The following is a 143392-nucleotide window of genomic DNA, read 5'->3' as shown; positions in this document are numbered from 1 at the left end:
GCAAAAGCGCCAGTTGCAACTGCATCTGCACAAGGAGGGTTTGCCAATACGGCACCAGCGCTATAGCTACCCTGGCTTTATTAGTGTAGAGAATAGACCTGAGTCACTGTCAAGAAAAAGGTCAATCCCCCCGTCTCTCCCCCCAGAAAGGGACCAGAACTGTAGCTTTAATAACAGACTTTTTGGTTCACCGACAATTCTGAAAAATCTGGAAGAAAATTCAGCAAATCAAAGTCAAAACATTTCTTGATTCAGGTCAAACAAAACATTTTGTTTTGATTTAGGTCATTTTAATATCTTTGCACTTTAAAAAAGTAAAGGCAAGTTTGGGAGAAAAAGTAATTTCAAACCAAAAAATCAAAATGTTTTGGTTTCAGGTTTTTTTTTTTTTTTACATGAGCAACTGGGAGAAACCAACACGGATTTGCAAAACATTTTGGTGTCAACAAAATCTGCATCTTTTGGCAAAAAATGTTTTGGCTGAAAAATTTTGCCCAACTCTGATCAGAATCCGTCCCCAAACACGCCCTTGGAGAGGCAGGTCTGCCGGCAAGTGCTCTGGCGTGGACAAGCCCTCCCTGAAAATACTACCCCCTCCAGATTAAACCGGGGACTGTTAGACCCTAAGTTCAGCTCATCTGCTGGCAAAAATAAATGTGAGACCAGTAACAATGGGGACCAGTAACAATGGGAATGTTTACCTTAGAGAGGAAAGGAATAAGAGGGGAGCTGCTACAGGCATTCAAAATAAAGAATGGGACAAAGAAGGAAGATTGGGCAATAGAAGACCACAGTCACAGAACAAGGCACTCAATGAAACCGACAGGTGGCACAGTCAAAACTGAGCAAAGCATTTACTTTCTAACACAATGAGCCTGTGGAACTCACAGCCACAACGTATCACTTGGGGCAAGAGCTTAGCTGGATTCAGAAAAAGGTCTGACATGTGTAACTCCTGTAGAGCTTTCTTTGGTTCCTGGGCGTCTCTGAGCTAGTAACTCTGGGAGAGGCATTGTCCCCAAGGTGTGGGGGGACATGGGCAGATTCAGGGTCTGCAAGGCAACCAAGAGGAAGAGAGGAAAGATGCTAGTTCGACCAATAGAGGCTCATGTCGCTCTGCGGAAGACAGCAGATCGGGGGAGGTCCTGGACAATTGGAAAAAGATAAATATAGTGTCTATCTTTCAAAAAGAGAAGGAGAATCCGGGGAAATACAGACCGGTCAGTCTCACCTCAGTCCCTGGAAGAACCATGGAGCAGGTCCTCAAGGAATCCTTTTTGAACCTCTTGGAGGAGAGAAAGGTGACCAGGAACAGCCAACATGGATTCACCAAGGGCAAGTCATGCCTGACCAACCTGATTGCCTTCTATGATGAGATAACTGGCTCTGTGGATGAGGTGAAAGCAGTGGACATGATATATCTTGACTTTAGCAAAGCTTTTGATACGGTCTCCCACAGTATTCTTGCCAGCAAGTTAAAAAGGGTATGGATTGGATGAATGGACTATAAGGTGGATAGAAAGCTGGCTAGATCATTGGGCTCAACAGGTAGTGATCAAAGTCTCGATGTCTTGTTAGCAGCCAGTATCAAGAGGAGTGCCCCAGGGGTTGGTCCTGGGGCCAGTTTTGTTAAACATCTTCATTAATGATCTGGATGCTGGGATGGATTGCACCCTCAGCAAATTCGTGGATGACACTAAGCTGGGGGGAGAGGTAGATATGCTGGAGGGTAGGGATAGGGTCTAGAGTAACCTAGACAAATTGTAGGATTGGACCAAAAGAAATCTGATGAGTTTCAACACGGACAAGTGCAGAGTCCTGCACTTAGGATGGAAGAATCCCATGCACCGCTACAGGCTGGGGACCAACTGGCTAAGTGGCAGTTCTGCAAAAAAGGACCTAGGGGTTACAGTGGATGAGAAGCTGGATATGAGTCAGCAATGTGCCCTTGTTGCCAAGAAGGCTAATGGCATATTGGGCTGCATTAGTAGGAGCATTGCCAGCGGATCAAAGGAAGTGATTATTCCCCTTTATTCGGCACTGGTGAGGCCTCATCTGGAGTACTGTGTCCAGTTTTGGGCCCCACACTACAGAAAGGATGTGGAAAAATTGGAAAGTGTCCAGCAGAGGGCAACAAAAATGATTAGGGGGCTGGGGCACATGACTTACAAGGAGAGTCTGAGGGAACTGGGCTTATTTAGTCTGCAGAAGAGAAGAGTGAGGGGGGATTTGATAGCAGCCTTCAACTACCTGACGGAGCTCGGCTGTTCTCAGTGGTGGCAGATGACAGAACAAGGAGCAGTGGTCTCAAGTTGCAATGGGGTAGTGTGACGTTGCACTCCATATGTTTTATGCAAATATGCTAATGAGTGTGACTATAATGTGACTGGGATATGCTTTACGCAAAAGGTCTCTTGTAAGGTATTATTACAAAGCTTATAATTTAGTGAGGGTGTTCATACTATTTTTATGTACGTATCATTCTTGTATCTAAAACTAGAAATATGAAGTACAACTCTGAAGTTCTATTGTAATTATGCAAAGCGTGGGCCATTAATGGTGGCTTGGAAAAGGAGTACTTGTAGCACCTTACAGACTAACAAATTTATTTGAGCATAAGCTTTTGTGAGCTACAGCTCACTTCATCGGATGCATGCAGTGGAAAATACAGTGGGGAGATTTATATACACAGAGAACATGAAACAATGGGTGTTACCATACACACTGTAACAAGAGTGATCAGGTAAGGTGAGCTGTTACCAGCAGGAGAGTGGGGAGGGGGAACCTTTTGTAGTGATAATCAAGGTGGGCCATTTCCAGGAAGTTGACAAGAATGTGTGAGGAACTGTAAGCGGGGGGGGTGGGGGGGGAGAAATAAACATGGGGAAATAGTTTTACTTTGTGTAATGACCCATCCACTCCCAGTCTTTATTCAAGCTTAAGTTAATTGTATCCAGTTTGCAAACTAATTCCAATTAACTGGATACAATTAACTTAGGCTTGAATAAAGACTGGGAGTGGATGTGTCATTACACAAAGTAAAACTATTTCCCCATGTTTATTCCCCCCGGCCCCCGCCAACTGTTCCTCACATGTTCTTGTCAACTGCTGGAAATGGCCCACCTTGATTATCACTACAAAAGGTTCCCCCCCCCCGCCCTTCTGCTGGTAATAGCTCACCTTATGTGATCACTCTGGTTACAGTGTGTATGGCAACACCCATTGTTTCATGTTCTCTGTGTATATAAATCTCCCCACTGTATTTTCCACTGCATGCATCCGATGAAGTGAGCTGTAGCTCACGAAAGCTTATGATGAAATAAATTTGTTAGTCTCTAAGGTGCCACAAGTCCTCCTTTTCTTTTAGTCTGTGAAAGAAGTTTATTGGAACATATGTAAGGGTGAGATTTACCTGTGTTCAGTTTCTTAATGTATTAGGCTTAGACTTGCATGTTTTTGTTTTATTTTGCTTAGTAACTTACTTTGTTCTGTCTGTTATTACTTGAAACCACTTAAATCCTACTCTTTATACATAATAAAATCACTTTTGTTTATTAATTAACCCAGAGTAAGTGATTAATTCCTGGGGAAACAAACAACTCTGAATATCTCTCTATCAGTGTTATAGAGGACAGACAATTTATGAGTTTACCCTAATAAGCTTTGTACAGAGCAAAACGGATTTATTTAGGGTTTGGATCCCATTGGGAACTGGGTGTCTGGGCGCTGGAGACTGGAGTACTTGCTGAGCTGTTTTCAGTAAAGTCTGCAGCTTTGGGGGTGTGGTTCATACCCTGAATCTGTGTTGCAGCAGGCTAGCATGTCTGGCTCAACAAGACAAGGTTCTGGAGTCCCAAGCTGGCAAAGAAAATGGTCTCAGAGGCAGTTTCAGCACATCAGGTGAGAGTCCCAAGGGAGTCTCTGTGACCAAACCCATCACAGGGAGGTCTAGAATGGATATTAGGAAACACTATTTCACTCGGTGGGTGGTGAAGCACTGGAATGGGTTACCTCAGGAGGTGGTGGAATCTCCATCCTTAGAGGTTTTTAAGGCCCAGCTTGACAAAGCCGTGGATGGGATGATTTAGTTGGGGTTGGTCCTACTTTGAGCAGGGGGTTGGACTAGATGACCTCCTGATGTCTCTTCCAATGCTAATCTTCTAGGATAGCAGATGCCTGGATGGCCACCAGGCCAGCATGCCTGCTCAGAGGAGGAGCGATGTCTGAGAGAAGGGGGGGGGTTCCAAAATGGTTGACAATTAAAAGTCTGGAAAAGCAGAGTTAGTCTGATGGAGAAGGAAGGTCCTCATGAAATGCCCACCCCCTAGAGCATTCTGAGAGGGGAGAAGCCAGGCCTGTTTTGGGAGAGGCAGGAGCCAGCCATGGCAAGGCTAGGACATGCTGTGTGGTGAGCGTACGAGTCCCAGGTCTGCATGCAGGGTTCCCCCGAGAACTGGCCTCTGGTTGCTGGAAGCAAGATCCCTCTGCTTGGTCCTTCCCTGTTCATTTTATAGGATTGCACTGGGAAAACTCCCTAGCCAGCCAGGCTGAGCTAGTCTGTCAGCTCCCTAGCCAAACCAGTCACCACCTGGCAAGTACTATCCCAGCCGCTAACTTGGAGCTGCCCATCTCCTGTGATTATATTGGAGCTCTAGATCTGGAGTTAGGGTTTTAGGAGAGTTATTGTAATTTGAATCTTATCCTGGCATCCCTTTATGGGGAGGGGTCATCTTGGGCACAGAAGCAGCCTGATGCCTGTAAGCTCAGATGCGGGCTGGCCGCGACTGTCAGACCCGCTGCAGTGGCTAAGGAGCCCAGATACAGCCCTGAACCTGAGGATCACTCGCGGAGTTGTGCGTACGCCCTCTGGTAGTCAGGAAATAGTTTGGGAAACGCCCTAGTCCCTGAACTGTGTCCTCAAGCTGGGGAATCTCATTACCTACCGCCTGTTAAATCTCCTGGATGGATTTACCCCCTCGCCCCACCTGTGAGGTTTTGGGGCTGTACTGAGCCCAGCCAGCCAAATTGCTTATTGCTGCTACAGATGATGTCATTGTCACAGGCCATTGAGGGCCCCTACAAAGTATGCATGCCACAGGACACTACATTGTACTCCTGCTATCAGGTCACATGACTGGGACTTTTGGGGAAATTCATGGGTATATCAGTGTGGGGAGGGCTCTGGTGACCCTGACAGTTTTGGTTTACTCTGTTATCTCATATTTACTTCCTGTTTCGTACAATTACTCCGCTGAGTATAGTGGGTGTGGTTGTGTTATTCCTTGGGAGTCTCCAATTAGCTGGCAAGTAACTCAGGACTACCCTGTGGTTAGAATGTTCCTTCCAAGCTGCCATGCTGACCCTGCCAGGAGGGTGGAGGCACCACCAAGTAAATGTATCTGGGAAGAGAGTAAGGACATTACACCCTGCTGAGTTGGAGGCAGGATCCAGATGAATCTAGGCCTGTCCATCAAAATCCATAAGGAGATTGGCTTTAAAGGAGGTAAGAGGGTGGATGGGGTGCTATACGTCAATATTGAGCATATCCAGATTTATAACAGTAAATGCTAAAAACATTAAAAAATTAAAAGCTGACAAGCATTTTGGAAGGGATATTCACGATCATGCTTCAGGGCTTATGCTGTTGTCAGTCTATGGGGTCAGGAGGGAACTTCCCAGGGAGCAGATTATCCCATAGCTGTCCATTGCAGGGTTTCTTGCACCTTCCTTTAAGGGATCTGGGTACTGGTTACTCTCAGAGACAGATCACTGAACTTAGGTATTCCACTCATATGATCCACTATTAAAGTTCCTACACGTTTCTAAGAACTAACGCAGACCAATTCAAACTCAGTCTTTCCCTGCAGCTTTGAGACAGTGCAGGGAATACTAATAATTAATGAATGAAAAATCAATTCAGATTTAAAATGAAATCAAACCACCATTTCATCCTCATTTGTGCTGCTCTACTTTTACAAAGAATTCCGTTTCATTGCACAGTTCCTTCCACCCTTCCTGGCTCTGGCCAGACTGAAAATACCACCTGGAAATGCTGTTCCTGGGATACTTCTGGCCGCGTTCTGAAGCGAGAAGTAGCAGCAATCTTCTTTGTTTGAGATACCTGCAGTTGCAAGCAGCTCCTACTGTGCTTGTGTGGTCTATATAAACTTTGTAACTATCATGCCTTAATTTTCGGCATACTGTGCCTTTATGGTCCCTGCTCTCTGCCTCTAAAACTGGTCAAGAATTTTCTGACAGAACTTTTTCTGAACAACCACTTTCAGTCCTTTTGTGGTTTTATCCACTATACAGAAGCAAAAAAGGGTGCAACCCCATATATAGAACGTCCTTTGGCAGATCAACTTTAAGGTTCCAGAGGCAACATACATTTAATACAACTGAGCTCAAGCTGAAACTGTGCAAGTGGGCTGCATTGAGAGAGAGAGAATTTCAGTGCTTTCGAGTTCTCCAGAAACTCCACTCTGAAAGTTTCCTTACATTACAATCTTGGTATCCTCAGACTGGCAAACTCATTCACTGATCAGCCCCTGGAGCCGGGGCACTGCCAACAGCTGTTTCTGGAAGCTAGGGCTCTGCAGAAACAAACACTTAGCATGGGGGCTACCTATTTACACCACCCACCTCCATTGGTGTGATTCTGATGAGCCAAATTGCTGATCCAAGATGGGCACAAACCAGAATCCCTATCCAAATTCCCTTGAACTTTGCATCTGCAGCTGGATCCAAACTTGGCCATTCGGGCTCATCTATGTGAAATGGATTCTCACCAGGACATCACATCCACCCCTCTTTGGATCCAAGCTTCAGGACTCAAGCCCATGGCTCGTGCTTACCTGGCCCAGACCTCCAGCCCACACAAAGTTCCCAGGGTTGATTATTGGCAGGCCTTGGCAGACAGTGGCAGCCCTTTCTTAGCTACCACTGGATACTATGCAGCCAGGGGGTGTGGAAAGAAGACCAATGTCAAGCTGCAGTCTGGTGGCTTCTGGACCCTGTGATCAGAGGTCATCGAAGAGGCCAACCGGCACCAGCAGGGCAATTCACAGGTCTCTGCACATGCCCATCCCTCTGTTTCCTTTGTCAAGGACAAAGTAAATGTATTAATCATAGAATATCAGGGTCGGAAGGGACCTCAGGAGGTCATCTAGTCCAACCCCCTGCTCAAAGCAGGACCAATCCCCAATTACATCATCCCAGCCAGGGCTTTGTCAAGCCTGACCTTAAAAACTTCTAAGGAAGGAGATTCTACCTCCTCCCTAGGTAACGCATTCCAGTGTTTCACCACTCTCCTAGTGAAAAAGTTTTTCCTAATATCCAACCTAAACCTCCCCCACTGCAACTTGAGACCATTACTCCTTGTCCTGTCCTCTTCTACCACTGAGAATAGTCTAGAACCATCCTCTCTGGAACCACCTCTCAGGTAGTTAGTATGCATTGTATCTCACCCTGGCTGTGAGCACGTGCCTGTGTTTTCCCTTTCTGTCTCATTCTTTTTTTACCTGCTTGAGTTTCCTTGGAGGTTCCTTCCTTCCACCAGCTGAGGCTGCTCCCCAGCTCAGAAATGCAGGAGGGACCCAGTGTTAATTCACTTTGTATGGGCCTTATTATTATTTACACATTTCGATTACAGGAGCACCTGGAGATTCTGACCACGAGTGGGGCCCTTTGTGCCAGGTGCTGTGCAAACCCAGTCTTAGCTTCAGAGTGTAAGGGCAGAAGGGACCATTAGATCATCTATATCACAGGCCATTAACTTTCACCCAAATACCCCTACATTGAGCTCAAGGACTTTAGTAAGACTCAAATATTTCAGCCTTCAGAAGACTTTTGTGTGCTACAGGCAGAGAACAGGAGACACCAAAGTGTCACCAATGCCCAAGGCCCCTGCACAATGGCAGAGAATTCATTAAGTGAGATATACCCAGATGATCATAGCAGGCAATCCACGCCCCATGCTGCAGAGGAAGGTGAAAAAACCATGATCCGTGCCAGTCTGACTTGAGGGAAGATTCCTTCCCAACTCCAGGTCTGGTGATCAGTTTGGTGCTGAACATGACACATCAGCCAGACATCTAAGAGAACAGATTCTCTGCAGCATCTCAGAGCACTGGTCTACCTCATCCAGTGTCTCATCTCCAGCTGTGACCAATCTCTGATGCTTCAGAGGAAGGTGAAAAAATCCCCCACAATATAGCCAGTCAGTTGGACATCAGGTGAGAAAAATCCTTCCTGACCCCTGCACACAAGTATCTGAAGCCCTAAAGCATGAGATTTGATTATAGACATTGTCTTATGAGGCTGTTGAAGGCAATGCAGGCAATCCCATTCTCCCCATGGCCCACAAAGGAAGGGGATGAACACATCTTGAATTGACCTTCATTAGGGTCAGTTCAAGGTGTGTTCATTGGGGATGCATAGAAAACACATATGAAAACCACAGCCACAGCCTCTATTATTATAGCAGAAGTGGAGTAAGGAGTGGCATACCCCTGATAAAACTATATGCCCTTTGGTGTGTGTGTAAGACCTGACATATGGACCATCATCATCATGGAAAATCCCAAAGAGACATGGTCTCCTTGCAAATCAAGTGAACCTGGATTGATCTCTGGCACAGTGCTTAAGGCAGTCTGGTTGTATATTCAGTTGATGTCCACCACTGGCAATCTTGTCATGCCACTAAAGATTTTGACACCCACAGGATCGCCACCACGTAGCAGCATTCCTGGCTTCCAAATTCATTAGTCTTCCATTCTTAAAATATGTTCCTACCAAGAAAGTCACCGAAACGGAATCAGTGTTGATGGAGGCAGTTGTTGGGTTTGGCTTCAAATAGCCTCTTTTCCGAAATTGTCCTGCCACTTGCTATGCAGCAGCTGATGGAGACAAGGAGAATTTTGCCAAAGCAAAGGCTGGCTGGGTTCGACATGGGAACATCACCAAGTCATCGTGTAGGAAAGAGAAGGAATCCTGGTGGCTGACTCAGGCAGCCAGCTTAGAACAGACTGCCCACCAGGTACAATGTCCACACCCTCTAGTCAACCACAGTGTTTCCAGGGGAAGGTGGGACCAGCTTTCCAGGAAGGAACCCAGGTGGCTGTATCAGCCAGAGTCAGCAGGGTGACCTGCATTTATGAGCAGGCCAGTTCAAGGCACTCCTCAGTTGTCCAGCAATTGCAGTCTCTCTTCAATTAAAGAGGGGCAGGAAATTCTGAGAATGAGAGATCCAGACCACAGTCCATAAGTTGAAGTCTGGGAAGACACCAGGGGTTAATGTTGCCCTTAAATTGTTGAAGACAGTGAGAGTATTGTTGTACATTGGCTGCATAGGCTCTTCCAGACCAGGGGGCATGCTAATATTGTCCCATCCCCGGACATGTGTATGGACAAGCATTAATAGCAAAGACAAGAACTGTCTCCTCCAAATTTCCATCTAAACCTTGAACCAAACCCAGACTGAACCTTTGCTAAGGCTTCAAAACAACCAGGCCCAGAAGCAGGGAGGGGAAAACTCACCAGACCAAATGTAGAAACCCCCACAAATTCTAGATGCATAAGGAAGCTGAGAACATTTGAGGTGTGAGCTGTTGGACTCTGGCAGGGTCTGCTGTGATGGGATTCGCTTTATTTGTAATTGAATTCCCAGGTCATGCTGTGAGCCAGGGGAGAATGACTTGCAAACAGGAATCACAGCCCAGATTCTCATTTAGCTAGAAACACATTGTTTTGCAAATTAAATTTCCCTTGAATAACAATGGTTTATAGAGGACCCTGTCTGGTTAAAAATAATATATGTTTTAAAAGTCTGCACCTCTCTTGGTAATAACACCTTGGATTACTACAGCTGAAGGGATTTTAAGAATCTAATTCCCTTCTCATTATTTGTTTTCTTCTTTCTTTTCTTCTCAGTTTGAACAATGAAAATAGACTAAGCAGCTGATTCTAGTTAGTATTTAGATACCATGGTAATGTGGTCTTGTAAAAAAAAATAAGAGAAATATATAGAACGGTATGTATAGCGATTAGATAAAATGGATAAGATAAGTGTGTTGCCAACTCTTGGAAGTCTCACTATATTTGGGGTTTTTCTTACCTCTTGGAGTTATGTGAGATTAAAAAAAAAAACAAACCTGAAACTCTCAAAGTAAGTTTTCAGCCCTCATGGCTGTGGAGAAAATCTTGAAAACGTGTCCCAAGGGTATCCTAAAGCAGCAGCTTTCAACCTTTCCAGACCACTGTATCCCTTTCAGGAGTCTTGATTTGTCTTGTGTACCCCAAGTTTCACCTGATTTAAAAACTACTTGCTTACAAAATCAGAAATAAAAAATACAAAAAAAGTATCACAGCACACTGTTACTGAAAAATTACTTTGATTCTATTTTTACATGGTAAAAAAACAGAATCAATCAATTGGAATATAAATATTGTACTTACATTTCACTATATTATATAGAGCAGTATTAAAAAGTCATTGTCTATATGAAATTTTAGTTTGTACTGACTTTGCTAGTGCTTTTTATGTAGCCTGTTGTAAAACTAGGCAAATATCTAGATGAGTTGACGTACCCCCTGGAAGATCTCTGCATACCCCTCGGGGTTGAGAACCCTGTCCTAAATGTTCAAACATGAGAAGGCAAATAAAACAACCAAAAATGTATATTTTAATCTTGTGATTTTTAAATCAATCTCGGGATTTCAGGGGGCAGATTAATTATATTTGGATGTGTGGGATTGGCAGCAGATAGACTGACAGACAGATCGATCTGCCTGGAGGTTGGTGATAGATTTGAGTGGTCAAGTTCTTTTTGTCAATTTCACCCTCCGTTTCTCCTGCGTTAACACAGTTTTAACATAAGAACAGCCAGACTGGGTCAGACCAATGGTCCATCTAGCCCAGTATATTGTCTTCCAACAGTGGCCAATGCCAGGTGCCCCAGAGGGAATGAACAGAGCAGGGAATCATCAAGTGATCCATCCCCTGTCCCATTCCCAGCTTCTGGCAGAGGCTAGGGACACCATCCCTGCCCATCCTGGCTAATAGCCATTGATGGACCTATCCCCCATGGACTTATCTAGTTCTTTTTTGAACCCTTTTGGCTTGTTTTTGTTATCTCTGTTCCCCTAAAAAACCAACCCAGGGTCACACATGTATTAGTTTTATTACAATGCCGCTGTTAGGTCAGACAAAAAAGGGAAGGAGCTTATTTATACACCGCTTTCATATTCACATTCACCACATTCATACCCCCATGTTCCCACACACTTACACAGGCGGAGAGCTACCGGAGACAGCATGGGAAGCCAAGAAGCCAAAGTGGTGGTAGATCTGGTGTGTCTGTCTGCGGTCACAGATCTGGGCTGGTGAGCAGGTCAAGGAGCAGCAGCTTGTGTGCGTGGCTGCTTCCTGTTATTTTGGAACTAGATGCTCCTGTCATGTACACCGAGTTTTTCTTCTGTGTCCATCATGGAGAAGCATCCCCAGTCCCTGTTCCTTTCAGGCATCTTTTCTTTACACTACGGCACTCCATGATTGCCTTCTCAGGGCAGATTATATCAGACACACCTGGCTCCGGGCTCTTTTCTCCTTGCAGTTCCTCTCCGCCCAGTCCCCCATACTCTCCCTCGTTCACACCCCCTTATCTTCCACACACACTCCCTTGTTCACACTCTCTCTGATTGCATGATGGGATATTACAAAGCTTGGCAGTTCATACAAGTGGTAACTTGAAATGGTTACAGAGCTTGCAAAGGTTACAAAACTTAAAAGGCTATGCTAACAGTAACTGAAGTATCCAATGAAGTGAGCTGTAGCTCACAAAAGCTTATGCTCAAATAAATTGGTTAGTCTCTAAGGTGCCACAAGTCCTCCTGTTCTTTTTGTGAAGTTAAAGTCTGCAACAAGGTTGCAGAACTTAATGATGCAAGTTACAGATCTTACAATTGCATTTGAGCGGGGGCTTTACTCAACAGGTTTATGTTTGTATTTTTTTTTCAAAAACATTTCACAGAAATCTTCCTTTTAGTTTGAAGATTCATAATTTTAAAAAACAAACATCTGCAGGTTGGAGCCAACCTGGCCTGAGTTTTGGATTAAGGAGGAAAATATATATCATAAAATTCAAATCACACACAAAAATACCAGCACAAAATCCAAATTGCCACCAGGTTCTCCTCTATCAGAAGGAAGCCTTAGCCATATCCCTCCCAGGACATGGGGAGCACACATTAGAGCTGCCAGCCAGCCTAGAATTTCTGGAGTATTCGTTGACCACAGGATGACTATGAGCCGCCAATGTGATATGGCCGTGAAAAAAGCAAATGCGGTCTTGGGATGCATTAGGCGAGGTGTTTCCAGTAGAGATAAGGAGGTGTTAGTACCGTTATACAAGGCACTGGTGAGACCTCACCTGGAATACTGTGTGCAGTTCTGGTCTCCGATGTTTAAGAAGGATGAATTCAAACTGGAACAGGTACAGAGAAGGGCTACTAGGATGATCCGAGGAATGGAAAACCTGTCTTCTGAAAGGAGACTCAAGGAGCTTGGCTTGTTTAGCCTAATCAAAAGAAGGCTGAGGGGAGATATGATTGCTCTCTATAAATATATCAGAGGGATAAATACCAGAGAGGGAGAGGAATTATTTAAGCTCAGTATCAATGTGGACACAAGAACAAATGGATATAAACTGGCCATCAGGAAGTTTAGATTTGAAATTAGACAAAGGTTTCTAACCATCAGAGGAGTGAAGTTCTGGAACAGCCTTCCAAGGGAAGCAGTGGGGGCAAAAGACCTATCTGGCTTCAAGATTAAACTCGATAAATTTGTGGAGGAGATGGTATGATGGGATAAAGGTCAACTAATTGCCAAAATCATGTTAACTATTCATGGTAAATAGGCCCAATGGCCTGTGATGGGATGTTAGATGGGGTGGGATCTGAGTTACTACAGAGAATTCTTTCCTGGGTATCTGGCTGGTGAATCTTGCCCATATGCTCAGGGTTCAGCTGATCGCCATATTTGGGGTTGGGAAGGACTGTTCCTCCAGGACAGATTGGAAGAGGCCCTGGGAGTTTTTTGCCTTCCTCTGCAGTGTGGGGCATGGTTCACTTGCTGGAGGATTCTCTGCACCTTGAAGTCTTTAAACCATGATTTGAGGACTTCAATAACTCAGACATAGGTGAAATGTTTATTGCAGGAGTGGGTGGGTGAGATTCTGTGGCCTGCATTGTGCAGGAGGTCAGACTAGATGATCATAATGGTCCCTTCTGAACTTAATATCTATGAGTCTATGATCCTGATTTAATCTGGTTCTGATTCTGGTTCTGGCACATTTACGAAACTCAAAATTATTTTGGGGACCAATGGGTTGGGATTTTCTTAGATTCACAGATTCCAAGGCCAGACAGGACCACTGTGATGATCTAATCTGAGCTCCTGCATCACACAGGCTAGAGACCTGCCCTGAAATCATTCCTGTTTGAACTGAAGCAGATCTGTTAGAAAAAGACATCCAGTTTTGATTTTTAAATGGACAGTGATGCAGAATCCCCCACAACTCATGGTAAATTGCTCTAATGGTGGCTTAACCTCACTTTGCCACATTTTCCCCTTATTTCCAGTCTGAATTTGTCTAGCTTCAATTTCCAGCCATTGGCCTGTGTTAGACCTTTGTCTGGGAGACTGAAAAGCCCAATATTAAATATTTGTTCCCCATGTAGGTACTTACAGATCAGGATCAAGTCACCCCTTTGCCTGCTCTGTGTTAAGCTAAATAGCTTGAGCTCCTGGAGCCTATCCCTATAAGGCAAGTTTTCTGAGCCTTTAATCATTTGCATGGTTCAGAAGTGCTTAAGAGATTTGGGTGCCTGAATCCCACTGAATTCCAGTGGATTAGGCACCTCTGCAAATCTCAGGCTTGGAGCATCACTATATTGTACCACACTGTCTGCAGCAGGATTCACCCCATGATCTGCATGGCAAATATAGCAGGATTTCCCCAGAGGAAGCCTGTTCCTTGCCTCACCTATGCTGGAAGCTTCCTAATCCTCGCATCAGGGAAACCAGGTTGCCAGCTGCTAGATCTCCCCACTTAGGGGTCAAGAGCTGGCCCAATGCCTACTCTGCGATCACCAGGATAAGCCACCTGGCATGGGGTACATCTGACAGACTCACAGCAGTGCCTGTCAGACTGGTTCATGGCGAGGGAAAGGGATGGTGTGTGTGGGGATGGGGGGAAGGTTTGATTCCTAACCAGAGCACTCACGCAGCTCCAGCCACCTCCCTCTGGACAATGCAGACCAGCTTGGGGCAGCCTTCTGTCTGGAACTCCTCAGCAATGTCCCTTGGCTGCTGATGACTGTCAGGCGCTGTCATGGCAAAGGGGATGTCCCCATGCTGACACCCCTCGAGCAGAGCTAGAGCCTTCAGAATAGCAGAGGGAGAAAGGCCAGCCCAGAATGGCTCTGCTTTGGGGAGAGTTGCTCTGTTCATACTATTTGGTGGCCAACAAGGAGATTCTGCTCCCAGGAACAAGAGCTCCAGTGCCTGAGAGCCCCGTACCGGACATGGGGATCTGGCCATGAGACGTCCCAAGCCATCATGGTGACCATGTGCAGAGCTGCCGCACCACCAGCCAACTTAATATGTGGGGGGAGGGGTGTTGGGGGGAAAGTGAACTCTGTTCCCCTTGGGTAGGGCACAGGCATTATAGCCCCATGGTTACGTCTGCCTGACTACCCTTATCTTCAGGGCAGTAGTGCCTAATGGCCAAAGTCTATACAGCCACCCAAACTCGTGGGGCCAGGTGGCCTGGTGGCCAGCATCACTATGTCTGCCCTCTCCCTCCGGGCAGAGTGGTCCAATGGCCAGAGTCAGTATGGCTGCCCTTCTCCACAAGGCTGTGCGGCCTACTTGCTGGAGTCAACAAAGCTGCCCTTCTCTACAGGGCGGTGTTGCCTAGTGGCCAGTCAGAGAAGTGGGCCACCACCTGGGGGGCGTGGCGGCTGGGCTAGGGGGACCTGGGCCCTCTCTATTGCACTGCATCCCAGCCCAGAGCCCTGGCAATAGTGAGTGAGCTCCAGTCAGAGGGGCTGAAACACGCTGATGCCACCCTGCACAATGACTAGTCTCCCTGGGATACTTCCTACCCTGTCTCTGATGCAGTGGTCCGGGCATCTCCAGGGTCTCTGGGCTCCTCGGTGTGTGCAGCTCCCAGCAGCTACAATCTTACCTGGACATCCATGGCTGCTTGCACATCTGCCTGGGTCACAGCACCTCTGGCTTCCAGGTCAGGGGCTTCTGCAGCTCCCAGACTGGAGCCTACCAGGTGCATCCTCCCTCCTCAGCAGTCCACCCAGACTGAACTGAGTCACTCCCTTTTATACCAGTGCTCCGGTTGGAGAGTGCCCAACCGAGGCGAGGGGGTGGGGCTTCCTCTCCACAGAGTGTGGGGTTAACCCCTTTTTGGCCAGTGGGGGACGAGTGCACCCCATCACAGTAGTTCAGAGGGGCAAGTGTATGCCAGTGCCACTCTAGGGGCTCACCCCACTTACACCAGGCCTCAGTCTGGCCCAGAGGAGACAAGAGTCCTAGCTCTGTCCTCATATTTCAGACCACAGGAGCATCCCAAAGTGATCTGGAAATGAGTAAGTTTTAACCTCCTAGTTGCTAGGAGCCACTCATGCAGGCTGTTATGATTAAAAGAACTCAGGAATGAAGGGGCTAGCAAGGTAGGGTAGTGACTGTGCAAAGATAAAAGCCGCTGATGGTGTGAGCTCAAAGAAATGCACAACCCCAGACATCGAAGGAGAAATCAGGAGAATCAGATCCAGGGACTCTTGTACTGAGGGAGGTCATGCCATCCAGAACATCAGACTCACCCCCAGATCTTTGCAGTGTCTAACAGGCTCTTGGGAGGACTGGGGCTAGAGCACTGGACTGGGAAAAAAAGAGAAATTCTACTTCTGGCTCTGTCGCTGACCTGCTGTGTGACGCTGGGCAAGCCACGGCCCCACTCTGTGCCTCAGTTTCCCCAACTGTGACATGGAGGAAGTTCTTTTGTAAAGCTCTTTGAGAGCAGCATCTTCAAGTCCTGTGAAACAGAGGTCCCTGCTGCTCAGTTCTGCTGAGCTGGAAGATTAAATAGGAGTCATTGTGGAGTATTTTAAGTCTCCTACAAAGGATGACATCTTTAAGGGGGGCCAATGCTAGGAGATGCTGAGTGACCCTCAACTTCAAAGGGAGTGGAGGAGGATTAGCACAGGTCGGAGGGGCTCAGCACCTGGCAGCACCCAGTTCACACTGCAGAGTCAACACTAGAGATGAGCTCAGGTCACAGACCAGCTAATTCATGTTTGCAAGGCACTTTCCAGACAAGAAGCACTCACTTATTCTTGTAAGGGCAGAACTTGAACACACCATCTCTTGGCCTGGCAGCTGGCATTCTCCTGACTGCACAGTGAGGAACAGGGGAGCAGGAGATTTAAGGGGAGACAAGGACCTTGGGCTGAAGACAGTGCAAGCTCTGGCTGGATGCATCTTCAGCTGGGGGTGTGGGCTGGGGCTGTTGGCTTCAGCTAGGGGTGGGGCCAAGGGGTTTGGAATGTGGGAGGGGGCTCAGGGCTAGGATAGGGGGTTGTGGTTGGGGGAGGGGTGCGGGTTCTGGGAGGGAATTTGGATGTGGGAGGGGGTTCTGACCTGGGGCAGCAGGTTCAGGGTACGGGTGGGGGTTCAGGATCTGGAAGGGAGTTAGGGTGTGGGAGGGGGTTCCGACCTGGGGCAGGGGGTTTAGGGTATGGGCTCTGGGAGAAAATTAGGGTGTGGGAGGGGTTCTGACATGGGGCAGGAGGTTTGGGGAGTTTGGGCTCTGGCTGGGTGGTACTTACCTCAGGCAACTCCTGGTTGGTGGCGCAGCGGGGCTAAAGCAGGTTCCCTGCCTGCCGTGGCTCTACACAGCTCCCAGAAGCAGCCGACATGTCTGAGGATCTATAAATGGAGATTCCCTATGTCCTAATAAGGAGGAGAGGATGGAAAATGATAAAATACAGGGAGGATCTGATGAGAAACAGTCAAATGAAAAAAAGTCCCATTCAATTACGTCACGCAATAGGGCACAGCCAAAAAATGACAAGTTTTTAAAATGTTTATATACCAGTGCTAGAAGTCTAAATAATAAGATGGGTGAACTAGAGTGCCTCGTATTAAATGAGGATATTGATATAACAGGCATCACAGAAACCTGGTGGAATGAGGATAATCAATGGGAGATAAAAAGAAAAGGAGTACTTGTGGCACCTTAGAGACTAACCAATTTATTTGAGCATAAGCTTTCGTGAGCTACAGCTCACTTCATCGGATGCATAAAGTGGAAAATGCAGTGAGGATGTTTTATACACACAGACCATAAAAAAAATGGGTGTTTATCACTTCAAAAGGTTTTCTCTCCCCCCACCCCACTCTCCTGCTGGTAATAGCTTATCTAAAGTGATCACTTTCCTTACAATGTGTATGATAATCAAGGTGGGCCATTTCCAGCACAAATCCAGGGTTTAACAAGAACGTCTGAGGAACAGTGGTGGTGGTGGTGGGGTTAGGAAAAAACAAGGGGAAATAGGTTACCTTGCATAATGACTTAACCACTCCCAGTCTCTATTCAAGCCTAAGTTAATTGTATCAAATTTGCAAATGAATTCCAATTCAGCAGTCTCTCCCTGGAGTCTGGTTTTGAAGTTTCTTTGTAATATCGCAACTTTCATGTCTGTAATCGCGTGACCAGAGAGATTGAAGTGTTCTCCGACTGGTTTATGAATGTTATAATTCTTGACATCTGATTTGTGTCCATTTATTCTTTTACATAGAGACTGTCCAGTTTGACCAATGTACATGGCAGGGGGCATAGTAATACCAAGGTACAAAATATATTGGGAGGACAGAACAGGTCATGCTGGTGGGGGAGTGGCACTATATGTGAAAGAAAGTATAGAATCAAATGAAGTAAAAATCTTAAATGAACCAAACTGTCCCACAGAATCTCCACGGATAGTAATTCCATGCTTGAAAAATAAGAATAAAGCAGTAGGGCTATATTACTGACCACCTGACCAGGATGGTGATAGTGACTGAAATGCTCAGGGAGGTTAGAGAGGCTATTAAAATAAAAAACTCAATACTAATAATGGGGGATTTCATCTATCCCCATATTGACTGGGTAGAATCATAGAATCATAGAATATCAGGGTTGGAAGGGACCCCAGAAGGTCCTCTAGTCCAACCCCCTGCTCGAAGCAGGACCAATTCCCAGTTAATTCCCAGAGTACATATCACCTCAGGAAGGGATGCTGAGATAAAGTTTCTTGACACCTTAAATGACTGCTTCTTGGAGCAGCTAGTCCTGGAACCCACCAGAGGAGAGGCAATTCTTGATTTAGTCCTAAGTGGAGCACAGGATCAGGTCCAAGAGGTGAATATAGCTGGACCGCTTGGTAATAGCGACCATAATCTAATTAAATTTAATATCCCTGTGGTGGGGAAAACACCACAGTGACACAACACTGTAGCATTTAATTTCAGAAAGGGGAACTACCCAAAAATGAGGAGGTTAGTGAAACAGAAATTAAAAGGTACAGCGCCAAAAGTGAAATCCCTGCAAGCTGAGTGGAAACTTTTTAAAGACACCATAATAGAAGCTCAACTTAAATGTATACCACAATTTAAAAAACATAGTAAGAGAACCAAAAAAGAGTCACAGTGGTTAAACAAAGTAAAAGAAGCAGTGAGAGGCAAAAAGGCATCCTTTAAAAAGTGGAAAATAAATCCTAATGAGGAAAATAGAAGAGAGCATAAACTCTGGCAAATGAAGTGTAAAAGTATAATTAGAAAGACCAAAAAAGAATTTGAAGAACAGCTAGCCAAAGACTCCAAAAGTAATAGCAAATTTTTTTAAAAATACATCAGAAGCAGAAAGCCGCTAAACAACCAATGGGGCCACTGGACGATCGAGATGCTAAAGGAGCAGTCAAAGACGATAAGGCCATTGCGGAGAAACTAAATGAATTCTTTGCATCGGTCTTCACTGTTGAGGATGTGAGGGAGATTCCCACACCTGAACCATTCTTTCTGGGTGACAGATCTGAGGAACTGTCCCAAATTGAGGTGTCAGAGGAGGTTTTGGAACAAATTGGTAAACTAAACAATAATAAGTCTCCAGGATCAGATGGTATCACCCAAGAGTTCTGAAGGAACTCAGATGTGAAATTGCAGAACTACTAAGTGTCATCTGTAACCTATCATTTAAAACAGCTTCTGTACCAAATGACTGGAGGGTAGCTAATTGACACCAATTTTTAAAAAGGGCTCCAGAGGTGACCCTGGCAACTACAGGCCAGTAAGCCTCACTTCAGTACCGGGCAAATTGGTTGAAACTATCATAAAGAACAAAATTGTCAGACACGTAGATGGACATAATTTGTTCATAATTTACAATAACATGTTTTTTGTAAAGGGAAATCATGCCTCACCAATCTACTAGAATTCTTTGAGGGGGTCAACAAGCATGTGGACAAAGGAGATCCAGTGAATATAGTGTATTTAGATTTTCAGAAAGCCTTTGACAAGGTCCCTCACCAAAGGCTCTTAAGCAAAATAAGCAGTCATGGGACAAGAGGAAAGGTTCTCTCATGGATTGGTAACTGGTTAAAAGATAGGAAACAAAGGGTAGGAATAAATGGTCAGTTTTCAGAATGAAGAGAGGTAAATAGTGGTGTCCCACAGGGATCTGTTCTGGGCCCAGTCCTATTCAACATATTCATAAACAATCTGGAAAAAGGGGTAAATAGTGAGGTGGCAAAATTTGCAGATGATACAAAACTACTCAAGATAGTTAAGTCCCAGGCAGACTGCGAAGAGCTACAAAAGGATCTCACAAAACTGGGTGAATGGGCAACAAAATGGCAGATGAAATTTAATGTTGATAAATGCAAAGTAATGCACATTGGAAAACACAATCCTCACTATACATATAAAATGATGGGGTCTAAATTAGCTGTTACCACTCAAGAAAGAGATCTTGGAGTCATTGTGGATAGTTCTCTGAATTCATTCACTCAGTGTGCAGTGGCAGTCAAAAAAGCGAACAAAATGTTGGGAATCATCAAGAAAGGGATAGATAATAAGACAGAAAATATCATATTGCCTCTATATTGCCTCTCCCCATCTCAAAAAAGATTTTTTGGAATTGGAAAAGGTTCAGAAAAGGGCAACAAAAATGATTAGGGGTATCGAACGGCTTCCATATGAGGAGAGATTAATAAGGCTGGGACTTTTCAGCTTGGAAAAGAGGCTCCTGAGCGGGGATATGATAGAGGTCTATAAAATCCTGAGTGGTATAGGGAAAGTAAACAAGGAAGTGTTATTTACTCCTTCTCATAATACAAGAACAAGGGGCCACCAAATGAAATTAATAGGTAGGAGGTTTAAAACAAACACAAGAAAGTATTTTTTCAAGCAACACACTGTCAACCTCTGGAACTCCTTGCCAGAGGGTGTTGTGAAGGCAAAGACTATAACGGGGTTCAAAAGGGAGCTAGATAAATTCATGGAGGATAGGTCCATCAAAGGCTATTAGCCAGGATGGGCAGGAATGGTGTCCCTAGCGTCTGTTTGCCAGAAGCTGGGATTGGGTGACAGGGCATGGATCACTTTATGATAACCTGTCTGTTCATTCCTTTTGGGGAACCTGCCATTGGCCACTGTCAGAGGACAGGATACTGGGCTTGATGAACCTTTGGTCTGACCCAGTATGGCCTTTCTTATGACCCCTAGGTGGAGGTGCAGCCAGGTGCCTCTGCACGGTGCGCGCACCCACAGGCGCTACCCCCGCAGCCAATGGGAGTTGCGGAGCCGGCACTCGGGGCAGGAGCAGCACGCGGCGCTTCCCTGGCCACCCCTGCACCTAGGGGCCGCAAAGACATGCCAGCCGCTTCTGGGCGCTGTGCAGACCCACGGCAGGCAGGGAGCCTGCCTTAGCCCCAGCCCCTGCTGCACCGCCAACAGGACTTTTAATGGCCCAGTCGGTGGTGCTGACTGGAGCGCCAGAGTCCCTTTTCGACCAGGCATTCCAGTTGAAAACCGGACACCTGGCAACTTTATACAGACCCAAGGTTTCCCTCAGGTCTCCTGTCCAAACTGTGACTAGGCCAACTGTGGTTCGTGCATAAAAGCTATTGAGGTTGCTTCCCAAAGCTGTAGGCCACAGACCACACACACATGCACAGCCACGTATAATGCCCTCTTCTGACCCTGCTCCCCAGCTCCCGCTGCCCCAGAGCAGCCATGTCTGCTGCTCCTGCCAGTGACTTGCCACCGGGAGCTGGTAGTGAGCTTCCTGACAGCAGTGCCGTGTCAGTGCCAGCTGGAGTTCTGTTGTTAGGAGCTTCCTCGTGGCTGTGCCGTGGGGTGCCCAGTGCTGAGTCTCCAAAGGAGATAAGCAAATCAGTTAATACAAATTAAAAAGAGGGCCAAATCTCAAACAGAACCCAGCTGGTGTCATGGGTTCCAATCAGCTCTGCAAACACCTCACCTGACTAAGAGCTCAGGATTTCTTGCCCCACACCAGCCTCTCCATACAACCCCCAGAGATCTCCCTTCCCCTGGAGGTTTCAGCAGGTCTGGCAGCTCTTCTCTGGGTCCTGCTTGGCCTTTGGAGCCTCCCTAGGGTCAGTCCCGTCTGAGGCACCTCTGACCTGGGAAGGCCCACAGCTGCCAAGATCCTGCATGGATTCAGAGCATCAGCCAAGGTGGTCAAGGGAGTGGGATAGGACAGACTTTAGATGAGGAGGTGGAGAGAGGAGAAGGCAAAGAGACGCACTGTGTAGGGATGAGGCCAAGCCTGGAGAAATGCGATGCTTATACTGGGGAGAGGGGGGACAGGAGGCCAGGGAACTGTAGGCTGAGAAAGCCTGAATGGGTTATGGGGAAAGGTGGAGAGGGAAAGAGAATCATTGACATCCCCTGGATCAGCATCACCATGTGTTCAAACCTGACAACTTCCCAGGTCTCTGGAGATTCCCTAAGCATACGTCTCCAGCAACACGAGCTTCTACCCCGCAGTGCTCTGCCTATGTGGGGCCCAGAGCTCCCAGCAACAGGGGTGACACTGAGCCTCCAGCCACATGAGCTCCTACCCCACAGTGCACTGCCCATGCCAGCTGTAATGCCAACAGCAGGCGCTTCTTCACGGCAGTGCCCTGCCTTCAGCATTGCCGCCATCAGCATGGCCAAGGGTTCGATGTTACAGGGGGAGCAGGAGTGAAAGTAACTTCAAAGACTTACCAGTATGCAGGGCCGGGGTCCTGAGCAGGGGGCGGGGCCCCAATGGGAAGGGGCGGGGCCTTTAAATCCCCAGGCCCTTTAAATAGCGATTTAAAAGGCCCAGTGCTCCGGCTGCGGTAGCGGCAGCCAGGATCCCCAGGCCCTTTAAATCGCTGCCAGAGTCCCAGGGCTCCTGGCTGCCGCAGCTACCCCAGGGCTCCAGAAGTGGGGTTCTGGCAGTGATTTAAAGGGCCCGGGGCTATGGCTGCTACTCGGAGGACACTTAGGACGGAAGACTTCCATGCACTGCTACAGACTAGGGACTGGGTGGCTAGGCAGCAGTTCTGCAGAAAAGGACCTAGGGGTTACAGTGGATGAGAAGCCGGATATAAGTCAACAGTGTGCCCTTGTTGCCAAGGCGGCCAATGGCATTTTGGGCTGTATAAGTCGGAGCCTTGCCAGCAGATCAAGGGATGTGATCATTCCCCTCTATTTGGCATTGGAGAGGCCTCATCTGGAGTACTGTGTCCAGTTTTGGGCCCCACACTACAAGAAGGATGTGAAAAAATTGGAAAGCGTCCAGCGGAGGGCAACAAAAATGGTTAGGGGACTGGAACACATGACTTATGAGGAGAGGCTAAGGCAAATGGGATTGTTTAGTCTGCAGAAGAGAAGAAGGAGGGGGGAATTTGATAGCTGCTTTCACTACCTGAAAGGGGGTTCCAAAGAGGATGGCTCTAGACTGTTCTCAGTGGTAGCAGATGACAGAACAAGGAGTAATGGTCTCAAGTTGCAGTGGGGGAGGTTTAGGTTGGATATTAGGAAAAACTTTTTCACTAGGAAGGTGATGAAACACTGGAATGCGTTACCAAGGGCGGTGGTGCAATCTCCTTCCTTAGAGGTTTTTAAGGTCAGGCTTGACAGAGCCCTGGCTGGGATAATTTAGTTGGGGATTGGTCCTGCTTTGAGCAGGGGGTTGGACTAGATGACCTCCTGAGATCCCTTCCAACCCTGATATTCTGTGATTAAGTAGGGGGGGAACTGGGAATGTTAGTACATCACCTATATTATTACTTAACTAGCATCGTAGAGACTTGGTTGGATAAATCTCATGACTGGAATATTGGCATAGAGGCTACAGTTTGTTCAGAGGACAGGCAGAGAAAAAAGGGGGAGGAGTTGCATTATACATCAAAAATGTAAACACTTCTTTTGAGGGCAAGAGACAAACCAGTTGAAAGTCTCTGGGTAAAGATAAAAAGGGCAAAAAATAGGGGTGAGAGCATAGTAGAGGTCTACTGTAGACCACCAAATCAGCAAGAGGAGGTAGATGAAGTATTTCTAGACTAAATAACAGAAATATCTAAAAGACAAGATCTGGTAGAGATGTGGGACTTTAACTACTGTGGCAGAGCTCTGACCTCGTCCCCGAGGGTCCCACACTTCCAGGCGGTTTATGCCAGCTTCAGAGGCTCACTGCAACCCTCCACATAGTCCTTCTCTCTCTAGGGCCAGGGATACAGTCTACTGAGCCTTTTTCATCATAAGCCAGCAATGGAGGTTGGTGAGAGAATTCTCAGTCTCTGTTGCTCCTATGGCCTCATGCCAAAACAGTTTAGCCTCCTGTCCTGACAGGGGCCTGTTTTCCCCTCCCAGGAGGTGTTTCTGTAGTGGTGGGTTGGGGGGAACCCGGGCCCGCCCTCTACTCCGGGTTCCGGCCCAGAGACCCTAATGGTAGCAGCTGTTGGCAGCCAACCTTTCACTGCCAGAGTTGCTACATTTCCCTGGGCCACTTCCCTACAGCTCTCCTGCTTCTCCCTTACCGATAACTTGAGGGTGTCTTCATTAAACAGCCCTTCAGCCTCACTTACTCCTCTCTGCCTGACTGGAGTGAGCCCTTTTATATTATCAGAGGGGCCTTAATTAGAATCAGGAGGTCACATTAGCTTAATGGCCTCACCTGACTCTTTGCTGGTTAATTGGAGTCAGATGTTCTCATTAGCCTGGAGCAGCCCCTGCCCTGGTCAGTCAGGGAACAGAACCCTGTTCAGCCAGTGGCCAGTAGACCCGTCTTCGGCTCCTCTGCTGTACCCGGCTGGCCTGGAGGGAGGAGGGAGACTGCTGCTCCTGTTGCTGGACCGTGGGCCCTTGCTGCTGCCGCCACTGCCCCGCTCCAGCTGCTCCCCTGGCCGGGCCGGACGCCATCCACCCACCCCCCTTCTCCCCTACCTGGTTGCTGGCTAGTTGCTGGACTCCCCCACCCACCCACCCACCCTTGGGTGCTGCTGCTACTGTTCCACATGCAGCCCCTTGGTGTGTGTGTAGGTGGGGGCTGCTGGCCTGCTCCCCAGAGGGGGGGAAGTGAGGGACCCCTACCCCAGCCGTTGCTGCTATCGCTGCTGTGGACACCACCACCATCAACACCACCTGTGAGGGGTCCTCTCTGCCTGCCTGGCCACCGGGCTGCGGCCTGGAGCTGCTACTGCTGCCTTTGCTGCTGCCTGGGAGCTGCCGGACCCCGAAGGAGGAGGGGACAAGGCCATCGGCTGCTGGGGGAGCGCACAGGGACTCTGTAGACCACTGTGGAGGGGGCTTGAAAGCCGAGTAACTTTCGGACAGTGCTCTTGTGGTGGGGGTCCTGACTGTGTTTGTGGGGACACAGGGGGTGTGGTGTGGAGCCTGCCCCCTAGTCCATCAGTGTGCCCCCCCAACCCCCCACCACCACCACCACTGTCGGCGCTGCCCCCTACACCACCCCCGGTGGACACTCACCATCTGCCTCAAGCTCCTGCCTCTGGGACTCCGCTGCTCGCTGGGCCTGCCGCCCCCTTTCACCACCTTTTGGGCCTGCAGCAGCCAGCCCGCACTGACTCTTTCGCAAGCGCACGTGGGCGCACGTGCCCCCCGCCCCATCCTGGACTGACCCCTTCAGTAAGCCCCCAGCTTTGTCCCTGGCTCCCTGCCCCATTTTTCCCCTTGCAGCCTTTTTGCCCTTCCCTTAACCCCAGCACCTCGCTGGCTTCACTTTATTTGCCTGCCCCGCCCTTCTCCCTCTGCAGCCCTTGCTTGTTTGTCCCGCCCTTGCCTCCGAAGTCAGCCCCTAGGTTCCCTGTCCTGCCTCCAGCCTGGTTCCACCCCACCATGTGATACCCCTGCCCTGATTGACCCCTTATTCAGTGCGCCCATACCCCCTCCCATGCGCTTGTGCCCTTCCCCTGTTTGAGTTTGCCCCGATCTCACTGCACTCCCCGAATGTTGTTATGACCCCCCTCCCCTAGTGCAGCTAGAGGAGCCGGTTTCCTACCCTGAATCGGTGACTGTCCCCCACAAGCCCTTGAAACCCCCCCTGTCCAGCCCATCCCCTTCGGCGCCCTCCTCCCCTTCCTGCAGCCTAGCGGGGAGGAGCAGTTGACCTGCCTTCCCTTTCCCCTCCTTTTCCCGGTATCCTTCCCTCCCTCCCTGCTCATTATGGCGGGGGATACGACAGGTGGGGCCCCTCCAGCAGCCCTAGTTACCCCTCCCCCGCCTGCCCTCCGTCACCCCCCCGAGCCTCTACCTCAGCCGCCGCTGCCAAACCATCTGGCACTGCCCCCGCCGGGGCGCCGGAAGCAGCGGGCACCGGGGTGACCTCCGTTGCTGCCACGTCCCTCCCCCCTTAGATTCTGGGGGACACCCCCAGCCGGCGGGAAGGGCCAGGGTAGGAAGAAGGGGAAGGGCCCTGCCAAAAAGTCCAGGCCCTCCATGGCAGGGACTGCCCTCACTGCTGCGGCCCTGCCACCGGCCGCGGCATCCCGCCCCGCTGCTCCCCCCACCAGCTCTGCGGGTGTCCCTCCCCTGGCCCCCAGGGCGTACGCCCAGGTGGTGGCAGCCCCCCCGCCTACCGCTACGTCATCTCCCCTGCCCACCGCCTCCGCTACCAGCTATAGCGGCCGGGGCCCCTTTCCCACCATGACCAGGAAGCACGGCATCTGTTGCCTCCTGGTGCCCGCCTCGCTCCACGTGGAGACACGGTGGGGCCCACGGCCATTGTGGCGGCCTCCAAAATGTACGGGAAGGTGGTCTTCTTCCTGGCATCGGAGGCCGCTGCCCAGGAGGCGGTGGAGAAGGGCCTGGCGGTGGGGGGCGTGTTCGTCCCCCTGGAGCCGCTGGACGACCTGGGCGTCCGCCTGGTCCTGACTTCCATCCCTCCCTTCCTTCCCAGTGCCGCCCTGTTACCTGCCCTCTCTACCCTGGGGAAGCCCATCTCTGTCATGAGCCCTCTCCTGTTGGGCTGCAAGGACCCCACCCTCCGTCACGTCCTCTCCTTCCACCGGCAAGTGCAGCTGCAACTGCCGCCAGCGGCACGTGACGGAGAGGTGCTCGAGGGGTCCTTTTTGATCCCCTACCAGGGGGCCCATTACAGGGTGCATTATTCCACGGGGGAGGCCCGGTGCTACCTCTGCCGGGCGATGGGGCACATCCGGAGGGACTGCCCGTTGGCCCGGCAAGGAGAGGCATCCGGGACCCCCGAGCCCCGGCAGGGTGCTGGCCCCGTCATCGCCGGCGCCCCTGGATGCCCGGTGCCCGAAGCCGCCCCTCCTCCCACTCAGTCCATCACTGCTCCCACTCGGGCCCCAGTGGCGCTCCCCCCAGCACGCCCAGATGAGCGGGAGAGCCCCGCCTCTGCTGTCTGCAATTCGGCGGGGCCCCCAGAGGAGGGTGCGGCAGGGATACCGCCAAGCGTGGGAGAGGGCCCGCCCCAGGGGGACTCTTCCCTCCCTTATTCCGCCCCACCGCTGCCTCCCATGGTCCCTGAGCCATCGTTCTTGCCCCCTGACCTGACCCCTGTTAGCCAGCCCCCCGATGATGCCATGGAGGGCTGGGCCCTAGTCCAGGGGAAGCGGGGCAAATGGAAGGCTCGAGCTCCGCCCCTTTCTACTGATGCGGAAGCCCCCCGGAAGACCAGAAGGGGGGGCGCCGATGCCAAGCCCTCTGCCTTGCCCGCGGGTGCACACCATCCCCTGGTGCCGGCTGGGGAAAACATGGCAGCATGGGAGGGCAATGCCATCCCTCCCTTAGAGTCCCTTCCCTCGAAGGACCCCGATGGAGCCCCACCTGCCCCGTTACCATCCGCAACCACCGTGAGCCTCTGGGCGAGTGTCGCTTCGGGCACTGGCGGGAAGACCTCCGGGGTGACGGAAGGAGAGCTCCCCTCCATATACGAGGAGATGGAGGCCCTGGGTCTGACCCCAGTCACCCAGGGGGAGGACGACCCTCTGCTAGCGGGCCTCGATCTGAGCGACCTCACCCCGGCCCCACCTTCCCCATGTCCCCTTCCCCTAACAGCTACCTTTGCTCCCGCCTCCGGGGGTTCCCAGGGCTCCTCCATCTGCCCAGCCGTGGGTGGCACCCTCCTGTTAGCTGCCGAGCCTACCGAGGCGACCGCTGGTGCACTGCGGCTGGGACTCGAGCTCCACGGGTTGCCCCTCGAGGGCGTGGGGCGACTGACCTCCTTCCCGGGCAGGGACCCCACTGACGGTGCTGTGGCTACTATGCCGGCCGTGGTGCCAGAGCCCAGCATCATGGAGGGCCCCCTGCCCCACCCCCACCTCCCAGAGCCTGATCGAGAGGGGCCATTTTCCAACGGCTTGGCTCCTGGGGCCCAGGATCCTACCTTTGCCCCTCTCCCTGGCTCTGCACCCAACCCCTGCCTTGCCCTTACTCTGGATCCCTGCCCTGCCCCTGATGACAACCCCGCCCCTGTCCCCCCCCACCTTCCGTGCTGTCACTGCCACCCCTGGGGCCATCATCTCCTCGCTCCTAGAGGATAGCCCCCAGGGAGTGGCTTCTGTATTCCCCAGTCCCGACTCACTAGGGGCTGCTACCTTCCCTCCGCCACCCCCAATCGAGCCAGGGTTTGAGGGGGGCTGCCCATCGGGCGCCACGTCGGGGGTCTGCCCCTTACCTGCTCGTTTCGGTGGGCCACGGGGCTGTGTCAGTAGTCCCTCCGGAGGACAGCCGGGGGCTAGTGGCCCAGGCCCCCCATACACTGCAGGAGGAGCTGTGGGAGTTCCTTGAGGACATCCGGGGCTCCCGTAATATGGTGAAGCTCGCCCTGCAGCGATGGGGGGATTTCCATCTCATCCTCCGGGCCGCGAGGGCCCTTATGGGGGAGGGTAAAAGGACCAGGAAGCAGGCCGCCACGACTTACCAGCGGGTCCGCCTCTTCCGTGACTTCCTAATTACCTACGGGGTAGGTCACGGATTGTTGCGCGTCCCGTTGGGAACCGCGAGCGTCCCTGCCGGCGAGAATCCCCCCCAGCCCTCCTCATGGCACCTCTTACCATCATCACGTTAAACACCCGGGGCTGTAGGATGGGTCTCCGCAGGTGCCAGGTGCTCTCCTTCCTTCGGGAGGGGGGGTACTCTGTGATTTTCCTGCAGGAGACCCATACGGATCCAGCCGCCGAAGCTAGCTGGCGGCTGGAATGGGGGGACAGGGTCTACTTTAGCCATCTCACAGTTCGTACGGCTGGAGTGGTGACCCTGTTCTCCCCCGACCTACAGCCCGAGGTGCTGGGGGTTGCCGAGGCTGTGCTGGGCCACCTGCTGCACCTCCGGGTCCGTTTGGAAGGGCTCGTGGTCAATCTTGTCAACGTCTATGCCCCGAAATGGGGCCTGGAGTGGCTACGTTTCTTTCAGCAGGCATCCGCCTTCCTCGGCACTTTGGATCCTCACGAGTGCCTGGTCCTGGGCGGGGACTTTAATAAGACCCTCAAGGAGCGGGACCGCTTGGGGACCGAGCAGTGCCCGGCCGCCGCGGGCGTTCTCCAGGAGACAGTCGACCATCACTCCTTGGTGGACGTCTGGCGCGACCACCACCCGGAAGACGTCTCGACGTTCACCTTTGTCCGGGTGGAGGCCCGTCGGTCGTGCTACTCCCGGTTGGACCGCATCTATTTATCATGTTTCCATCTTTCACAGACCCACTCCTCCAGCATCCGGCTGGCCCCATTCTCCGATCATCATCTGGCCACCGTGACGGTCTCTCTCTGTGCAGAGAGGCCGGGGCCGGCCTATTGGCATTTTAATAACAGCTTGTTGGAGGACGTGGGCTTCGTGGCGTCCTTCCGGGAGTTCTGGTTGGCCTGGCAAGGGCAGCGGCGTGCCTTTCCCTCGGCGCGGCGGTGGTGGGACCTAGGGAAGGTGTGCGCCCGGCTCTTCTGCCGCGACTACACCCGGGGCGCCAGCCAATGGAGGGATGCGGCGATAGGGCAGTTGGAACGGGAGGTCTTAGAGCTGGAGAGGCATCTGGCCGCCAGCCCCGAGGATCCATCCCTCTGCAGGGAGTGCCGGGAGAAGCGGGAGGATGCTTTTGTTCGATCCCGCATCCGCCTCCTTTGGGAGATGGATCGCGGCTCCCGCTTCTTCTATGCCCTGGAGAAAAAGAGGGGGGCCAAGAAGCATGTCACCTGCCTCCTCGCAGAGGACGGCACCCCCCTCACGGATCCGGCGGAGATGTGTGGGAGGGCCAGGGCCTTCTACGCAGGCCTTTTCTCCCCGGATCCAACCGATCCTAACGCTTGCAGAGTGCTTTGGGACAAACTCCCGACGGTCAGCGCGGGTGACCGAGATCGGCTAGAGCTACCTCTCACTCTGGCCGAGTTCTCGGAAGCCCTCTGCCGCATGCCCACCAATAAATCTCCAGGCATGGACGGGCTGACCGTGGAGTTCTACCGCGCGTTCTGGGACGTCCTCGGCCCAGACTTAGTTACGGTCTGGGCCGAGTCTTTGCAGAGCGGGGTCCTCCCTCTTTCGTGCAGGCGAGCCGTGCTCGCCTTATTGCCAAAGAAGGGGGACCTCCGCGATTTACGAAATTGGCGTCCCGTCTCGCTCCTCAGCACGGACTACAAGGTCGTAGCGAAAGCCATCTCGCTGCGGCTAGGGTCCGTGCTGGCGGACGTGATCCACCCAGACCAGACCTACACCGTCCTGGGCCACACCATCTTCGACAACCTATATCTGGTCCGGGACCTTTTGGAACTCGGGTGTAGGGACGGTCTGTCGTTCGCCCTCCTGTCCCTGGATCAGGAGAAGGCGTTCGACAGGGTGGATCATGGGTATCTCCTGGGCACTCTGCTAGCGTATGGCTTGGGACCCCAGTTTGTGGGTTTTCTCCAGGTGCTGTACACCTCCGCAGAGTGTCTGGTCAGGCTCAACTGGACCCTGATTGAACCGGTCAGCTTCGGGCGAGGAGTATGGCAGGGGTGCCCCCTCTCGGGCCAGCTGTACGCTCTGGCGATCGAGCCCTTCCTCTGTCTCCTCCGCAGGAGGTTGACGGGGTTGGCACTATGGGAGCCGGAACTGTGGCTGGTCCTGTCGGCGTACGCCGACGATGTACTCCTCGTGGTCCAGGACCCGGGTGACTTGGCGTGGGTGGAGGCTTGCCAGGCTGTGTACTCAGCAGCCTGCTCCGCCCAGGTCAACTGGGTCAAGAGCTCTGGCTTGGTGGTAGGGGACTGGCGGCAGGCGAGCTCCCTCCCACCCGCGCTTCAAGCCATCCGGTGGAGCGCGGGTCTGCTGCTCTATCTCGGCGTTTACCTTTCTGCCACGCATCCGTCTCCACCGGAGAACTGGCACGGTTTAGAGGGCAGGGTGGTAGAGTGGCTCCAGAGATGGACAGGACTACTCCGGTGTCTGTCCTTTCGAGGGAGGGCACTGGTGCTCAATCAACTAGTCCTGTCCATGCTCTGGTACCGGCTCAACACCCTGGTTCTGGCCAACCTCCGGAAATGGATTCTGGAGTTCTTCTGGTCAGGACTGCACTGGGTCTCTGCAGGGGTTCTCCATCTACCCCTGGAAGAGGGAGGGCAGGGCCTGAAGTGTCTCCGCACTCAGGTCCATGTCTTCCGCCTCCAGGCCCTGCAGAGGCTCCTTTATGGTGCAGGTAGTCCGGCGTGGAGCATATTGGCGCACGCCTTCCTGCGCTGCCTCCGAGGGCTCCGATATGACCGGCAGCTCCTTTATCTCCATCCGAGGGGTCTTCCGCAAGACCTCTCCGGGCTGCCGGTCTTCTACCAGGACCTCCTCCGGACTTGGAAACTGTTCACAGCGACCAGGTCCGTGGCGGCCTCTATGGGGGAAGATCTCCTCGCGGAGCCCCTGCTACACAACTCCCAGCTCCGTGTGCAGGCGGCGGAGTCCCGCTCGGTGCGCCAGAGGTTGGTCCTGGCAGAAGTCACCAAAGTCGGAGACCTCCTGGACTACGACCGGGGAGACTGGCTGGATCCCCTGACGCTCGCTCAGCGCATGGGGCTCTCCAGACCTCGTACTGCCCTGCGCGTACTTCAGGAGGTGAGGGCCGCTTTGCCGCCCGCTGCTCAGGTTTACCTCGACCGGGTCCTGCGAGAGGGCGCTCCCCGCCCACCCTCCACCCCAGGCCCTCTGGACCTTTTCATCGGGCCCCTGCCCCGTGGACCCGACCGACCCCCCTGCCCCTTCACCATGAGCCGGCTGCTCGAGCTGCAGCCGGTCCGGTTCCAGACCGCGCCAAAACAACATCTCTGCACGCTCGTGCTCCACACCCTTCATGTCTTCACCCTCGCGTCCCACCCTGACACAAAGTGGCGGGATCTCCTGCCACCTCTAGAGGGTGAGGAGCCCTGGTGGGCCAGCCTCTATTCCACCTTAGTCCCGAGGCCCACCGGGGATATCAGTTGGCGGCTCCTTCACGGGGCCGTGAGCACGGGCGTGTACTTGGCGCGGTTCACCCCAATCCCGGACGCCTGCCCCTTTTGCAGCGTGAGGGAAACCCTGGCGCACGTCTATCTGGAGTGCGCCAGGTTGCAGCCCCTATTCTGGCTCCTCACAAATATTTTGTTAAGGTTTTGGTTGCACTTTTCTCCTCACCTCCTTATCTATGCACTGCCTGTCCGCGGCCCCACTAAGTCGCGGGACCTCCTGGTCAACCTCCTCCTGGCCCTGGCTAAAGTGGCCATCTATAAAACCAGGGTGAGGAGGTTGGCCGATGGAGCCTCCTGCGACTGTGGGGCCTATTTCCTCTCCTCTGTCCATTCACGCCTCCGGGCAGAGTTCCTCTGGGTGGCGTCCACTGACTCCCTTGATGCCTTTGAGGAGCAGTGGGCGCTGTCCGGGGTTCTCTGCTCAGTGTCCCCATCAGGATCCCTTCGCTTAACCCTTTGACCGCACTCCCGTCCTTGTTGTTCATTATTTGTCCCCAGTAATTAATTGGTTTTCCAGGTCCTGTGAACCCCCCGCTTAGGCTGGCGGGGGATCCTTTAGCAGTGGGCAGGCTTTGCCCGCCCACTTCCTGGATCCCAATAAGGCTCCTCTGCTGTACCCAGCTGGCCTGGGTCTAGCACACTACCCAGGCTTCTGTTGGAAAAGAAATATGGCAAAACACAAAATTTCCATTAAGTTCTTGGAATGTATTCGGGACAGCTGTTTGTTTCCGAGAGTGGGGGCAGTGGCCTGGAGACAGCCATTTTAGACTTGGTGCTGACTAAGAGGGAGGAATTGGTTGTAAATCTGAAGGTTGAAGGCAACCTGAGTGAAAGTGATCGTGAAATGATCGATTTCATGGATCCTAAGGAAAAGAAGGAGTGACAGCACCAGAATAAGGACAATGGACTAGAAAAAAGCAGACTTTAACAGACTCAGAACTGGTAGGTTAGGTTTCATGGGAAGAAAATCTAAGGCATAAAGGAGTTCATGAGAGCTGGCAGTTTCTCCAGGAGACAATATTAGGCCTTGTCTACACTGCAGAGTTTTGGCGGCAAAAGGCAGCTTTTGGCAGAAAAACAGTGGAGGTGTACACACTGCAATGCCACTTTTGGCGACAAAATAAAAATCATCTCGACAACAGACATAGGGCTTTTTGCGCAAAAGTTTTGTCAACAAAGTGCCAGTGTAGACCATGCTTGATTTTATCACTTTAATTGGCCTCCAGGAGGTGTCCCACAATGTCCATCCTGACTGCTCTGGTCAGCAGTTCCAACTCTGCTGCCTGGTAGCCAGGTAAACAACCATCCACCCCTTCCCCATTAAAGGCCCAGGAATGTTTGAAATTCCACTTCCTGATTGCTCAGCGTGGAGAGCTCATATCATGTCTTCCCAGCTGACCATGGCAGCTCCACGCAGCAAAGTCTGTCCTGCTTGGTCCCAGCTGTGCTCCAGCCATAGGCATTTCGATACCTACGGGCAGATTTCATGCAGCTTGTGCAAAAAGGGCTATGAGTGGGACATGGTGCAGAGCAGAGCAAAGATCAAGGAGCTGAGGCAGAGAGCAAGGGAGGCAAACCATCACTCTGGTTGTGACAGGTCTGGCTGTGCCGAAGACCTGCAAATTCTATAAGAAGTTGAATGTTATGCTCAGTGGCGAACCCCCCCTCCACTGCCAGGAGCCCTGTGGATACCTTGGTGAGGCTGGAGCTGGCAGAATGTGGACCTACCTCAGAAGATGAAGTCATTGACAAAGAGGTGGAGATAGACAATGATGTGGAGCCCATGGCAGGGTCACCCGGTGGAGCATCCAGTCAGGAGTTGTTCTCCATTCCAGAGGTGTCTAGCCAGTCTCATAAGTTGCACTCTGGCGAGCAAGAAGCAAGAGAGAAGATCCCTGGAAAGTAGTTTTGCTTTGTGAAGTGTAGAGATGGGTTGAGGGCATAGAAATGTACAGGGCTGGCTGTGTTTCTGTGTGCTGGACATTCCCCTGTGCAGCTAAGCAGTGTGGTGGAACAGGGTGTTGATGCACACCAAGATTTCATGGGAATCCTCCACAGAGATCTCTAGGAAACTTTCCTGGAGATACTCACCAATCCTCTGCCGAAGGTTCCTTGGCAGAGTGTGGTGTTTAGATGTTGCCTGTAATTATTAGAATTGGGAGCACTGGCTGTTGGGAGTCTGAAAGGACAGGAAACAGGAAGGAGGGGGGAGGAGTTGAGAGGCTGGGAGAAAGCTACAGAGGGTGCAGCAGCAGCTTGGTAAAGAGGTTTCCACTTTGAAAATAAAGTCCTGTTGAAGCTCGTTAGTACCTTGCCTGGTTGATACAACATTTTGGCGACGAGGATGGATTTTCTGCCTCTGAACCCACCTGCATCCTTTCTGCAAAGCCCAGGTGAGCCTCCAATTGCTTTGACTACCTGGATCCATATGTTTGAGACTTATCTGCTTGCAATCAGTGCTACAGAGATTTCTGAAGTAAGAAAGCGTGCTCTGCTAATCCACTGCCTTGGAGCAGAAGGGCAGCATATATTTTACACTTTTCTCCTTGCAGATGATAAATATGAGACTGCACTCACTGCATTAAAGCATTTTTTGTGCCAAAAGTGAATATAGTAGCTAATCGCTACAGATTTCGCCAGCGTGAGCGGAAACAAGGGGAAACTACAATGCACTATATTGCTTCCCTGAGGAGTCTGATTGTAATTTGTGACTTTGGGAATATGGCAGATGATATTAGGGACCAGCTCATTGAGAAAACAACCATGCTTCATGTAAGAGAACACTTACTTCTAGAACCACAACTTACACTGGAAAAAGCAATAACCATTGCTACTCAGATTGAGTCAGCTACAGCTGAAGCCAAAATAATGAGCATGGATATAGGAGGCACAGTCCAGGCTGTGACTCCTTTGCAGAAAAGTTCACTACCACTGCAGACACACAATTGCAAGAGGAAAACTAATGAAAAACCACCGAATCAGCAAATTCAAAATACAGTAAAAGCATGTTTTCGCTGTGTATCCCCACAACACCTTGCAAGCTACACAGGATGTCCAGCAAAAGTAGCTCAGTGCAATCCTTGAAAAAAGATTGGACATTTTGCTAAAGTATGTCGCAGTAGCCCGTTCAGTCAACAGGCGCATGCAGTTACAATACCAGATGTTACTGTGCTGAGCGTGGACAAAATCACTACTGCACATATTCCAGAACAGATAAAGTGCACTGGAAACGTTTCCGCCATACCCTCAGGCAAACCACACTCTATTCAGCTAATGTTGGAACCTGGCTCAGCAGTACCTATACTACCTGATTCCATCTATTTGCATTACTTTAAAGATGTGCCTCTTACTCAACCCAAACTTCACTTGGTGTGCTATTTGAAAAACCATATTCCAGTACATGGCTGCCTGCCAGTAATAGTTACTTTTGGTGATTGCTGTGTAACCGCAGAGTTCTACATTGTCCACAAAGGCACTCCTATCCTTGGCAGAGATTTATTGGCTGCTTTAAATCTCAGGGTAGTTAATGGACAAATTGATCTTCCTCAGCAAAGCATTCTTGCGGTACACACACCAGTTTCAGCTGGGACCCAACAGCAGGTTGAGCAGAAACTCGGCTGTGCTTATGGGTTTCTGCATAAAGTTAAAATGCGGAATAATGTGATGCCTGTACGACAGAAGTTATGGAGCTTACCATTTTCAGTCAGGGAAGCTGTTTCAGAGGAACTTAGAAAACTTGTTCAAAAGGACATTATTGAAGAGGTTGACTCCTCGGAATGGGTTTCACCTATAGTAGTGATGCAGAAGAAGGGTGGAGGCATTCGCCTTCGTGTGGACTTAAGGGAGCCAAATAAAGCTATTGTGATTGACAGCCATCCTCTTCCTCACATAGAAGAAGTATTTGCAGAACTCCATGGAGCAAAGATGCTTTCTACTCTTGATTTGCAGAGTGCATACCACCAGGTTATGTTGCATGAAGACAGCAGAGACCTCACAGCATTTATTACACATGAGGGACTCTTTCGTTTTAAACGTGTTCCATACGGTCTTGCATCTGTCCCAAGTGCCTTTCAAAAAATGATGTAATTGATTCTGAAGAATCAGCATGGAGTTCAGTGCTAACTGGATGATAGTCTCGTGTTTGGAAATACTTCTGAGGAACATGACAATAACCTGCAATCTGTACTAAACTGCATCAGCACAGCAGGCCTCCAGCTCAATAGGTCCAAATGCAAATTTTGGCAAACTGAACTCTCCTTTCTGGGCCACACGATTTCACAGGCTGGATTAAAACCTGATGCAGATCATATCCTGGCAATTTCAAATGCTCCTCCTCCAACAGATTTGCAAACCTTACGTTTCTTCTTGGGTCTTACCTCCTGGTATGCAAAATTCATTCCCAATTATGCTTCTGTCATTGAACCATTATGGGAATTACTACAGAGAAGTTCAACCTTAGTGTGGATAACGGATGCACAAGCTAGTTTCGAAACGGTGAAAGACTTGATGGTACATAGTCCAGTACTTGCACTATTCAGTCCTTCATTGCCCACAATTGTAACTACTGATGCTTCTGATTATGGCCTTGGGGCTGTTCTCACACAACTGCGAGAGGACAACACAGAGAGGACGGTTGCATTTGCTTCAAGGACACTAAGTAATGCTGAGAGGAAATATTCTACAGCCGAAAAAGAAGCACTTGCTTGTGTCTGGGCTACTGAAAAATGGAGAACTTACCTGTGGGGCCGCACGTTCAAGTTGCGCACAGACCACAGCCCTTTGACGACGTTGCTCACCACGAAAGGACTGGGAAGAGCAGGATACCGTATTGCTCGATGGTCTGCAAGACTACTCTCTTTCAATTATGAACTGGAATATAAGCCTGGAAACCAAAACGTGGTTGCTGATTGCCTTTCTCGCCTGCCTTTCCCTTCACCAGATGCTCCACCGGAGGATGAGGATGTCGTGGTTGCGCTTATTACAAGCACTCTCACTGCAGTTACTGATACAAGAGAACAATTTCAAGCTGCTTGTTCAGCGTGTCCAATTCAACAAAAACTACGGGAATTTCTGATAAAGAGATGGCCCAGTCACCCTAAAAACCTTGACCCAGTTTTGCTGCCTTATTTTAGAGTTCCAGATGAACTTTCTTTGTTTGATGGCTGTGTGCTATGAGGTACACAGCGGCTCCTTGTGCCAGAAGAATTACAGTCAAAACTCATACACCTGGCACACGATACTCATCAAGGAATGGTCTGAACCAAACAACGACTACGGGATCTGTATTGATGGCCAGGGATGGACTCTCAAACTGAAGCACTCATCAAATCCTGTGTCACTTGCCAAATGCATGATAAGACAGCAGTGACATGTGCCCCTCCATTACAGCCTGTTCCTCTTCCTGAATCTGCATGGGAAAAAGTGGCGATTGACATTTGTAGGACCCTTTGATACTGCTCCAATTGACTGCCATTATGCCATCACTTTAATAGACTATTTCAGTAAATGGCCTGAGGTAGCGTTTAGCAAATCTCTTCTACTACAGTAATTAAGTTCCTCTCTTCAGTTTTTAGCAGGAAAGGTAACCCCAGAGAACTGGTTTCAGATAATGGTAGTTAATTTACCTCCCTGGAGTTTGAAACTTTTCTAGCACAGAGGATCATTTTACACAAAAGGTCATCCCTATATTACCCTCAAGCCAATGGGGAAATCGAACAATTTAACAGAAGTTTGAAAGAGAGTTTGCAAAGGGCTAAACTGAAAGGGCGATTGTGGATACCCTTCACTACTGATTTCTTGCAAGCATACCAGGCTACACGACATGCCACAACGCAAAGATCACCCGCAGAGTTACTGCATGGGAAACAGATGAATACTAAACTGAACATTGCTGGATTGTTAAAGGCATGACCTGATGCCCCAAATGAGGATGATGTGAGAAAAACAGTTGAACAGAACCAAGCAAAGTCTCAGGCTTTCACAGACAAGCGGCAAGGTGCTAAGGAACCAAAGTTTGAGTGTGGTTCCTTCATTAGAATACAACAACCTGGAATTTTATGCAAAGGGGACCATAAATTCACAACTCCTCTTAAAATCGTAGAGAAGAAGGGACCTTACACCTATCGACTTTCTGATGGGTGTGTATGGAATGCTTATCTTGCACCTACCTATGCACGAAGAGGAGATTATACCAACACCCAGTCTGCATTGGATGACTTCACTGTAGTACCAACACAACAAGACATTGGCCTGGAACCGGGGCTTGAGAGACGGCCTGTCAGACCCAGACAACCACCTGTCTGGACTAGAGACTGTGTTATGTAGTATCTACAGTGTTTTCAGTGTAATATTTCTGCCAACGGTATTGTGTCTTGTTTCATATTTGTTCCTGTGGTTAGAACAATAATGTTTATTTTAATTAGGAGAGTTTCTTAAGAGAGGTGGGAATGTGGTGTTTAGATGTTGCTTATAATTATTAGAATTGGGAGCACTGGCTGTTGGGAGCCTGAAAGGACAGGAAACAGGAAGAACTGAGGAGGAGTTGAGAGGCTGGGAGAAAGCTACGGAGGGTGTAGCAGCAGCTTGGTAAAGAGGTTTCCATTTTGAAAATAAAGTCCTGTTGAAGCTTGTTAGTACCTTGCCTGGTTGATACAACACAGAGCTGCTTTGTTCCTTCCCCCATTGAAGGACACTTTCCCATGCCATTCTGCAATCACTTGCGCAAGGACCAAGCGGCACACAGGCGAGCAGCATAGGGACCGGGTCAGAAGCTGCAAGCGTGCAGTAAATGCACCCTTGCTTCCTTGCTTACTCTCAGGAGCAACCTAGCTGCTACAATGACCCCTGCCTGTGGAAAAGGGTGGGAAATTTTAGAATATTGTCACTAGTCGAGTGCATTATGACCCTTTCATATTACTTTTCTCTCCATGTACAATGCCCCCCCACCCCGGGGTAAACTCCCCATGCTTGGGGTGTTCACCGACATGTGTGCTAGTCAAGAGTCAGTGAGAACGTGATTGGTATATTATTAGAAGTGTATTTTACTACACTGTTTCAATGCTGTGTGTGTATTTAACAATCATGCTTCTGTGTATTGCTCCTTGTGCTTCGGCAGATGGGGCCTTCAGAGGCATCCCTGACACACTGGTGGAGCACCTCTGCCAGGTAAGAAAGCACCCAGGACGGAGCAAGGAGGACATGTTCCAAGAGCTGCTGCAATACTCAGATGCAGAAAAGAGGGAACGCATGGAGTGGAGGGAAATCGAAAGGCAGGACAGAAAAGAAAATGAGGCCTTCATTAAGGATGCTACTGAGAGGATTATTAAAGTTATGGAGGAGCAAAATGAGATGCTGAAATCCCTCCTAATGCTCCAGACTGAGCAGATGTGTGCCTGCCCTCCCCTTCAGCACATTCAGAACTCTTTCCCATGCCCTCCCAAAACTCCACTCGTGCATTCCTTTCCGCTTTTTGGGACTTCTCGCTTTCCCAGTCACTCCACGCCTGTGGACACCTTTTCAAATGATAGCTGGACTTATGCACAGCTCTGAAAGTCAGCCCTTCACTGGTACCTCCTTGTGTGTGTGTGTGTGTGTTTGTTTCCTACAAATTGTGATAACAGGTGGCAGCAAGACACACACAAGCAGTTTAATCATTTGCTTACTGGAACCCTTGGTACCTCCCCTGAAGCTCCCATTGGCTGGGAACAGGGAGCCATTCATGGCCCTGCATGCAATTTCCCCACCCCGATGTTGCCCAACGTTTGCCCACCCCGATCTAGCGGCAGAAGGTGGCGAGCTGAACTGTGGGATAGCTACCTACACTGCTCTCGCTGTCGATGCTAGTGCCCCAAGCGTGGGTGCCCTCTGCCGACAGAGGGAGCATAATGTGAACATGCAATATTGATTTTCTTGTAGCGCTTTTTGATCATCAACAAAGCTTTTGCCGACAAAACTCTGTAGTGTAGACAAGGCCTTGACTGCACAACAGCAAACTATCTTGATGCAAAGGAAGAAAAAGGAAGGGGCAGGACTGTTTAAACTGTACCCTTCAGAAGAATAGTAAGAGACCAATATGGCTCCATCAGGAGCTCTTTAATGACCTGACAACCAAAAAGGAATCTACAAAAGTGGAAACGTGGATGAGTTGTGAAGAAGGAGTACAAAAGAATAGCACAAGCATGTAGGGACAAAATCAGACAGACTAAGGCACAAAAGGTGTTACATCTAGCCAGGGACATAAAAGGCAATAATAGGTTCTTTAAATACATTAGGAGCAAGAGAAAGATGAAGGCAAGTGTAAATCTTCAGCTCTTCTAAGGAGAGCTAATAAATGATGACAAGAAGGCTGAGGTGTATAATGCCTATTTTGCTTCAGTCTTCACTAAAAGGGTTAATGGTGACCAGATAATCAACACAAGTATTATTAATAACAAGGGGGAAGGAATGTAAGCCAAAATAGGGAAAGAAACAGTTAAAGAATCTTTAGATAAGATGTATTCAAGTCAGCAGGGCTTGATGAAATTCATTTATGGTACATAAGGAACTAACTGAAGCAATCTCAGAATTGTTAGCAAAAAATCTTTGAGAACTCCCCGGGGACGGGAGAAGGGCTAATATAGCATCTATCTTTAAAAGAGGGCACAATGAGGACCTGGGAAATTATAGACCAGTCAGCCTAACTTCGATACCTGGAAAAATACTGGAACAGATTATGAAACAATCAATTTTAAGCACCTAGAGGATAAAAGGGTTATAAGGAATAGCCAGCATGGATTTGTCAAGAACAATCATACCAAACCAACCTAATTCCCTTCTTTGACAGGGTTACTGGCCTGGTGGAAAGAGGGAAAGCAGTAGGCATGCTAGATCATGATTTTAGTAATGCTTCTGACACAGTCCCACATAACTTTCTCATAAGTAAAAGAGGGAAATGTGATCTAGATGAAATTACTATAAGGAGAGTGCAAAACTGGTTGAAAGATCTTAGAGTAGTTATCAATGGTTCACTGTCAAACTGGGGGGGGGTGTATCTAGTGGGGTCCCTCAGAGTTCAGTCCTGGGTCCGGTATGATTCAATATCTTCATTAATGACTTGGACAGTGGAGTGGAGAGGAAGCTTATAAAATCTGCAAATGACACCAAGATGGGAGAGGTTGCGAGCACTTTGGAGGACAGGGTTAGAATTCAAAACGGCCTTGACAAATTAGAGTATCGGTCTGAAATCAAAAAGAAAGACAAGTGAAAAGTGCTTGACTTAGGAAGGAAACATTAAATGCACAATTACAAAATAGGGAATAACTGGCTATGCAGTACTACTGCTGAGAAGGATCTGGGGGTTAGAGTGGATCACAGATTGATTGTGAGTCCCCAGCGTGATGCAGTTGTGAAAAAGGCTAATATAATTCTGGGCTGTATTAACAGGAGTGTCGTATGTAAGACATGGGAGGTAACTGTCCTGTTCTTTTCGGCACTGGTGAGGCCTCAGTTGCAGTATTGTGTCCAATTCTGGGTGCCACACTTAAGGAAAGATGTGGATAAATTGGAGAGAGTCCAGAAGAGAGCAACAGCAATGATAAACGGTTTAGAAAACTGCCCTATGAAAAAAGGTTTAAAAACTGAGGATTATTATTCTTGAGAAAAGAAGACCAAAGGGGGACCTGATAGTCCTTAAAAATTAAAGGGGTTGTTATAAAGAGGCCAGGCAGTGACCAATTATTCTCCATGTCCACTGAAGGAAGGACAAGAAGTAATGGGCTTAATCTGCAGCAAGGAAGATTTAGGTCTGATATTAGGAAAACCTCCATTAGAGTAGTTAAGTACAGGAGCAGGCTTCCAAGGGACGCTGTGGAATCCCCATCCCTGGAAGTTTTTAAGAACAAGCTAGACAAACCCCTGTCAGGGCTGGTCTAGGTTTATTTGATCCTGCCTCCACGCAGCTGTCTGAAATAGATGACCTCTCAAGGTCCCTTCCAGCCCTACACATCTATGGTTTTATACTTCCACGAAGCAGTGTGCATCCACACCAAAGTGAGACACCAGTGGCACGAGCTTCCTCACAGCAGAGTCCTGCCAAAACTCCCCCCACGTCTCCATAGCAGAGTATCTGATAGGTCGCCTCTCCTGTTAAGCAAGCAGCGCTGTGATTCATCAGTGACAAAGTGAGAAATAAGTTGCAAAATGTAATCAGTGCTTTGGAGGGAGAAAGGAATAATTGAAAAGCATTTCTGTGCTGGGATGGCTTTAATCAGTAGCTCCTTTTTGCTGCTGTGGGCTATTTTTCCGCTGAAGATTACTGATTTTTACACAGATGCAGATTGGATACGCAGGGCTCAGACGATGCACCCCAAAGTCAGGGGGATGAGAGGAGGGAGAACCATCCTGCAAATGGATGTCTTTATTCTGGGGTCTTTTTGATATTCATAATGAAGGATTGGACAGAATTCTTCTCTCCCTTCCACCATGGCTAATAGCCCCAGCAAAAGCCAGAGAATGGCACTGGTGTCACTTCACAGTGAGAGCAGAACTAGGCCTCTTGTTAGCACCCAGCCCCATGCCCAGCACAGATTATCCTGAAGGCAAAGCACCAGGCCTTCCTGGGTGCTAGTTACAGGGGTTTGGAGTGGAGATGGGATTTAGGACACAGCAGTTGAGGAATGACTTGGAGTAGTTAGCCTGGAAGGAGGAGTTAAGGACTGATCCTGCCAACTACTTAGCACCTTCAGTTCCCAGTGAAGTTAGCAGGAGATGAGGGTGCTCAGCTCCACACAGGGTCAGGCCTTTCCAAGGGACTTGACTAAATTATCCCAGACTAAGACCCTGACTAAGGGGTTGTCACTGAAGTCAATGGCAAAGCAGCCATTGAGTGCAGCTGGACTGGGTCAGGCCGTGTGAAGGGCACAGTTTAAACAGACCTGCCCCCTTCCTTTTGTGCCCTGTGCTGTGATACAAGATGGAGGGTGGGGTCACTCAATGAAATCAAAGGGCAGGACACTTAAACCAATACAAAAAGATTCTCCTTAGAACCATAGAATCATAGAATATCAGGGTTGGAAGGGACCTCAGGAGGTCATCTAGTCCAACCCCCTGCTCAAAGCAGGACCAATCCCCAATCAAATCATCCCAGCCAGGGCTTTGTCAAGCCTGACCTTAAAAACTTCCAAGGAAGGAGATTCCACCACCTCCCTAGGTAACGCATTCCAGTGTTTCACCACCCTCCTAGTGAAAAAGTTTTTCCTAATATCCAACCTAAACCTCCCCCACTGCAACTTGAGACCATTACTCCTTGTCCTGTCCTCTTCTACCACTGAGAATAGTCTAGAACCATCCTCTCTGGAACCACCTCTCAGGTAGTTGAAAGCAGGTATCAAATCCCCCCCTCATTCTTCTCTTCTGAAGACTAAACAATCCCAGTTCCCTCAGCCTCTCCTCATAAGTCATGTGTTCCAGACCCCTAATCATTTTTGTTGCCCTTCGCTGGACTCTCTCCAATTTATCCACGTCCTTCTTGTAGTGTGGGGCCCAAAACTGGACACAGTACTCCAGATGAGGCCTCACCAATGTCGAATAGAGGGGAACGATCACGTCCCTCGATCTGCTCGCTATGCCCCTACTTATACATCCCAAAATGCCATTGGCCTTCTTGGCAACAAGGGCACACTGCTGACTCATATCCAGCTTCTCGTCCACTGTAACCCCTAGGTCCTTTTCCGCAGAACTGCTGCCTAGCCATTCGGTCCCTAGTCTGTAGCTGTGCATTGGTTTCTTCCGTCCTAAGTGCAGATGGGGTGGAATCGACCTGCAGAACCCTCTGCTGCAGGAGGGCTAGATACCATGGCTGGATCTACAAAGGACCGGCAGATCCCACTGCCCCCCCGTCCAGCCAAGGGCCATTAAACCCTTTGACCAGAAATGCAATGGAAGCTTGTTTGTCTGAGACGGACCATTGCCAGAACCAGGACAACGGACATAGCTGGGCTTATGGTCTTACCTAGTAGGGCAGAAGGTGAGGTTAGCGGATGAGGTGGCTGGACGGTCTGATCCAGTACAGCTGGAGCTGGGATACCCTGTTGAATGGAGGAGTGGGCTGACCCAGCATGGAAGGAAGGCAAATCACCACTGATCAGATCTATTTCAGCAGGAGGGGAGAGACCAGAAGGACCAAGCAGACCAGTGGCTTGATCTGGTGTTGCAAATTCAGAGTACAAACCCTTCAGTCACAAACCACATATGCCTAGTGGTTGGAGCTGGAACAGTAAGGCCTCTTGGTCAGAGCCAGAGTCAGAAGCCAAGGGCGGGCTTGGAATGAAGCTGGAGCAGGCTGAGTCTTGGGGAGTCTGTTGCCACCATCAGGCCGGAGTGAGCTCCAAACCCTGGAGTGACAGACTGAGTGGCTGGTCCACCTGTGAGGCTTATATACCTGGTGTGGGAATCGCACAACCAGTTCCTGGCTTGTGGATTGGCTGACGCCTAGCACTGGAGTCACTCATCACCTTACACCTTCTGTTGCAGAACTATGGATGAACCCAAACTGTCCTGCACTAGGGAAAGCTCCAGCAGGTGATGCTGCATGGGCCCTGCACCCGTCAGGTTGCCTGGGAGAGGAGCCAGGAGTGGTCTGTTTGCTGCATTGACCCCTACAGTCCCCATACATCAGGCTATGTTTTTACTCACTGCCTGCCGAAGCTGCACACTCCCGTCAGTGACGGTGGGCGCAGGGTGGCTTGCTGGAAAACATTCCGCATTAAGAAGGCCTGGGAGGCTGCTGTTGATCGTTCAATTCTACTGCCCAGAGCCCGAGAACGCATCCCGCTACCTGCTGCCAGGGGGTAAGGCCAATTCCCTTGGATGAGTTCTGCCCCATTGGCAGTTTGATGTGTGATCCACGGCCACCAGCAGCACCAGCAGTGGCTGGTGTTACCCGTTGTGGGTGTCCTTGGCTCATTGTAGTTACGCTGTAACACAGCCCCTGACCACTAAAGCCATAGCAGCTGCTAGCAAAAGGAGGAGCTTGTGGCTAAAGCTGAAATATGGGAGTCAAGAGGCTTAGGCTCAACCCTGTGACCTTGGGCAAGCTGTGTCTGCTCCCTGTGCCTTGATTTCCTCTTACACACAGTGGGGGCACTGATACTGATCCAACCATGCAGGCAGGGAGGGGCCGTGTGAGGTTTGGGGAATGTTTGTAAAGTGCTTTGAGCACCTCAGCCAGAAAGTGCTTAGAAAAGGACAACAGGATCATAGTGAAAGCCGTGCCCATAAATACAGAGCGTAAGCCAACACATCCCCTGTGAGAAACCATTTAACAGCCAACGTGCCGGGGAAAGGTGGCCTCCAGTTTAAATTCCTCTGCAGCTCTGCGCAAGCAGTGGCCATGAGCCAGGGATTGGTTAGGAGTGTGCCATGGCACTTCACAGGCAGATATGGGGTTGGAGTCTCCACCTGGAGAAGCCCACAATCCGAACAGGCCAGACTTGAATCCCAGTCCACATGCATAGAGCCCCGCCCATGTGCTGCTCTTCTCACTGCTTGGATGAGACGGGAACACAGGTTCCATGACTTAGACTCACAGACTTTAAGGCCAGAAGGGCCATCATGACCATCTGGTCTGAGCTTCTGCACACTGCAGGCCACTGAACCCCACCCACCCACTCCTGTAACAGACCATAACCTTTGGCTGAGTTACTGAAATCCTCAAATCCTTATTTAAAGACTCCATATTACAGAGAATCACTCCTTACTAGTTGAAACCTGCAAGTGACCCATGCCCCATGCTGCAGAGAAGGGACATTATTCAATCCCTGTTCTCTCTGTAGGGACAGCCCACAAGGGAAGGGGCCATTTGTGGTGGTAGCTATTACAATATGGACCCACCTGGGGCTGGACTGAGATCCAGCAAACTCGTATCGTATCAAAGTTCCTATCAGGTGGTAACGACGTGCAGTTACTGCTTCAGTGCATCTCCTCTGCAACATCGCACCTGTCCTCTGCTCCCTACACCCGCTTCCCATTGAATATTGAACTGAGTTCAGGGTCTCAGTCCTGATCTTCAAGGTGCTCCATAGCCTGGGAACAGGGCACATAAAAGTCCTATAGCTCCAAGATGGACTGTGGAATGAACTCCCCAGGAACTAAGAGCCACCCCAAACCTACCTCACCACCTTCCACTCCAAGGGCAGGACACGTTTCGTTGACCATGTTGTCCTGCACATGCTTGTCCCCCTGGTGGAAGGACCGATGTTACTCACGTTGCTTAACACCGGACTGGGAGATGCTCTGATACTACGGTGATGAGCGCAGCATAAGCTCCTGTTAGAACAGAACAGAACTGCGCAGGCTCTGTCTCCCATTGCCGGGCCCCTGGAGCCATCCAGTCCCTGGCAAGCCCATGAGACTGATCTGACTGAAATATCTTCATGCACATTCCACAATGCCCCATTTCTCACCACTTCCTCCAAAGCAGCTGGGACCTACCTATGTTCATAGAATCATAGAATATCAGGTTTGGAAGGGATCTTAGGAGGTCATCTAGTCCAACCCCCTGCTCAAAGTAGGACCAATCCTCAATTAAATCATCCCAGCCAGGGCTTTGTCAAGCCTAACCTTAAAAACTTCAAAGGAAGGAGATTCCACCACCTCCCTAGGTAACCCATTCCAGTGCTTCACCACCCTCCTAGTGAAAAAGTTTTTCCTAATATCCAACCTAAACCTCCCCCACTGCAACTTGAGACCATTACTCCTCGTTATGTCATCAGCTACCACTGAGAACAGTCTAGATCCATTCTCCTTGGAACCCCCTTTCAGGTAGTTGAAAGCAGCTGTCAAATCCCCCCTCATTCTTCTCTTCTGCAGACTAAACAATCCCGGTCCCTCAGCCTCTCCTCATAACTCATGTGTTTCAGTCCCCTAATCATTTTTGTTGCCCTCCGCTGGACTCGTTCCAATTTTTCCACATCCTTCTTGTAGTGTGGGTCCCAAAGCTGGACACAGTACTCCAGATGAGGCCTCACCAATGTCAAATAGAGAGGAACGATCACGTCCCTCGATCTGCTGTCAATGCCCCTACATATACAGCCCAAAATGCCATTGGCCTTCTTGGCAACAAGGGAACACGGATGACTCAGATCCAGCTTCTCGTCCACTGTAACCCCCAGGTCCTTTTCTGCAGAACTGCTGCCGAGCCATTCGGTCCCTAAAAAGAAAAGGGGTACTTGTGGCACCTTAGAGACTAACCAATTTATTTGAGCATAAGCTTTCGTGAGCTACAGCTCACTTCATCGGATGCATACTGTGGAAAGTGTAGAAGATCTTTTTATATACACACAAAGCATGAAAAAATACCTCCTCCCACCCCACTCTCCTGCTGCTAATAGCTTATCTAAAGTGATCACTCTCCTTACAATGTGTATGATAATCAAGGTGGGCCATTTCCAGCATAAATCCAGGGTTTAACAAGAACGTCTGAGGAGGGGGGGGAGGGTAGGAAAAAATAAGGGGAAATAGGTTCCATTGCATAATGACTTAGCCTCTCCCAGTCTCTATTCAAGCCTAAGTTAATTGTATCAAATTTGCAAATGAATTCCAATTCAACAGTTTCTCGCTGGAGTCTGGATTTGAAGTTTTTTTGTTGTAATATCAAAACTTTCATGTCTGTAATCACGTGACCAGAGAGATTGAGGTGTTCTCCGACTGGTTTATGAATGTTATAATTCTTGACATCTGATTTGTGTCCATTTATTCTTTTGCGTAGAGACTGTCCAGTTTGACCAATGTACATGGCAGAGGGGCATTGCTGGCACATGATGGCATATATCACATTGGTGGATGTGCAGGTGAACGAGCCTCTGATAGTGTGGCTGATGTTATTAGGCCCTGTGATGGTGTCTCCTGAATAGATATGTGGACACAGTTGGCAACGGGCTTTGTTGCAAGGATAGGTTCCTGGGTTAGTGGTTCTGTTGTGTGGTATGTGGTTGCTGGTGAGTATTTGCTTCAGGTTGGCGGGCTGTCTGTAGGCAAGGACTGGCCTGTCTCCCAAGATTTGTGAGAGTGTTGGGTCATCCTTCAGGATTGGTTGTAGATCCTTAATAATGCTTTGGAGGGGTTTTAGTTGGGGGCTGAAGGTGACGGCTAGTGGCGTTCTGTTATTTTCTTTGTTAGGCCTGTCCTGTAGTAGGTGACTTCTGGGAACTCTTCTGGCTCTATCAATCTGTTTCTTCACTTCTGCAAGTGGGTATTGTAGTTGGAAGAATGCTTGATAGAGATCTTGTAGGTGTTTGTCTCTGTCTGAGGGGTTGGAGCAAATGCGGTTGTATCGCAGAGCTTGGCTGTAGACGATGGATCGTGTGGTGTGGTCAGGGTGAAAGCTGGAGGCATGTAGGTAGGAATAGCGGTCAGTAGGTTTCCGGTATAGGGTGGTGTTTATGTGACCATCGTTTATTAGCACCGTAGTGTCCAGGAAGTGGATCTCTTGTGTGGACTGGACCAGGCTGAGGTTGATGGTGGGATGGAAATTGTTGAAATCCAGGTGGAATTCCTCAAGGGCTTCTTTTCCATGGGTCCAGATGATGAAGATGTCATCAATATAGCGCAAGTAGAGTAGGGGCATTAGGGGACGAGAGCTGAAGAAGCGTTGTTCTGTCAGCCATAAAAATGTTGGCATACTGTGGGGCCATGCGGGTACCCATGGCAGTGCCGCTGATCTGAAGGTATACATTGTCCCCAAATGTGAAATAGTTATGGGTAAGGACAAAGTCACAAAGTTCAGCCACCAGGTTAGCCGTGACATTATCGGGGATAGTGTTCTTGACGGCTTGTAGTCCATCTTTGCGTGGAATGTTGGTGTAGACGGCGTCTACATCCATAGTGGCCAGGATGGTGTTATCAGGAAGATCACCGATGGACTGTAGTTTCCTCAGGAAGTCAGTGGTGTCTCGAAGGTAGCTGGGAGTGCTGGTAGCGTAGGGCCTGAGGAGGGAGTCTACATAGCCAGACAATCCAGACAATTCGGTCCCTAGTCTGTTGGAGACAGGAGACTGGGCTAGATGGCCTGATCCCGACCTAGGTTCTTAAACCTCCTCATTGTACAGCTTGTTCACATTCACAGTGCAATGGGGGTCCTAGCACCCATCTCCTGCATACTTTACATGTGTGTGACCTAGTTGGCTGGTGAGAACCTGGCGGAAACATTGCCAGTAGGATGAGACTGAGATGGGCACTCGGCCCTGCTTGGCACAGGAGCACCTGCTGGAATGTATTTGCCTTCCCCATACATCCCTGCACAATGCGCAGCGGGCCGCCCAGCTGTGCACTCCTGACCCACAGGCCTCTCCCACAAAGCTGGCAGGCGCTCTCCAGCAGTGCCCGGGGCAGAGTGCTGAGCCTCCTTTGCTGCCTCCCTGGCTCCCGGCAACTAATGGCAGGATCCAGCGGCCCTCTCACAGGCCATCTGCCGCCCTGCGGCACTGCACAAGAAACCCCCTTTCTGCTCCAGCTGCAGAGCCGGGCAAAGGGATAAAGACAGAGGCAGGCAGCCTGGTTCCCGCCCTGGGACAAGGGGCACCTAGGCCTTGTGGGAACTGCGCTGAGCACGGAGTCTAGGAAGCCAAGGCCAGGGAGCACTAGCCAGTGATGGGAGCAGGCTGGGGCAGCTCCTCTCCAGCGGTGGGGTCAGCCTGAGCCCGGTGTGAGAGAGAGGCCGATGTCCCTGGCCCTCCTCCCGCTCCCTGCAGGCGGGTTCAGGGCTCGGTTCCGCGGTGGCCGCTCAGATGTTCACTTGCCTGGCGGTGGGGGGAGCATGTGCCGCCGTGAGCCAGCCAGAGGCAGGCACCGCGCAGAGCGGAGCGGGAGGTTGCCAGAGCTAGTCTGGTGCTGAACTCCGGCTGGGGAACTTCGCGCACGGGGGTGGGGGCAGCCCCCGCTGCCCCCGCGGCACCTGGCCCGAAGCCATGCCAGGCCCCGGAGGCCTCTGGGCAGTGGCTAGGTGGGGTCCCTGCTTCTGAGACTCGCCGGGTGAAACACTAGGGAGGATGCCCAGCCGTGTCCTGCCGCCTGCCTGAGCCGCGCGGAGCAGCCGAGGCCGGGCTGCCGGGATGGGGAGCGGGGTTTGACTGGCCCGAGCCGCCGGCGGGACCCTTTTGCCCCTGCGGTTTTGCTGGGGGCCCCGAGACGTGCGTGTGGAGGGGCGCAGGGAGGCCAGCGAGGCTCTCACCGCCCCCGCCGCCAGCCCGAGCCGCCCGCCCGCCTGCCCCAGCCTTGGCCGGAGCGGGGCCGCTCTCGCTCCCCGGGGGCAGCAGGACCCGCGGGCCGGCGCGTGCGGGGGGAGCCCTCTCTCCGGCCCCGCGCGGGCGCCTCGGATGAGAGCGGGGGCTCCAGCGGGGGCTCCGGGCCGCTCCCACCATGCCGTTCCACCCGGTGACCGCGGCGCTCATGTACCGGGGCATCTACACCGTCCCCAACATCCTGGAGCAGCACCCCGTCGAGATCCCCGAGGACGAGCTGGAGGGTGAGTGACCGCCGGGCGGGGGGCTGCAGAGGGCTCGCGGGGGGGCTGCATCTCGGGGCTCCCTCCCTTTGCGGGGTCACTTCGCCCGGCAGCCCCTCGGGGGGGGGGGCACCTGTTTCCTGGGAGCGGGTCGCGGCCGGAGTTTGGCAGCGGTCAGTGGCGGGGGCAGGGACGTGCCCGCTGCGATCGCCAGAGCCAGCCCTGCGGAGCGCGGCCGGGGCTCCGGGGCATTGATGGCTACCGGGGGGCGGGATTCCACTCGGGGCCGGCGTGGATGGGCCGTGGGGGAGCCAAGCGAGCTGCCCAGCAGGCGGGGGAGGGAGGGACGTGCCCGCGGCGGAGCAGGAGCTGGGGGGGACGGACAAGCGTGCCAAGAGGGCTGGAGAGCGGTGGGGAGCGGGGCAGGCTGGGGGCCGGGGGGAACAGCTCGGGTGCGGAGGAAAGGGGAGCAACGGGCGGGGACCAAGCGCTGGAGCAGAGGGGACCTCCCACCCCGCGGGGGGGACTTTCCTGTCAGGGCAGGGCCCTGCTCAGGGCCGGGGAATCAGCCCCCGCCCCAGGGCTGCTCTGCGGCTCCGACTTGAACCTTCCCCAGCCGCCGTCCCTGTGCCGGTGCGGCAGCGGGATGAGCCGCGGCGGGCAGGGAAGCCCTGCAGCCCGGGCGCCGGCTGCCAGCCACCGCCATTGGCATTCGGCTCGCGTCGGCCCCGGGCGATCCGGCAGGGCTCACGCCTGCCAAGCAGCCCCGCAGGCTCGCAGGCGCCCGGCTGCCGGACAGGGCGGGCTGCGGGGCCAGCGCTGTCAAGGCAGGGGCGCAAACCGGGAAGGGCGGGGGAGCCGGGCACTGGTGTGGGGGTGCCGCATGCAACAAGCGATTGATCCGCGGCCACAAAGGCACCGTGACGGGGCACGGCCGACCTCGGGGTCCCAGCGTGGCGTGGGTCACACTCACGGGGCACGGCCGACCCTCGGGGTCCCAGCGCGGCGTGGGTCACACTCACGGGGCACGGCCGACCCTCGCCGTCCCAGCGCGGCATGGGTCACACTCACGGGGCACGGCCGACCCTCGGGGTCCCAGCGCGGCGCGGGTCACACTCACGGGGCACGGCCGACCCTCGCCGTCCCAGCGCGGCATGGGTCACACTCACGGGGCACGGCCGACCCTCGGGGTCCCAGCGCGGCGTGGGTCACACTCACGGGGCACGGCCGACCCTCGCCGTCCCAGCGCGGCATGGGTCACACTCACGGGGCACGGCCGACCCTCGGGGTCCCAGCGCGGCGTGGGTTACACTCACGGGGCCCGGCCGATCCTCGGGGTCCCAGCGCGGCGTGGGTCACACTCACAGGGCACGGCCGACCCTCGGGGTCCCAGCGCGGCGTGGGTCACACTCACGGGGCACGGCCGACCCTCGGGGTCCCAGCGCGGCGCGGGTCACACTCACAGGGCACGGCCGACCCTCGGGGTCCCAGCGCGGCGTGGGTCACACTCACAGGGCACGGCCGACCCTCGGGGTCCCAGCGCAGCGTGGGTCACGATCACGGGGCATGGCCGACCCTCGGGGTCCCAGCGCGGCGTGGGTCACGCTCACGGGGCACGGCTGACCCTCGGGGTCCCAGCGCCGCGTGGGTCACACTGACAGGGCCCGGCCGACCCTCGGGGTCCCAGCGCGGCGTAGGTCACACTCAGGGGGGCCGGCCGACCCTCGGGGTCCCAGCGCGGCGTGGGTCACACTCACAGGGCCTGGCCGACCCTCGCAGTCCCAGCGCCGCATGGGTCACACTCACAGGGCCCGGCCGACCCTCGCCGTCCCAGCGCCGCGTGGGTCGCACTCATGGGGCATTAGCCATTGTTGCAGGCCTAGCACAGCGTATCACAATCGCACAGCATGGGAGGTTGGCGCGGCCTTAGCGCATTATGTCACAATCTTATGACATGGGCGATCGTTACTTTTAAACAAAAGGGAACCCCACTGCGCCAGAAGCAACTTTCACTTTCCTATCCCCCGCGAGCAGGGGGCTTGTTCCGTGGAGCAGGGCCATGGGGGGGTCACGAGCAGCTAGGGCTTTTACATCCCCACGTATTTCGACCAGACTAAGACGTGAGTGTTGCTTGTGTTGCTTTTCTAGAGCAGCACAAGCCAGGGAGCTGCCTTTGTGTACCGTTGTGTCACAGGAGCATGCTGACCAGCTGTTGTGATGATCGCAAGCGGGGCGGCAGGGCTGTTCCTTCTCCGCCGTGTGGCGCGGCCAGCCCCGGGGGTCTCCGGGGGCAGGGTACGATGTGAGCGGGGTTTGCCTTTCTTTAACTGGTTGCACTAGGCCGGGGCTGTGTGGCCTGGGCGCCTCTCGCGGTCCCCTCGCAATGAGGTGTGGCTGCCACTCCCGGTCGCAGCGGGTCGGGCTCCGAAGGGAGCAACTCCTGCTGGCCTGTCCAGAGAACAGCCGAGTCGCAGAGGCCGCTTCCGTCACTCTCCCCCGTTAACCCCAGCGGGGAATCTCTTCTTCCGCTTTCCAGAGTGGACACAGGAGGGAGCCAGCCGCGAGCGTAGGGGCCCTGTACAGCTTTCTCCCTCCCTCACCCCCACCGGCATCCCCTTCACCGCCTCTGCCGGGGGTGGTCTGCAGGCAACCTGGCAGCAGGAGGCAAACCACCCTCCCCTCTGCCTCTCCTCCCTGCCGCTTGAACCCAGCCTGCCCAGAAAGGCCTGGCAGCCCGAGGTGCTTCTGCCCCGCAGTCCCTGCTGTGCCCACACAGCTGGCATTGCAAAGTCCCCTTGGGCTGTCTTCCCTGCAGTGAGTTGCGGGGAATCTCAGTCCGATGCCTGGTGAACAGGTGTGTCCCCAGCTCCTTGCAGCCAGACTGAGCAGAGAGGCCAAGGACCGACAGGATCACAGAGACGGAGGTGCCCGAGAATGGGCAGCGTAGGCTTGAGGCACAGGTGTGAGGCTGGGGGCAGAGAAGTTGGCCCTGCCGTTGTCTCTGTCCTGTGGCTGGAGAGAGGCCCCCACCCCAGCCCCAAAGCACCTCCCCAGCGCTAAATCCCAGGGCTGGTCCTTGACATAAGGTGCATCGCCACTGCGTTCCCCAGGCAGCCTGGTCTCAGGACAGGTTTGGACGGGAAGCTTTCTGCGGCCCCGAGAGAGGAAGAGAGCAGGCAGAACGGACAGCCAGTGCTTTTCAAGTGCAGAAAAGACCTTTCAACACAAATCCGCTGCGCGAAACCATTGGGCAGGTTTTGGTTTCATCCCCATGTGGAACGGGCACAAGTCTCGAAACCAGCAACGCTGGCACAGAACGGGATGGCCGTGCTCTGGCCAGGTCCGCAGGCTGCACGGAGGGTGGCCATGCTGGCTGCCGAGTGGCTGCCGCACCCCAGCTAGCTCCCTAAAAAGCAGCAGTTTAGCCAGGATGGCACAGGCCGCTGCCCTGTACAATCCCGCCTGTGAGCCTAGGTACACATTTGGGCCCCTCACCCATGCCACCACCTGAGCCACTATGGCTACCCTGCTCACTCGGGCAGGCCTGCCCGTGCTGGCCTGATTGCAGCATAGGCAGACCCGAAAGGAGAAAACATCGCAGCCGAGAGCAAGATTCCTCCGGGCTCTTTGATGTCACTCAGGGAAGCAATGGGGCAGGTGACACCAACGAAGCTCGCTCCCTGCTCTGTCCCTGCCAGGCTGCTGGCACGCTTGGCATACTAAGATTCCTGAGCATCTGGATCACCATAGGCGCGCCAGGGCCTGGAGTGCCAGGAAATTCAAAGCCCCACTCCCTTTTCCCTCATGAATATGGTCCTCCCCTCCACCTTCTAAAGTCTCCCCCTGCTCTTTTGTGGATATGGTACAACTTGCCCATTGCCTCCCTGAATCATGGGTGTTGAGGAACATAGGAACTGCATGGCACAGATCACTGGACCCTCTAGAGCAGTGTCCCTCTCTCGGCTGTACTGGACCAGACCCATGGTCCATGCAGTCCAACCAGCTGATGGCTCCATCCCTTTGGTGTGAAGTCTCCAGGGCTGTTCGATGCCCGACACGAAGCCCCAGAGCCCATCTCGCTGGACGACGTAGGGCTGCCGAGCGCTCTTCGCTGCGCTCCCGGCTGGCCCCACCTGCTGCATAGCGGTAGATGGGGAATGATGCTCGATTAGTTTGGGGCTCGTGATCTTTGCAGGAAGTCGGGGGCTTCCCTGGTTCTTGGGAGGCCTGGGTCTTTCGGTGTCACTTTAACCTGGTGATTCGGGTTTTGTAGAAACCGTGTTTCACCCTGAAGAGAGCCTGCGCTCTCGGGTAGAGGTAGCGGAGCCGAGACGGGTGGGCGCCCGGGTATGACAGCCGGGCTGCTGCTCCTGCGCTCACACTGTCTGGTTCTTGCTTCCTGCTCACCCGCTTTTCTTTCTCCCCCTCCATCTCTGCCCTTTTCATTCCCAGTCTCCCTCTTTAAAGGGAGCAGGAGCCCAACAACCCAGGAATACAACCCAGGAATACCCAAATGCCTCCCTGCTAGAAGCCTGCTGAAGCCAGTGGGCTTCCCTGAGGAAGAGTTTGGTGCAGGGTCTCGGAATTAGACTGCGAGGAAGGATGATCCATAGTTAAGGCTCCCGGCTGGGACTCAGGAGATCTGGAGTCAATTCTCATCTCTGCCACTGACTCCCTGTATGACCTTGGATAAGTCTCTTAGCCTCCTTGCCTCTTGCGATGCTCCCTGTCTCTTGTGGACAACCAGTGGCTCCCGAGCCACATGCGGCTCTTCAGAAGTTACTATGCGGCTCCTTGTCTAGGCACCGACTCTGGGGCTGGAGCTACAAGTGCCAACTTTCCAGTGCGCCGGGGGGTGCTCACTGCTCAGCCCCTGGCTCTGCCACAGGCCCTGCCCCCACTCCACCTCTTCCTGCCCCCACTCCACCCCTTCCTGCCCCCTCCCCTGAGCCTGCCGGGCCCTCGCTCCTCCCTGCCCCCTGAACACCACAAAACAGCTGATCGGGAGGTGCGGGGAGGGAGGGGCAGGTGCTGCATCCGGGCTGCCGGTGGGTGGGAGGCGCTGGGAGCGGGGTGGGTGAGCTCATGGGGGGCTGCTGACTTACTACTGGGGCTCTTTGGCAATGTACATTGGTCAATTCTGGCTCCTTCTCAGGCTCCGGTTGGCCACCCCGATTGGGACTGTAACTTCTCCAGGCCAAGGACTGGATCTAACTGCAGTGCCCAGCACAATGGGGCCTGCATCATGGCTGAGGTCTCTAGCTGCCACTGTAATACTGAGGAGTTAACCCAGCCCAACCCATCAGTATTCACAGCGTCTCTGCATAGATTAATGCCTAACCCTGGGGCCATCTCCCACCCTGGGGCCATCTCCCAACCCCAGGGAGTTCCCCAGGTCAGTCACACATACATTTCCTTTTCTCTGTCCCCAGGGGATGGGGTGGCCAGGTGCTCTCAGCCAGACGTGTCTCCGCCATTACTTATTATCGGGCCCACTGTCCTGTCTCCTCCTCCTCTCTGCCTTTTCTTCCAGCCTTGTCTCCTCAGACATATCCCCCTCACCCCGGCTCACCACTGTCCCAGACAGCTGACCATTTCCACTGCAGCATCTTCTCTGTTCATCCTTCTGGAGTGGAGGGGCCAGGTTGAACGTAGCAGCCAAGGTGAGGCTGAACCATTGCTTCAGAGCAACTCCCTGCACCTCTCAGGATGCTCCTGCATGCAGTGGGCCCTTCCAGCCAGCCCCTCCCTCAGCCCCCTCCCAGGCCCCTGTTCTTCTTGGCCCCACACTCTGCTCCAAGCCCCCTCCTGTCTCATACCAGCTGCCCTGTCTAAGCCCTCCCATATGCAATAGAGCCTCACTCCCTGGTCCCACGCCCCCTCCCCTCATGCATGCAGTACACCCCCGGTCCCTGCCTTGACCCTCTCCCTTTGGGTATGAACTATGTCCCCCATTCCCTGCTCTGCCCCCTTTTCAGTACAACCTCCCTTCCCCACTGTGCCCCTCTGGAGCCCTGCACTGGGCAGAAAGCTTTCAGACCAGCCCATCCAGGCAGGAGTGTGGCTGGTCAGATCCAAAATCACCTACCTCAGAGCCCTTCCTTTGCTGTCCCCTGATCTTTCTTTATGGCTGAATCCCATGACTACTCCATGCTGCCCTGCCTCACCCCCCCCACCGCCCCCATGCACTTTTACGGGTAAGCTTTCTGACTAGCCACCCAGGTACTCCTGGTCCTTGTCATGAAGGTTGTGTGCTAAAGCCCCTGGTTGGTTTCCTCAAACATAATCCGTCATTTCCAAAGCCTGGTGGGATCATAAACCAAGCCTCCCCTGTGAGGGCAGTAAGTGTCGTTATCCCTGTGTTACAGATTGGGAAACTGAGGCACAGGATGTGAAGTGACTTGCCCAAGGTCACCCAGCAGGCCATTGACAGAACTAGGAATGGAACCCTGGTGTTTTGGGCAAATAGCTCCCCCCGTCCCCCAGCCCCCTGTGCTCAGCCTACTAGATAGCGCTGCCCATCAGATCTTTCCCTCTTAAATCAGCAATGAAAGGAGCCACCGCAGCCATCTCAAACCAGGGCACTGATTAAATTCTTCCTCCTAATAGGGCCCCAGATCAGGGTATTTACCTTAGAAGACATTGTAAAACTGAAATCATTTCCTTTAGACAGGAGAGGAATAAGAGGGGACCAGAGTCTATGTAATAGTGACTGGGCTAGAGAAGGGAGATTCAGCACTTCTGTTCTCTTTCCTAACACAAGAACAAGGGGACAAACAATGAGATGTAGGGGGCACAAAACCAAGCAATTTTCACACAATGCACAATCAGACTGTGGAACTCACTGCCACTGGAAGCTGCCACAAGAATTTATAGCATGAGTCAAAAAGGGATTAGGCATGTATATGGACGTTGAAAATATGCAGTTATCCTAACTTTTAATAACAATTGTGGAAGAAAGACAAAACCTGGTGCTTCAGGGCTTAAGCTGATCTGTCACTATTACAGACCAGGGTCAAATCTAATATGGGGTCAGATTATCTCATACCTGCTACTACTGGTTTCTTACACCTTCTGCTGAAACACATGGTGCTGGCCACTGATGAGAGAAAACAGGACTCGGTAGACCTGCCTATGTTCCTAAGCGAACCAAATGCCAGGGTATTGGAAGGTGTAGGCGTTTATCAGACAAGAGCTTGGTGGTGTCTGCTGGGGTGCCCTGAGCTGGAGGAGGGGGGAACATTGCCAATTCCCTGGTGTTCCTCTGCCACACAGGTGAGAGCATGTCCAGGCAATCTATCAGTGTTTGGGTGGGATGCCCCTTTCTTTGGGGGTACTCAATCCTTAGCTCAGTGGTAGCAGGACATCCTAGGGCTCTGCTGGGATGGAAGGTGCCAGCACAGAAGACAATGGGCTGCTCAGGGCAGTGTTTTCATGAAATCAGGACATTCCATCCACTGAGGGTTCCCTTGGCACAACACATCAGCTCCTTAGAACCATGTTATGAAGGACAATGTTTGTGTTTAACCAGACTCACCCCATGGATCCTGAGTTAGCAGGGATTCCAAGGGTGGGAAAACTACAGCTCATGGGCCAGATCCAGCCTGCCAGCCATTTTAATCTGGCCCTTGAGCTCCCACTGGGGAGTGGGATCTGGGGCTGGCCCTGCTCCAGCGGGCCAACCAGGAAGCGGGGTCAGGGGCCGCTCCACACAGCTCCCAGAAGCAGCAGCATGGCCCCCCCTTCAGCTCCTACGCTTAGGGGCAGCCAGGGGCCTCTTCTCTGCATGCTGTCTCCAGCCCAAATGCAGTCCCTGCAGCTCCTATTGGCCGGGAACCACAGCCAATGGGAGCTGCAGGGGCGGTGCCTGTGGACTGGCAGCACACAGAACTGCGGGGCTGCACCTAGTGTAGAAGCCAGAGAAGGGACATGCCGCTGCTTCTGGGAGCTGCTTGAGGTAAGCGCTGCCCGGAGCCTGCACCCTGGAGCCACCCCCAAGCCCCAACCCTGATCCCTCTTCCTCCCTCTGAACCCCTCAATCCCAGCCCAGACCATCCTCCTGCACCCCAAACTCCTGATCCCCAGCCCCACCCCAGAGCCCACACCCCAGCACCCTCATCTACCCTGCACCCCAATCCGGAGCCCCCTCCCACATGCTGAACTCCTCATTTCTGGCCCCACCCCAGTGCCCACACCCCCAACCAGAGCCCTCACCGCCTCCCACACCTCAACCCCAATTTTGGGAGCATTCATGGCCCGCCATAAGTTTCTATTCCCAGATGTGGTCCTTGGGCCAAAAAGTTTTCTCACCCCTGGATTAAACCCTCTCCCTGGCCAGGGAATCTTGTCCTGACAGTTACAGGTCCAGATCCCAGCACAGGGCACTTTGACAATGACCCCAGGGAGGGGTCATCTGAGGAAACTGAATCTAGGACCTCTCCATCTAAAAGCATGAGCCTCGACTGCTAGATCTAAAGGAGCAGCCCCAGTGATTTGGCAGCAGTAGCCGACACCTAGAACACGATGTGTCCAGCCCCTAGCAGGGGAACACAGATCCGTACTGTGGTGATTTCCCTTTGCCAGATGTTTTCCAACCCTCCTGGAGGGTAACAGAGGAGAATTTCTGTTCTAGTCTGGTTCTTATACAGCCCTCATCACCATAGCACATGGGGAAGAAGCAGGTAATCCATGGACACGCCCGCCTGCCTGGTCTCGCTGTTTGACTTTGTGTTTTGTAGCAGCCATTTGTTGATATAAATACATCAGCAGGATCAATTCAATTAGGCCTCGGCTCCTTGGCATCCACAAACTGTTGCATATGGATGAGTTAGGAGCGGGCATGGAGGCAGAGGGTCCAGGACACACAATACAAATCAGTGACAGGACGAATGGGACAGAGACGGTGCCTTCCCTTGTGTCTAAGTGCCAGGCACACCAGCAGCACAAAGGAAATGATCATTCATTTTAATGAAGCTCGGATCATTAGCTGATGTCTGTAAGTACCTTGAAGATGCCAAGTGTAATTAATCCTCACAACCCCCAGGGAGGTGGGGGAAGTATTAGCACCATATTTCAGATGGGCAAAATTGAGGCACACAGGAGTCAAAGCCAACATTTCAAACCTAAAGTTAGGTCCCAATTCTGAAAGTTCGGGCTACATCCGTGGTTACTGGGAGCTTCTTAAAGCAAGGCTGTGGGACAGCAGAGAAAGGCACAGTCCTCGGGGTCTGCGCTGCAAGGACACCCACCCAGTGCTGACTGAGGTCTTGTTCACACACACAAGTAGCCCTGGTTGCACTGAAATCAGTTTTAAAACCTATTTAGCTAAATTGGTGCCAACCCTGGCCTGGCCTCTGATCTCAGTTTAGAACTGGTTACGCTGGCTTAGCTCCTGCCCACTCACCGCTGCCGGAAGTATAAGCAGAAATAAACCCAGTTAAATGCAATTTAAGAGTGTCCACACAGCAGCTTTGCACCAGGTTAGTTAAAGCCATGCAACTTTGGGTTTAGAGACCAGGCCGGAAAGCCCAAAGCCCCACCCCAGTATGCAAGAGGCTCAGTGTAAGAGTCTCTGGGCAGTTCCCAAATCCTGGTCAGGAGCTTGGAGGGGATGCCCTAGGGCCCTGCAGTTTGTATTGGCAGCCAAGCTTTGGGGTATGTATCCATATGGAATGGCTAAGCCCTCCAAGGCCTGCCTGCCTTTTTATACCATGACAACCACTCTGTCTTTGGCAAGACACCTTCACCCCACCTCCTGCACCCATCCTGCTCCCAAGTCTCTGCCTTTTGTGCACTTCCTCAGCAACATCCCACAGTGAAAGCCTGACCTCAGTGAAACCAATGGGAGATTTACCATTGACGTCCATGGAGCCAGGATTTTGCCCCAGCAGGGACCACACCTTTTACACAGGGTGGATCTGTTCAGAGCAGGGTCTGATGAGCAGTAGCAGCCCCTGCAGCAAGAGGTGTGAGTGGAAGCAAACAGGAGCAAGGTGATGGCCAGACAGAAGGGCAGGCAGCTGTCTCCCACTTCCTGCTCATCCTGGATCCTGACACGAGCCCTGGGAAAACTTGGCCCCAATTTCACAGCTGTGTCCTGAATGCCACGTTCTAATCAATCCACGGTGCAGTGATGGAGAGCCATCCGAGAGCTGCTTAGCAGCGCCGGGGCAGTGAGTGGTGGGTTCGGCCCAGTTTCCAGCAGACAGGTATCCATGTCTCAGAAACCACCACCACCAGAACTAACTGGCAGTCTCAGCAGAGGGCTGGGTGGTGAATGGGTTATGGAGCCTGAATTCCCTCTGCCAACTACGAGCATGTCTACACAGGACACTCTAGGAAATTAATCTGAATTAACTAAAGGTGTGAATTTAAACGGCATTATTAGTTAGATCGCATTAAACCCCTGTGTGGACACTCTTTCCAAATTAAGGTAACCTTAATTCGCTTTAAATTTAATTCACTTCCAATGTTAATTTGGATTAACTTTCCAGAGCATCTCACTTATAGAGAAGCCCTGAGAGGCGCCCCCTCCAGGGCAGAGCTGGGGAAGCCTGCCCAGCTCTGAATCATTTCAGCAGCGGAGCAAACCAGGAGGGGAGCTTACTTGCTTTGGTGGATGTCATTGTAACACACAAGTGGAGAATAGGGGCCTTTGTTGCCCTCTGAGTGGCTGGGCCACATAGGTGGCTAACAAGGCTGATGCTGCAGCTGGCTAAAAGGGTTCTTGCTTTAGCTCACGTGGGACACTCAGCTTTTAGCACTGTGAGTCCAGGGTTCAAGGTTGCATCAGTGCGTGGAGCCAGAATGCAGCTGGGGAAGTGCGTGCGGGACAAAAGACAGGATCTGAAAGGCCTGCAGGCCCAGAGCAGCGCGTGCATGCACATGGGTGTAGCTGTGCAGGGGCACTTCCCCCAAGCTAGCCCCAGCAGGAGGCACTGGACTGATGGGGGAAACCAGAGTGCGGGACTTTCAAGCACAGTCTGGAGGCCTGGTACGGCATCCAGGCAGATGGATTTTCAGACTAAAAGTTGATTTTATGGAGGAAAAAACCCACATGATATGTACCAGGTTTTACCAGGGGGCTTAACTGAACTCTCCAGAGGCACCTGGGCCCTTAGAAAGGAATCAACAGCTGTACCCAGAGCCAGTGGGGCCAGACTAACCCCCACTGTGTCTTCCCATCTCCCCAGGGAGGCTACCCAAGCTCTCTTCAGAGGGGAGGAGGCAAATGGGGGGCTCCCAGCTGGGGCACCTCTGCTTCTGCCTCTCCCAGTGACAGAACCCCAGTTGGGTATCTGCTGCTCCCATGTCAGTATGCCCTGCCTGGGGAGCGTGCTGTCACCATAGGAGGGGGCTGAGGGCATACAGGCAGGGAGGGGACACACACACACACACACACACACACACCCCCCCTTGCAGGGCAGCCAACTCAGCATCTTTCCTCTGTACTAACTGTGCCAACCTGGCCCTGAATCCTTCCTCCCCCACCCAGCTGGAAGATGCTTGGATCTGGGGATCTTGGTTTTAAAACGTCCTTTGTTCAACTCAAGCCATTTGTGGTGCGTTTCCCTGAGTTCCAGTGCTGGGCTCTGCAGGAGCCACAGGGAGAACAGAGGCCATTAAATGACAGCTAAGCAAACACAGCTCCAGCAAGGGCTGCTACAAGCCAGAGACACTGAGCTTCTTAAAGCTAGACACACAAGGGGGACCTGGGCATCCCATCTCCCAGCCCTGCCACTCACTTCAGTTCACACTCTCCTGGGAGGGGACTTTGCCCAGACACCCACAACAATCATTGTCTAGCTGGGCAGAGCGGTGAGAGCCCTGAGGGAGGGCACAGAGCCACCCACCATTCTCTCCCGCCCTTGCTGTGTATTGGCCCTGCCCGCAGGCATCCTTCCAGCCCGGATGCCTGCGGGGAGCAGGGAGAGGAAGCACACGCATGCCAGTGCTAACCCGCTGTCTGCTACAGACTAGCAATTGGAGGGGCCTCAGAGGAGAGCAGCACAAGAATTGCTGGGCCCAGCCCTGGGAATCGCGAAGGAGGGAGCGGGCGAAGGCAGTGTGGCTAGGGGCCAGTAGCCCCTGGGCTGTATTCACTCACTGGCATATGGCTAGCACCCACAGAGGCTAATGGGAGCTGCCGCCCCAGAGCGGGTCCTTCAGCCCCAAGCTGCGCAATTTGTGATTCATTATTAATAACTAGCATTTCAGTGGGGACACCATTAGAGTCAGTGCTGTACTGGCCCCTTGGCAACTCACCATGTAGGGCCCTGATTCGGGTCCCCTTGCTCTCGCCATGGAGCCCCTCCCCCCATGAGGGGACCCACTGATCTCAAGTGGGGTGCTCAGGAAGTCAGGTGCCATCCAGCCCGAGGAAGGGTGAAAGCTGAGCCTAAGTAGATGGAGCCCAGACCAGAGGCGGAGAGCAAGAGGGTGGGGCTAGCGCTGGCTGCTGCTGACAGAGCTAGGTTGTGGCATGCGCCAGCATGGGCTCCAGTCCTAATCCTCACCCTGCCATCAGGGCCCTGAGTTATCGGAGGCCAGGCGGCTCTTTGGGCACCTTTAAAAACCCTGACCTTTGGAGCTCTGCAGTGCACAGCCCACTGACTGCGTGAAGCCTTGGGAAAGCAGCCCTCTTTCGTCCAATGTCCAAAACAACCCCTTGGTTTTGGGTGCTCAACTTGGGGCACCGCCTGGTTTTTAGTCCCACCCCTCATGACTCCCACTGTTATTTCCATTGCTCCCAGGAAAGATCTTGCTGCCAGTAGGGGGCCCCCTTTGCACACACTCCAGTAGCAGAACAACAAGTCTTCCTGCCTCAGTTTCCCCACAAAAGGAACCCTCTCTCATTGTCCATTCAAAGCCCCTTCTCTGTGCATAATCTGTTCAGGTACACCAGGGCCATATTTCCACAAACCCTTGTAATGAAGCCATTCTTGACACACCACCATAAACGTACAAAGGTACAACTGCTTTTCCATTGTCTCTGCAGGGACACTACCTCCAGATCACCCTGAGAGCCAACAGCAGCACTGTGTTCCTCATTCCTTTCACCCCGATGCAGGGCCCCCCCTCTCCAGACCCCCCCCCCCCCATCTGAGAGCAACCAGTCTCCACAGCCCCAGGAGAGCTCCCCAATGTCCCACTCCCCAGGCAGGGAGTCCTACCCCTGCTTACGGCATGTCCCTCCCAAGTCCACTCTCTTGCATCTGAGCTCTGCTTCCCCTGACTGAGCTGGATCTGCCCCTTTTGCCACAGCCCCAGCCTGCTGCTGGTCAGGGGCCCCGGCTTTGGGCAGTGCTCCCCAGCTGTTCCACCGCAGCTCAGATCTCCTGTAGTGCTCTCCTACTGCTTCCTACTCCTGGCACCTCTCAGACAGCTCTTATCTGCCCATCTCCTCCCTCTGCAGCCAAGCCCAGGTGTCCTCTTTTAAACCTAAGGGGGGGGGGGGGGGTAGCTGACTAGTCACAGGTGCAGTGGGCTCTTCTCTCTTAAAGGGCTAGTGACACTCCTGTCTACAGCTTAGGAACTAAATGGGCTACTGGCCATTGTGACCATACAGTCCCCATCTGGCTGTGTAGCTAAGGGCTGCAGACGCTGGCAGGCCCAGGCTGCTAAGGGGACTGGGACTGCGACTGCTAACACACCCGGGCTGGTGGTACCTAGATGCCAGTTGTGACAGAAGTGGAGCCGAGATGTAATAATCTGCAATCATTTTATGAACAGTGTGTGACCTGGCCAGCAAAGGGAAGCTATTTTATAGTGGGTTATAAGGCTTTCCGGTGTGAATCTGATCCACCTTATACCAGGACTGTGGGAAGAACAGATGATCCTTGTGGTCCCTTCTAACCCTATGATTCTAACAACCAGGGAAGTAACTCAACGGCTTGCCAGCTAAGAACATTTAGGTGCACCTTAGGAGGACGATGGGTCCAGCTACTAGCTTCAAAGATCCTGCGTCTTGTCTCCAACACCTGGTTTTGCAGTCCCACCGGAACAAGGCTCATGAACTCCCATCACCCCAAATCTGCCTCCAGACCAGCCTCTGGTTCCAGCAGATCCACCATCCTTTGCCAAGTAACTTCCCCATCAGAAGCTGTGTGACTGACCAGCTGGTTGGGCATCAGAACCGTCTGGGAACTCCCTGGAGGAGCAGGTCTCTTCCAGACAAACCAGCCAAAGGCTGCAGCCACCTTGCCAGAAAAAGGAAGAAAGATCAATCTCTCTCTCTCTCTCTCTTTCTTTAGGAAAAGTAAGCAAAGCAGTTGTAATACTAGAGCAGGAATTGGGCTGTAACAAACCTGCATCAAAAGGCACGCCAGTGCAGACTGACCTTTTATGCTCACATCCAAGTTACTCGCTTCATATACACCGGGGAAAGCACTTTTCAATTCCGAGCAGACCCGACGTGCTCTGCTCCACTTTTGAGAGGTAGGAGTTCAAGCATTGTGTGTTCTTAATTCAATCACAGACAGTTACATTGTTTTTTCAGGTGTCTTGCATTAGTAAAGGTATTCTCACAGCACCAGATTTAAGCAGGGAAGTTCCTGGCTGAGCTGTACATCAAGGTAGAACTGAATTATAAGGCCATTCCTCCCCCACCTTACACGTTATCAGTCACAGACTTTGGTCATGTGCATTATGATACTGCTATTTGCCAACAGCAAACAGTGTCTAGCACCCCCCCCAAGCCAGATGTTCATGAGCAAGACCTGGGCAGCTCAGCTGTAAATCAAGTAAACTATTTCCCCATTTCTCTCCTTTCTTCTCTCCTTTACAGACAGCTAGCTGAGCCCGTAGGCCTCCTTAAATCTCAGGGGAATCTGACATTAGGCAGTAGCTTCCAAATCAATCTGAGAATGTTGCGTTGTCACCCCACTGCAGGGGCACAGTTAAGGTTGTTGAGGTTATTTGAGTGTGATTGTGTTGTGTTATGGCAGAGCAACCTTAACTCTGAATTAGAGTTGCCGACTTTCCAATTTCAGAAAACTGGACACCCCTACCCTTTCCCCTCCCCTGTGACCCCACCCCCTGCTCCCTCCCCCAAGATCCCACCCTCCGCTCACGCCTCTTTGCCCCCCACACCCTGCACCCAGCTCGGGGACCACCACACTCTCCCCATCCCACCAGTTATATGCAGGGGGGGAGGCTGTCTCCATAAGCCACTCACTCAAGTCACAAGAAGTCTGTGGAGAAGCTGGGAATAGAACCCAGGAGTCCTGGCTTCTAGCTCCTCCTGCCTCATTGTAACCACAAAACACCATTCTCCTCTCTAAGCCAGGAGTCCTTACTCCCAGCTCCCCCACACCAGCTGCTCCAGGTCCCCCAACACCAAGGCAAGGGACGGTCCCAAACATGCCCAGGCATCCCCTGCCCATCTGGGTCCGTGGAACTGGGAGCAGGGAGCTGCTTGCTTCCATCTGGGGAACTTGCCCCATTGTTTGTAGCTGCCCCCCTGGCAGCCACAACCCACTCTCCCTGGCTGGCTCCAGAAAAAGTACACAGAAATATTGGTTCTGGGGTCTCCCCACTTCTCCCAAGGGGTTTAATGAGCCTCCTGTTTCCTCCGCACCCTACGGTGAGGGGCTCTTGGGGCACCAGCTCCTGGGCTACCTCGGCTCTGGCTGGGGCAGGCTGACTGTAAAGGCCCCGAGCCTGCCAAGTTCTGCCGCCCGGAGTGAGCAGGCACCCAAGTTCCCAGGGATTGGCGCTGGGGGATGGCCAGCCTCCTACCTGGGGGGTGATTGCGTCATGCATGGAGCCAGGATTGGCAGCCCAGCCTGGCCCAGCCCTTCAGGGGAAGTGGCCCTGCACAGCATGCCAAGCCCGGACCCCTCTGCAACTTTCCAAACAGCCCCTCTCCCAACATCCGTGCCTCACAGGTAATGGGCTGCCCCCTTCCTTCTTGCAGCCTCTCTGTCATGCTCAGAGCTTGCCCTCTCCTTGTCTGCTCTGCTTGCAGCTCCAGTGCGAACGTGTGGTGTCCACCCTTCCCCAGGCCAGCCCCCTCCTCCGCCAGAGCCACCTCCCCAGGCTGCGAGGGGCCCTGTAGCCACTGCTGAAGCTTTCCGCAAGCAGCTGAGCAGCTGCTGGTCTTCCCGCCCTCTTGGAGGGGAGGCTGATTGTGGTTACTCTGGTAACCGGACACTGCCAGGTCCCCTTTTCGACCGGACTTTCTGGTCAAAAACCAGACACCTGGCAATTCAGAGCCTGAATTTTAATGCTAATGCCCTTGAAAGATGATATGCAGACAGCACTCTGCCATGTGCTTGCATCTTGATGCCATCTGCGCACCTTGGAAGAGTAATGCTAGACTGCAGCCAGGGCCAGCTCTTCCGCATAGGCAATTCACAGACAAAGACAATCATTGCACTGGAGGAGGGTACCAACACAATAAGGAAGGAAAGGGAATCTCTATTACCCACCCCTCCTGTCGCCCCTCCCCACATAGACTCTCCCATGTGGGTGGGGTGAGAGTGGGGCCAGCCTGCCCTGGGCACATGAGGGGGGATCATGTGGGGAGGAGCTGGGAGCTCAGGCTGCCCTGGGCACAGGGTGGGGGGACCATGTGGGGAGGAGCTGGGAGCTCAGGCTGTCGCTCGTCTCAGGTACAGTGATACAGCACCAAGCCGTTTGCTCTCAGCCCTGGTCTACCCGACGGGTTAGGTCCAACTTAGCTGCGTGAGGTCGATTTTAAGATGACTGCGTCTACGCGACCAACCCCCTTCCGTCGGCCTAAAGGGCTCCTAAAACTGACTTCTCTTTTCCCTGGTGAGGGGAGTAGCACTAAAATCAACCTCGCCGGCTCAAATTTGGGGTAGTGTGGATGCAATTTGATGGCATTGGCCTCTGGGAGCTATCCCAGAGTGCTCCATTGTGACCGCTCTGGGCAGCTCTTTGAACTCCGATGCTCTAGCCAGGTACACAGGGAAAGCCCCAGGGAAAGTCTGAATTTCATTTCCTGTTGGTCAACGTGGCGAGCTCAGCAGCACAGGGGACCCTGCAGTCCCCCCAGAATCGAAAACAAGCTCCAGCATGGAGCAAACGGGAGACACTGGATCTGATCTCTGTATGGGGAGAAGAATCTGTGCAGGCCGAACTCCGATCCAAAAGAATAAATGCAAATATATATATATATGCATGCCAAAACCGCACAGGGCATGGTGGAGAGAGGCTACAACAGGGACACACAACCGTGCCACGTGAAAGCCAAGGAGCTCAGGCAAGCTTACCAAAAGACAAAGGAGGCAAACAGTCACTCCGGGTCAGAGCTCCATACATGCCGCTTCTATGATGAGCTGCATGGCATTCTAGGGGGAGACGCTACCACTACCCCACCCCTGTCCGGGGACACCTGCAAGGGGGGAGTCTCACACAACAGGGAGGAGGATTTTGTGGATGAGGAAGAGGAGGAGGAGGAGGAGAATGCGCAGCAGGCAAGCGGTGAATCCGTTCTCCCCGGCAGCCAGGACCTTTTCATCACCCTGGAGCCAGTACCCTCCCAAGGCGGGATCTCCGATGCTGAAGCTGGAGAAGGCAGCTCTGGTGAGTGCACATTTGTAACTACAGTACAGCATTTAAAAGCAATAGTGTTTAATGTTTGATTTGCCCTGAAGAATTGGGATGCATTCGGGGCCAGTACAAGCTACTGGAAAATTCTGTTAATGTGTCTGGGGATGGAGCGGGAATCCTTCAGGGACATCTCCATGAAGCTCTCCTGGAGGTACTCTGAAAGCCTTTGTAGAAGGTTTCTGGGGAGGGCTGCCTTATTTCGTCCTCCACGGTAGGGCACTTTACCACGCCAAGCCAGTAGCAAGTAGTCTGCAATCATTGCAGCACAAAGCATGGCAGCGAATGGTCCTGGGTTTCGGTCACATTCAAGCAACATGCGGTCTTTATCTTTCTGTGTTAGCCTCAGGAGAGTGATGTCATTCATGGTCACCTGGTTGAAATAGGGGAATTTCTGTAAGGGAACAGTAAAAGGACCCCGTTCATGCTGGGTTGTTTGCGCTTGGCTAAAAGGGATCATCCCAGAGAATAGCCATGCATGGGGTGGAGGGAGGTGTGTGCTGCACATCCACCCGAAAACCGCAGCCCCTCCTTTTAAATGTGAAACCCAACCAGCATTGCTTGCTATGGGAAAGGATGGCACTGCAGTTTGAAACCATTCCCACATGTTATGAAGGCGGAAAAAGACAACCCCACATACCAAAAGGCTTAGCATGGTTGCCTGGAAACCAAATTCTGTTGCCCAGCCGTGTGTGATGTGTCACCATACCGGCAGGTGCTCAATATAAAAGGCAAAATGCGACCTTGTACCTAAAGCACATGTGCTATCTGTTGTGAATTGGTTGATTCACTGTGAAAGAGTCTCCCTTTTTCTCAGAAATGTATCATCTTAAGTTTAACTCTCCCTTTTTATCTACCCCCAGGCGCAAATGTTTCTATGCTCCCCCTATCATCTCCATCCCTGAGGTTATCACAGATTAGAAGGTGAAAAAACGCACTCGCGATGACATGTTTTCCGAGCTCATGCAGTCCTCCCGCACTGATAGGGCACAGCTTAATGCATGGAGGCATTCAGTGGCAGAGGCCAGGAAAGCATTAAGTGAGCATGAAGAGCGAGAGGCAGGAGGCGATGCTGAGGCTAATGGGGGAGCAAATGGACATGATGAAGCATCTGTTGGAGCTGCAGGAAAGCCAACAAGAGCACAGACCCCCACTGCATCCATTGTATAACTGACTGCCCTCCTCCACAAGTTCCACATCCTCCTCACCCAGAAGCCCAAGAACGTGGGGGCGGCAGGGAGAGGCTCCAGAAACCCAGCCACTCCACTCCAGCGCGCCTAACTGTGCTCTTCTAATCACCCTGGTGTCTGGATGCTCAAAATAGGCCCCCAGTTGATTTGCCTCAACCTCCCACCCCGCCATAAACGTCTCCCCCTTACTCTCACAGATATTATGGAGCACACAGCAAGCAGCAATAACAATGGGAATGTTGGTTGTGCTGAGGTCTAACCTAGTCAGCAAACAGCACCAGCGAGCTTTTAAACATCCAAAGGCACATTCTACCACCATTCTGCACTTGCTCAGCCTATAGTTGAACTGCTCCTTAGTACTGTCCAGGCTGCCTATGTACGGCTTCATGAGCCATGGGAGCAAGGGGTAGGCTGGGTCACCAAGGATAACTATTGGCATTTCAACATCCCCAGTGGTAATTTTCTGGTCTGGGAAGTAAGTCCCTTCTTGCAACTGCTCGAACAGCCCTGAATTCCTAAAGATGCGAGCGTCATGCACCTTTCCTGGCCATCCCAAGTTGACGTCGGTGAAATGTCCCTTGTGATCCACCAGTGCTTGCAGCACCATTGAGAAGTACCCCTTGTGGTTTATGTACTGGTTGGCAAGGTGGTCTGATGCCAAGATAGGGATATGCGTTCCGTCTATCGCCCCACCACAGTTAGGGAACCCCATTGCAGCAAAGCCATCCACTATGACATGCACATTTCCCAGAGTCACTACCCTTGATAGCAGAATGTCAGTGATAGCATTGGCTACTTGGATCACAGCAGCCCCCACAGTAGACTTGCTGCCCACTCCAAATTGATTCCCGATTGACCAGTAGCTGTCTGGCGTTGCAAGCTTCCACAGGGCTATAGTCACTCGCTTCTCAACTGTCAGGGCAGCTCTCATCTTGGTATTCCTGCGCTTCAGGGCAGGGGAAAGCAACTCACAAAGTTCAAGGAAAGTGGCCTTACGCATGAGAAAGTTTCGCAGCCACTGTGAATCATCCCATACATGCAACACTATGCGGTCCCACCAGTCTGTGCTGTTTGCGAGGCCCAAAATCCGTGTTCCACTGTATCAACCAGCCCCACTGCTGCCATGATGTCCCAATTGCCACAGCCCATGCTTTCAGGAACGTCTGTGTCCATGTCCTCATCACACTCATCCTCGTGCTGGTGTCTCTTAGCCCAGTTCTGCACATACTCCAGGATAATGTGCAAGGTATTTACAATGCTCACAACAGCAGCAGTGAGCTGAGCAGGCGCCGTGCTTGCCGTGGTATGGCGTCTGCATGGGTAACCCAGGAAAAAAGGTGCGAAACGATTGTCTGACGTTGCTTTCACGGAGGGAGGGAGGAAGGGGTGATTGACGACGTACCCAGAACCACCCGCGACAATGTTTTTGCCCCATCAGGCATTGGGAGCTTAACCTAGAATTCCAATGGGCAGCAGAGACTGTGGGAACCGTGGGATAGCTACCCACAGTGCACCGCTCCATAAGTCAATGCTAGCCATGGTATTGAGGACACACGCCACTGACTTAATTATCTTAGTGGGGACATACACAATTGACTGTATAAAATCGATTTCTAAAAATCGACTTCTATAAAATAGACCTAATTTCATAGTGTAGACATACTGTTAGGGAGGGCAGGCCAGATATTACAAGTACATTCCCCTAGAGGGGGGCAGGGAGCAAAGACAGAGAAAGAAGGGATGGAGAAAGGAGATGGAAAGACAGAGGGGAAAGGTGGGAGTGATAGGAAGAGAGGAAGGTGGAGGGGGGAATGGTGGGCTATAAAGTGGAGGGAGAAATGGAGGGACAGGAAAGGAGGAGCAGGGAAATGTGGAAATGAATGACAAGGGAATGGAGGGAAAGAGAAAGCAGGAGATGGAACATGGGAGACTTGGGAAAGGAGACAGAGGAAGGAACGAGAGATGCAAACAGGAGAGAAAAGGGGGAAATCAGTCTGATAAAGAATGAGTTGTGGTATAGAGATTACAGAGTCAGAGTGAATGGATGTAGATCGATTAAAAAGCAGGACTGTGTGTGGCAGACACACCCCCGTGGGAGAGGGAGGGAGGGAGCGTAAAGGGAGCCCCCATCATGGGGCGTATTTGTACGTGTGTGAGATCCCTACAGTAGCTAACTTTCTTCTTTCCAGCTGGGTGTTCCACCCTGCTCTGCCACAAGGCCCCGCCCCCATTCCACCCCTCCCCAAGGCCCCACCCTTACTCTGCTCCCACTCCACCCCTCCCCTGAAGCCCCACCCCACCTCTTCCGGCCCTGCCCCTGCCCACGCTCCTCCCATCCACCACCAAGCTGGTAATCAGCGGGGCTGGTGGGTGCTGAGCGCCCACCATTGTTTTCCATGCTCCAGCACCCACAGAGTAGGCACCTATGGGAGTGCGTCCCTGTGCATGTGATTGAAAGATCCCCGTCTATAAAACGTAAGGACTTGTTGTCACCCCATTCTCTCAGGCACTGTAACGCCACCGTGACGGGTGCATCATGTTTTAAGCTTATCTGACATAAAAACAGTAAAGACCGTGCTGTGTGATGTCAACATGGAGATGTCTCTCTACTTGCCTTGCGTGCACGCAATAGGCGCATTTCTGTTCTTTGTCTTGCTGGCATTATCGGCATGAGCAGCTGGCCTCCAGCCAGCGCGCCGGGCCCCGCTCCGCCCGCCCCTCCAGCCAGCGCGCCGGGCCCCGCTCCGCCCGCCCCTCCAGCCAGCGCGCCGGGCCCCGCTGCGCCCGCCCCTCCAGCCAGCACGCCAGGCCCCGCTCCGCCCGCCCCTCCAGGCAGCGCGCCGGGCCCCGCTCCGCCCGCCCCTCCAGCCAGCGCGCTGGGCCCCGCTCCGCCCGCCCCTCCAGCCAGCGCGCTGGGCCCCGCTCCGCCCTCCCCTCCAGCCAGCGCGCCGGGCCCCGCTGCGCCCGCCCCTCCAGCCAGCGCGCCGGGCCCCGCTCCGCCCGCCCCTCCAGCCAGTGCGCCGGGCCCCGCTCTGCCCACCTCTCCAGCCAGAGCGCCGGGCCCCACGCTCCCCAACCCTCACCCGCAAGGCAGCACACTGAGGCTGGTATCTGGTATTTCAAGCTGGATTCTTCGGACATTGCAGATAGGGTTATTGCCTGGCTGCTTTTTGACCGGCCTAGCTAGTTTTTTTATGGATTTGTCAGTTGCCAGAAAAATAATTTCAGCTGAGTCTGCGGGGTTTTTTATATGGGGCTAAAGATTTGCATTGTTCTCCCAAATTCTCATGGTAAAAGTTTCTGTGTCCAGCTAAAGATGCTGCAGTGTTTCCACTTCCGCAGTTTAAGTGATAACAGATCAACCCTGCTGAAAATACAGCAGCTATTTATGCAAGGGCAGGGCGCAGGTGTGTGAGAGAGGGGTTGAGTCACATGAGAGTGAGGAGCCGTGCGATGGTATCCGGCTGAGCTGTCTGTGTTCTCTCACTAGATCCTGTAAGTAGCAGTTGAAGGGGGGGTTTCGGAGTTGCCTTGTGGTTGGGGTTGCGGTGGGCTTGCCGTGCCAGGGGATGGGTGCTGGGGCTTTTGCATTTCACAGGTGGTAACCCTAATTGCAGAGTGAGGGCTGATGTTACTGGAGCCTGATCCTCCTCCCGTTGAATTAATGGGACTTTTCCCATTAGCCTCGGCGGGATCAGGATTACGCCCACAATGTTACCTAGGCCTGGTTCCTCCCATGGCCTGCATGGCCCTGCTGGGACTCTAGCCCACAGCTGGGGGCTGCACCATATTTCTCTGCATATTTCTCCCTCCTCCATTGTCCCATCCTCTCCCACTGAGACCATTTCTCTGCACTGTGTCTCCCTTTGGGGGAGGGATCCACCAAATCTTCCTGGTGTGGAAAACAAGCTGTGGCCTCCTTGTCTGTTGTCTCCATAGTGGTCATTGGTGGCTGGCAATGGAGAAGAGTCCAATCAGAACCTTGAATCCAGGAACTCCCTTACCTTAGGGTGTAGAATCCAGATTCAAAAGCAGATCTGGATTCAAATTTTACAGCTCATGCCTCTCTCTGTAATTGGAGATACACCCCAAGGCACAGATACCCCCAAACTGCTAGAGACAGATGGCTTCAAAATAACCATGCTTTGCCCTGAGAAGCTGCTTTTCATCTATAGAGCAGAACGCTCTCTGCAAAGGAGGGGCCGTAGCATTAGCTCCATTCTAGAGATGGAGAAACTGATGTAAGGAGAAAACATGACTTGCCTGGGATCATGCCTTGAGTCAGCAGCAGAACTGGGAGTGGAACCCAGCTGTCCTGACTCCCAGGCCTTTGCTTTGTCCATTAGGACACAGCAGGACCCAATCTGCCCTACAAATCCGGATGTGGATCCAAACTTTGCCTCTCCAGCTCCGTCTTCAAATGTGCACCCTCCTGGTGCCTTTACTTTAATAATAACGAGGAGTCCGGTGGCACCTTAAAGACTAACAGAGAAGGGTGAGAAAACCTGGATTTGTGCTGGAAATGGCTCTACTTGAGGATCACTTTAGATAAGCTGTTGCCAGCGGGGGAGTGAGGTGGGAGGAAGTTTTGTTTCATGGTCTCTGTGTGTATATAATGTCTTCTGCAGTTTCCACGATATGCTATGCATCCGATGAAGTGAGCTGTAGCTCACGAAAGCTCATGCTCAAATAAACTGGTTAGTCTCTAAGGTGCCACAAGTACTCCTTTTCTTTTTACGAATACAGACTAACACGGCTGTTACTCTGAAACCAGAGAAGGGGTGGGGTCTCAGAGGAGGGGCGGGGCAGAGGGTGGAGCAAGGGTGCTTGGTTTGGGGCGAGTAGAAAGCTGGCAACCCTATGCTGGGGTGTGAAGCTGTTTCCTACTGTTGTGGTTCCTGGGCTTATGATTGCTTCAGAAGAGAGACCTGATGGCGAGGAAGATCAGATCCAGGCACTGGAGGCAGGGACCCTCCAGGGCAGAATGAGGACACTCCATGGCCAGCAGCCCAGGGAAAGTAGGGAGGCGAAGGTGTGAGTCATTGCTCAGGGTCCCCTCCTTATCTGGGCTGGTGTTTCTTAGCTCCCTGTCTGTCCTATCTCAGCTCCTCACATCTGTCCTAGTTCCAGCAAACACAAGCCCGAGCCCAGCCAGATTCCAGCCCAGGGATAAATGGGCACAGAAATCCTGCTCTCCTCCCAGACTCTGGGTGCACAGACACACCAGAGCAGACAGCTCAGAAACTGGACATGCAGACACACCGGGCTTGGCCCCCCAGGCACTGGCAGGACTCCAAGTGCCACATTGAGCAGCTGGCCCAGCTACCTAGGCCATGGGGTGCTGCTGAAAATCAGAGAGTAAATAACACAAGATTGCTAACTATGTTTGTTTCCCCTTCACTATTTGTTTGGTTCATTTACTGAGATTAGACTTACCAGCTGGGACTTGCCAGAATCTCTCTCCTTCCCTTCCTTCTCTTCTCTAATCACCCAGCACCTTCCAGTTCTCCAAACCTATATAGAAATAACTGCCCAGGGCCTGACCCCAACCCTGTATCTGAGGGAGGCCAGAGGTGCCACCTTCCCTCTGGGTGTCCTGCAGGTCTCCAAGCCTGCCCTTTGTCCCTGGGGTTCCTGGGACTCTGAGAAGAGACAAAGGCTGCCCCCCTTTGCAAGCTGCCCCTGAGTTGCGGATCGCTGTCAGCAAGCTGGGGGTGATGGAGTGCTGGGAATCACCCACTGAGCCAGTGCTGTGGGCACTGTTAACCAATTAGCCCACCCTCTGGGAGAGGGCCTAAAGAAGGAGAGGGGCTCCGGATGACCAGATCAGAGTGGGGCTGGGTACCTAACGAGCTAATGATCACATTTCAGTGCCCAGCCCTGGGAGAAGGGGTAGTTCAGCGGAGGCTGTGTGAATAAAAGCGGTGCAGGAGTCTGTAGAAGCACTGTGACTACACTCCAGGGGTGTCTCTGGGCTCTGTGCGAGAGCGGAGAAGATGGGAGCAGAGGGTGGCTCCCCTGCTGGAAGGGCACAGCCATTGCTTTGCTCCGGAGCTGGTCCCAAAGTCATCACTGGTGGATCTGAGCTCATCCACTCAGGAGAGTGAGAGACACCACTGTCTGATGCTGTCTGATGGACACCAGTGGGAATTAACACTCCACCATCACTGCAGGAACCTAGTGGTCCCGCACAGGAGATCTCACGCCCTCCAGGAACCCTCCATTCTCCCCACATGGCTGGAGGGGACAGGACTGTTCCCCAGGAGATGAGCCGGTCTCTGCTGCAGTCATTCCCTCCCCAGCAATGAGAGCAGCAGAGGAGAGAGGAAGGGGGTCTCTGCCACCCACCACTCTCAGAAGAGTTAGACACGGCGTGGATGGATGAGGGATGTGGGGCTTCCCCTGTGACTGCTCAGCTCAGCAAGCACACGAAGACAGGCGCCAGGAGGAAAGACAGAGACTGGTTTTGACTGAACAAACATGACATCTGGAAGGCAGTGAGTGAGCGACTGATTTACCATGGGGATCTCCCAGAATAAATCACTTTGTGGGATTGAAATGCTTGCAGCAGGGCCTGGAGACTTTAAGGAAGGAAAGAGCTTTTTTTGCAAAAGAAATTTACATTAGGGGCCTTTGTTCTTTGGGCAAAATTCCCATGTACAAATGGGCTCTTCATTAAGGTGAAAACAAATGAGCCTGGGTTCCTGCGGACCATTGGTTCAGATGGGGCAACATCATCATCACCATGTTCCCATTACACCACTTGGCGCTTAGGGCGGCGACGAAGCTCCTCCACTCCTGTCTGTTTCTGGCAAGTCTTTCAATGGTTCCCCAGCTGTGCCCCAGGTTTTACAGCTCGGCTTCCACAGCTCTTTGCCGTGTTGTTTTCGGGTGGCCTCATTTTCGCTTGCCTTCAGGTGTCCATCTAATTGTTATTCTGATGATAGGATCAGTTTCCATCCAAAGCACATGGCCAACCCATCTCCAGTGCCTCCTGGTGATGATGGTGCTCAGATCCTCTTGGCTGCACTGTGTGAATAGATCTTGGTTCAAGATTGTTCTGGGCCAAAAGAGCGGACAAGAGTGTGGCTTAAAGGGTTAACATGACTGTGACGATGTGATGCAGCAGGGAGAGGGGAGTGTTGACCTGGGAATGTGCCCTGGGGACGGGAGACCTGAGAGCCTGTCACCTGAGCCAGGAGGGGGCGGGGGAGGTGACACCTCTGCCCAGGAATGTGAACAGAGGCTGCAGAAGGGAGGGGGGGGTGTTAGTTTTCAGTTTGGAGCTGGGTGGAGGAACGCAGGGAACCCCAGGGCTGGGGTCTAAGCTCCCTGCTCCCCCAGAAGGACTTGACTGAGGGGTCCTGGTTGTACCCACAAGCTCTGTTTTGGACTGTGTTCCTGTTGTCCAATAAACCTTCTGTTTTACTGGCTGGCTGAGAGTCTCAGTGAATCCCAGGAAGAGGGGTGCAGGGCCTGGACTCCCGCACACTCCGTGACAATGACACACACCTATGCATGCACACAGCTCTGTTGTGCTATCCTGATCCCCCTCATTGCATGGTTTGCTTTGGGGGTCCGAGTCCGCACCAAATGAAAGGGATGTAAAGACAATTGAACCAGCATCTCCAGGAGGCAAAAACTAGAAAGGTGTTCGGGAAGGTGACTGGAGCGATGAAAGGGTTAACGAGGAGGGAGGCTGAAGAAACTGGCACTGTCCTGTGATGTATTTTGGTGCCCTGCACCCCCTGCAGGGCCAAACCCAAGCAGTGCTGTGACTGCTATGCACTAATTTTGACCCTAAGTTTTCCCCCTCCCCCGTGATGGAGGGGCTGCAGGGCTAAACCCGGGCAGCACTGCCAGAGCTCAGGTTGGCCCCCACCCCCACCGACTGGGCCTAGGCTGCCTTGGCCTTAGTACCCTGCCAGTGGTATGTAACAGGCGTACGAAAGTCGAACAGAACTTAACCAGGTTGCAGCCTCCAGCCTAAGGCCAGACTTGCTGTGTGTGCAGCCTGCATTGTAATCAGAGTCTGGGCTCAACCCAGTGCGTGCCTAGTCCGTAGGCAGGGAGCCCCCAAGTCACTAGGGGCCATGCTTGGCTGGTGCAGATGGAAGCTGCTCTGGGCAGCTCGGAGGCTCTGACTGACAGGGACTGGGAGCCATGGAGAGGCTCTTGGAACTCAGGCAGATAAGGAGGTTTGGAAGGATCAGACTTTTATCAGGAGATGTCGATTTCACAACACACACGCAAATCAGTGCAAAGATGTTTCCATCAATAATAACTGAGATTTACAGAGAGGCACAGTAAGAAGGGCTGCTCGAGAACTTCTTAGGGCTTGATTTGAGGAGACTGACGTTGTTTATTTTGCGTGTGATGTTGACAATTTGTGCTGTACGGTTATAAAGCTTTAGCTTTCTGAATCTCAGCATCTACTGGCATTAAATAATTGTCTGACCCACACTATAGTCTGACCTCTCCCCACAATTTCCTCACCGGTGAACATTTACACTGACTGAAATACAAAAGCTTAAAAATAAACATGGACATTATCCATCTAAATTATACAAAAAGAAAACTCCCATCCTGACCCATCTACGTGTGAGGAGCCAGCAGAGGATGAAAACCAGCTGCTGTTTGCTAGGCTTGCATTAAGCTGAGTCAAGCCTCCCAGGAGATGCTGATGCGGTAGAAGTAGGGGTTCAGGGACCTGTCTTCTGTGTCTGTCGGTCTGTCTGTGTGTGGTGGGCAGGATCAGGCCAGTGATGCAAGTTGGCAAAATCCAACTGACCCCAAAGCAGGGGCTGAAAAGCCTGCTCCAGCTCTGCCCCAATGACACAGCATGGCCAGAGTCTGAGACCAGTGTCGGTGCGGGCACTGCATGGTCTGCCGGTGTGGGGCACAACAGAGGAGAAGCCAGTGGTGGAGTCCACACACAACACGCTGTGTCTGCAGATACTGGAGCACCTCAGTGCTCGTTCCTGGGCTCCATAGCAAGTTGTCTTGGTCACATCTGCATTGCATAGGCATCCAGCCCACACTGTCTAACCTCCTCCTGTCCCAGTGTGCATGGGGCTCAGTGCAGCCCTGGAATGGATTCTCTCGGTCACTGGAGCAGGTGGCGGGGGCATAGTCTCTTCTTGGTTTGTCTTGAAGTTTTGGTGTGGTCAGTAATTCGGTGGGGATGGCCACAGGATACTGCAAACCAGGGCCCAGCTCCCATGGGAGTTAGGTGCCTAGATGCCTTTGCAGCTCTTGGCCCAGAAGCCTAACTTTGCACGTCAGGGCTTGTTCCCCTTAAAATGCCTTCTGCAGGGAGCTTTAGTGCCCTGAGGTGCAGTGATTGCTCAAAGCCAGGTTAGACAAAGAGCAGCAGGGCTGCTTGGTATCCCTGAAATGGGCTGAGTGAGCAAGCAGCCATTTGCTCTGGCAATAAGCAGTGGGAATTCATTTGTCTGCAAAGTCTGCACAGACCTGATCTCTGCAACAGCCAAGACCCAGCACCGATAAATTACTTAGTCTCTAAGGTGCCACTAGTACTCCTTTTCTTTTAGCAAGATTCTAGCGGGTGGTCTGTGGTTGGAGACGTGTCTAGCTAAACTATCGAAAAGTTTGTTCACTGTCTCACATATGTATTAAAGATGCAAAACAGGCAAGAGATATAGAGTTACATTCTCAAAGGGCATAAAGTACCCGGTACTTAATGATTATTGGTCATTAATTGTTATTATTCTTACTATTCAACAGTTACACTGCACTTGCACCAACAACTACAGCTTGGTTGGCGCGTCAGTGTGCTCGGTGGAGTACGGACAAATACTCAATGCCCATTTCTGGCTCAAAGTCTCAGAGTCTAACCCTGGAGCTATGCCGCTGCGTACCAGCTAAGAGTTAGGAATTGTCTATTTGTATTACTGCAGTGTTGAGGGGTCCCAGCCGGGGGCCACGGCCTGGCTGGGGGCATTTTGCACTCTTTGGTGAATTAGGGAGCGTATTTTATTTTAAATGTACAGCCTTTATTATCTTCTTTAAAAGAAGAAGAAGCCCTCATACTCTCTTTCTATTGCCCACTCATCAAACACTGCAGCCTTCCAGTAGCCAGAAATTACATTGAAATTCCTACTTCACCTCTCCCAAGTGTTATAGCCTAGTGAAGAAAGGACCTACCTTGTATTTCAAAGTGCCTGAGTGCGAGCCCTCTTGAAAGTTGTTCCCTTTATTAACGTTGCTATTAACTCGTTTCGTATCCCTGCTAAACTGATTCTAGATTCATTCGTTGCAAAGAGAGCTGATGAAACCATTTCATGCAGGGCAAGATCCAAATTGCAGCAAGAACAGATCAGCCACTCAGTGACAGACAGGGGGGCTGGAGCAATTTGTATAGTGGGGGTGCTGGGAGCCATTGAACCAAACTGTAAACCCTGGATATGATGGAAACCATTTCAAGTCAGGGGGTGCGGCAGCCCCCTCGTTCCAGCACCTATGGTGACAGGCAGTGAAGTGTAGTGGTTAGGGCACCAGACTGCATGTCAGGAGGCCTGTGTGCTACTCCGCATTTGACCACTAATCTGCTGTGTGACCTTGAGGAAAACACTTCTCCATCTACCTTGTCTGCTTGGATTCTAAGCTCTTCAAGCCAGGGATTGTCTCTTACTATGTGTCTGTACACCCTTTTCACAATGGGGCCCTGAACTCACTCAAGACTCTAAGTGCTACCATAATACAAATAATTATTAATAATGGTGTGGGCTGGATTAAACCTCACTGACACTGGGGGTGCAAACCACCACTCTTCCCTTAAGGGAGCTGTAAGAAGCCATTCAGCTCCTTTATGGAACCAGGTAGCTGAAACAATAGAAGCCTCCCCCCACAACAAAGGCACTTATGAGGTCGCTCAGCACTTTGAACTGTGTGGACAGAGCGGCTCCGCTGGGTATTGTTTTAGCAGAGAGTGTGTGAGAGAGAGAAGCAGGAGAAACACGCAGCAAGTGACAGCAAAATAAGCAAGGAAGCACCAGACACAGCCACAGAAGCACTGGCCTTGTGAGCCTGAGAGAAAGCAAAAGGAGAGAGCTTTGGGGCAGAGTGCTGGCTAAAATAGGCATGGATCTATGAGCAGAGAAACTGTCTACTACTGTTTGATTCCTCCTGCGATGAGGGAAACAGGACTTTGTACATTCTCTGGGAAAAGGATTGCATCAAAGACATAACTGATTCCATCTCCAATTTCTCCACCTAATGGACACAACCTGCAGGAGCCCAAATTTTGGCTGACCAATTGGGTCAAAAAGGGATCATAATAATTAACAATTAATAAGCAGTCATGGTAGAAAAAGGATGGAGTATGCAAATAGTCTCTGAATCCCAGCTGATAGAGAGTGGAAAACAAAGTGGGTCATCTGGCCCATCACACTACCAGGGCAGTGCACCTGCAGTCTGCCCTGGTGATGTAAAGAAGGAAATTATCTTCACCAGAACAGGACACCCTCAAGACTAGATGGGCTCGATCCCTCCCAAGCTCAGAGCTCATGGGTTTCTGGCCAGCAAAGCCACCACTGTTAATGCATGACCTTTTGCCATACACAAAGAGCAAATGGGTATTTTCAGCCTGTAATCTTTATTTTACAGGCCATGGTGGAAAACAACTAAGCTTGGAAGGATTACGTTTTTATTGGTAAATGTCGGTCAACATGGATTTCATCACACATGCACAAACTGACAAAAAATATTGTTACTGATAATAGGCAAAATGTACAGCTAGGCAAGGAGCGAAAAATGCTGTTTGAGAACTTCTTAGGGTTTGATGTAAGGCTATTTACTTTGTATCTATTAACATGTGATGTTGATAATTTGTGTTTCAATGGTTATAAAGCTTTCACTTTCTGAATCTCAACATCTATTGTCATAAAATAATTGTCTGACCTACCCCATTGTCGGATGTCCCCATGGTTTCCTACAACCGTGAAAATTCAAATCAATAAAAATCAAGGGGGGAAATGCTTTAAAATAAGTATTGATATTATCTGTCAACATTATAAAAACCTCAAAAGTAAATTCTGCCACACTGAGAAATAGCAGCAAGAAGGAACAAAAGTGAAGACTCCTTGGCTGGTGTGTAAGATGCTGCATGGTCTCTGCCCCATAAAATGCCCTGATTGGCAGTCTCCTCAGGACTTCAAAGGCATAGTATAGAGAAAATAAAGCTCTGACAGCTCCATAGCGACATACACCACAGGGTATGACAACATTCACCTTTGAAATGGGGCCTTGTCACATTCTAGAGCCAATCCCCTTCTGTCCTGCTCAGCAAATCCCTTAATAGTTTCATTCCCTCCCTTTTTCTCTTCCACGCAGCCCCCTCTATCTCTCCTACCATTCCCTCTCCTCTGCCCTGACTCAGCCTAGGCTTGACGTGGCTGCCAAACTCTGTGGGAGGCGCCTGCCACACTGTAAAATCAACGCCTCCCCCTCCTGCCCTCCCCAGTGGTTTCTGGCTCTTGGTGTTTAATTTACACCCTGCCATTTGCAGGTGGTGAGGTCTGGACAGATGGAAACCTCAGAGTGAGCTAAATACATCAGACAAGGACACCAGCTGCCTCCACACCACACAGCTGCACAGAAGGAGAGAGCAGCGAAAGTCGGGGAGCTGATACACTGCAAGCTACAAGCACAAGGCACATGCAACACATACAGAGTTTCAGAGGAGCAGCCAGGTTAGTCTGTATCCACAAAAAGAACAGGAGGACTTGTGGCACCTTAGAGACTAACCAATTTATTTGAGCATAAGCTTTCTTGAGCTACAGCTCACTTTGTCGGATGCATTCTGAGCTATAGCTCACGAAGGCTTATGATCAAATAAATTGGTTAGTCTCTAAGGTGCCACAAGTCCTCCTTTTCTTTTTGCGGATATAGAGTGTTATTGACCAGAGATGAGCAAGCGTGTTCAGTGCAGGACTAACCAGGCTTTCCACAAGACTGTGTTCAGTAAACCCAGCCATGCCAGAACCCAGCTGATATTGATACAGACAGACAGACAGACAGAGTTCAACGCATGGGGCAGCATAACCATACATACTCAAAGACACAGCACAATAGGCCCAGGGTGAGATTTTTTCAAAAGCACCAAAGTTAGAGCTAGTCCAAAAATCCCGATTATTTGTCAAGGGACATTTTTTAAAGATTGGGCTGGTTTCTGAATTCCCTGTGTAATTCTTTTCTTTATTCAATCAAAAACTGAGACGGAAAGGCAAATGACATTTTTTTCACTTTTCAAAAACTCTTTTTGCTTTTGGGTAAAAACCAAATGATCTGTTTCCTAAACCTCAGAGTCAAAAATGTTTACCAACAACCGAACCTTTTGCCAAAATCCAAAAAATGTTACAATAAACAATTCTGTTTCCAGCTTGTCACTGGGAAAATGGACAATTTCAGCCACCGTGAAATGTTCTGCAAAAATGTTCATTTTGGTTGAGCAACATTTTTTGTCAGACAATGTGTTCTGCTCCCAGATCTGCCACTCTGTAGCCCTGGACAAGTCACCCCCGGCCCCCATCTCCAAAACTGCAGTAATGCTACCTACAGTCTTGTTAAACACTGCGAGCTCTGTGGAAAAGAAGTGCTATCTATGTGCAAATATTCTCTAGATAGCTGAGTCTCTGTCTCTCATATACACACAGTTACACACCCCTACTATTATATGTAGCTTACATATAATAACACCTGCTTACATCATCGAGTGCTTTCATCTTGCAATTAATTTATTAATGACTTTATAGCAGGGTGAATTGGGAACCTCAGATCAAAGACCTGCTGCCTGTAAGCTCAGTGTATTCTTCGCAGTACAGTAGAGTATTCCAGTCAGAAACTGACAGGGAAAAACCCACTGGGACAGAAACATCAGCAGCAAACACTCGGGGGTGGAAGGAGGGGAGGACTGCACTCAGACATAAGCCTTACTGAGCTACGGGGCTGCATACATTCAAGTGTAAGCAGAGTCTGAATGAGCTCTCCCCTGACATCTAGTGATGAGCTGTGGAAGATGGCTTCAGGAACTGATCTCGTTTGCATGGGCACACCTACCCTGCCTAGGTGCTCCGCATGATGAGATTGCTTGCCCAAATGATCACTTCTGCCTGGTGTTGGATCCTCCCCCTCCACCACCATCTCCCTGTTATTGGAGCAGGAGTAATGAAGGATTGTTATCCTTGTTGTGTGACTCAAGGGCAGCAGAACTGTACTTGGTGTAGCCCAATGGAGGGACTCACCCTCAACTAAATGGCACTCACAAGGCAGGGGACATGGGGTCCAAAGGCCAATGAATTAAGAAGGGGGTAGTGATAGATATTTGTAGCTGGTGGTGTAGGCTTTGTGCAATTTTGGTGAGTACTCTTTGGACCTTCTTTCTGCTGTGTACTAACAGAGCTAATTTAAGTATCAGAGGGGTAGTTGTGTTAGTCTGGATCTGTAAAAGTGGTAAAGAGTCCTGGGTACCTTATAGACTAACAGATGTATTGGAGCATAAGCTTTTTTGGGTGAATACCTGCTTTGTTGGACGCATGTTAGTTAATTTAGAGCTAACTTAATCTCAGTTAGGAGTTGTGTTATATAGCTGAAATTGCTGATATTTAGGTATAAATGTCAGATTTGCTTTGACACAGTATCTCTGATGTAAGAGACTGCCCCCTGTGCCCTAGCAGTGAGGCTCCCCCGCTAACAGCTGTAATCACTGAGCCCTGGTCTACACTAGGACTTTAGGTCGAATTTAGCAGCATTAAATCAATGTAAACCTGCATCCGTCCACACGATGAAGCCCTTTATTTCGACTTAAAGGGCTCTTAAAATCGATTTCCTTACTCCACCCCTGACAAGTGGATTAGCACTTAAATCGGCCTTGCAGGGTCGAATTTGGGGTACTGTGGACACAATTCGATGGTATTGGCCTCCGGGAGCTATCCCAGAGTGCTCCATTTTGACCGCTCTGGACAGCATTCTCAACTCAGATGCACTGGCCAGGTAGACAGGAAAAGAACCGCGAACTTTTGAATCTCATTTCCTGTTTGGCCAGCGTGGCAAGCTGCAGGTGACCATGCAGAGCTCATCAGCAGAAGTGACCATGATGGAGTCCCAGAATCGCAAAAGAGCTCCAGCATGGACCGAACGGGAGGTACGGGATCTGATCGCTGTATGGGGAGAGGAATCCGTGCTATCAGAACTCCGTTCCAGTTTTCAAAATGCCAAAACCTTTGTCAAAATCTCCCAGGGCATGAAGGACAGAGGCCATAACAGGGACCCGAAGCAGTGCCGCGTGAAACTGAAGGAGCTGAGGCAAGCCTACCAGAAAACCAGAGAGGCGAACGGCCGCTCCGGGTCAGAGCCCCAAACATGCCGCTTCTATGATGAGCTGCATGCCGTTTTAGGGGGTTCAGCCACCACTACCCCAGCCGTGTTGTTTGACTCCTTCAATGGAGATGGAGGCAAATACGGAAGCAGGTTTTGGGGACGAAGAAGATGATAGCTCACAGCAAGCAAGCGGAGAAACCGGTTTTCCCGACAGCCAGGAACTGTTTCTCACCCTGGACCTGGAGCCAGTACCCCCCGAACCCACCCAAGGCTGCCTCCTGGACCCAGCAGGTGGAGAAGGGACCTCCGGTGAGTGTACCTTTTAAAATACTATACATGGTTTAAAAGCAAGCATGTGAAAGGATTACTTTGCCCTGGCATTCGCGGCTCTCCTGGATATACTCCCAAAGCCTTTGCAAAAGGTTTCTGGGGAGGGCAGACTTATTGCGTCCTTCATGGTAGGACACTTTACCACTCCAGGCCAGTAACACGTACTCGGGAATCATTGTACAACAAAGCATTGCAGTGTATGTTTGCTGGCGTTCAAACAACATCCATTCTTTATCTCTCTGTGTTATCCGCAGTAGAGTGAGATATCATTCATGGTCACCTGGTTGAAATAGGATGCTTTTCTTCAGGGGACACTCAGAGGAGCCCATTCCTGCTGGGCTGTTTGCCTGCGGCTGAACAGAAATGTTCCCCGCTGTTAACCACAGGGAGGGGGGAGGGTTGAGGGGGTAGCCACGCGGTGGGGGGAGGCAAAATGCGACCTTGTAACAAAAGCACATGTGCTATGTATGTAATGTTAACAGCAAGGTTTACCCTGAAAGAGTGTAGCCAGTGTTTTATAAAATGTGTCTTTTTAAATACCGCTGTCCCTTTTTTTTTCTCCACCAGCTGCATGTGTTTCAATGATCACAGGATCTTCTCCTTCCCAGAGGCTAGTGAAGATTAGAAAGAAAAAAAAACGCACTCGAGATGAAATGTTCTCCGAGCTCATGCTGTCCTCCCACACTGACAGAGCACAGATGAATGCATGGAGGCAAATAATGTCAGAGTGCAGGAAATCACAAAATGACCGGGAGGAGAGGTGGCGGGCTGAAGAGAGTAAGTGGCGGGCTGAAGAGAGTAAGTGGCGGGCTGAAGAGAGGGCTGAAGCTCGAATGTGGCGGCAGCGTGATGAGAGGAGGCAGGATTCAATGCTGAGGCTGCTGGAGGACCAAACCAGTATGCTCCAGTGTATGGTTGAGCTGCAGCAAAGGCAGCTGGAGCACAGACTGCCACTACAGCCCCTGTGTAACCAACCGCCCTCCTCCCCAAGTTCCATAGCCTCCTCACCCAGATGCCCAAGAACGCGGTGGGGGGGCCACCGGCCAACCAGCCACTCCGCCACAGAGGATTGCCCAAAAAAAGAAGGCTGTCATTCAATAAATTTTAAAGTTGTAAACTTTTAAAATGCTGTGTGGCATTTTCCTTCCCTCCTCCACCACCCCTCCTGGGCTACCTTGGTAGTCATCCCCCTATTTGTGTGATGAATGAATAAAGAATGCATGAATGTGAAGCAACAATGACTTTATTGCCTCTGCAAGCGGTGATCGAAGGGAGGAGGAGAGGGTGGTTAGCTTACAGGGAAGTAGAGTGAACCAAGGGGCGGAGGGTTTCATCAAGGAGAAACAAACAGAACTTTCACACCGTAGCCTGGCCAGTCATGAAACTGGTTTTCAAAGCTTCTCTGATGCGTACCGCGCCCTCCTGTGCTCTTCTAACCGCCCTGGTGTCTGGCTGCGCGTAGCCAGCAGCCAGGCGATTTGCCTCAACCTCCCACCCCGCCATAAACATCTCCCCCTTACTCTCACAGATATTGTGGAGCACACAGCAAGCAGTAATAACAGCGGGAATATTGGTTTCGCTGAGGTCTAAGCGAGTCAGTAAACTGCGCCAGCGTGCCTTTAAACGTCCAAATGCACATTCTACCACCATTCTGCACTTGCTCAGCCTGTAGTTGAACAGCTCCGGACTACTGTCCAGGCTGCCTGTGTACGGCTTCATGAGCCATGGCATTAAGGGGTAGGCTGGGTCCCCAAGGATATATATATAGGCATTTCAACATCCCCAACAGTTATTTTCTGGTCTGGGAATAAAGTCCCTTCTTGCAGCTTTTGAAACAGACCAGAGTTCCTGAAGATGCGAGCGTCGTGTACCTTTCCCAGCCATCCCACGTTGATGTTGGTGAAACGTCCCTTGTGATCCACCAGAGCTTGCAGCACTATTGAAAAGTACCCCTTGCGGTTTATGTACTCGCCGGCTTGGTGCTCCGGTGCCAAGACAGGGATATGGGTTCCGTCTATGGCCCCACCACAGTTAGGGAATCCCATTGCAGCAAAGCCATCCACTATGACTTGCACATTTCCCAGGGTCACTTGATATCAGCAGATCTTTGATTGCGTGGGCTACTTGCATCACAGCAGCCCCAACAGTAGATTTGCCCACTCCAAATTGATTCCCAACTGACTGGTAGCTGTCTGGCGTTGCAAGCTTCCACAGGGCTATCGCCACTCGCTTCTCAACTGTGAGGGCTGCTCTCATCTTGGTATTCATGCGCTTCAGGGCAGGGGAAAGCAAGTCACAAAGTTTCATGAAAGTGCCCTTACGCATTCGAAAGTTTTGCAGCCACTGGGAATCGTCCCAGACCTGCAACACTATGCGGTCCCACCAGTCTGTGCTTGTTTCCCGAGCCCAGAATCGGCATTCCACAGCATGAATCTGCCCCATTAGCACCATGATGCCTACATTGGCAGGGCCCATGCTTTCAGAGAAATCTGTGTCCATGTCCTGATCACTCACGTGACCGCGCTGACATCGCCTCCTCGCCCGGTATCGCTTTGCCAGGTTCTGGTGCTGCATATACTGCTGGATAATGAGTGTGGTGTTTAATGTGCTCCTAATTGCCAAAGTGAGCTGAGCGGCCTCCATGCTTGCCTTGGTATGGCGTCCGCACAGAAAAAAGGCGCGGAACGATTGTCTGCCGTTGCTCTGACGGAGGGGGGGCGACTGACGACATGGCTTACAGGGTTGGCTTCAGGGAGCTAAAATCAACAAAGGGGGTGGCTTTACATCAAGGAGTATTTCAGGCAGGACTTCACGGAGGGTTCCAATAAGAAATGGTGCACCTAAGTTATTGTTCTTATTGGAACAAGGAGGTTAGCCTGGCCTCTGATTGATACATGGCTAGATTTACCTCGCTGCACCTTCTCTGTGAGTGACTGCAGAGTGACCTAGAGGAATGAGTCCCCTAGACGGGGGAGGAGGCAAATGAGTACAAAACAAATCTGGTCTATTTCTTGTTTTGATCCACTCCATCTATCTTTTACATCTTTGGCTGGCAGCAGACGGTGCAGAAGGACTGCATGCCATCCACATCTCATGGCTGCTCGGCAGAAGACGGTACAATAGGACTGCTAGCAATCTATATCGCCTGCCTGCTCACCATAAGACGGTTCAATAGGACTGACTGCAGGACTAAAGAGAATGACCTGGTAAAGTCACTCCAAATTTAGTCCCTGTGCCCACGTTTGCCCAGGTGCTCCTGGCCGACGTGGCCAGGAGCACCTCGGACATGACGATGACGGCTACCAGTCGTACTGTACCGTCTGCTGCCACAAGGCAATGGGTTGCTGCTGCTGTGTAGCAATGCCGTACCGCGTCTGCCAGCACCCAGGAGACATACGGTGACGGTGAGCTGAGCGGGCTCCATGCTTGCGGTGGTATGGCGTCCGCACAGGTAACTCAGGAAAAAAGGCGCGAAACGATTGTCTGCCCTTGCTTTCACGGAGGGAGGGAGGGAAGGGGGGACTGACGATATGTACCCAGAACCACCCGCGACAATGTTTTAGCCCCATCAGGCATTGGGATCTCAACCCAGAATTCCAGTGGGCAGCGGAGACTGCGGGAACTGTGGGATAGCTACCCACAGTGCAACGCTCCGGAAATCGACGCTTGCCTCGGTACTGTGGAAGCACTCCGCCGAGTTAATGCACTTAATGCACTTAGAGCATTTTCTGTGGGGACACACACACTCGAATATATAAAACCGATTTCTAAAAAACCGACTTCTATAAATTCGACCTTATTCCGTAGTGTAGACATACCCTGAGGGGACCTGTAGACATCCAAGTGGATCGGTAAGCAGGTTGCTAGACTGGCAAAGGAGGGTGGCTAGTGGGGAGGTGTAATGATTAGGCATCCAGCAAAGAGGAGTGGGGAGTGAGTGCCTGGGCAGTGGAGCGAGTAAAGTGCTGTCTTACCACCATCCCCCTCCATGCAGAGCAGAAGGTGAACTCTGCAGATACACCTCCAGACTCTGGGTCTGCACTGACCAAGGGTAACAGCTGTAGAGAAGGGATGGGTACATTAAAGGGATTTTTGGTTGCTGGACTTAAGAACCTGACAGAAAACGACACTGTCCAACTTACTTGGGGGTGGGTCTTTTGCTTTTGGTTTATGCTTATGAACCCTGTTTGTGGTGGTTCCCCAAATTAATGCTAGGTTACTTCCCTCCTTTTATTAAAAGTTTCTTTTCTGCACTCAGACTCTGTGCTTGTGAGAGGGGAAGCATTGCCTCTCCAAGGCACTCAGGAGGGTGCTGTGTAATTGGCCCAGGTTACTGCGTGGGAGCTTGGGCTGGTTTTGTGTGGTATTGTTGAAGAGAAACCCCTAGATATTTATTCTGGCCCTTGTTGCTGCCAATTCTAATGGGCAGAAGGGTTATACAAGGATATAATCATAACAACAGCTGTGTGGCTTGGTTCAGTGGCTTTCACTGTCTGGACTTGGATATATAGGACCTGGCTGCTGGTAGCCCTGCATACATCTGTACACATGTCTGGAGACACACTTTACGGTCACCTTGGGCAGGTTTCCATTAATCCTGTTTGATGCTCATGGAAAGTTGCAGCACAAGCCATTTGGACTGAGCAGCCCTTCTTTTCCATTCGCACCTGCACTGGCCCATGGACGGAGCCTGGCCCTGAGTGCTGGGGAGCATGCTGCCCTGGGCTTGCTCAGAGCATGGCCATGTGCCTCGGTGCTGGGATTTGCACTCCTTTTCACTGCTGCAGCTTGTGCCTTTCTTTGCATGAGTGCAGCGATGTTGGGGCCCCCGGGGTAGCAGGCTGGCCAGGAGGGGCCGGCGTGAGAGACACGGGCAGCCCAGGACATATGTGAGCACAGAGACGTGCACACAGCTCCTGATTTATCAAGACCTTTCTCAGCCCTGTGGCTCAGTGCACCAAAGATTTATCCGTCTCTCAGCATTTATCGGGACCTTCCTGTTGATGTCTCCCCTTTCCAGTAGGCAGGGCATAAATCACACCCATACACACAATGCTTGGATTGGCCAATCCCAAGGAAACAGCTCTCCCTCCCCCTTCTTGGGACTTGTGCGTTGTACACAGTGTTGATTCCCATGCTTGCCCGCTTCAGAAGGCAAGGGGCTGCCGCTGGGTGATCTCCTGGGAAGGGGAAAAGAGATTTGCCGAAGAGGAAAAGATTTTAAAGAGTGCTCTGTTCCTCGGGGGGATTGTTGCAGAATTGTGAGCTCCGATCCAGTAATGTTGCATCAAAAAGATGCTCCATACATCCATCCATTCCAGTTCTCATATGAAACCCACCAGTGTTCCCTCTAACTTTTTATGTGCACCAATATGGAGGTGATGTGAGGCTGAAGGGTTCGGACTGTGGGAGGGGGCTCAGGGCTGGGGCAGAGGGCTGGGTGCGGGGGGGGGGGTGAGGGCTTCAGCTGAGGGCTCTGGGGTGTGTCCAGGGATGAGGGGTTTGGGTGCAGGCTGCCCCAGGGCTGCGGCTGGGAGAGAGCACTCCCCCCAGCCCTCTCTCGATGCAGCAGCTTGGGGCCAGGAGAGAGGTGCGTCTTCCCAGCTGTAGCAGCTCCGGCTGGGCTGGGCTGGGGGAGGGGCTCCTCTCCCCATGGCCACGTAGCTTAGAGGGAACTTAGCCCACCACCACCACCACTGTAGGATCTGAGTGCCTCTCAGCCATTAACAAATAGACATAAACACTGACAGTCTCTCATCCATTCCTTCCCAGCCTCTAGGAAAAATGCCTTGATTGGCTTATAGGACTGTTTGCTTGTTGGGCATGCGTGAGTGTGTGACTGGGCATGCTGGTTGTCTATGTGGGGAATTCATGGAGGGCTAGCTCAGAAAAAATTAGCTCTGCAGTGAGTAGGGTGGCCCATGGTCTCTTTCTTGTGGCAGTGAGTTCCATAGCCTAGGCCCAGCTCCCATGAGAGTTCTGTCTCCTGCATTCATGAACCTCCCCCTTCGGAGACAGTGTCAGGGACCCGAAGGCACATAGCTGTCGTGGGACATGGAGCTCGCGGAGGGAGAGGCGTCTCTCGGGCAGCTGGGCCTGTCCCATTGAGGGCTGAGACAGCAGGGTCCTGTGCTGGTCTCTGTTCAATGGGGTGATGTGCTCAGGGCACAAGCGTGCTGTAAGCGGACAGGCTGCTGTGCATGGCACCAGCTGGCGTATGCCCAGGGTGTGCAGCTCCATCCTGGCAGCTGAGCTGCCCTAATGGAGCTGGGCAGTCCCGAGTGTCCTCACCGTGGTCAGATCTGTGTCAGGACAGGGCACAATCGTCTGGCCGGGCACAGCCGGGGGGGGCAGTTTGTGCTGCCCGGGCTATTTGGGCAGCCAGTATCCCCTAGGGGCAGGTGCCCTCGATCGAGGGGGAAGTTATGGAAGAGGAGAGAGCTTCATGGCACTTCCCTCTTCATAGCAGCATCACCTCTGCCTCACCTGGGTGCAGCGTTCACCAGCTGCTCTTTGTCCAGGGGCTGGTCACATCTGCCAGAGTGGAGACAGAGCTGTCTGCAGCTGGCAGTGCAGCCCAGATGGCCTCATCAGCTCCCAGTGACTTCCTGCAGATGCTGAAGAGCGTGGGGAGAGGGTTGAGGCTCGGGAGAGGGCTCTGGAGAGGGAGGAACAGTTGTCCAGAGCAGCCCCCTGGGTTTGGTCGGAGGGGAAAGACCCGAGTCATTTCAGGGCTGGGAGTGTGCCATGGATGTTTCTGGAGAGCAAAAGAAAACCATAAGAAGGAACACATCAGACTAGACCAATGGGCCGTCAAGTCCCTGGGATCACAAACAAGTGTCAGAGGATCATGACGCCCCCACCCATCCCATAATGCCAATATTGTGATTAACCATTGGAATGACTTCGCAAGCTACAGATGTGGTGGATTCTCCATCACATGAAGTCTTTCTAACAGACGTGCTGCAGCTGAGCCAGAAGTTATGGGCTTGATTCTAGAATCACTGGGTGAATTCTCTGACCTGTGTTATACAGAAGATCAGATGAGATGACGTGGCCTTAAAATATATGAATCTAAACTAGGATCCTATGTCTGATAGTGGACAATACCAGATGCTTCAGAGAAAGCTGTAAATCCCCATAAATCGTCTCAGTGGGGAATAGTTACAACACGGGGAATTTCCTCCTGATTATATCTCGTGCTGTGCCTATGCTGTGAACACAAGGGTTAAGATCCCTTGTCTTTTCATCCTATCCAGTGTAAGTGAAGGTGCCATTCCCATTCACAGATGGGCCTAGTCCATTTTATAATAACATACAAGTTATCTGCTGCCATAATACCCCCTATGGTGCGAGATTTGACTAACTCAATGTGCAGGGAGATATTCAATTTTTGGTTTGATTAGACACAATGGGCCAAACTCAGAGGTGAATCCAATCGACGCAGGGGTAGTTGGGTGAAATTTAAAGCCCTGTGATATACAGGAGGTCAGATTAGACAATCTAATGGTCTCTTCTGGCCTAGAACCCTGTGATTCCGGGAATGGATTATTATATGATAATGAACTGCAGCTGATCAAAATTTTTCATTCAGACATTTTGTTCTGACAAAGTCGTCTTTTCTTTCAACAAAATGCTTTGAGAAAAAATTGTTTCTTTCAAAATGTTCAGGGTTTTTTTGTATGAAAAAAAACCAATACCAAAAATGTTGCAGGTTTTTAAAACTAAAAACCATTAAAAACTGACACATTTTCAGGTTTCTGCCTTCTGTCAGAAAACCTGAGAGAGAAGTTCAGGGGGGGAAATGAAAGATGTTGCATTTCATTTGAAATGTTTTGCAGAAGATACTGCCCACTTGCCAACCAGCTCGGAATGGACTCTAAAACACCATCCTTTATATCTTCTCCCAGTCCCTTCAGTGTGTAACTTACACCAATTGAGACACCCCTCTGAATTTGGCTCATTGAACATTAAACACTCAAGTGCTGCTGTATCAAGGAACAGCAAAGACCAAGTGCTAATCCGACTGCTCAGCCCGGGTAGGGGAAGTACAAATCCTTCATCCCTAGAGCCTTCTGTTTATATGCAGAGTGGGAATGATTCCCTGGCCCAGAGCTGTATCATACTTGAAACATGTTGTCTACTCCCTTTTTCCAGATCATTCGCAAAGGTGTTAAAGAAGCCCAGCCCCTGCACTGATCTCTGTCAATACCCCACCCCACCCCACCCCACCCCTCTCCATAGCTCTAAACAATGCCATTTACTTTTTGCCTGCAGTCCTTCAGCCAAGTTTCTAATCAGTGTTCCCAGACAAGCCAAATGACCTTAATTTTATGGATAAGATTTCATGAGCCACTGTATAAAACACTTCACTAAAACCCTGCTGTATTATATGCACTGCATTCTTGTCATCAGCTAATTTTACAATTTTAGTTAAAAAAACAATCAAGCTTACATGGCGAGATTTGTTTCTTTATAACCCATGCGGCTTAATTGCTCATAGCTCTTCTTTACTCAGTCTTTTGTGATTTCTCTTTTTGTCTGCATATTTGCACCATTTATTTTACTTGTGATTGCAGTGAGGCTGGCCATTGCAATCTAGTAATTGTCAGGATCATTCTTTGTTCACCAGAATGAAGACCAGTACCATGTTGGCTTTTCTCCGAACTTCTCGTACTGATCCAGTTTTCTAGGGCTCTTCAAAGAATTAGTGTCAGTGATGGAGTAACTCTTTGAACTAATTCACTTAGCACTAGCAGCTGCCTATTATAAGGGGATGCTGAATTATGTATTCATGATGCCCTTCCATCCCTAGGTTTAGTTCTTCCAAGTCACGGTTGTGTGGCACACTGATGGTGGGAAAATTGCCCCATCATTGTCCAGACTGTATCATTCTGTGACTAAAGAGATTTCAGGTCTGTCAATCTGGTATCATTTGCCAGCTCTAAATTCACTTGAAAGAGGGAGAGCTAAAAAACCTCGCATTACATGATTTCTAATTCATGTTCAATGTTCCTATTTATTTCAAATGGCCAATTTCTCACCTGATGTATCTGTTCTGTTCTTTTCCTTCCTTACATTTTTCTTCTGTCTATGAAAAGACTACACAGTGAGAGAAATGAAATAGAGGAAGGCTGATCTGGGGCAAAGGAGCTGGCCTCGGGCTCTGGAAATCTGGGTTCCTTCCTGTCTGCCACAGACTGGATGACCATGGGCAAGTCTCTATGGGCTTCATTTTCCACCTGTAAAATTGGGCTAATAGTTTCCTTTTCCTATGGTGTAGTCATGTCTCCGTGGGTTCTCGGGTGCTGTGCTGTGATCTAGCATTGGGAGGCAGTTGTGACTCGGTGTTGGGGGTTCCCAGGTGCTGTGATATAGCAGCGGGATGGATTTGTGTCTGTGTGCGGAGGATTCCCTGGGGTCGTGCTGTGATATAGCAGAGCAGATGCAGTCGTGTCTCCGTGCTGCAGGATCCTGGGTGCTGTGATATAGCAGAGGGAACGTAGTCATCGTTCAGGGCTGGGGGTTCCGGGGGGCCATGCTGTGATATAGCAGAGGGGATGCAGGTTTGTCTCAGTGCTGGGAGTTCCTGGGTACAGTGCCGTGATATAGCAGAGTGGGCGCAGTCATGTCTCAGTGTCAGGGGAGCCCAGATTCTCTGCTGTAATCCAGAGCTGAAGGAGTTAACACAAAGACCTTGCAGTGTAGGTTGGTTTCAGAAGCTCTTTGCCTGAGAACCTGGTACAATTCTTCTTATCGACATTTATAGTTATGGAACCAATAATGGAGGGGAATTATAGCTGCACGTGTGCACTGGCCGTGCCGGCATGTGCCCGGGGTTCTAAGCAGCCAGCAGAGAAGCTTCTCCAAAGGGAGATCCTCAGGATGAGGCTCCTGGTAGCCCTGGAGAGTCGCTGCCTCCTTCGCCAAGGTCCCCTTCCTACAGGGGGTGTTTCACTATGGAGGGAGCCGGGCACGAGAGTGTGGAGAAGCAGCCAGCGGCCCTCGAGCTGTGGGCCTGGTGCAGGGGCTGAGGCATGTGAAGAACCCACGTTCTGGATGCCAGTGCTGCCAGGTGAATGAGAGGCCAAGCGGGCCAGCCTCTGCTCCGCTCAGTGTGAGAAGGAGGAGGAGCTGGGGCTTGGCTGCAGCGTGGGGCAGGGAGAGAGGGCTTTGGGAAGGGAAGAGCGGGTGTGAAGAGAGGGGATGGAGGCAGGACCAGTAGAGATGGGGGGAAGGTGAGATAGGAGTGTGCAGGTGACAGCAGGAGGTAACGAGGGCAGGGATCAGAGAAAGGGGAAAGTTAAGGAGAGTAGGGAGGGATGGAAAGGAAGGAAGATCCTGGGAGGGCTGGAGGCGTGAAGGGGGACATGGAGTGAGAGGCAGTGAAGGTAGGATCAGCACATCGGAGGGCTCAGGTGGGGGAGCCGCATACAGGAAGGGGGTGGTAGCAGCTGGGGGTCATGTGAAAACTAGCCCCTTGAGGACCCACAAATCACCAGATCTTCTCAAGAACGCCCCCAGAATGGCAGGCGGCTGCAGCCTGCCCAGTCTAGAGGAGTCAGAGTAGCCAGAACAGAATAGCCGTAATCGGACATACTGAGATGGGAAAGGGGTCGCATGTATCTGCAGTGATCAGCCCCTTGGGATTGGCCTGGGTGCGGTGTCGGGGGTTGGCTGGAGGGAGGCATGCAGGGAGCCAATGCAGTATGTGACCAGCCTTTCATTGCTTACCCACACGCGCACAGAGCAGCTCAGCAGTCCCTGCTCTCTAGCAGATTCCCTGGCAATGGTTTGGGCAGGTCCCTGCTGTAGACAAGGAAGTGATGACGGTGATTAATTTGCAGAACGGTGATGCGAAGCAGAGACACAATTACAGGCGAATGCCCAGAGAGCGGCTGGTGCGATGGTGAGGCGGATAGTTAAGTAAAGACACAGATGCCTACAGACTTAATTGCCTGCATGGCAGCGGGGGGGGTGGGGTGTCATGCTCACCCTTCAGATTGGAGGAAGCTGGCATTTAACTGCAGCAAGCTGCCACTGTGAACTCTTGCCTGCGACATTGCCTGTTGGAATGATGGGTCCTGCTGGACCTGGGTCTCTCACAGGAGACAGGACAGCCTTGCTGCTGTCTTTGGCTATTGCTACACTACAGTTTAAGTCCATATAAGTTATGTCGCTCAGGGGTGTGACTTAGCCACCCCCATGAGTGACGTAACTTATGCCGGTGTGAACAGTGCTGTCAGCGGGAGAGCTTCTCCTGCCACTCGCTGTGGATGGAGTCATTAAGCCAACGGGAGAGCTCTCTCCCCTCGGTTTAGAGCGGCTACACAGAGCGCTTCCAGCCGCATCAGCGCAACTGCACTCCTGTAAGCTCACTAGTGTAGCCGTGGCCTGAGGCCCTGCTCACAACACAGAATAGACCCTGTTACACAGCCCTGTCTAAAACCCGAGGACTAGGCATAAAAGTGCTGTGGTCCAGGGCTTGACCTCGTGTCATGAGGACTCAGTTCAATTCCTAGGTCTGCCACTGCCTTAGGCCTGCTCCACACTTAAAAGTTAAGTCAAGATGGTTATGGTGCCCAGGGGTGTGAAGCACGATAGTTAAGCCAACCTAACCCCTAGTATAGATGTGGCTTGGTTGATGAATTCTCTTGTTGACCCAGCTACCACCGCTTGGGAAGGTGCATTAACTACATTGATAGAAAAACCCCTTCCATCACTGCAGGAAGCATCTACACTACAGTGCTGCTGAGTGTAGACATGGCTGTACTGAGAGACCTTGGGCAAGTCACCTCCCCTCTGTGTCTCAGTTTCCCCATCTGTAGAATGAGGATAATGCCACTGATGTCGCTGTTTAAAAGAATTTTTTAATCTCTAGATTAGGGACCCAATCTAAAGCACAGTGCAGTTGAGGGGTCAGACCCAAGAAGCCCTCTGTACATTCTAAGTATTATGCAATCCAGTTCCCATCCCAGCCTTGGCTGGGATGATTTATTTGGTGTTGGTCCTGCTTTGAGCAGGGGGTTGGACTAGATGACCTCCTGAGGTCCCTTCCAACCCTGATCTTCTATGATAAACCCTGTTTTCACACACATCCCCTCTAAAATCAACAAATAGTAGAATATTCTCCCCAGACCCATGGGAGTTTTGACACAGTCCCCATGTGATGTTCTGATAGGTAAGCTGGAGAAATGCAGGCTCAGCAGAGCTACCATTAAGTGGGTACATAACTGGTTAACCAATCGCAAACAGAGAGTAACTATTCATGGAATGATGTCGGATTGGACAGAGGTCGCATATGGGGTTCCATAGGGATCTGTTCTGGGCCTGGTGTTTAACCTCTTCATTAATGCCATGGATGTAAGACTAGAGGGCAGACTGATCCCGTGTACAGATGACACACAGCTTTGGAGGATTGCCAGTGCTTTGGAGGATAGAGCTAAGATTCAGAGGGATCTTGACAAATTGGAGAAATGGGCTATACAACAAAGACAAATGTAAGATGCTAAGTAGTATAAGGACTCTACAGTAAATCAAGCCCTAACCCCGCCCTTGACCCCGCCCCTTGACCCCTTAGCCCCGCCCCCAGCTCAAGGGGGCCCTACCATCAATCAAACCCTGACCCCGCCCCCTTGACCAGAAGTCCCGCCCCCATCTGGGGTATTACTTCCAGGGTCAAGGCTGCCACGTGACCGGAAGCAAGGTATGTCATGTGACCCCTCTAACAACTCCACCCACTGCCCTCTACCAATCAGGAGAGGTTTCGCCCCTGTAGGACTTCCCCCAAGAGGAGCTTTGACCAATCAGGGTGAGTACCGGGGCGGGGTGTCCTCTCCGGAAGTGGGTCTTGTGACCCCTCTAACAACTCCTCCCCCCACCCTCTACCAATCAGGATGGGTTTCACCCTTGTAGGACTTCCCCCAAGAGGAGCTTTGACCAATCAGGGCGAGTTCCGGGGCAGGGGTGACCCGTCCGGAAGTGGGTCTTGTGACCCCTCTAACGACTCTGCCCCCAACCTCTACCAATCAAGAAGGGTTTCACCCCTGTAGGACCTCCCCAAGAGGAGATATGACCAATCAGGACGAGTTCTGGGGTGGGGTGACCCGATCGGAAACAATTCGCGTGTGACCCCTCTAACGACTCCTCCCACCGACCTCTACCAATCAGGCCGCCTGGAGACCAGATTTGACCAAAATAGGGCACGTTCAGGGACGGGGTGAACCACCCAGAAGAGGGACGTGTGACCTCTCTGCCAATCAGAGTGCAGCACCATCACCCCATAAGTCCCAGTGTCGGGTGGAAGAGGCTGTCTTTTACCAAGAGCGCGTGTTTTACAAATCATGGAAACATGGACTCCTTCACTACCCCTGTGAGAACTTCGGACTTTGTTTTAGCCCCGAGGACCTTTGGACTTGTGTGGAGAAAGCGCTACATCAGCGAGAGTTCTTTGGCCCAGCCGTTGATGGACACACCGGAAACCGACCCCGAAACCCAGCTGCTTGTGAGGCACCGTGATGAGCGTGATGGCCTCTTGTTGTCTGCCCCCCTAGAGGTGGAAGGTGATCATGGCTTGGGGGAGTTACGGGCGGACAAGGTGAATGCAAAAGACGTGGCTCAGGTAAATGAATGTTTAAGAAGTGACGGTCGGGGGTGGGGGTGTGTAATGGGGGCAGGGGGGGCTAGGAACCAGGGATTGTGTAAATCAAAAACCAAGCAGTGGGGTGCTTACGCTGTTTTCTTTTTTTGAAAAAATCTCTCAACAGCTCAATGATGCCTTTCTGGAGGCCTTTGAGAACTTACATTTACTCCCACAGGGTTACCGATGTGTATCATGCATCAGCTGTTTTTGCTCATGTCTGAGACACAGATCTCAAGAGGAAAAGGACAAAATGGAAGAATGAACCAGCACAGACACCCTCATGTTAGGACTCATGGCGTCCATTTTTACAGGCGGTTGTAAAAGGTTGTGTTAAACCAGGCGATTAATAAAACTTATTTAAATGTGTTCATATGAATGTTGTCCCCCACCCGCACTTGTGTTAGTAAAAGATGGTATCAGTTACAGTCATGTCTCCACAGGTGGCTCTGTTAAAGAAAATATATTACACCCCCGGGGAAGTTGGGAGTTTTGGCGGGGTGAACCCTCTTTTTCAAGTGGCCAAAAAGCATAGTAAAACTTCAAACAGAAGACAAGTAACAGCTTGGCTTTCAGACCAGGATGCTTATACTTTACACAAACCGGCTCGAATACGTTTTAAAAGAAACAAGACCATTGTTTCGGATGTGGATGCGCAATGGCAGGCAGATTTGGTGGATATGCACCGGTTCTCCAAACACAACAGCAATTTTAAGTACATCTTAACAGTGGTAGACATTCTATCCAAATATGCCTGGGCCCTAGGCCTAAGGGACAAGACGAGCGGGGAGGTTGGCCTTTAAAGCTATTTTTAGCAAAGGGCACGTGCCTCAAAAATTACAAACCGAGCGGGAGAAAGAATTTTTAAACAAGCCCTTAAGCAGATTGTTAAAGCAGCACGGCGTTCACCATTTTGTTACTAATAAAGAAGTCAAAGCAGGGGTCGTGGAGTGATTTAACAGAACTTTAAAAACTAGGATGTGGAGATATTTTAAAGCCAATAACACCTTTCGCTACATCGATGTGTTACCTGACTTTATAAAGAGTTACAACCAGAGCTTTCACAGAACTATACATACCAGACCCGCTGATGTTAACCCTTCAAATTCTCTGAAGGTATGGAAAATGGTTTATGGCGATGGTTTTAAAATAAAACTGGTTGTTGCCCCTTTTAGAAAAGGCGACCACGTGAGACTATCTAAAACCAAAGGAGCTTTTGAAAAAGGTTATGAACAGACATTTACCAATGAGATATTCATAGTGGATGAAGCCTTAACCAGGGGTCACAGACCTGTATACCGATTAAAAGACTATGAGGGTGAGACAGTTACTGGATCTTTTTACCCTGAAGAATTACAAAAAGTAAACCCCAAACGAGACAGGATTTACAGGACTGAAAAAGTTCTAGCGGAGAAAGGAAAAGGGAGAAAAAAGCAACTACTGGTGAAATGGTTGGGGTGGCCTAATAAGTTTAACAGCTGGGTGAAAGCTTCTCAACTCTGTGACATTTAGACGCAAACAAACAAAAGTTATTCCTCCCCGCAAAGACAGAGAAGATGAGGGACGGCGGGTTTTACATTACTTTGCCCAGCAACGCCAGCTCTGCAGTTTTTCCCCAAAACACCAGCTTGAACTTTACAATACGGCTAATTAAGCCCTTAGATCTCCGGGGTGCCTGGGAGGTGGGGTTAGTGGAAATACAATACCCGCACAGCTGGAACACTATCAACGAAGACACCCCTTTCGAAATCACCTTTGGTGATATGGTGTGGAGTTTCATCCTACGACGAGGTTATTACGCGTCCATACCTGAATTACTGGATCATATGAACAGTATCATAGCTCGTCACCCCAGACCACCTGAGATGGTCATGAACTACGACCCTGTGGGTAGAAAAATTAGACTTAAATCCGCCGCTTTTACTTATATGTTTTCTACCAGCGGGGAGCTAGCTAACGTTCTGGGCTTGGGCCCCAAACACAGCGTCCAAAAATTCCCTTTCTCGGCAGACATTACAGGGGGTTTTAATTCCTTGTATCTGTACACGGATATCGTAGAACATCAGTTTGTGGGGGACTTTTCTGTTCCCCTGTTACGTTGTGTCCCTGTCCAAGGAAGGAACAACGAGTTTGTCACCATCACCTACAATAAACCTCATTACGTCCCTATCAGTAAACACCACATCGACACCATTACCATTGAAATAAAGACAGATCAGAACAAAAGCGTCTCATTTCGCTTTGGCAAGGTGATCATCAAGCTACACCTGCGCCCCCGGAGAGAGCGAGTTTTCTAAAAAAGCAAAACAGTATTATGGCGATCCTAAAAAATTACGGCGACCCCAACGTCTACAGAAACTATTACAAAGCCCAGGCAGGATACGCCCTTCCCGGATATCATGGGGCCCCCGTGATGTATGGGGCAGGCGTGGATGGAATATTCCGTAGCCTCTTTCGAAAAGCCATACCGCTTTTGAGGAGGGGGCTAGAGATTATTAAACCCCACGTAAAAATCGCCGCTCAAAACATAGCTAAAGACGTGGTAGGTCACGTCTCCCGCGCTGTTCTGGAGAAGGTGGGGAACACAGCTTCACAGGAAGGATCGGGGCTGATGTACATTAAAAGGAGGAAGAAGAGAAAGAGAAATGCGTCATACCCGCGACGCGCAGGTCCCCCAAAACCCTTTAAAAGAAGGGCTTTGACCCGCAGGGTCGGCCATAAGCGAAAGTCCAAGAGGAAGCCTGGGCAAAAGAGGAAACACTCGCCGGCTGATACGAGAGATATATTTGAATCAACATGGCTTTCGTTCACTGCGGGTCTGAAGAATGCACCAAATCCAAACTAGACTCGTTCCAAACAGCCCCTCCGCAGACCAGCATGGAGAAAAGCATCTCCATCGAGGTGCCACCTCTGTGGGCCGTTACGGAGTCTGCCCCCATTGACGTTTTTCTAGCAGGGAGTGGCGTAGATTATATGGATTTAAACAACACACTGCTGTACCTGTGTTGCAAGATTGTAAAAGGAGACGGAACTGAGCTCGCCGCGGACACCGAGGTCGGCCTGGTGAATTACCCAGTGGCCTCTATGTTTAGTCAGCTGGATGTCACGCCGGGAGACTGCCTTGTCAGCCAAAGCAACAACTGTTACCCTCACAGGGCCTTTATAGAATCGGGGCTCAATTACAGCAACGACACCCTCGCCACGCAATTTTCCGCTGGCCTCTTTTACAAAGACACTGCCGGAGAACAGGAAGACACCGACTTGGATGGTGAGAATCTAGGGTTTGTGAGGCGTGCAAAGCTGACCGCTCGAAGCAGAACAGTAGAGCTTCTGGGTCATCTACACAGCGACCTGTTTTTTCAAGAAAAACTATTGTTGAACGGAGTGGATGTGAAAATTAAACTGATGCGCAGTAAAGATCCTTTCTGTTTAATGGCAGCAGAACCGAAGGCTTTAAACTGCGCATTCTATCAGCATCCCTTTTTGTGAAGAAAGTACGGGTGGCCCCGAGCATTCGTCTGGAGCACGCCGAGGCCCTGCTTACCGCTAATGCCAAATACCCCATGGACCGTGTGGGAATTAAAGTGTTTAGCATCCCTGCGGGCAGCAGGGTCAGTAACCAGGAGAACCTGTTCTTGGGACAGTTACCCAAAATGCTTGTCCTGGGGTTCGTGGATAATGATGCCTTTAGCGGAAGTTATGCTAAAAATCCCTTTCATTTTAAGCATTACGATATTAATTTTGTGTCCTTGTGTGTGGACGGTGAGCAGATACCGACCAAGCCTCTGCAACCAGACTTCGAGGCAGGACGCTGCGTGAGAGAATACATGAATCTGGTACAGATGGCCGGTAAACACGTGAAAGATCTCAGAGTAACAGCCGTGTTAGTCTGTATTCGCAAAAAGAAAAGGAGTACTTGTGGCACCTTAGAGACTAACCAATTTATTTGAGCATGATAATGTCTTCTGCAATTTCCACAGTATGCATCCGATGAAGTGAGCTGTAGCTCACGAAAGCTCATGCTCAAATAAATTGGTTAGTCTCTAAGGTGCCACAAGTACTCCTTTTCTTTTTACATGAAAGAGCGTTCTCTGTTAATCGACCGTGAGGAGTTTGCACAGGGTTACACCATGTTTGCCTTTGACCTGTCCCCTGACCAGGAATGCGCCGATCACTATTCCTTGATTAAAACCGGAACCTGAGAGCAGAAATTCATTTTGGGAAGGCTTTAACCATTACCGTCAATATGATCGTGTATGGGGTTTTTGACAACGTCATAGAGATAAATAAGAGGAAAAATGTTCTGTTTGACTACATGTGAACATGGACACCGTGCAGCTCTCACGTGTCTTATCAACGGACCCTTACACAAAAAAGAATTTCTTAGACGTGTTTCCCTGCGATTGGCTCCCTGGCGGCAAGCTGTCTCAGAGACCCCTAGATTTGGTGGTCAACACGCATCCACACAACCGACCAGGTGAACACTGGCTTGCCGTGTATCTGGTGGAGCGTAACCTTGGAGAGTTTTTTGACTCATACGGGCATCCCCCAAACAGTGTGTTCTTTCCTAAAAGCATGATGAAATTTTTAAACAAAAATGCCACAGATATTGTGTTTCACAACAGACAATTACAAGACCCCAGCTCTGTCGCCTGAGGCTATCACTGCGTGCTTTTCTTACACCATCGTAGCAAGGGTTTATCTTTTGACCAGATTTTAAAATTGTATTCTAATGACTTAGTGCAAAACGACCGGATGGTGATGAATTTTGTAAAAAATAAATTTAAATACTTGGCCATGTCTAGCCTTGCTCAAAGCATGTTTCAACAAGCCCAGACATGCGTATCTTGCAACGCTTTTCATAGTCATGTTACCCAATAAAGCACCCCTGGTGAGGGGTTTAAAGACAATCGATGTTTGGCGTGTTTTTTTTAAAAAAACAAAACACAATGACCCAATTCAGAAATGTTTTATTTAAAGCAAAACATTACCAGTTTAAAAAAAAAATAGAACGTGAAAAAGATCACAAACTGAGCCATTCGGCTCTTTTAGCCAATTTTCGTTTTTTAGATGGCAAAAAAGGGGTCACCGTTTCTTGGTCCACACCAGTGTCAGCGATCGAGGCCTTGAGGCGTTCCAAAAGATCTCTGTTGGTCGCGTTGCCCATGACGGAAGATGCTATGTTCAGTTCCGCCATGACATTCATAAACGCATCCCATCCTTTAGGTACATGTCTGCTAGGAACAGAGCGCGTCTGGGTGACGGCCCTGACTAAGTCGAGCATGTTAGAACCATTAATCACAGAGCCTTTGTACACAAAAGACCCTTTATCGGTCCATGAAGAAATGTTTTTATCTTGGCCCAGCTTATTTAGCAATACTGATGCATTTTTCTTATAACGCTTATTCACGTTATCCAACACCTCCTGAGCAGCAGAGTCTGAGGCCTTTGGTGTTTCGGAGCGTTTGGCAGTCACACTTTGTTCCTGTGCTGGTAGAAACAGACTTATTTTTCCTTTGTCCACATCGCTCTGCTTCACGTACGTTAGGTCCCTTTGAAGCACGGTGCTGTAAAGTTTAGCCTTTTCATATTCACCTAAGTCAGTTCTTTGAAGAACAGATTTCTTTTCAGCATCCAGTAAGCGTGTTGCGGTCGTTCTGATATTTTCCTCTGCTGGAGGGGGAGCCCTTAATTGCTCCAACTGGCGGCTGGGCACCAGGTACATTTTTTCTGCATACTCCATTATCGATTAGTTAAAAGCCCCGTTATCAGAGGGATAGCAAAACTTAACAGGGGTCCGATAAACCCCCCAGACTGCTTCACCAGACGCTTCTTTCTTTTAAGTGAAACTCTTTTATTACACAAAGTTTTTATAAGCGTGTGTTTCTTTTTCAGCACACGCACTTGCTTCTGTGTTAAAGGTACGTTTCCTTTTAAGGTGTTGAGCGCTATTTCTGAGATGGCTGCTACTAGATCGTCAGAGGCCGAGCACAGTATAGCCCTCCTTTGCTGCGGGGATGATTTGCTAAGTAATTTTAAAAGGCCCAGGTTTCTTTTCACGCAGCTAGACATGTTTTCAGTCAACAACCCCGGCTGTTAAAAAGGGTCCTGCCAATAATTCATCTCTTTTTATACTGGGCTGTTGTTCTTTTTAAAGTATAAACTGCCAGCCAGTCTGGAGGGAAAAGACTAGTTCTTAGCCTATAAGCTTCTGGGGTGGAAGCATTTAAATCCACCACCAGGTAGCCATAAGGCCTTTTGGTAGCATCCTCAAAAGCTTCTAGAAAGAACTGAGCTTTGCCGGGGTACATTTGCCGAGCAAGTGTAGCAATTTGTAATCTGTCCCTGGGGTTTTGGAACAGAACCATGTACTTTGTGTTTAGGTTAATAGTGCGACTCTTTTTTCCCTGGCAAAATACGTTCTGAACTATATACATAATGCTCAGGTTCCTGTGATGCACGGACTTGGTAAAGGCTTTCTCGATTTCATCGCTTTCACAAGCGGAGTTCATCAGATCTTCTATGATAATCATGTTCACTTTATTGGTAGGAAACAAACGGTCATCGTCAAAAGCATCAGGTAGCCCCTCCACAACATTGATAAAGGGGTATTTACAGAGCAGTTCTTTATACAGAGATTGCCAACAGCTGTAACACCACACAATATTCTCAGACGTAACAGACAATGTTTGCTTGGCATTATCCAATACATTTTTTATAAAGTAACTTTTCCCGCAGTTGCTAGGCCCCGCGAGAATTGCAGAAAAGGGGTGTTTCCACCTCGTATCCATTTTTCAAAAGCCGTAGGGCAGGGTTTTAAACCCTTCTCCTAGGACCCTCTTGTTGTAAACGACTTTCTGTGTTTTTTTTAAGGGTTTTTGTCTCTATTTGCCACTGATTTTTGTTTCTTACAATAGAGGGTTGCTGCACCTCTATCTTTTTTGAGGGGTTTTCTCGCAGGCCCGTGCAATAGTCCAGGACTAGATCTTTCAAACTGTCAAAGTTGATCTTTTCACAGTTTGCTACGTTCAGGGTAATACCTTTGACCTTCATACAGGCCTTTCCTCCCGACAGTTTATACCCGTATGTTTTGGGGCCTGCCGACACAAACTCGGTGATGTGTTGATCTGGTGGGATCTCGCTCTTGAGGTCCCCTAAATAATCCCCCAAAAGGGGATTCCAGGCCCCCTCCCTTTTCACAAATATCACCGAGTCAGGGTCGTGGGACAGGCACCGCTCTTGCAATCCGTCTAGGAGGCTGTATAGTTCTAAGCGGGCATAAGCAGTGGGGAAACAGGCTATGAAAACATTGGTATTGCCAGAGACAGAATAACGGTCTTTTGCGTGCTTCCAAGATACGCATGCTGTTTCATCGTTGATAAACTCACAGGATGAAACCTCGTAGTTGGGGGAAAATAGGTACTGAAAGAGTTCGTCGGGGTCTCTCACGATGCTGGTATTGGGTAGGTTGGTTCTTTGGCCGAATTTACCCCACAGAGAATTTAAAAACAGTTTAGCAATTTGGCGTTTAGCGGGGTTTAGCCTGATCTCTTGTCAGCGTAAAAGCACGCCTTCTTTCAGGTAGAAATCGTTAACATACTTATTTTGTTTGTCTTCGTCTGTGCCCCAGCTAGGATACCCTGAAGCCTCTTGTTTCTGGCGGAGGTGTAATTTTATGTACTCCGAAAAGAGTTCATCAGATTTTTCATTAAAATGCCAGATTTCATAGATTTTAGCCTCCACGTACCCCTTCGCTATGGCTGCGTTCAATTCCACCATGCACCAAGTCCCCAGGATGGCCCTCTCCTCGTCAGTGTGGGTGCACTTCTCCCGCTGCTCGGTTTCCGCGCAGGTTCGGCATAGCGGGAACATAAGCTTGCCGCCCACTCTGACAGGTAACAATGGGAAAAAGAGGCCTCGTGGGGGGTACACTTTAACTTTTGCAATTCCAAAATAATTTGCAAGGGGTCCAAATTTGTCATAAACTATATCGGGGTGCCCAATAGGGTAGTCTTTGGTTTTGTTTACAAAAGGGTACAAGCTGGTAAAATCATAATAGTGGATTTCTTCGCTGGGCTTAGGTTTATAATATAGACGGATGGCGTTCGTCCTCCCCCCAAAAAGAGCATCCCTAGGCATGAGAGGCTGGGGTAACTGGGCTCGGTTTAAAAAGCTCGCAAGCTCCCTGTCTGTTTCTTTCATCACCACCCACTCGTGCTCCCAAAGAGTCCTCACTACAAAACCAAGTCGTTTTAGATAGTCGGTCTTGAGCTACGTCTTGTAATAAAGAAATCCAGAAGTTGTACCCATCATAGGGTTTTGTGCTTTTTCACAATGACAGGCGACACAGCTGTGAAAAAAACACCCATTAAACTCAAAGGCTGTGTGTACCCCGTCAATATTGGCATAACCGTCTAAAAAGTAGGGGCCTACCTGTAGTTCCCCCACCCTGTAAAGCGTGCCATATTTGTATATTTTCTTCTTGAGAGATATACAACAGCCACTGGATAGATGGGATCAAATATCTCTTTTTCTGTCTGTGATAGTTGTCTGGAGGGAGAAGAGCTACCGTGTTAGGCTCCAAAAACATAAACTTGTACATAGCCATGCAGACAGATGCCAGCGTTATGTACCGGAACGGATCTATACACAGTTTTATCTCGGTGAATTTACCGGGTTCTCTCTCTACTAGATCGACCTTCTCCATCATATTCATAATTTCTTTTCTGTATAGGATACAAGCCTGTCTCAAAATTTTTACATCCTGCTGGCAGTAATATGCAAGCTCTTTGTGCAGGTCAAAAGTCTCAGAGCTGTGGTCTTGATACCAGTCGAGAAACTGCTTTTTCACCGGGCATCATGCTTTCTACACCGTAGTGCTCCACACCGGGCATAGGCCCCACATAATTTTGATTTTCTAAAGTGTTAAAAAAATGTGGAAAATACCCTTTGCAACCTTCAAACCCCATCGCCTGCGGGAGCTTGCTAAGCTTCATGGGCAAGAAGTTTAAAGAGTCTATAAAACGAATGCCAAGGGCCTTAACTTCCACGCACATTAATTTACTACCCTGAACGATCAATTCTATGCACATCTTTTCCTTCAGTAACTGTCTAACGCAGAAATACGCATCATAACCTTTGGAATTGTGTGCTAGGAATGTGTAGTCCCGGAACTCTTTGCCAATAAAGGTCTTAACAAACATAGAAAGACATTCGTCACCCTTAAATTCCCAGGATTTTTCCAGCTTTAGGGACATCGCAAAAATGTAATTGGGAGTGTGCAACCCAGTCTCCTGCATGCATTCAAAATCATAAAAAATATACTTTTCTGATGATTCGGGCTTTCTAAGGCTGTCCATAAAACAGAGGTGAACGTCTACATCTCCAACGATCAAACCCTGACACTGCTTACAGCGCTTCCCTTTACACCTGTGCCGCTTGTCCACGTACGCCTGACACTTCTCGCACAAAGTTTTGGACAGGCATTCAACTTGGTTTTTTGACGCACAGTTGACATGTCTGTCTAAACACTCTTTGGACCGACAGTACAGTTTACAGCTAGGACACCTCCGCTGCACACCCACGTTGTCAGAGCATGTTGCGCTCAAGCAGAGACGGCAACGATACCTGCAAGAATGGTCGTGACTGTGCACCGTGGGGCAAAACTCACAGTAATTTTTTGCTCCGAACAACTTTTTCACATCCAGAACCCCATAGTAATGTTCATTGTGCAACAGGATGAAATAAGTCTTAGGGTACATGGGGCCCCCCATTTTAAAAAAAAACCCAGCCACCTTTCACCGCATACAGCACCACCTGTATGTTAACTCCTAAATGTTGTTCAAACTTTGCTACGTCACTGAGCAGAACCTTTTTTTGATCTGACCACCCCAGTTTCTCGTGCAACTTTCTCACCTCTGCTAACAATTCTGCATCCGTAGGTTTATGACCGGCCATGACGGCCAAGAGCCCTCCCGCAAAACATAGATTGGTACCGGTGTAAGTCAGGTCTACTAAACATTGTCTCTTTTTATGAATAATCTGACTACTAAGGATAGAATTTAAAACTCTTCGAGCACCCCCACCCCTATTTTTTACAACTGTCACAATGAGGCGCAACGTCCCATTGAGATGCAATTCTCTATTGCTCTGAAGCAGCTTTGAGGTCTGGTTTAAGAAATCCTCAGCGGACAGCTCATCCCTAGTTCTTCTGACTGAAAACAAAGGGTTAGTTAAATGATGGCTCTCTAAACGTAACTGTACGTAATCATCAGGGCCTACCCTACCATTAACGCCATCAAGAATTAGCTGTATCCCTCTGTGTATGACTTCAACAGCCTGTTGAGCTGAATTTATTTGCTCAAGATGGACAAAACAAAACTCCTCACAATACACCGACCCCCCAAATCTAGGTAATTCACGTTGCCAACTTCTCACTCTCTCCATATACACCTCTGCATTTTCAGGGTTACTTGGGGGTTCCTCTACGGAACCATCAGTGGCATCTTCTACATCCGATACTAACTGAGAGTCAGACTCTGAGACGCCCCCGTGAGGGTCATTGGGAGTAGATGGGACCTCGTCTAGAGAGCCCTCTGGGGAATTTTCTAAACCAGAGTCTGATTTCACCTCCCCATTTTCAGACTGCCAGTTTGAGAGCCTCTGGTAGGGGGCATCTCTTTTTGTTTTTTTTCCCTCATTACCTCTTTAGCCCTTTTTAAAATTTTTACAGCAACCCTGGCCTGGAATTTTTTGGCAGCCATCTGTTTATCCCCCAAGCGCCGTCCGCCCTTTTGTTTACACATGAGCTGATGTGCACCCTTGAGGGTACCCCTTTCCACACCTAGTCATGCCTGATCAGAGCCACCCTTTCCAGCCACCCTTTCTTTTAGGCCCCCTGAGGATTCAGCATCCATCAGTTTTCTGAACAAAGCATCGTATTTTTTCCAAATCTTTTTAGAATGCCGTAGTTTTAGACCCCCCGAGGATACAGCGTCCATCAGTTTTCTGAATGAAGCATCAAACTCTTCCCAAATACTAGAATATGGAGGATCTGTGACAAGCTTATGGTTTTGGGAGAATGGCTTGTCAGTCCTTAGTTTTTTATTCACAACCCCTAGAGCGCCTGCTCCGGGTTTGTGAATGTGGGCGTTTTTGCTCACAGTTTTCTCAGGGCTTGGCGTGGCGGTGGCCGCTGAGGAACTGGAGTTGTGTTTGCATGGATGTTTTTTACCAAAGTGTTTTGTTTTGTCCTTGGGTTTGACGTAAATGAGGTTTGGACTGGGCTGATGCTTCATCTGCACTCTTATGCTGTTTTGCGTTGTTAAAGGTCTCAAAGCAGATTCCAGGTTCTTTGGTGGTTCTCGGGGAGGGGTCCTTGTAGCTCCCACTACAGCCTTGTCAGAAGGGCTGCATATGCCTGATTGGGGCGGGGGGGGGGAAAAAAGCATTTTACAAAAACGTAACTTTGCCAGCTTTCTCACCCACGCCTATGTATGTACTTAAAATACAAAACCTCATAAATTAACCAGACTAATAAGCAAAATATATTTACCCGGCTTCATCCATCCATCTGTCACTGATACTTGTGAATTTTTCTTTTCAGTTGTCTCTTTCCTTTTTCTTTTGAGCATTTTTACCCGCTCATGTTTTGACCATGCTGTAAAGCAAACAACATTCTAATAAAACACATGAAACTGTCTAGTAAACTTTAAAATAAAATAAAAAATATCCATTAGGGTGTTTTTTCTATTTAAAAAAGTCATAGCTTTAAAACAAAATAATCCATTTCAGGCTGTACAACAAACACAGGTTTTGAGTTTATTTCTACCACTTTGAAAACAACCCCCAAAAATATTTTTTTTAAAAATACATCTCATTTTGCAAAGTAAAAACCCTGTTAATTGGAAACCACCACCATCACCATCAGTTTGTACACATATACTTTTTAAAAACCACCTATGTTTTACACACACACACACACACAGAGTTTAAAATACTGTTTGCAACAAAATACTTTTCAATAAACCCACATGCTTTTAAAAAGACCCCTGGTTGTTCTGTCCCCCGCCCCACCCCAGCCACGTGTGCTTGGGGTCTTTGGGGTAAAAAAACAAGCCAGAATGTTAGTTAGTATTAGCTCCTAAATCCCTATTCAACTTGTGTAATACCTGAAGTTATTAAGCATAACTACAGTTAAAAATGGTTTTTACCTTGGCCTGGTGATGAACTGCAACTTAAAGTTACTGGCTCCATGCTAAACAGATCACACTGCAATAAAGATATGCACCATTATTTACCAAGACAGCATGGCCAAAGAATTGCATTATATATATATATATATATATTCAGAGTTTAAAAAAAACAGGGAACATACCTCCACTTGCAGTCCAGCAGCAATTCAAGAGAGTTTCTGTTGAAAGAGACAGTCTCCAAGCTACCTGAGGTTTTGTTTTTGTTTTTTTTTACACCATCCTAACTCTTCTGTTTCAAAATAGTTAGCAGGTTGATTGGATCACCCCTCCCTAACATTCCCTTTTGTGATCGGGGGTGGGGAATAAGTTTTCTGCACAATTGGGCTGCTTTTCTTTTTTAAGTTCAAATACTTTGTTTTTCCCCCCGTAGGGCCTTCTTACAGTAACCATTTCAAGTGAGGGTCCCTTTGCAGATATCAATGAATGTCTTGGGGCTTGTTTTTGTTTTTGTTTTTAAAAACATGTTTCTTTCATGCTTAAAGTTTGGTGGGGCGGGGGTGCTTTCTAGAAAAAGTGCCCCGTGGCCTTCAACCAACTCCTGGGCCATATTTAAACTGGCCTATAGCGTTCCACCAACTCCAGGGGTTATATTTAAACTGTCCAATAGCATCTGAGAACTCTTGAGGTTTTATTTCATTTCATATTAATCAGAACTCACCATCCTCACCCACCCACCTCCCTTACTATGGGTGCACCCCCATCAAAATTAACCCTATGGCAACAAGGGTGAGTAATCACAGTCACCCTGGCTATTCAGTGAAGGCGGGGGGGGTGGTTAAACCCGTTCAGTTCAACAGAATAAGTCAGCTCTATTGTAGTCAGCCACATGTCTGAACCATCCCTGTTTACAATAAAACAAACACATTTTTAGGATATTTTTCCCCCTCCCACAGCATACATTTCAGCCTTTTTTTTTTTCTGCTGTAAATGGGTCTCTCTTACACAAAAGACACAAGAGCTAGGTTCTCACAAACAATTTTTTTTTATTTAAAAGACATACAGCTCCTTGAAAACAAACCAAGATGCTCCATTAAAAAAAGGAAAGAAAGAAAAAAAAACTTTAAGCTCCCTTAAGGGCCAGAGCCCTTTTAACAGAAATACAGATAGTCACAAAGCTCTTTTCAATAGATTTTTTTTTTTAAATTTACAGCTACCAAGTTTTATATCGCATGTTTGGCCCCTCACCATTTTCTAACTTAATCCTTTTAGATTTCTTACAAATAGCCTTTTTCTTAAGCAGGGTTCTGTAACTTTTTGTGCGGACGGTCAATATAACGCTCTAAGCAGGCATCTTCCGGTTTGGTCATTTTCTTTAAAACATGGTCAGGGTCTCCACTGAATTACACAGCATTTATCAAGGTCACCCCTTGTGCTAAATGTTCTTGGGTTAGGCACAGACATTGCATAGCATAACCTATGGCAATAATACTGTTTAATAAGCTTTCCAAGCACAGCTCAGCACACAGGCCCCGGAGCTTGCAGTTTATAGCCACTGAAGTCCAAGTCACACAGTCATGGTGCCGCTGGCCTGGTGCATCTATGACACAGCCCTAACCATTTTCAAAAAGCTTTTCCCTAAGACAGTGATTAAGAACAGAATAAACAGCAACGCGTACAATAGTCCGCATGACTTTTTTACGCTCACGACGTGGCACTGGCTCAGTCAGTTCCATGCCAAGCCTCCTCCTAAACTCCTCATAGCCGTCATCCTCGGAGTCCTCTTCAACATTTTGTATCGGCGTTGAGCAAAAACAAGGTGGGCCCGGTTCATCTTCGCTGCTTGGTGCAACGCTGTCCAGGGTCTCCGGGTCCTCTAGAAAGGCATCGTCTAACTGTCAAGAGATTTTTTTTTTTTAAGAAAAGAAACAGCGTAAGCACCCCACTGCTTGGTTTTTGATTTACACAATCCCTGGTTCCTAGCCCCGTTACACCCCCAACCTCGACCGTCACCTCTTAAGCATTCATTTACCTGAGCGTTGTCTCTTCCGTTCATCTTGTCCACTAGTGACTTCCCCGAGCTGTGATCACCTTCCTCCTCCCGGGGGGGTGGACAACAAGAGGCCATCACGCTCATCGCGGGGCCCCACAAGCGGCTGGGTTTCAGGGTCCGGGGTATCCATCAATGGCTGGGCCAAAGCCCTCAATCGCCCCCTCCTCCTCCTCAGAACTGTCGCTGATGTAGCGCTTTCTCCGCGGTTTGTAGAAGGCCCTCGGGGCTAAAACAAAGTCCGAAGTTCTCACGGGGGTGGTGAAGGAGTCCATGTTTCCACGATTTGTAAAACACGCGCTCTTGGTAAAAGACAGCCTCTTCCGCCTGACGCTGGGACTTATGGGGTGATGGTGCTGCACTCTGATTGGCAGAGGGGTCACATGCCCCTCTTCTGGGCGGTTCACCCCGTCCCCGAACGTGCCCTATTTTGGTCAAATCTGGTCTCCGGGCGGCCTGATTGGTAGAGGTCGGTGGGAGGAGTCGTTAGAAGGGTCACACGCGAATCGTTTCCGGTCGGGTCACCCCACCCCGGAACTCATCCTGATTGGCCAAATCTCCTCTTGGGGAGGTCCTACAGGGGCGAAACCCCTCTTGATTGGTAGAGGGTTGGGAGCAGAGTCGTTAGAGGGGTCACAAGACCCACTTCCGGATGGGTCACCCCTGCCCTGGAAATCGCCTGATTGGTCAAAGCTCCTCTTGGGGGAAGTCGTACAAGGGCGAAACCCATCCTGATTGGTAGAGGGTGGGGGGAGGAGTTGTTAGAGGGGTCACAAGACCCACTTCCGGAGAGGACACCCCGCCCCGGAACTCACCCTGATTGGTCAAATCTCCTCTTGAGGGGAAGTCCTACAGGGGCGAAACCTCTCCTGATTGGTAGAGGGCAGTGGGAGGAGTTGTTAGAGGGGTCACATGACCTACCTTGCTTCCAGTCACGTGGCAGCCTTGACCCTGGAAGTAATACCCCAGGTGGGGGCGGGACTTCCGATCAAGGGGCGGGGTCAAGGGGCCAAGGGGCGGGGTTAGGGTTTGATTGCTTCCGGCCACGTGGCATCCTTGACCCCGGAAGTAATACCCCAGATGGGGGTGGGACTTCCGGTCAAGGAGGCGGAGTCAAGGGGCAAGGTCATGGGGTCAAGGGGCGGGGTTAGGGTTTGATCGATGGTAGGCCCCCCTTGAGCTGGGGGCGGGGCTAAGGGGTCAAGGGGCGGGGTTAGGGTTTGATTGACGGTAGGGCCCTTATACTACTGTGCTACACTTAGGAAGAAAAACTGGCTTGGCAGCAGCACTACTGAGAAGTATCTGGGAGCTCTGGTGGATCAAGTCCTCAACGTGAGTCAACAGTGCGAAGCTGTTGCCAAAAAAAGCAAATGCAGTGTCAGGTTGCATTAGCAGAGGCGCAGCATGCAAGTCACAGGCAGGGATAGCGCCGCTCTACTCGGCACTGGGTAGGCCTCCGCTGGAGGCCTGTGTCGATTTTGGTCACTAGTGTATGGAAAGGCTGTCGAGAAACTGGAAAGGAACCAGAGGTGAACAACAAAGATGATCAAAGGGATGGAATGCAGGCTATATGAGCTAAGGCTGAAGGAACTGGATATGTTTATGTAACCCTTCTGCCAGGTGGAGTCATAGAATCATAGAATCATAGAATATCAGGGTTGGAAGGGACCCCAGAAGGTCATCTAGTCCAACCCCCTGCTCGAAGCAGGACCAAGTCCCAGTTAAATCATCCCAGCCAGGGCTTTGTCAAGCCTGACCTTAAAAACCTCTAAGGAAGGAGATTCTACCACCTCCCTAGGTAACGCATTCCAGTGTTTCACCACCCTCTTAGTGAAAAAGTTTTTCCTAATATCCAATCTAAACCTCCCCCATTGCAACTTGAGACCATTACTCCTCGTTCTGTCATCTGCTACCATTGAGAACAGTCTAGAGCCATCCTCTTTGGAACCCCCTTTCAGGTAGTTGAAAGCAGCTATCAAATCCCCCCTCATTCTTCTCTTCTGCAGACTAAACAATCCCAGCTCCCTCAGCCTCTCCTCATAAGTCATGTGCTCTAGACCCCTAATCATTTTTGTTGCCCTTCGCTGGACTCTCTCCAATTTATCCACATCCTTCTTGTAGTGTGGGGCCCAAAACTGGACACAGTACTCCAGATGAGGCCTCACCAGTGTCGAATAGAGGGGAACGATCACGTCCCTCGATCTGCTCGCTATGCCCCTACTTATACATCCCAAAATGCCATTGGCCTTCTTGGCAACAAGGGCACACTGCTGACTCAGTCAGCAGCAACCAGGGCCAGGTTTGATATCTAGGGGTTCCTTTCCCAGTAACCTGGGAAAATTACACACCACGCCTGGGTGCCTCTGAGAGGCAATACTTCCCCTCTCACAAGCATAGAGTCTGAGTGTAAAAAGGAAACTTTTAATGAAAGGAGGGAAGTCACCCGACATTACTTAGGGAAAATGCCACAAGCAGGATTTATAATCATAAAGCTGTGAGCAGGACGCCCACCCCAGAGTGCATGGGGCAGAGCCTTCTGCCTGATCTTGAGTCCAACAACCAAAAGTTCCTTTTCTGTGCCCCTCTCTGCTCCCTCACCACACCCCACTCACAGGGGTTGCCCTTGGTCAGAGAGGACCCCCAGGGTTCAGAGGTGCATCTGTGTGAGCTCACCTCCCACCCAGGGAAGAAGGCACCTGGCTTGCTTCAGCAGCTGAGCACTTGCTTTGGCTGGCTGCCCTGCCAGCCGCAGTTCCTCTCCCCTGGCTGTCCTGCCAGCCCCGGCTCCTCACTGCCTCACCAGCCACTCATTCACCAGCTGACTGTGAGTCCCCTTCTGCTGCTACTTGCCTTTCTGCTGCGACCTCTGCACATCAGTCTCTTAATAATTTTGATCTCTTTGCAGACTGGAAAGAAACTACCTCACCTCAAGTGATTTTGTTCTGATTGAATATTTAAAACAATAAAGAGGTTTCAAATGAAGCCTATATAGCTCTTTATTTGAACAATGGGGAGGAATAGATTAAACCAGTCTGGAAAGGACCACACACCTCCTGGCTAGAACACCTGTCCCCCACCCCTCTCACTTCCACGGGCCTCTGGCATTCGAGCCCCTGGCTTAACGAGGTCCTTTCAGCTGAGGGTGACCCCCTCATTTGGGACAGGTTAAGCACAGTTCTGCTTCCCTATATTCACAATAACACCAAAATTGGTAACAGCATTTCACTACCCCTGCATTCAGTACTAAGGTGATTTGTAACCCAACACCAGCCAAAGTTGATCACTTTGAGCAAAACACCGCTCTATCTGCTGGATAACTAAGCAGAGTAGGTATGTTCACATAAATACAGTTTGCTCTTGAAGTCTCTCTCCCTCCCAGCTAGTTGTCAGGGAAGAATTCAGCAGACCCTGCTTACATTTAGTTTGGAAAAGAGAAGATTAAGGGGGGACATTATAGCAGTCCTCAAATACTTGAAAGGCTGCCATAAAAAAGATGGAGAAAAGTTGTCCTCTCTTGCCACAGAGGGCAGGACAAGAGGCAATGGATTCAAACTACAGCGGAGCAGATTTAGAAGAAATCTCAGGAAAAACTCTGTACCTGTAAGAACAGCAGGACAATGGAACAGACTGCCTAGGAAGGTCCTGGAAGCTCCTTCCCTGAAGGTTTTCAAGAGGAGGCTGGAGCCATCTGTCTTGGGTGGTTTAGATACAACTCTTGCATCTTGGCAGGGGATTAGACTAGATGACCCTTGTGGACCCTCCTAACCCTATGATTCTAAATTGGTAGAATTTTTCTACCTTGTTCCCTGCAACTCAAGCAGGTGGGTCTGGAGTGAGAGGTTCCTCCCAAACCTAGGGGGTGTGTGATGCTCACAGTTGGAACATTCACATAACCCTTTTTTAGACATGCACTCACTCAGAACTCAGTAAATACCCAGGGTGCAAACACAACAGGGATGACTCCGCTCCATGGTTATTGGAAATGAATCCACTGAACAGCAACAAGATGCTTTCAAAGGGCTGCAGCCAGTGGGCTGGAGCTGGCGGTTGACATGGTGTAGTGAACACGCTGAAACACCAGGGAATGAGCCACTCTCCAGACATCACTGTAACAACGTCATTAGGCCAGAGCCAGTGAGATTGTGCCTGCAAAAGCTATTTTTAAGATTGGTTATTTTTCAACAAATAGGTGTTTAGGCACCTAACTCCTATTAATCACCATGGAAATTACGCATCTAAATACCTTAGAGGCTCTGGGCTTTGGTCTCTCTGCCTCAGTTTCTCATCTGTGCTCTGGGGATAATAGCTCTGCTCTGACTCCTGGGAACATGTGAGGACAAACCTGTTAGAGATCATGAGGTGCTCAGGGACTGGTGCTGGAAAAGACTCTCGACACATAATGCTGTGAATTTAAGCAGCACATTTCCAGCTGAAGATCCCATCCCTACAAGACAGCAGACATTCCCAGTGAGAGTCACTGCCATGCCGAGGGGGTGGGGCGAATAGGACCCCTGTCTGTACCACCCCCTGGGAGTCAAATCCCCAGGGCTCAGGTGGGTGATGGGGCAACCTGGCTGCCAGGCTCACTCACTCCCCTCCCTCTCCACAGAGATCCGGGAAGCCTTCAAAGTGTTTGACCGGGATGGGAATGGCTTCATCTCTAAGCAGGAGCTGGGCACAGCCATGCGCTCTCTGGGCTACATGCCCAATGAGGTGGAGCTGGAGGTCATCATCCAGCGGCTGGACATGGATGGTAAGTCTCACCTCTCCTGTCTCTTCTGCCCCTGGGTGTGGCACTGCCCCTCAGACCCTAGGACCTTCCTGGGACCCACCCCTGTGACAGGCCTGCCCCTCATTCCCTTGAGACTTCTCCCACATTCCTTCCTACTCCATCCTCTCTCCCTCTTTCAGCCCCGTCCCCTGTTCTCTTTGGAGGGCAATGTCTCTGGTCCTCAGCACCCCTGCTCTTAGTACATGAAGATGGCAGGGCCAGGAAAGCCCTCCTGGGTAGCCCATTCTGATTCCCTACCCAGGCAGGACGTCTCACTGCCTCGCTGGGGTCTGGGTACCTGCAGCATCTCAGCCAGCAGGGAGAATCACAGACCACAGAAATGGAGTCATAGGTGCTGGAACTAGGGATTCTGGGGAGGCTGCTGCACTTCCTGGCTTGCAGTGGTTTCCATTATATCCAGGGTTTACAGTTTGGTTCCAGGGTTCTCAGCCCCGCTCTATACAAATTGTTCCAGCCCCCCTGTGTGGGATCGTAATCCACCCAGCTCAGCCTGCTCCCCATGCCCCCGTGCTATCACAATCACATTAGCCCGAGCAAACCCCGCTCTGCCCGAGTGTCCCTTTGCTCTCTCCACTGAATTCCTCACTCCCTCTCCTACCATTGCTGTCGTCTCTCTCCGGCTAGCTTTCTTTCACATTGTCTTTCTCATTTTGGGTTTCTCTCCAGCTCCCTCTCCCACCACCTCTTCATCTTTCACTTTCTCTCAGCCCCCTTCCCCCCCCCTCCCCATTCACTGGCTCCATCTCTCATGGCTCCCTGGCCACCTCTCAGGGTCCCTCATACCCCCCCCGCCAAGTAACTCTCATTGACACATACCCTGCAGCGGGTAATCGTACCCCTTATCATTCTTCTCCTCCTTTATCTCTCTCCCTCTCTCCTGTGCTGCTCCATTCTGTCTTCCTGCACTCCGCTGTCTCGCTGGTGTGACTCTGATGCAAGCCACATTGCCAAAGCGATCACAGATTTGATGTCGCCAGCTAAAGAGAATATTTTCTTTGGGAATGGATCTAATCTCTCTGCTGTAAAAGGCGACAGCTCAATGAAATATGCTCAGGTGTGTGAGTGTGACTGCAACTGTCCGAGTATGGGATGGATATGCTGCCTTCCTCCGTAGCCCCTCACGCTGCCTCTGCCCTCTGCCGCAGCAGAGATGGAGCTATGCTGTCAGCTCGCCAGCTCCTGTCTTGAAGGACCTGGGCCAGTGGGAAAGGAAATGCAGCTGATCCACATTCCAGGGGCTGCTCCTTTTCTCTAGTTAGTTTCCATTTTTGCTGCCATCTCCTCATTGCAAGCACCTGATCCTTCTTGCCCTGTTACATTTTAAACATTTGTTAAAAAGGTGGACGGCAGCTGGTTATAGGCCCAGTATTTAGATTTGTGTGAGATGTGGAAATGTGTGTACCGCAGTGCCTTCCGGGACGTGCCCATCGCAGGAAAAGTAGCCTACTACTGCTACCAGGTGACGATATCGCTCCTTTAGTTCAAGCGACGGAGCGCTGATCTGAAGGCCTAGGGTTCAAACCCCCTGCTGAGCCCTGTACAGGGCTCTTCCATCTGTCGGAATTTTTTTTGCTGAAAGCAGTTTTAAATGACACCTTCCCCTGCAGCATGGGGAACAAAAACATCACAGTGCTATGGTCAGCCCCAGAGCCCGGAAGTGATATTGACCAGCCGACAGTCGTTTCGCTGTCAAAGCTGCGTGCAGTGAAAAAATAAGCAACATGAACAGTGAACAATAAATTAGATTTCAATAAACCCTTTCAGGTTTAATCATCTAAAGTGCTCTTGGTAACAAGGATATGAGGAAAATGCAAATATCTGTGTGCGTGCACGTGGACGGTGCCCATTTAGGGAGTCAGCCAGCGTAACATTGGAACCAGAGTGCATTTTGATCTCGGTTTCCTGTGACACCATCTCTCCCTCCCACATCTCTCAAACTGGACCCGGAGTGGAGTCAGCAGTCCCTCCTGTGACAGGAGAGTCCAGACCAGGATATCGGGAGACCCTGTGTGGCAACCCTGGGCAGTGTGGGCTGGGAGCTGCAGAACCAGAGAGAACTCCAGTGGGTGTCTGTGCCCAGCAGCCTTGTAAAACAATTCCCTTGAACTCATCATAGTTAAGTCCTGTCTCTTCTTCCATGAAGAATCCATCACTTTCCCTTATCTAACTGGTTGCTATCAGAACCCCTGGCACCAGACAGCACTGTGTCATGAGTCTGGGCTTGTTTTATGGATGAGCCTTTGCCCTCCCTCCCAGTCTCACTGTGACCTCCTCCCCTCCAGACTATTCACCATGCTGCCTCTCAGGCCACCTTCATCCTTCCCAGAAACGCTCATCAGCTCCCTTTAGTGCAACAGACTCAGCGTCTCCCAAGCCCTGTGGCACCTCCTACATCTCTGACCTTGTCTTCTGCTTTCCCAGCCACTCCCAGGTCTCCTCCCAATCCCCTCACCTTCCTGCCCACCTTCCACCCTGCTGCCCTGTAACCTTGGCAGGGCCTCTCACCATGAACCTCTCACCTACTTCAAGTCTCCCCCTAAAACCCACCTCTTCCAAAAATACTTCCCCCTCCCTCTCCTCCTGGGCCATTGCTTCTCTCATCTGTGTTAGGAGGGGTAGAGAATATCTCTGCCTTTGTAAGGAGCTGGGTACCTCTACAATGCACTATAAATACTTAATATAAATATTCATCATCATCATCATCATCATCATCATCATGTCGGCTGTGATGATATGTGAGCTTTGTTTAGTGGAATTTAACGAGCTGGTGTGACTACTAATTTGCAGCCTGTTTCTCAAAGGCTGGGAAGAGCTAAGTGTCAAGGCTCCAGCCCAGCTCTGCTGCACTGGCTTTGATCGGCTCTGCTTCTGTCAGTGCAGCCTCGTGGGCAGCGGTATGATCGCAGATGGTATCATGTAGCCCAGTGAGAGCTGGAGGGGATCAGAGAGCCTTAGGCCTGAGATCCAGAACTGCTGGATTTGTTTCCTTGCAACAGATGATAATGTTACCAAGATCAACAGCAACATAAAGACTGCAGGGCACATGCTGCCAGCCAGATGTATGCCTACTGCATAGATACCACACCCTGGCAAGTAAATAAAGGAGGGACTTGGGGTGAGAGTCTGTGCTGGGCCTTCAGAAGGGGCATCCAAGATGGCTTTGAGGTTCTGGGCTGCTCTAGGGGCTCTGTGGCCCCCATCAGAAATTAGAGCAGCCCAAGGGGTGCTCTAATTTATGGAACCCTCCCAAGTGCTGCCTATGCAGTGCCTGCAGCAGAGCAGAATCCTTATGGAGGGGTGAGCTATGGAGATGCTCCCTCCATGCCAGGGCTTGCAATGGGCACTGCATAAGGCTGGGTACGGCAACTCTGCACCATCCCTGCATTGCAGGCCTCCTCCCCCAGCCCCTTGCTGCACAGTTTCATCCCCTATGCATCAGCACAGCAGCATTTAGACACTGGGGCAAGGGACCGAATCAGTCCCTTTGTTTTTCCACAAAATGGGCTGGACTCTGGTCTCGCTGACATGGATATAATCTGGAGCAGCTCCACAGAGTGATGGAGATCAGAGGTGGGTCTACAGTCATTTGATCACTTTAAAATCTGCACCTGTCGCTCTTTTACTGATCTCGGACCTTAAACAGCATGTTAATTTATTGGACGGTGGGGGGTTCCTAACTTTTAAAAGCCCTTCAGGCAAGGCTGCCAGGTCACCACCTCCCTCCATCATTAATTTTTAGTGCCAGCACTGGAGACCAAAGTTCTCTTTATTCACAGGACAGATACAGAACAGACAAATGCAGGGCAAGCACCCCTCTGCCCTACCCCACCAATGTGGGTCAGCCCTGCCCTGTAGGGGTCCAGTCCTGGGAGAGAAGGAAGTTCAGTCTCCAAACATCATTCTCTCCCTGCTCAGAATGCCATTAACAAGGCCAATTAAGCCAGTTGTGGAGGTGGTTTTGTGAGATCCCAACTCATTACACACAGGCCCCCTCCAAAGGCCCCCCCCAAGCCAGCCACCCTGCCCCCCATCCGCAAGGTCTTTGTCCAGTGGACAGACTTGTCACAAAGCTTTGTTTGTGGTGATGCATGGCCCCTTGAGCACTGGAGAGCTAGGCCTGCTGGTATAGAACAGACACCTGATTCCAGAGAGGGCAGCAGCTCCATTTCCAACACCCCCCAGCCTCTTTAAAGGCTTCCCGACCATGTGGAAGAGGACCACGCTCAGGAAGTGTGGCACTGGTCTGCCATGCCTGATTCCCGCCCCCCCCACACACACACACAACCTGGGAATGTTCCTGGCCCTCCTGAGATAGGTTCAGAAATTGAACTCCCTGCATTTGGGGTGTTCTGTTTCCAGCCTCATCGGGCTTGTACAGGGATTGAGAGGTTCCCTTCACACTGGCTCTTTACTAAGAGGATGATTTAGAAAGAGCATTTCAGCCATGTGCACACAGACTGAATTTGTGGGGCATCCACACTCTTCCCTCCTGCACCCTGTGCTCCTCCCTCCAAGTTCCATGCAGGTTGCTACAGTGGGGAGGGGACAGTTTTAAACACTGCTCTGTTCCTAGAAGACTCGGCCTCATTAGCTAACATCTTTCCTTTCTGGACTGGTTAAATGTACAGGTGTTCCAGCTTCCCATCCTCTTCTAGTAGCACTCCTCCTGCAGCATCCCTAGAGCTCGGCTGTCCCATCTTCCCTGGTGACCCCTCCCCAGGTTCTGATCCCCAGTTCACCACCGGCACTGTCACAGGAGCGCGCCATCTGCTCCAGGCTCTGCTCTCCAGCTCAGCCCTTTCCTTGTGTCTCAGAACCTCAGCAATGAGGTGGGATCAGAGTTTCCTGTTGACCTTTGCTGGCAACAGTTCAGGGAGCCCTTCAATCTTTGGGTTTTTGTCTGAGTGTCCTCTTAGGGTCTGACCCTGCTGGCGGGCTGCAGTTCTGGGGAGGGCCCTGCTCTCAGTGACAGCTGAAGGAAGCTATCCGTATAAAGGAGAGAATTAATGCTGGCATCCCCTAATAATTTCCCAGAGGCTGCCAGCTCTGCTGGCACAGGCCCCAGATCTCTGGGATGGATATTAACGAGTCCCGGAAGGAGGCTGTAGCCCTGTCTTGCTGCCCACAAGTCTCCAGGATATTGGCCTTCCTGCTACGTGAGCCCACAAGCACATTCCCCTAATGGGACCTCCATACCTGCTTGCTCTGTGGCAGCGGGGGGAGAGCCAATCGGAGGCTTTTGCACAGTTACTGTGACTCTGAGACTCTAAGGCCAGAAGGAACCATCATGATCACCTAAATCTGACCTCCTGCATATCACAGGCCCAGAGCCCCACCCTCCCACTGCTGTAACAGACCCCTAACCTCTGGCTGAGTTACTGAAGTCCTCAAATCATGATTTAAAGACTTCATATTACAGAGAGTTCACCATTTACACTAGTTTTAAACCTGCAAGTGACCCATGCCCCAGAGGAAGGCGAAAAAACATCAGGGTCTCTGCCAATCTGATCCAGTGCCTGTGTCCTGGGGACATGTCTAAAGTACAGGCAGGAAGGAGAGCTACAGAAATGATCAAAGGTTTAGAAAACCTGACATGTGAGCGAAGGTTTAAAAATGGGCTGTGTTTAGTCTGGAGAAAAGAGGACTGAGGAGGGACCTGATAACATTCTTCAAATATGTTAAGGGCTGTTAAAAAGAGGATAAGCTATTACCAGCAGGAGAGTGGGGTGGGGGGAGGTATTTTTTCATGCTTTGTGTGTATAAAAAGATCTTCTACACTTTCCACAGTATGCATCCGATGAAGTGAGCTGTAGCTCACGAAAGCTTACGCTCAAATAAATTGGTTAGTTTCTAAGGTGCCACAAGTACTCCTTTTCTTTTTGCGAATACAGACTAACACGGCTGTTACTCTAAAAAGAGGATGGCGATCAAGTGTTCTCACAAGATGAGCAGAGGGTCATCTCCGGCTGAGATCATTCCCTATCTCCTCTGCTCATGTCTCTCTCACTTGGGTTGTTCTCTCTTCCTTTTTCTCTGTCCTCTTTATCTCGCTCTCTCTCTCCTTCACCCCATTCTGTTTCCCTCCCATCTTTCTGCCTGTCATCTCTTAACATCTCCTCTGCATCATGCTCTCTCCTTCTCGCTTACCCTTCGAGCCACATGATAGGCAAGAGCTCATGCTCACACGAACTCACCAGGTGCCGAGGGCTTAGTCCATAGTGCTTGTGTGGCTCACACTATCCCTGCCTCTGTCCCCCAGGCCACCTGCCCCTTCCAGCTGCCACAGATCTTGCTATGCAATGGCATGGATGCTCTGTGCTGTGCTGATCAGTGGGGGACTCCCTAGCACCAGCCCAGAGACTGTATCTGGCCCGTTAACAGGGCTGCATTTGGAAATCAGTGTTTGGCCCAAGCAGCCCACCCTGCTGGGTGAACCGTGCAAGAGAGCATTCCCACGCACCGCGTCCTCTGAGCCGGGTGACAGGGGGCACAAAAGCCACTGGGCAGAGTTCCGGCCCGTCAGAACTTCAGAGCTGTTTGAAGGGTTCAAAACTGACCCATTTTTCATCTATGCAAAATGTTGTATTTATTTTAAATTGAATATTGAAAACACCACAGACATGGTTATCAAAAAATTAATCTTTGGTAAAACATTTCGACCCAAAATATCGGGGAGGAGGGATGGGCAGGAGCTTTTTTGAAAACAAACCCCAGAAGATTTACTTCCGATTGTAAGCGCTTGGGGCAGGGACTGCCCTTTGCTCTGGGTCTGACCAACGCTTCGCACAATGGGGGCCAGGCCAGGGCCGGGGCTCTGAGGTGCTACCTCAACACAAATAATATTTTGACAGTGTCAATAATTTTTCTTGAAAAAACGACTCAGTCCGGGGAAGGTGCCAGTTTTTCATTGAAAATGAACCTTTCTGTTCAAACTGTGCCAACCTCTCGCCCGCCAGAATCTCACTGCCCCTGTCTCCGGCTGTGCTCCTGCCTCGCAGCCCCCGGGCTGCCCCCGCAGAGTGCTTGTGGGCTGTTGAGCCCTGAGCTCCTCGCTCTTTCATCCAAGTTCAGCATATTTTCTTTAGGACACACGATCTGCTGCCTTTCTGCAAGTCCCTGTTTCCACTGCTCCCAGCCCTGGGCCTGATTCTCACCGACACCAGCACCGAGTGGGTGGGAAAAGCTACTCAGTCTGACCGGGAGCATTTCATGCCCCTTTGCACAGGTCTAGGTGTTGGGCAATGCAAATCAGGCCCTCGTTTCCACGTACCCCAGCATCTCTCTCTGCTCAGGACCAGTCTCCCCTGCCCCTACACCTGATTCTCTTGCAAGTTCCTTTTATCCCATTCTCCCTTTACCACCCTCTGTCTCTCTCCTCTTCAGTCCCTCGTCCATAGCTATTGGGTCCCATAGGACTTGTGGTGGGGGAGGGGCTAGGGAGGGATTTGGCCTGTTCCCATTTTCCCACAGGCCTCTAGTGCTGGTGCCCCCTGCTGGTGGTTCATGGGAAGAGACAGCACTGAGGGGGCAGGGGTGGATCTCTCCATCGAGGCCTGGGGAAGGGGCAGGATGCCCCCCAGCGAATCACACTGGCCATGTCCCCATGCCAGAGATGGAGCCCCTGGATCAGCAGCCCCAGGAGGTCTGTGATTGCCACCCCCCAGGGCAAACCATTAGCATGGGTCAGAAAACAGGGGACCCCTCCCCCTATCCCTACCCCCCGACAGTTTGACAACATGGGAAAATCATTTGGTCGATGTTCTCAGAGGGAAATGCAACTTTTAATTGAAAACAATGTTCCAGTTTGGGCTGAAATCAGTTTGGGTTTGGCTGGAAAACGTACACACACGCCACCAAAGGGGGAGAGAAGACAGAGTTCCAACGAGTGTCCCACCTGCACCAGGGGAGGTAACTTGTGCCTCTTTCTTTCCCAGGGGACGGGCAGGTGGATTTTGAGGAGTTTGTGACGTTACTGGGGCCCAAGCTCTCCACCTCGGGGATCCCTGAGAAGTTCCATGGCACAGACTTCGACACCGTCTTCTGGAAGGTAGCTGGTGCCCCATCCATGGTCCTCTCCACACCCTGCCTTCGCCCTGACGCCTCCACTTAGATCCCCAAACCTGGGGTGGGAGAATCAGGGACACAGAGGGAGAGCAGATCCCAAAGTTACTCCAGGCCTAGAAGTACAGACTGCTCCCTGTCTCCCCCCAGGTCCCTGGGGATCTGCCATGGAAGGAGCAGCCAGTGCTGGGGGAGGCAGATGCACCATACAGAGGAGAGGCCCTGGTAGGACAGCACCCATGGAAGTTCCTCATTTGCGGGGGCCCCAGCAAACAGCCACTGCCTGTACCAGCCACAGCAGGCTCCGATGTGGACCCTCTATTCCCAAGAGCCCCACGGGGCAGCTGAGGGGGTCCGTGCGATCAGGGAGGCAGACAGCCCGAGGGGGCGAGGAGAGGAGGGATAAAGGGAACGCGGCCGGAGGCAGGACGTGCCCAAGGAATGCTCATGGGCCTCCCTGGGGAACCGACGCTGACCCCGCAGCTCCTACCCGGCCTGTGGTGCCGGCAGCACGGACACGCCGCAGCCCTGTGCCCCACAAGGTGTGTGACTGCCCTGGCCCCTCGGCTCCATGCACCGGACCCCCAACAGCCAGCTCCCCCGTGCACACCCCAGCCGCTGGTGGCCAGCGTCAGCGCATCGTCCACACCCCGGACGCGCCGTTACGGCAGCGCGCTCCGCAGACTCGGCCGTGACTGCCCCGTCCACGCCTGGTCGTAGGGAGCCCCTGGGGGTGACACGGGGCGGCACAGGTTGTGTTTCACAGACGCTGCACTGACAACTGCCATAAGCCCAGGCAGAGAGCCCCACAAAGAGCACTGACCCCCACCCCACGCCCCCCACCCATGAGCCCACCCCAGCACCTGTGTCTGCTGCAAACCCCACTTGCTGTTCTTGGAAGGGATCCTGGGCGTGGGAGGGAGTTGGCCGTGACCACGCCTCCTTTCTGTAACCAGAGAAGTGAAGGAGCAAGCCCTGGGACCGCCTCACGCCCACTCCTCCCTTGCTCAGGAGAGAAGCATCTTAGGGGCAGGGCCGGTCCAGGCACCGGGGTTCCAAGCGGGTGCGTGGGGCGGCAGTCAGGAAGGGGCGGCAGAGTTTCCGCGGACGAGGCAATTCGGCGGCAGCTTCTCTCTCTCCTGCCAGCCGTAGCGGCAACAGGCTTTTTCACTGCTTGGGGCGGCAAAAACAGTAGAGCCGGCCCTGCTTAGGGGAGCCTCTTCTTTAATGTGGCTCAGCTTTGTTTTGACATGAGCAGCTGTCACTTGCTGCCTCTGGATCAACCCCACCTTTGGCCCAGCCCCGTTGGTCTCAGGAGGGTTATGGAAGGGTACATCCTGGCCTCTTTCTGATTTGCACTGTTCCCCAGGAGCCTAATTCGCCCATCTTTAGCATCTCCAGGAGCCTCTCCTCGGGGTGGCTCATCAGCTCTCCTTGGACACATCACGCCTGGTGCACGCTCACACTGCAGAACCCAGGGCAAGGGTTAGTTTGCATTTTCCTGGTTGGGGGGTTTCCTCTTTGTGCTGCTTTAACTCCTAAAAAGGGGAGAGTCAGGGTCCAGATGGGAAAACTGGACTCAGGGCCCCTGACTCCAGCCCTATAGGAGCAAAGAGCTCCTGGTGTCAGTGTGACTAGGGGCAGGTGGGGTGCGCTCTACGGCGCAACAGTCCAGTCTTTGCTCCATCCTGCACTCTGGCAGGGCAGCTGCCGATCTGTGACATTGCCGTCATGCTTGTCAACCACACTGTGGGCCTCCCCTGGCTCCCCTTCCGCCCCACTGCCCGCATGGGACTCAATGCGTCCCTGCCCTCAATGGTGAGGTCACATGACAGCCATGACACCACACATGCTGCATGGCGGCCAGGTTTTGGGGACCACGGCGCCAGGCCTGTGCTCTCTGGGTGCGACTGGCAACATGCCAGTCCCGTGCCCCGTGTGAGATCAGCGGCTGCTGCGCTGAGGCCATGCTCCCTGCATGACCAGAGGCCTGTGGTGGTGACTGAGCAGTGACAGCCGTGCCACGCGCTGCTCCCCATGGCACACAGCTGGAAATCCCATGATGCCCAGGGGAGATCACGGGACATGGCGCGGCTCCTGCAATCCCCCCCTGAGGGGTCCGTGTGCTGCTTCCCCTCGCCACAGTGCGACATGCAGAAGCTGACCGTGGATGAGCTGAAGCGGTTGCTCTATGACACCTTCTGCGAACACCTGTCCATGAGGGACATTGAGAACATCATCATGACGGAGGAGGAAAGCCACATGGGCAATGCAGAGGAGTGCGCCGTCGACGTGGAGCGTAAGTGACTCTCCCCCAGCCCTGGCAGCTCCAGGCTGCCGCTCACTATTGGTCCCATAGTGCCTAGGAGCATGGCCCAAGCCCCATGGTGCTAGACTCCAAACAGACACGGAACTCAACATGCCCCAAGGAGCTTACAATCAGCATCCAGGGGCTTGCTGTCCATCTCTGGTGCTGCCTGGAGCAGCCAGACCAGGGTAAGGAGTGAACCATACTTCAGTCCCTGATCCCCCGTCATCTGCCCTCATCAGCCACCTTGCCCCTACAGAGTTGTCTGAGGAAGTGGGGAGCAGGCGGGTGGGCTTGTTGAGATGCATCACGTGCGAATACAGGACACTGGGCTGTTCCTCTCCCCGCTGCCCGGCTCTGCCCCTCAGGTCAGGGGGCGACCCAGGAGCATGAGACGGTCAGGCCCTGGTGGGTGTGCAGTCTGAGTTGAGTGGCCTTTTCACATCCGCCCTCAGGACCAGGACCAGCCCCACCAGGGCAGAGGGGATGTTTACCTCCCCAAACACTCTTCAAGGGACCCCAAACTGTTGCTAGGAAGGCAGAGATAGATCCCAGGTTAACCCATACTAAGCAGAGCAAAGCAGCATCCTTTATAGAAATCACAGCAAAATACTGACAGAACCCAAATTTTACTTCTTTAAAACTCTTAAAATCCAAGATTTTCCAGGGACCTGTCTAGCCCCCAATTCCTAGAAGTCTGTTTGGCTTTTAAATAGCACCATCCCAGGCCCACATTCCCCCTTTCAGAACCAGGACGAGGTATACAACCTGTCAGCCCAGGGAATAACAAAAATGATTGCAGCCCTGGAGAAAATCCCATACAAGGAGCAATTGAAAGGATCTTGGGCTGTTTAGTTTAGAGAGGAGACAAATAAGAGGGGCCATGGCAGAAGCTAATGTCTAGAAGGACAGCTGACCTGTTCCACCCCAGAGATGGCTGCATTTTGATAATGGTAAGGTAAGGTCTTATCATGCAGCAATGTAATTGCCTAAGGGAATCAAAGAGCACTTACTGATTTCTAACTGTACACTCCTCTCTCATTAGGGGATTCCCTGCACTCTGACTGGCTGAGGAGTTCTGAGTTGTATGAGTGTAGAGTTATTTATCAGTCACAGTACAGTATGCAAATCCCAGTGTTCTGATTGCCTAACAATGCCGTGATTGTCAGCCAATAACCGCATAGGGCTTTGTACTTTCTTGAGTAGATATATTACAATTATGCAAATATATCTGCTCTGATTGGCTGCAGTAAATCCCTCTGCATTGATTGGCTACTGCTCTCAATGTGAGGCCCTCAAATATGGCTGATTAATATGTGGCTCACCCGTCCGCACCCTGTTCACCAGCACACCCAAGAGAATGTCAAGTCCTCACATTCTGGACATGTACATATGGAAGCTTCTGAGCTCCCCGTATTCTATACACATCTCATGGAGGTCACCACCTTCTGCCCACATATACTTCATGTTTCCGACATGTCACCCTGGCTAGTCACGTGTACACCACCAAGGTCACAATTCCATACAGAATCCACACACGGTGGAGGTCACTGCATTCTATGCACATGTGGCTGGTGGAGATCATTGTGTTCTGTGCACATGTGGCTCGTGGAGATCACCATGTTCCATATCACTGTGTTTCACGCCCACATGAACTGTGGATGTTGCTGCCCCACTAAGGCTGATTCAGTGAAAGCAGCACAGTCTCTAGGCTCATCCACTGCAGAGACCATTGAGATCTTTGTGCATCTAGAACATGGTGACTTTTGCGAGTACCCAACATCACAGGCCTTCTGGGTGAGGAAAGGCGCCTACATGCTGCCCGATGCCTCTCCCTGAGGAGCCAGCGACTGCACCAGCCAGAGAGACTGAGCCCTATTACTCCCTTTTTTAAAAATGTTAATTAAGAAAGTGACTGTTCTACTCTGGCTCTGGGCTGCTCAGAATGTTAATGCAGCAGGAGGCCACTTGGGTGCTTCGCGGGCCAGCTGCTGCTCTGCATGCCAAGTGGCAGAGCACCATGCCAGGGCTTCGCAGCAAAGCCACCTGGCATCAAGCAGGGAGCCTTCACTGGGACTCCCGCACCTGCAGCATCCCAGGTAGGGGATGCCAGGGACTTCCTAGCAGGCAGGACTGCAAGCAGGGAGAGCAAATGGAAGGAAGCAGAAGGCTGCCTGAAGTCAGTGTGTGTGAAGGGTGCGGATGAATCTTTGAGATGAGCCTGGGACTGGGGGGTGACAGAGGACACCAAACTAACCTGCATCTCCCCTTCCTCCCTCTCCCTCTCTCCTCTCCTTTCCACCTGTAGCCTGCTCAAACCAGCAAATCCGACAGACGTGCGTCCGGAAGAGCCTCATCTGCGCCTTCGCCATCGCTTTCATCATCAGCGTCATGCTGATCGCCGCCAATCAGGTGCTGAGGAGCGGGATGAAGTAGCCCAGACAGACAGACTGCTTAGCAGAAGAACAAAGACAGACAGACATATATAAATAAATATGTATATATATATATTATAGAATATATACACAAAGGGGGGAGGAAAAAACCAAACTATTCCTCCATGGAACGTGTCCTGTGCACACCCACCAACTCCTCACCCACATCCGCCCTTCCCCGAAACGGGGCCATCGTGTCTGCTGAGCACATGGGTTCCCCTGGGGCGGCTCCCACTCGCCTTGGGGCAAGAGAGGTCGCTTGGACGCGCATGGCTGTTTGCGGAACGTTTAGACTAAAACAAGTGCATGTACCGTGCATGGAGTCCCCCCCCCCCCCATCTGAGTGATGCAATAGCGTGTGCTTTTATAACCGGAGATTAGAGTCCTATCAGATATATAATATATTCTATATCTCTATATTTATGATAAACCAAAACATCCCGTAAGCAATACACACTCATCGAGATTTTCTATTTGAGATTCGGGCATTGCATGGACCTCAGTAACAAGGGCTGGATTCCACCATCTCCCCATAACCACCTCCACAGGTCCCAGAAACCACACACTGTTCACCCCAGCTGTGCAGCTGTTGTCATCAGGAAGTCTGTTGTATATGGCCCTGGGTGTGAGGGCATGGGCAAAGACAGGCTGCAGGAATCGTCAGGTTTTACACTCAGTCTGTACTGCAGCTCAGGCCCTGTTACCATCGGAAAATCCACATGTGAGACATTCCCTAGCTGCTCATGCCAGGACGTGGCTAAAGCTTCCTGTCGGAAAGGGGCATCCAGGCTCGTTGAGGGAGCTCACACTGGGCATGACTCATCTGCTTTTGGCCTGTTCGGCCCCCTCTGGGACTGTCCTACAGACTGCGCCCAATTGCCCCCATGTTCCAGTTTGGCCTAGTGGACAGACCGGTGGGCTGGGACTTGGGTTCTATTCCCAGCTATACCATGGGCTTACTGGATGACCTTAGGTAAGTCTCTGTGCCTCAGTTTCCCCAGCTGTAAAATGGAGATAATGATACTTACCCTGATTAAAAGTGCTGTATAACAGCTGGGTTATTAGCCCAGTAACCCTCTGGGCCCCACAGATAGTCATCCATTGTGGAATGTAGCTCGCCATAGTCTGTCTTTGATCACATCACCACCCCACTTTGAGAGGGAGCTGCCTCAGCTCTCAGCCCCTCTGGCTTGGTAAGTGAGTGTCCTGCCTGGAGAGCCACTTCTGAACTGCCTTCCTGACACAGCCCTCTCATCCCATGTCACCTCCATGTACTCCCTCCCTGTGTCCGTTCCTGACCACCAGACACACTCATGCCCCTACAGCCTGGATGTAGCATCAGACCAGTGTGGGTTTGGGTTTCTTTTTTTTAATTTTATTTTCAATCCAAATAAAAATGGAATTTATGAACTGATCTGGGCATGACCAAGTCCAACTGTGATTGGGAGTGATCCTGACCTGGGGAAAATCCTGCAGAGTGCTGAGGGGGGAATGGACCCACAGCACCCCGGCGGCCTTTCTATGGGACACAACCGGGGCATGCACAGCTCCAGGTGGGAGAGGGCAGAGGGGCTGGGAAATGAGGACAGCTGGTGCTGGAGCTTTAGGTGGGAATCGTGAGTGCATCGGGGGTACAAGGGTGTGTTGGGTGGGGGGTGAGGAGTAGGTCAAGTCTGAGTGGTTACAAAGGGAAGTTGGTGGAGCTGAGGGGTGTGTTGGAGGTGACTGCAAAGGGAGGTGGGTGGGGCAGGGGGTGAATGGGGTAAGGGGCAAGGCTGGGTTCAGAGGGAGGCAAGTGGGGCGTGGGGTGAATGGGTAAGGGCATGGCTGGGTTCAAGGGAGGTAGGGGCATGGGTGTGCGGAGAGGTGGGTGTACCCCGGGTGGGTAGGCTGGAGTTAGCTGTGGCTCCATGTAACTGGCAGGTGTCTTTAGAGACACCACCTTTGAAAACAATGTTCCCTTAAGACAAACTCTTCAGGCAGCACCAGAGAGCCTGGTGTCCGCTCGTGCCCAGCCCAGTGGCACCCAGTGCCATGCCATGGCATATATGGCTGTCGTTTCACAGACAACCTTCAAAGCTGCCCTGGCCACACTGTGCTCTTCTCATTACCACTCCCAACAGGCCCATGGACCCAGGTTCCTGACCCACATGTGCTTGGTGTGTGCAGATCTGGGGGCTGGCAGCAAAATATAACCCAGACCACAGCATCAGCTGGAAACTGGGAGCAGCTTCCGTTCTGCCCAGGCGAGTTATGGCTAATGGTGGCAGCAGCCAAGTAACTTAGATTCAGAGATTCCAAGGCCAGAAGGGCCCATTGTGATCATCTAGTCTGACCTGTGTAGCACCCGCCAGAGACCTGCCCCACCCTAATTCCTAGAACCGAGCCTTTAGAGCAACATCCTGATTTTAGAATTGCCAGCGCTGGAGAATCCACCAGACCCTCAGGGAATTAGTTCAGTAGTTAATCACCCTCGCTGTTAACAAGCCTAGCTTTATTTCCAGTCTGAATTTGCCTAGCTTCAACTTTGGACCATTGTGATTGGAACAGCAGGGATCTTCCTAGAGGTGCTGCAATGTTTTCCTTCTGAGGCGCAAAAGAGAGAAAGACACCCTCTGGGGTACACAACCTTCCCCCCACACATGGTCTCCTTGTCCAGAACCACAGAACAAGCCCCACAGGCTGCCACTGGCCCATGCACATAGGAATGGCCAGACTGGGTCAGACCAAAGGTCCATCCAGCCCAGCATCCCATCCTCCGACAGTGGCCGACGCCAGGTGCCCCAGAGGGAATGAACAGAGCAGGTCATCATCCAGTGATCCATCCCCTGTCACCCATTCCCAGCTTCTGGCAAACAGGCTAGGGACACCATCCCTGCCCATCCTGGCTAATAGCCATTGATGGACCTATCCTCCATGAACTTATCTAGTTCTTTTTTGAACCCTGTTATTATCTTGGCCTTCACAACGTCCTCTGGCAAAGAGTTCCACAGACTGACTGTGCGTTGTGTGAAGAAATACTTCCTTTTGTTTAATTTCATTTAGTGACCCCTAGTTCTTGTGTTAGGAAAAGGAGTAAATAACACTTCCTCATTTAATTTCTCCACACCAGTCATGATTTTATAGACCTCTATCATACCCCCTCCTTAGTCATCTCTTTTCCAAGCTGAAAAATCCCAGCCTTATTAATCTCTCCTCATATGGAAGCTGTTCCATACTCCTAATCATTTTTGTTGCCCTTTTCTGTACCTTTTCCAATTCCAATATATCTTTTTTGAGTTGGGGTGACCAGACCTGCATGCAGTATTCAAGATGTGACCGTACCATGGATTTACACAGAGGCAATATGATATTTTCTGTCTTATTATCTATCCCTTTCTTAATGATTCCCAACATTCTGTTGGCTTTTTTGACTGCCGCTGCACATTGAGTGAATGATTTCAGAGAACTATCCACAATGACTCCAAGATCTTGGTAACAGCTAATTTAGACCCCATCATTTTATATGTATAATTGGGATTTATGTTTTCCAATGTGCATTACTTTGCATATATCAACATTGAATTTCATTTGCCAATGTTTTGCCCAGTCACCCAGTTTTGTGAAATCCTTTTGTAACTCTTTACAGTCTGCTTTGGACTTAACTATCTTGAGAAGTTTTGTATCATCTGCAAATGTTGCCATCTCACTGTTTACCACTTTTTCCAGATCGTTTACGAATATGTTGAATAGGACTGGGCCCAGTACAGACCCCTGGGGGACACCACTATTTACCTCTCTCCATTCTGAAAACTGACCATTTATTCCTACCCTTTTTTCCCCTATCTTTTAACCAGTTACTGATCCATGAGAGAACCTTCCCTCTTATCCCATGACAGCTAACTTTCTTAAGAGCCTTTGGTGAAGGACCTTGTCAAAGGCTTTCTGAAAATCTAAGTACACTATATCTGCTGGATCCCCCTTGTCCACATGCTTGTTGAGCCCCTCAAAGAATTCTAGTAGATTGGTGAGACATGATTTCCCTTTACAAAAACCATGTTGACTCTTCCCCAACAAATTATGTTCATCTATGTGTCTGATAATTCTTTTCTTTACTATAGTTTCAACCAGTTTGCTCAGTACTGAAGTTTGGCTTATTGGCCTGTATTTGCTGGGATCACCTCTGGAGCCCTTTTGAAAAATTGGTGTCACATTAGCTATCCGCCAGTCATTTGGTACAGAGGATAATTTAAATGATAGGTTACATATCACAGTTAGTAGTTCTGCAGTTTCACATTTGAGTTCTTTCAGAACTCTTGGGTGATACCATCTGGTCCTGGTGACTTATTACTGTTTAATTTATCAGTTTGTTCCAAAACCTCCTCTAATGACACCTCAAACTGGGACAGTTCCTCAGATTGTCACCAGAAAAGAATGGTTTGGGAATCTCCCTCACATCCTCAGCTATGAAGACCGATGCAAAGAATTCATTCAGTTTCTTCGCAATTGTCTTATCTTCCTTGAGTAGCATCTTGATTGTCCAGTGGCCCCATTGGTTGTTTAGCAGGCTTTCTGCTTCTGATGTTATTTTTTGAGTCTTTGGCTAGCTGTTCTTCAAATTCTTTTTTGGCCCTCCTAATTATATTTTTACACTTTATTTGCCAGAGTTTATGCTCCTTTCTATTTTCCTCAATAGCATTTAACTCCCACTTTTTACATGATGCCTTTTTAAATTATGCCTTTTTTCTCTCACTGTTTCTTTTACTTTGTTGTTTAGCCATGGTGGCACTTTTTTGGTTCTCTTACTATGTTTTACATGCACTATTGTGGTTGGTTGGGTCTTTAGCTTCCCCGGTCGGGGCTGGGTCCTGACAGGGAGCATGATGTGAACACTGATCCATGCCCCCACCCAGACTCCCTGTGTGCCCTGGGACAATTCACTTAATCGCTCTGGCCTCTGTTACCCAGGAATAGACTGGGGAGACTTCCCTCCCTCACATGATGTTGCAAGGGTAAGCACAGCAAAGAGTCTGAGACACTCAGGTATTATGGGAGTGTGATGGGGTGCCTGCCTCACACTGGGATCTCGAGGGTTAATAGAGCCCTAGGGAGGCTGCGTAAGAGGCAGCCAATCACAGAAGGACTAAAAGGAGCTGCCAATCAGGGCTGGGCTGGCCCATATAAGAAGAGCTCCAGTACAGAGCAGTGTCAGTCACTCCCTGGAGCTTGAGAAGGTGGGGGAGGACTGGTTGCGGAGCCGGAGGGCAGCAAGCACCCTAGACAGACCAGTGCTGCAGGCTGAAACTCAGGGAGCTAAAGGCAGCTCCTGCCCCCTGTAGGGATCTGCAAGCCGAAGCCCTGAGGCAAGGGCAAAGAAGGTGCTGGGGAAGTGGCCAGGGAGATCTACAGAGGAGTTGGAGGAGACACAGCAAGTGGGATTAGTGGGTGGGCCCAGATCACCCCCACTTGGCACTGAGGAAGTGGCTGAACTGAGGGACTGTGATACTGTCCCCCGGAAGGGGGGAACATGGAGTATAGCACAGCTGGAAGGCTGTTCTGGGAGTGACATGGGTCCCTGGAGCAGAAGTGCTGGTGGCTAGATGCCACCAGAGGAGGGCGCACTAGCATACAGAGCTAATCCCCAGGACAACCAGCAGGAGGCACTGCAGTGGTGAGTCAAACCCATCACAGGGAGTAGAGGCCATATAAGTACCATAGTTGGATTCCAGGACCATTCTTGCAACAGGCTTTCAGGGGTGCTATTCCCCCTTGATCTTCCCCAGGGAAGACAGCAGTCTGTAGCCCTCTAGTTAGCTATTCTCTTGATGTGCAGCATCCCAGCCATGCGGTTCATCAGGCCTTGCTAATTTTCCCTCCAACTGCCAATTTTACCCTTACATAGAAAATTGGCTCAGCTTCACCATAAGAAAGAGAGGAAGCAAGAAATGGTTTCCAAAAGCAGAAGAGCCTGAACTATAAAAAGCACCAGGTGATTCCAAGGGTCAGAGTTTGGCTGTAGCTGCAAAATTCCTCGACTCAGCCCATCAAGGGCACTTTGGGTTGTTTAGGAACTAGCTGAAGGCATCATGGAAATTTTCCTTTTTTCAGTGGTGTAAGGAGGAGATGGGTAGCTCAGTGGGCCAGGTCTTGGTGACAGGAAGCTTTACACTGTCTGATTCCAAGCAGATGATCAGTGAGCAAAAACTGAGCTATCCACTATCCGAGCAACTGGGTGAGACGAGCTTGTCGGTCTCAGACTAGCTCACTCCATCACAACAGGCAGCAGAAAGCCCAAGGGTCACAGAGGCTGAACTCCCCTCTCATTCCTCCTGTTGTACCGCTCCAGCTCAGGGATGAGGTGTGTTTGTGGGGGATGGTGTGTGGGAATCCTGCATTGATGACAACAAATGCTGGCAGGGCTATTAAAGCTGGTGCTTCAGGATCAATCTCTAATTAACAGGGACCAGGGTGACACCTAATGTGGGGGCAGATTGTCCAACATCTGCTGCGCCTGCAGGGAGTTTGCACCTTCTTCTGAAGCACTTTCCTACAGAGGCTTAGGATGCTGTATCCCTGCATTACTTTGAGATCCTCAGACAGATGGGGCTAGATGAAGGGAAGGATTATCATCTGATCATTGAGGCTGTAAGAAAATTGTGGGACAAAATTTTGTTGCAGAAGCTGAAAATTTTAACAGACACCATAACTTTTATAGTTACCGCAATTTGAGTGGCACCCTGACACTGTGCGCCAGATCAGATGTGGCCTGACTGCCCTCCATTGTGACACAGTGAATGCCATTCTGACTGGTGCACAGGGTCACAATACCACTCAAATCTGGGCTGAGATTACCGAACCAAGTGATCACCTGCATGCTGTTTGCCCACCGCTGTTCAAGGACTGGTGTATTTCCCGTAAATACACAAATTGCTCTAAGAATAGAACCAGACTCCACAGCACTGATTGCTCCTCTGTAGAGAATCTGACCTGCAAGGCCTTGATATCAGGCTATAATATTCTAAGCATAATATTCCAGCACAACTGCAGCTAGGATCAGGAAATTCATCACACTAGTGAAGTAATGGAGTTGCTCTGAGACAGATCCATCTGCCCCAAACTGCTTCTGCGAGAGCCACTGGTTGGCTCTGTGGCTTAAGAAGGCAGCTCTGAATGACACTAATAAAGTCAAAAGAACCTGTCACAGTGGAACAGATAATTCCCTTCACAGGCCTCTTATCAACTCCTGAAAAATAATAATATCTTTAAAAAAGACAAATGGAAATGTTCTAGCCAGAGAAATCACTGAGGCCTGGGTCTGTGAGTGGAGCAGGAATAAGGTACTAAGGAGACTCGGCTGCCTGTCGGGGCTGTTAACTGGGAAATAAAGAAATAAACATATTGATTTTTTAAAAGCGAGAAAGGGAAGGAGGGAGGGAAAGCAAGGTTAAATAAATGGAAAAAATACAAACCTACTGGATATTGTGAAGGATCGCTCGAATCCCCAGTTGGCTTAACATCGAGATAGCCCATTCTATGCCAGCCTTGTCCCAGCCACCAGGGGCAAAAGGTAGGCGACGCTGTATTGCCTCTGTATTCCAGCCATTTCCTGCTGAAATGGCCCCTTGGGTCAGCTGGGCATAACTTAGAGCAGTCCTGACGCTGCTCTAAGGTACACCAGGGACCAGTACAGCATCTCTCAGAGCTGTGCCAAGCTCACCTTTGTTTGCAGCTGAGGATCAAGCCCAATTAAGTTACCCCAGAACTAGGCCCCAATCCAGCAAAGCACCTAAGCCTGTGCTTAATTTTACGCACAGAAGCATCCTCATCTCTATTTGGAAAAACACTCAAGCACATGCTTAATTCCCTGGAACTGAAGCATATGATTAAAGATAAGTACCTGCTTAGGTGCTTTGCTGAATCAGGTCCTTTGTAGCTGTCCCACTGAGCCCCTCCAGATTGACACCAGTCTAATCAGAATCTGTCCCGGTGTCTTTTGTATAGAACTGCTTTTGCAGATAGTCCCTCAGCAAATGTGTATTGAAACAGAGCTAGAGTGTTTCACAAATGAAAATAATGTCTCATTTATGTAAAATACCTGAAAATGGCATTTCTACATACATCCAGGGGGACCTCCGATTCCAGCCTAATGGATAAATTTCCCCTAAACCTCCCTCCCTCCACCCCAAATGCATTTTAATGGAAAATAGATTAAAATAATAAATAAAACCATGGCAAACTCTACAAGCAGTGAACATAATTTTTAGTGTTAATTCCACCTCCCTTGTGTCTACACTGTGTTCTCCACGTATATTTCATGCCTGGGATCACCATTAAAATTTCGAAGAAGAAAGAAAGGGGAAGCACAACACACTGGAAATACACGGTGCAAAAATCAACTGCCAGCAGATCAAGTGAAGGGTCTGGATCTAGGCATCAGTCCAGTGCAGAGGAAACAGGGCCTTTGGGAGTTGGTGTCTCAGGTCTCAGCTGAGGCAGTGAACTCGTTGGAATAGCAGGGGATGGTACCAGGCAGCACAGAGGGGCATTAGCAGAGCCATGGGGATGGGCCTGAGCAGCCATGGTGCTACAGACCAGGACTGAGGTACATTGGCAGAGATTTTGGGGCTCCAGATTGGAACAGAGGGAGGATTGGGATGCACTGACAGACACAGAGGGACTCGGGGACAGGGGCAGGGCTGCAGCTCTGCACTGAGGGGCATTTGTAGTGCCATGCAGGGAGCCCTGGAGTGTCATCGCAGGAGTGGGGGCAGGCTGGGGTTGAGGAGCACTGGCAGAGCTATAGGAGGCTCAGGACTGGAAGAGCGTGAGGTGCTACTGCAGGTCAGGGTTCAGGGGCATCTGCAGAGCTGTCTTCCCAACGGTGGCGGGACAGTGGGCACGCCCCAAACAAGAACTAAATAAAACAGCGAAATAGCCCGCAGCTAACACGCCATCATCTGCCAAAGTGGTGGAGGCCAGATGGGTGAGCAGCCAGCTAAAGACCAGGCCCAGGGGAGTGCTGATGGCCCCCTGGTCTGGGGAGGAATGACTCCGTGCTCCAAAACCGCCCCCAGGGATCAACTGAACGGGGCAGCCCCCCAGACCATCCAAGGCTTCACTAGAACCAGCATGAGGTATAGCAGTGGGAGAGGGCGGAGGGGAGAACAGCGGTTAAGGGAGTGGGAAAACTGAGTAAGGAAAGGGGAGGAGATCGTTGCCCCTGGGTGACCCACAGGTGACCAGCAGGGAACAGGATTCTGCATGCCAGGCATTAGCTCACATGTCCAGAGCTGATCTCCCACAGGGCACTCCCTGCTTCAGATTATGTGGGTGCCGTTGCCTATTGACATCTGGACTGGTTCCTCCTGGGCCACAGATGCCAGCCTGAACAGCTCTCCACAAGCTGCAGTATAGATCCAACAGCTGCTGTGTGTCGGGGCTGCCTGCACCTGGCGCCGACACCAGCTTGCCGGCCTTAGTCCCGCTCTTCTACCCTTGGAATTGGGTTCAGTGTTTCCGCACTTCCTCACTGCTGAGCTGCATAAGCAGCAGGAGGCTCAGCCCTCCCACCTACAGATGCCTGGCTCTGTCTAGCACTATCTGCCTTTCGAAAGGCAACAGAGCGGAGAACCAGAGAATCACCCACTGGCAGAACTCAAGACAGGGCCCTGGTGTCTTGCTCCTTCCGCTCCCATCTGTAATGATATGTCGACTCACAGTATATCACTCAGCCACTAGATGACTGCGCATGTTGTACAGAGTTCCAGATAGGCTGTGACCCCTGGTAAACGAAGGAGACAAGGCTTGAACTCAAGCTGAACTGAAGCCTGTTTGCATCTGCAGTTCTTTTGTTTAATTATTGCCTCCTGTTTAAGAAGATGTGATATTGTTCATATCATAGTTCCCCTCCCCTTCCTCCAAGATAGAGACAAGAGCAATGGGACACAGGAATGAGGGACACACACCCCCTACAGTGTCTTGCTCTCAGAGAAGCCTGGGCAGAGAGGACACGGGAACATATCTCGTGGAGTGTGGAGCCTGAGGAGATTTTTGTCCTTGCCTCTCAGCAGATCTTAGTTTTTGAACAATATTCGGCTTTCACAGTATTTTAATAGTATTCTTAACCCAATATTCTCCAAGCTTCAACACCCTGGGTATGACAGATAAACGCTCTGGCTGGGCATTTGTATTCCTATACTATTTAATTCACTTTAGCAGTTACTGATTTCCTTTTCCTGTGCCCACTCTGGATCCGTCTCTCAGCACATCATGGTACAGGGATGCCTAAGTGTATATCACAATTAATAGGTATCAGGTTTAAAACAAACAAAAGGAAGTATTTTTTCATACAATGCATTGTCAACCTGTGGAAGTCCTTACCAGAGGATGTTGTGAAGGCCAAGACTAAAACAGGGTTCAAAAAAGAACTGGATAAATTCATGGAGGATCAGTCTATCAATAGCCAGGATGGGCAGGAATGGTGTCCCTAGCCTCTGTTTGCCAGAAGCTGGGAATGGGTGACAGGCAGGGCCAAATTAACTCTCCTGTGGGCCCGAGGCTATTAGATTTTGTGGGGTTCCTGTATACAAGTCTTTTTCCTGGGAGGGAGTTTGGTGCGGGAGGGGGCTGGAGCAGGGGACTGGGGTGCAGGATGGGGTGTAGAGTCTGGGAGGGAGTTTGGGTGCAGGAGGGAGATTCTGATTTGGGGCAGGGGTTTGGGGTGAAGGAGGGGGTGTGAGGTGCAGGCTCTGGCTGGGAGGTGCTTACCACAGGCGGCTCCCAGCTGGTTGTGCAGCAGGGCTCAGGCAGGCTGCCTGCCTGCCTGCCATAGCCCCATGCTGCTCCTGGAAGTGGCTGGCTGCTGGGGAGGGGCCCACTGTCGGAAGACAGGATACTGGGCTAGATGGACCTTTGGTCTGACCCAGTCTGGCCGTTCTTATGTTCTTACGTCAATGACGCACAAATCACTCAGGGATACTGAAGATGATGTCAAGTGATATCTGATACTGATCTACAGTAATTGGTGACTATTCAGATAGTTTTCTGGGGTCCCGTGGTTTCTAAGGTGGCATTTTCTTTTCTCCCACCCCCCTTTTTTAGGCATGGCAGCGTCCCATTTGCCCTTTGGCTGGATAGGGCTTTGTTATTGCCGGCATTCCACACAAACACAAGCAACATCAGGCAGAAACTTCCAAAACAAGGAAAAACAAAGCACATTAAAATAATGGGGCCATTTAGGATGAACTTAGATAGTGAGCTACTTGAGTCAGAAATTTTATGCCCTATGTTTGTACAGCACCTCGCACAATGGGGCCCTGGTCCAGGACTAGGGCTCTGAGGGGCTGTCTCAACAAAACTAAATACTAATAATGAACCATCTACATCTCAGCCAGCCATGAAAACCGTAGTGGAAATTACCAGCCTTACAACTACTTTGGACTCTCCATTTGCCAAACTGGAAGCTCAAGCAGACAAGAAATTAGAAAAGATGAGCTCTGTGACAGTAGAAGTACCAGAAAATGGAAAAACAGATTGCTACCGTGTGAGCTGAATCAACACAGAGAGATAATCAACAGGCAGAAATGGCAGAGGAAGCAGAGCTGGCAGCCACCTGGATGATCAGTTTGAGAACTGAAGAGGAAGTGAATATCTCAGAGTGACTGAGCATAAGCTTTCGTGAGCTACAGCTCACTTCATCGGATGCATACTGTGGAAAATACAGAAGATGTTTTTATACACACAGACCATGAAAAAATGGGTGTTTATCCCTACAAAAGGTTTTCTCTCCCCCCACCCCACTCTCCTGCTGGTAATAGCTGATCTAAAGTGATCGCTCTCCTTACAATGTGTATGGTAAAGTGATCACTGTGATCACAGTTTGCAAGTTACTCAGTCGGTGATGGCCCCCTCCACGGCGGTCTGCAGAGTCTCTAGGTGCTCCCCCAATGGTAGATGGTCCTCGTCTTCTCCTCCTTGGGGCTCCAGCCGTGCCTCAGCAGCAAACACAGCAGCAGCTCTTGGCAGCAGTCTGGTGGCCAGGCAGGAAGGGCCCCTCACAGGTGGTGGTGGTGGTGATGGTGTCCACAGCAGCAGTGGCTGAGGCTGGGGTCCCTCACTCCCCTCCTTTGGGAAGCAGGCCAGCAGCCCCCCCACAAGGGGCTGTAGTTGGATCAGTAGCAGCACCCAAGGGTGGGGGGGTCCAGCAGCCAGCCAGCCAGCAACCTCGTAGCAGAGAAGAGGGGGGTGTGTCTGGCCTCTCCAGGGGAGCAGCTGTAGCCCTATTGGGATCCGGGAAGTGGGCAGGCGAAGCCCGTCCACTGCTAAAGCATCCCCCCCCCACCCTAAGAGGGGGATCCACCAAATAAATCCGGGGACAACTAATGAAATAACAGGGACGGGAGTGCGGTCGAAGGGTCAAATGAAGGGAACCGGACGGGGACACCGAGCAGAGAACCCCGGACAGCGCCCACTGCTCCTCAAAGGCGTCAAGGGAGTCAGTGGATGCTGCCCAGAGGAACTCTGCCCAGAGGCGTGAACGGACCAAGGATCAGAAATAGGCCCCACAGTCACAGAAGACTCCATTGGCCAACCTCCTCACCCTGGTTTTATAGATGGCCATTTTAGATAGGGCCAAGAGGAGGTTGACCAGGAGATCATAGAATCATAGAATATCAGGGTTGGAAGGGACCTCAGGAGGTCATCTAGTCCAACCCCATGCTCAAAGCAGGACCAATCCCCAACTAAATCATCCCAGCCAGGGCTTTGTCAAGCCTGACCTTAAAAACTTCTAGGGAAGGAGATTCCACCACCTCCCTAGGTAACGCATTCCAGTGTTTCACCACCCTCCTAGTGAAAAAGTTTTTCCTAATATCCAACCTAAACCTCCCCCACTGCAACTTGAGACCATTACTCCTTGTTCTGTCATCTGCTACCACTGAGAACAGTCCAGATCCATCCTCTTTGGAACCCCCTTTCAGGTAGTT

General features: G+C 51.0%; 1 protein-coding gene and 1 long non-coding RNA gene across 2 annotated transcripts; one reads left to right on the top strand and one right to left on the bottom strand.

Annotated features, from left to right (window-relative positions):
• Window positions 1-5933: 5933 nt before the first annotated feature.
• Window positions 5934-15359, bottom strand: LOC122463087. Its single transcript, XR_006286076.1, has 3 exons — window positions 15255-15359; window positions 7521-7575; window positions 5934-7096 (listed from the first exon to the last, which is right to left on the bottom strand). It is a non-coding gene; the product is annotated as an uncharacterized LOC122463087 (long non-coding RNA).
• Window positions 15360-50334: 34975 nt separating this feature from the next.
• On the top strand, window positions 50335-131825 carry CABP7 (calcium binding protein 7). Its single transcript, XM_037879181.2, has 5 exons — window positions 50335-50542; window positions 117444-117587; window positions 125561-125673; window positions 127833-127986; window positions 130304-131825. Exons 1-5 carry the CDS (start codon window positions 50437-50439, stop codon window positions 130429-130431), a joined length of 645 nt encoding a protein of 214 aa, XP_037735109.1. The 5' UTR covers window positions 50335-50436; the 3' UTR covers window positions 130432-131825.
• Window positions 131826-143392: the final 11567 nt, after the last annotated feature.

This window comes from Chelonia mydas, chromosome 15 (assembly GCF_015237465.2).
Source record: "Chelonia mydas isolate rCheMyd1 chromosome 15, rCheMyd1.pri.v2, whole genome shotgun sequence".
In the NCBI taxonomy this organism is placed as follows: Eukaryota; Metazoa; Chordata; order Testudines; family Cheloniidae; genus Chelonia; species Chelonia mydas.
This window is presented reverse-complemented; position numbering and strand designations above follow the sequence as displayed.

Bases quoted from the DNA above. Each gene is read 5' to 3' on its own strand.
- CABP7 (XM_037879181.2), top strand. From the start codon at position 50,437: ATGCCGTTCCACCCGGTGACCGCGGCGCTCATGTACCGGGGCATCTAC. The intron at 125,674-127,832 runs GTAGCTGGTGCC...CCCTCGCCACAG, and splicing joins TCGACACCGTCTTCTGGAAG to TGCGACATGCAGAAGCTGAC. The intron at 127,987-130,303 runs GTAAGTGACTCT...TTCCACCTGTAG, and splicing joins GTGCGCCGTCGACGTGGAGC to CCTGCTCAAACCAGCAAATC.